Consider the following 119,072-nt stretch of genomic DNA (forward strand, 5'->3'; position numbering starts at 1 on the left):
CTTCTTCATCATTACCTCCTTGGCTCTTAGCACAGTGCCTGGTACACAGTAAATATATAGAACATATTAAAGAAAGGAATGAATGTGGACTGAGTGAGGAGAAAATCTAGAATGGCTCTCTTCTCCCCCTCCTACAACACAGAATTCAGCCCCTCTTCCCTTAATGCACCACCCAGCAAAATGCAATCCTGCTGGTGAATGAACCCTCCTACTTCCTTCTGTCTCTTATAAAACCGTTTGCCAAGTCATTCCTCTTCCTTTCTCTTCCTGCCTGCAGGCCAGACCTGAACTATTCTGGCCTGGGCACCACAGGTCCGTGGGAATGAGCCCTTTCAGCCAACCCTGGTTGTCTATATGTGGATTAAATGTGTCAATGCTAAATCTTGGGAACTTCCTGACACATTTCAGGCTGCTTCCCTTAACCTCTCCACCTCAGTTCCTTCCCCTACCAGTCCAATGTGCCTTAAAAAAAATTAAAAAATCGAATCGAAATCTGTTTGGGAAAGTCAAGCAGATGCAAAGAAAGGATATTCCAAAGCCAAACAGTAATGACATCTGCAATCTCCACATCAAGGCTCCCCTCCAATGGTGCAGGGGAGAGCTGGCCCTGCCCTCCTTCCCCTTATGATTTTTTTTTTTTTTTTTAAGACACTAGGCTTAAAGCTGGAGCATCCCAGAAGCCCTTGGCTTTTTAGAGGACTGCTTCAGAGGCATGGTGACATTAAACTAATATTAATGATATAATGGCTTAATGGCTTAATATTCTGGCTTCCTCCTACACTGCCTGGTACTGCAGAAAGAAATCTGAAGCAGGGATTTGGAGAACTAGCATTCTGACTTCTGTGATGCCCCCAACTCAATGTGCAAGGCCTGTCCCCTCACTGGGTCTCAATTTACCCTCCTCTGAAGTGAGAAATGAAACTAAATGAGAACTAAGTGCTCCACCCAGCTGTGATGAATCATAATTCTAGATTCAGCATGTTCCTCTTCTGAAATAGAAAACTATTGGTATTCTTTAGCTGTGGAAACAAGGGATCTATACCTAAGGACCTGGGAGATGGTCGAATCCCAAGGATTGAGAGGCTCAGAATCATCCTTGTTGTTTTTTTTCTTTTGTGTGTGTTTTGTTGTTGTTGTTGTTAATCCTCACCGGAGGATATTCCCCCCCCCCCCTCATTTTTAGAGAGAGTGCGAGGGAGAGGGAGAGACTGGTTGCCTCCCGCATGCACCCCGACCCAAGCCTTCCCCCCTCCCCCATCAAGCCTGCAACCAAATTATGAGTTTCGTTTGAGTTATGTGCCCTTGACCCTTGACCAGAATCAAACCCATGACCCTTCAGTCTGAGGGCCAACGCTCTAACCACCGAGCAAACTGGCTATGGCAGAATCATCCTTGTTTTTTAGGCAAAAAAGTTGAGACACAGATGCTGTGTAACCAGTCACAAGTGACTGAGAGAGCCTGAATTCAAAACCAGGCAGATATTCTGGACTCCCCGTAGCCAGGACACCTTTTCCTGCCCAGGCTATGAGGATCTATCCCTTGGCATGTGCTCAGGAAAGGAAGGGCTCTGCCCTGTGGTGGCGGGCCTGACCCAAGGGCACTGGGCAGGCACTCTGTAGGACTAACCGTCCACCCCATCTCCAGTGTTGGAGGACATGACCTTTAGAAGCATACCCTCTGGCTAAGAAGGCAGACAAGCAGGCTAGTGGAGACATTAGTGTCCTGCTGTTTCTGTGCAGTCATAAACCACTGCAGCCCCATCCCCTGGCTCCTGGCTTCCTCCTGCGGCTGGAAAGCTCCCTCATTGGTGTAGAGGCAGCAGCAGCAGCCCAGCTTCAGAAGCAGCTGGGCAGTGCTCCCTGCCTTGTCCTCTGGGAACATTTCCCTGTCACTGCCCTAGCAGGCTCGTCTGCAGCAGGGGCAGAGCACAAGACAGTTTTGGAGGCAAAGGACAACAGGGAAATCTCAGTGGGCTGCCTCTCTTCCTGAGGATACTGGGGCAGTAGAGAATGCCTGTGCTGGGAGGCAGGACCCACAGGGGAAGCCTTGACTTTGCTATTAATCTTGCTGGGTGACCTTGAGCAAGTCACTTTAACTTTTGGGCCTCAGATTGTGCATCAATAAGATAAAAGAATTGGATGGATGTTTTTAAAGTCCTAGCCTATCACAACAGCCATTTTAAATTTTTAAATATGTTTTTATTGATTTTCGAGAAAGAGGAAGGGAGAAGGATAGAGAGAGAAACATTGATTGGCTGCCTCCGGCATACCCCCTACTGGGGATTGAGCCCACAACCTGGGCATGTTCCCTGGCCGGAATCAAAACAGCAACCTTGTGATTCATAGGCCGACACTCAACCACTGAGCCACACCAGCTGGGCAACAATAGTCTTTAAACTGCCCTGCCTTAATGTCTTCCTGCCTCCCCAGTAAAAGATCTGAAAGATCTTCCCAAATGTACATCTGGTCTCCTCCTTCCCTTCCCTTGGCTTCGCTGTGCGACGCCTCTCCCATTGCATATGGGCCAAAGGCCCTGCTTCTTAGCCTGAAATCCAGGCCTTTCCTGAGGGCCCCTGCCTGCCTCCCCAGCCACATCTCACACAGGGCACTTGACACATTTTTTGAGCACACAGTGCCATCTTCCAACCCTGGGCCTTTTCCAAAGCTATTCCTTCTGCTGAGAATTCCATCTACCCCTACCCCCCATTCAACTCCTATCTCCTCATATTTCAGACTCAGACACTATGAGTTGAACTGATGGCTCCTCCTTGGTTCCCCTCGCCCCCAGCTCCCTGCTCAGTACTTCCAGCCTAGTGTCTAGACCTCCTTATTGCACTTGTATTGTATAAGTCTGTCTTCCCCTCGGGTCTTACAAACAATTCCTCAAAGACAAAGACCCATCAGAGTCACCTCTGAGCTCTCTGCTTCAAGAAAGGATTGACTTAGTGATGATCTTACCTTTGAGAAAGACTTGAAAGGTTTTGCCCCAAACAAGTGGCCATTGCCAAGTTGTAGCAAAAATTCAGGAAGGCAGAACTGTAGATGGTCCCAGGAACAAAAAGGGCCACACTAGAAAGGATGAACTTGGAGAGGATTCAGACAGTGGATTTTGAAAAAGAACCTGTTGACATAGGGCTGATGACCCACAGATTCCCTGTTCTGAGTACCTGGGGCTGGCCACCCCTCCCCAACCAGCTCCCGTAAATCTAGGGCCTGATTCTTAGATCCCCTAAAACTGATTGGGCTGGAAAGAGGGAGAGATTTAAAAGTCTACTATATCTTTACATTTTATTTTATTTTTAAAAAATATATTTTATTGATTTTTTACAGAGAGGAAGGGAGAGGGATAGAGAATTAGAAACATCGATGAGAGAGAAACATCGATCAGCTACCTCCTGCATACCCCCTACTGGGGACGTGCCTGCAACCAAGGTACATGCCCTTGACCGGAATTGAACCTGTGACCCTTCAGTCCACAAGCCGATGCTCTATCCACCAAGCCAAACCAGCTAGGGCAATGTATCTTTACATTTTAAGTCTTACCTTTCCCTATAAAGAGCCAGCTTCAAAATTTAGCACACCAAAGGAATGTCTCTCACCATAAAAAAAAAAAAAAAGTGAGTACTATCTCAAACAAAGAGATGAACTGTCCCCATTCTTAGAGACCAGCATTTGAGGGCAGAGGAGCCTAGACTAGAATCTTCATTCCAAACTCAGCTGTGTGAACTTGGGCCAAGTGCTTCACCAATCTGAACCTCAGGTTCCCCACTGAATCTTTTTTCTTTTAAAATATATTTTTATTGATTTCAGAGAGGAAGGGAGAGGGAGATAGAAACATCAATGATGAGAGAGAATCATTAATCAGCTGCCTCCTGTATGCCCCCTACTGGAGATTGAGCCTGCAACCCGAGCATGTGCCTTTGACTAGAATTGAACTCAGGACCCTCCAGTACACAGGCCAACACTCTATCCACTGAGCCAAACCAGCTAGGGCTTCCCCACTGAATCTTAAAGGCAAATCTCCACCCTGCTGTCTGAATCAGACTGTGACATGGATGCATTCCTTGACTTGGTAGAGGGGTCTGAAGCAAGTGTTTTGATGCTTAGAACTTCAACAGAGGGCAAATGACTCATGGGAATCCCATAGTGATGGGGATGGTGGTAACTTGCCAATCACATGGAGTGAAGCAGTTGCTTTTTGTTTTTAGAGGACTCCAAGCTGCAGAGAGCCCACCAGCTTTAGCTCATTTCAAGGAAGCAATTTCTCCATCAGCTGGAATTGTCCAGTGATGTCATAAGCTGAGTTTAGAGAGTGTAGGATAGATATCAGGTCAGGGACCACCAGAAAAACAGCCTGAAGACCAGCCAATCAGAGATGATGCTGAGCAGCAGTTCTCAACCTGGTTGTGCATCACATTCCCCCAATACCTGGGGGAAGCCTGTTTAGAATACAGTGTCCTGGGTCCAATATAAGAGGTCAGAATCTCCAGCAATGAGGTCTGGGAACCTGTATGTTTTCAAAGCTCTCTGGGAGATTCTTCCACCACCAGTAGCCTGCCAGGGTAACCTCAAAAGTCCCTGGCAAACTCTGAAGGAGGCCAGGCTGGGTTGCCTGAAGAGAAAGTGGAGTGTCCATGGGGCCTTTTGAGATCTGGATGGAAGAGGTGAGGGAACTGGCATTTTCTTATGTTGGCCATTCTGCCGAGTTAGCCCAGCACTAATGCTTCCAAAGTGCAAATCCCACTTGGTCATATAATAGGAATTCTGATGCCGACACAGCAGGCAGACAAGAGCCCAGGCTGTATCAGTAGACAGGAGGTAGGCACAGCCATTCAGCACCAACTCCTTACTCTGAGCCTGGGGACAGACAGGAGCAAAAGGCACCCCCTCCGTGCCAAGTTATCGGAGCCAGCTAGACTTCCTCCTAGTCTCCCTGGAGTTTGGGGTTGGTAATTGGAAGGGACAGCAGGACACTTATTTCTCCAGCAGAGGAATCCCTTTTGTAGCACCCCTTCTCCTGGGTGGCAGCCCTTGCTAGCACACCTCCAACCACAGGCTATTACCATTTCCGGAGGTCTTCCTCCAGCAATGGGGCAGCTTTCACATTCCTAGACCCATTTGCCCATTGTTCCTCATTTTGCCTTCTGCTGTTACAAGAAAAAGGAAAACCCTTCTCTCCACCATTCTTTCATATTTGAGATCAGAAAATATAAAGCCCTTTGTTGTTGTTTTTTAAAAATATATTTTATTGATTTTTTTACAGAGAGGAAGGGAGAGGAGAGAGAGTTAGAAACATCAATGAGAGAGAAACATCAATCAGCTGCCCCCTGCACACCCCCCACTGGGGATGTGCTCGCAACCAAGGTACATGCCCTTGACCAGAATCGAACCTGGGACCCTTGAGCCCTCAGGCCGACGCTCTATCCACTGAGCCAAACCGGTTAGGGATATAAAGCCCTTTGTCTCCATATTGGACAGTTTCCCCAGGAACAGAGTCGGTTTGAGCATGTGCTTTTCTCTGTCCATAATGCCTGGTGGGAATGGAGAAATGGCCAAAGAGATGGATGACTAGGACATGCATTACTGAGCTCTTGACACCTACTCTACACACACACACACACACACACACACACACACACACACACACACACTTGAAAACAGTGTGCTCAGAGGGTTATACAAGGCCTAAGAACACTTCATGACAAGTGGAGGTTTGGCTGCCAACCTCAGGACAGCCATCCCCAGCCTAGGCTGGGCCAGGTGCCTACATCAAGGCTGCCTCAGGACCTATAATCAATGCTTTGTCCTCCTCCTACTCCTAAGTCCTCACCTCAGTTCTAACACTCAAATAGCAAGGAAAGGCCAATAAGTGAGGGGGGAAAAACAGGAGAGAAATGTGTTTGCCCCATGCCCTCATAGATAGTAGAGAAGCCACACTTCAGATGAGGAATTCAAGGCACAGAAAAGTTAAGTAACCTGTCCAGGTCACACAGCTAGGAAGCAGAAGGGCTGGGTCATAAAGGAGGCTCAGGTGTTCCCAGTGCCTCATCTCACTATCCAGAAGTACCTCCTCAGCGGAGAGAATTTCTTGTTGTTGTTGTTGGCCCCTTTTCTGAGCCAGTAAAGGCAGGCCTGACTCCCTACCCACAGCTGGGTTTATTTCTAACCTCTCCTGTGGGAGGATACAAATAAAGCTGACGCGAGGGGGACAAAGGGAGGGAGGGAGTGACCTGTTCACTCATGGCAGTGGGTAGGAGTGTGCTCTATAGGGGGATGAGTCAAAGACAAGGCCCTTCTGGAGTTGGAGGGACAGCAGTTTCCAGGTGTACTGCCCAAGGCTATGGCTGTCCATGCTGGATTTAGGGGCCTGGTACAGAAAACAGAACACAATGACTTGCTGAATAACATTAAATAAATTATTTCTCTTCTCTGGATCTCTGTCCCTCCTTTGCAAAATGAGGAACCAATGACCCATCAGCTCAAAACAAGCTACTTGGGTTAATACTAAAACTTTTGCATGTTCTTGTTTTCGTTAAAATGATCAGAACTCCAGTTATCCTGTGTAGATCAGGATATCTCACAGTGCTATCATAGGGGTTTCCTGGACATCTATGACATCACAGGGATTTTCTGGGTTCTAGAGGTAGGGAAAGGGAGGATAAATAAAAGAGTACTGAGAGGCACCAAGTTTGGGAATCTCAGAATGGATCAGATACTGCCCTTAAGATTTTAGTCAGGAGCGATTTTGGTTTTGATTTTTGTGTGTTTTCTTCTTTTTAAATATTTTTTATTGATTTCAGAGAGGAAGGGAGGAGTAGAAACATCAATGATGAGGGAGAATCATTGATTGGCTGTCTCCTGCACACCCCCCACTGGGGATTGAGTCCACAACCTGGGCATGTGCCCTTGACCAGAATTGAACCGGGACCCTTCAGTCCCCTCTCTATTCACTGAGCCAAACCAGCTAGGGCAGTCAGGAGCGATTTTAAGCAAGGGAGAGATGAGGTCAGATTTGTATTTTAGAACAGTCGCTCTGGCAGCTAGGGCAGCTGGTGAATTGGATGGAAGACCAGAGGAAGAGAGAAATTTGGGGGGTTGCTGTAATAGCTCCTCTGAGAGGTGGTGAGGGTTAGGTTAGAGCAGTAGTGGTGGCTGTGGGAGGAGGGAGATGATCAGCATGGCTCCTAGGCAAGTGGGTGGACTGGGAAGATCCCATTCTCGTAGACAGAGCAGGTTTAAGGGAAAGATCACAGGTTCCGTTTGGGAAGTAATTTAAATGAGTGTAAAAGGATATACTGGTTAGATGCCCAGGTTGGGTCTGAACACAGAATTGTGAGTTCTCAGTGGGAGTAGACTCTGAGGCCTGAGAAGAATATAAATGCACAGGAGGTGAAGTGGCCGGTGAAGATGGGCTCAGGAGGAGACCCAGAGGGAGCATCAGGAAAACCATATGACAGAAGAATGTGGCCATCCAGCCCTCATGGTGCCTCATGCCTCCAGAAAACTCATGTAAGGACAGAAAAGAAGGCCATTTCACGAGTTAGGGCATCTCTATTGACCTTGGTAAGTGCAATTTTGGTGGAGCCCAACTACAGTGGTTCAGAATGGCAGAAGGTAGAGGGGCAATGAATTAGGATTTGGAGGTAACTGTTTGCATTGGTCATTTAATGGTCAAATGAAGGAGGGAGAAGCTGTCATTAATGGTGACTAAGGACAGAGGGAGAGTTTCATTTGTCTGAGACTAGGAGTCGTTCAAATGCTCAGGGGAAAGAGTGTTGAGAAAGAGGCTGGAAGGATGGGGGAGGTAGAAGGGAAAGGTCGATGAATTGAGGTGGGGCTGGGAGTTAGAAGCCCTGGAGGAGGAGTCTGCTGGGATGGAAGGCTGGTGGGATGGACTTCTGAGTGAGAAGAAGGGAGGTTCCTGGGAACCTCTTTCTCTGAGAAGGAGAAGCTTAAGTCATCTGCTGAGTCATGGGAAGAGGAGGGGAGGAGGTTGTGAGCCCATGAAGGTTTGAGGGAACCTCTGGGGAGGGTGGAGGAGTGAGCTGGGGAAAGGCTGACCATTTGAAGACCAGCTGGGTCTGGAGGCCACCGCAAGGGATTCTATCTGCTCTTCCCTGTGGTTTTCTCCATACTGTGGGCCAGGGCTAAGTAGGTCGAGGTCAGACCACCCAGAGCAGGCAGGGGTATAGGGAGCCCAGTATATCAAAGGAGTGAGTGCCAGGATTGGCCAAGGGCAAGGTGAGGTGGGAAAAATAAAATCCAGGGAGCAGGGGAGTGGGAATGCCAGAGGATCAGGAGAGTGAGGTGTCACGATTCTGGGAGGCTACCCAAGACCCACAGAAAATTCTGGGCAGTGGACGTGGGCTAGGGCTGAGACCCAGGTTTAAGGAGGTTCCCCTGAGAGTCTCTGATGGGAGATGCTATGTATTATGGATGCTGGAGACCCCCAGGGTGAGGCAGGGCCTGGAGAAGGAGGCAAACTGCAAAAGGCGCCAAAGATCTCAGGAATGCCACAGGCTGTACGGGCAAAGGGACGGTTCACAGAACTACAAGGCCTGAGCCCCAGGAAAGGGAGTTTGCCCAAGACATGTGGAAGGATTAGTGTGCCCAGCCAGCAGGACAGCTAGTGGCTTGGACCTTTGCACCTTTCGGTTCTACCTGGCACAGAGGCCCTGCCACCCTCACATCTTGCTCCCCTGACTCTAATCTCTGGGACAGCACTTCCACCTCTGTGAGATGAGGACAATTAGAGCTTCATAGTGAGGGAAGACATGGCTAAGGGCTTGAACAAACTGGAGCATGACAATGGTATTTCCTTGCTTTATAATTTTTTCATCCACTGGGTCTTGCAGGTGACTGAGGAGAGGCAGCAGGCAGAGTGAGGCATCCGTGATTCCTGAGGGGTTGAACGTCTTGGGTTACTTCTGGAGCAGGGGAAGAAAGAGATTACTCCTGGCCCAGGAGGAGGCTCTGGGGCAGACCAAAAAAACAGAGATGAGAAAAGGGTAATGACAGAGAGACACAGTGGCAGAGATATAGACCCAGTAGAGTGACACGCATACACATACAAGGATCTGACAAAGGGACAATCAGGAAGATAGACTACCTGAGACAGAGATGGGGAGACAGAGCAGGCTGGCCAGGTGCCCACGGCTCACCCTAGAGGCTGCTGCTGGGCTGGACCCAATCAGTACAAGATGGATGTGCTCTGGGAAGGCAGAGGCCGCCAGGCCAGGCAGCTGGGCCATCTCTTCCACCTACACAACCTGCTGCAGAAAGCCCAGCCAGGTGACCCCGTTTGCCCAAAGCAGACTAAGGAATGTCCCCTGAGGGCTTCCTCAGGAGCAGCAGGAGGTCCGAGAAGGGGGCTGCTTTGTAGGCATGGGCTCCTGCTCTGCCTCTCACTAGCTGTGAAGTTTGGCAGCCACTGAGCTCCCTGCATCTTCATTCCCACCTGCCAAATGAGAACCATCACCCAACCCTCAGTGATCCTGACATTTTCACCTGCTCCATAGAGACAGGGACCTGGGTAGCCTGGGGCATTAAGGATGTCTTTTAGGTCCAACGAGAACTTGGAGGTTCCCAGCCTCTGTTCCCAGCACCCTTTGGGGAGAGTTCCAAAAATCTGGCCAAGCAGATTGGGCTGAGGGTGATGAGTCATGAGAGTAGATTGTGACTCCAGCTCCCAGGGCTGCACAATTTATACCGATCCCACCAATTAAGGGTTCCTAGCCACTTCCCCTCACACTCAAACCCCAGCTCTGAACCCTTATGCTGGGTGTCAAGCCCTGTCACAACAAGGAAGAAAAGATGTCTTATTCCTCTGTCCTAACCGTTCAAGGGACCTGCCCCAGATGGCAGCCCTCCACTATTGGACTAGAAGAGACTCTCCTGATCACCAGGGCCACCTGCACAATGACTTCAATCCTGCCTCTCCACCACTCATTTGCCCTTTCATTCATTCAAATGTGGAGTAGCCTACAAGGTGCATAAAATCTGGTAGGGGAGATAAGTAATATGTGATGAGAGGACAAGCCCAGGATGCTGGAGAGGACATAGAGGAGATCCATCTCCCTATCCTGGCCTATCCAATCCATGGTCTTCGACTCCAGTTCAGTTTAAATGTTCCCTCTCCCAGAAGGCTTCCCAGAACTTCTACAAGGAGTGACTTCTTCTGCCTCTAAACCTCATACATTGGGATCTTATACAAGAGCTAGTACTGTATATGTATTATATCCCTATAGATTGTCTCCTCTTTGGAGCAGAGCCCAGACCCCTCTCATCTTTGCATCCTACCAAGCCTACCACAGTAGGAGGACATCAGAGTTCAATGGATACATATTAGTTGTGTGTCTTTGAATTTCAAGGGAATTTACTATTATACATATATTATGTCTTTAAGCCTCCGTCTTTTCAGTTGTGAAGTGGGGATAATAATCTTCACTTCCCAGTATGGCCAGATGGAGCAAATGAGATATTGCATGTGAAGTTCCCTGGCAAGCTGGAGGCTGCACAGCTCTGCGCAGCCGTGGGCTGTTGCTAATAATATAGCAATCTCGAGGTTGGAGCTGGACACAGAGAGGCAGAGAGCAGGCGCCCCTCTGTCTGCAGTTTCTCCTCCTGCCTGACAGTGGTGGAGGGGTTCTCTGAGTCTGAAACAACCCAAATGTGGGCAGCTAGACTGCAGTGGGAAGAGAAGCTCACGGGAGCCCAAATCTCCAAGTTCCAAGTTTGCCTCTAGCTCAGGATAGGTGACCCTGGGCAGGTCAGTCCCTTCTCTGAGCATCAGTTTCTCCATCCACCAAGTAGAAATAATAATATCTGGCTGACTGGCAGCAGAGATGAGGTGAGGCCCTGGTGAGAGTTGGAATACATAGGATCTCTCTCTCTCTCTCTCTCTCTCTCTCTCTCTCTCTCACAGATACACATTAACGTCCAAATACTATGCAGTTGTGGGGTCAAAGTGAGGTCTACAACAACCCCTCTGCAGACATCACCCCTTCCCTTCCACACCCTACTTCCTGAAAGGGTCAGGAAGTAGCCCCTTTCCTGGGAGACGGCATAATTTCTGGCCCAGAGTGGTGCTCAAATATTTATTGAATAAGAGAATAAATGAACACATAAATGGGGCCACTGCAAGTCTCCTGAAGCATTAGAGCCCCCTTTGGACAGGTCAAAAATTCTTCTGTTCACTGTCTCTGCTGTTTCCACCAAGTCCAAACCAACATCATCTCTCCCTGCATTATTGCAGTCATCTCCAAACTGGTTTCCCTGCTTCCAACTTATTCTCCTACTAGTATCTACCTCTTCTCCACAGGGTTTCCAGAGTGATCTTTTTAAAATTCAGATCTTATTATGTCTCTCCCTCTGTTTAAAACCCTCTGGTTAGCTTCCTGGTCCATCAGGAATAATGACAGTAATCTTTTTTATTTTTCCTCAGCCGAAGATATGCTTTTTGTTGATTTGAGACAGAGAGAGAGAGAGAGAGAGAAAGAGAAACATTGATTGAACCTGGACTCGTGGGCACCCTGACCAGGAATGGAACCTACCACCTTTTGGTGCATGGGAGGATACTCCAACCAACTGAGCCACCTGGCCAGGGCAACCTGCCTCTGACTTAGCACTCTGTTCTTTCCCATTCCAACTCTCATCTGACTGATATAACCATTGGTCTGTCTTCTGCTAGACTGTAAATTCTAGAGGAGCAGAGACCTGGTTTGCCCTGATTGGCCTTTTCGCCCCTGCTGGCACAGGAAGGGGCTCAAATACTTGCTGAGTAGCTGAGTGTGCTGAAAGGAAGAAAGACTGACAGTAGTCTTTGAGAGTAAAATAAACTCCAACTGACCAAGATACATCAGGAGCAAGGGTGGGAGGGTGGTATGTGTGTGTAGAGAAAGTGCCAGTGCCAGAGGGAAGGTGGGGTGGGAGGGGGGTGGGCGGGGCATCAGACCTTGACTATGAATTTGAGAAGCAAACCACTGAAATCCAGAGACCACCACCCTCCCTGCCTTAGCTACATCTCAAAGGCCCTCAGGGCCAACTCTGGAGACCACACATTCTCAGTGTGACCCCGCATCCCCATGCCTCCGCGGAGGTACCTCTAAGCAGCTGGTTGTTACACTCTCTGTCTAGTGCGCAGGTCTGTGAATGTCCGCACCTTTCTAATTGCACTTTTAGTGAAAACTGGCCTTACAACTCTAACAGGCCTCTCTCTAGGTTCATCTCTGAAAGGAGTAGTAAAGATCCCAGCCCGGCCCAATTGGGGAGGCCAAACGCTCTTTTTCAGCTGCAAATGGCCGCTCAGACTAGAAAAGGCTTCCTTCACCCAAGGCTCTTAGGGAGCCCTTCCTGAGCCTTCCTAGCCGTCCCCTAGGAGGCCGCACCCTGGGCTCTCCCAAAAGATCCCAGGGGCGCGCCCAGGAGGGGCTGGTTCGAGGGGAGGAGAGGGCGGCTCCTTTGCCTTCCCAGGCTTTCCAATCAAGAGGCGGACGCAGAGTCAGAGGTGGGGCTTCGGTTTTCAAGCGGGTTGGGCTCCTACTCGCCCTTCTTTCCCGCGCCCTCCCCCCCCCCCACCCCCCCACCCCGCGCCAGCCCAGCACCTCCCCGCTGCACCGCCGTGACTCAGCGGGAAGGCGCGACCCTGCTGGCCCGGAAGGGCCGAGCCGCACCCTCCCCTCCAGCTCCACGCCTCTGAGCTTGTGGGGCTGGAGGGAGGATTTGTGGGCTGAGGTGGGAGTTCCTATACCTGGTCCTTAGGTTTCTGTGTGCCCCAGAAAAACGGACCCTTCTCTGCCCTTGGTTTCCTTTCCTCCCAGGTGGTCAAGAGACAAGACAGTATTAGTTCCGAAGAGTGTGGGGCTCTTTGAAGTTTGTCTGTTGGGGTGTGAACCCCGCTCCCTAGTTGCTAGCTGTGTGATCCTGGCCAAGCCTTCAATCCTTACGTGTAAAATCCAACTCAGGTTGTGACAGTGCGATAAGACAGTGTACACAAATGGGGAGAGAAAATAAAAGGACTTGAGTTTCATAGGTGGCTGCAGAATTCTAATTAGGAAGGCCAGCTTTGACTAGCAAAAGAAAAAGGACAATTTTGGAACGCTAGTCCTGTAGGCTAATAGACAAGATGGCTAGACAGTTCTGTGTAAGAAATGAGCAAGAACCCAATTAAAAAATGGGCAAAGGGCTTGAATAGACATTTCTACAAAGAAGATATACAAATACTCAATAAAGACAAGGGAAAGTACTCAACATAATTAATCATCAGGGAAACCAAACCCAGTAAATAACGCTTTAATTTTAGCCACTAGGATGGCTAGATTTTTTTTGTGGGGGGGGAGAGGGGAGTGGAGGTGGGGAAATAAGAATTAGCAAGGATGTGGAGAATTGGAGCCCTTGTGCTTTGCAGGTGGGACTGTAAAATGTTGCAAACACTGTGGTAAACAGTTTGGCAGTTCCTCAAAATGTTAAACATAGAATTACCATATAACTCAGCAATTCCACTCTTAGGTGGTATATATCCAAGAGAATTAAAAACAGGTTCTTAAACAGATATGTGTACAGGAATATCCATAGCACTATTATTCATAGTAGCTAAAAGGTGAAAACAGCCCATGTCCATCAACAGATGACAGGATAAACACAATTTGGGAAGTCCATACAAAGGAATATTATTTCACCATTAAAAATAATGAAGCACTGATACATGCTACAGTCCAGATGAACATTGAAAACATTATGCTAACTAAGAAAAGCCAGACATGCCCTAGCTGGTTTGCCCTAGCCTGCAGACTGAAGGGTCCCAGGTTCGATTCAGGCCAAGGGCACATGCCTAGGTTGCTGGCTTGATCCACCGTAGGGGGCGTGCAGGAGGCAGCCAATCAATGATTCTCTCTCATCATTGATATTTCTATATCTCTCTCCCTCTCCCTTCCTCTCTAAAATTAATAAAATATATTTTTTAAAAAGAAAGAAAATAAAAGCCAGACACAAAAGGCTGCATAGTGCACAATTCCATGTCTCAGAAATGTCTAGAATAGGCAAATCCATAGACAGAAAGTAGATTAGTGGTTGCCAGGGACGAGGAGGAGTGGGAATGGGGAATGACTGCTAATGGATATGAGGGGATTTTTGGTGGGGGTGATGAAATGTTCTGGAATTAAAATAGTGGTGGTGGTCACACAACCCTTCGAATAGACAAACCCCTACTGAATTGTATACTTTAAAAGAGTTAATTTTATAGTATGTGAATTGTTTTTCAATAAAGCTATTAATTTTTTTAAAAGAGCAAAACTGTGGGAGTCAGATGTCTTACAAACAAGGGAAAAGAAGAAAGAAGGTGGCAGGAGAGAGGGAGGGTCCCAGCCTTTAGGGTATACCAGTGGTCGGCAAACCGTGGCTCTCGAGCCACATTCTGCTCTTTGGCCCCTTGAGTGTTCTAACGCCACTTCTTCAAAATAGACTCGCCCAGGCCGAAAACCGACTTCTGCGCATGGGCCACAAAGTTTCAATCACACTGTACGTGCGTGCCCGCACGTGGTATTTTGTGGAAGAGCCACACTCAAGGGCCAAAGAGCCTCATGTGGCTCTCGAGCCATGATTTGCCAGCCACTGGGGTAGACCATTAGGGCTAAAGTAAAGAAAAATCAGTGAGCTTGGCTGGTGTGGCTCAGTGGTTGAGCATCAACCATGAAACAGGAGGTCACGGTTTGATTCCTGGTCAGGGCACATGCCCGGGGTGTAGGCTTGATCCCCAGTGTGGGGTGTGCAGGAAGCAGCTGATGAATGGTTCTCTCTCATCATTGATGTTTCTATCTCTCTCTCCCTCTCCCTTCCTCTCAAAAATTATATATATATATATATATATTTTTTAATTTTTTTTTAAAGAAAGAAAAAATGAAAATAATCTGGGAGTGTGTATGTGTGTTTGTGTACAAGGGCTTTTTAAAAACAGGTTATTTTATTTTATTTGTTTTTTAAAATATATTTTTATTGATTTCAGAGAAGAAGGGAGAGGGAGAGATAGAAACATTAATGGTCAGAGAGAACCATTGATCAGCTGCCTCCTGCATACCCCACACTGGGGATGGAGTGGAAACCCTGGGCATGTGCCTTGACCAGGAACAGAACCACCACCTCCTGGTTCATAGGTCGATGCTCAACCACTGAGCCACACCTGCCAGGCCAGGGTATCTAATTTTAAATTTTCAGTTGCTTGTTGGGCCTTTGCTACAAATCATCAGCCAGGTGTCCTACCTGCATGGCATGGAATTGGGGGAACTTTTGGAGTGAAAGCTTAGTCAGTGACCAGGAAAAAGGAGAGCTACAGAGGAGTCAAAAGCAGGTGGGAGATTCAGAAATCAGCAAAATCTAAGTTCCTTAAGAATTCCTGAGGTTTTTGGTAGGGATGCTGGCAATCCTACTTTAATAGGAGATACCTGGCTGGGTCCTTTTAATTAAGTCTTAAGAGGCAAGGTGCTCTCAGCAAGTTGAATGAGATAGGAGATATTCAAGAGGCTGACATCTGGGGCACCTGTGTCACTTTTTCCAATGGAGTCTCTTCGCCCTTAGATAAAACTCCTCCCATGGCCTAGAAAGCCCTGAGTGGTCTGGTCCTTCCCAGCTTTTCTGACTCATCTCAGCATGACCTTCTTTGCTCCAATCACAATGCCCTTTTCATTGGTCCTTTTGAAGGTCAGGCTAAATCCTCAGCCCTCCACCCCCGCAAGGACCTGGAATGGCCAAAATTTTGTTCATGGCCAGCTCCCTCTCACTACTGAGGCCTGGCTCAAACCTCACTTCCTCGGAGGTTTTCCCTGCCCACCCAATTCCTACCACAATACTCTGCTTTATGTTTTTTATAGCACTAATCAGTAGGTCAAATTCTCTTGGTTATTGATTTGTTTAATGGCTTATCCATCTTCTCTTGAAGGTAATCTCTGTGCCATGCAAACCAGAACCTGGTCTACATCTCTTCTTGCTCTGCAGCCCTAGAGCCCAGCATGGCACTTGGCCTAGCACACAGGTGCTCCAGAAATATGTGCTCATGTCCTACATTCACTGAGCAAATATTTGAGCACCTACTGTGTGTGAGATCCTGTGTACAAAGTTGGCCACAACAGACCCAGACTCAGCCCTCCAGGGTCCCCTGAGATACAGGGGATGAGTGCTGTCACTGGAGAGGTACAAGGTGCAGGGTGGACTCCTAGTCCAGATGGGGGAGGAGGGTTGTATCAATGAAGGCCTCTGGAGAAAATGAAAGCCAAGATATGAGGCTAAATAAGAGTTGACTGAGGGGAAGGAGGAGAGAAGGTGATGCCTATTCCAGGCAGAGAGAACAGAATGTGCAGAGGCTTGGTGGGAAGAGAGCCCAGACATTGAGCCCAAGAGAAATTGAAAGTAGTTCAACCTGGCTAGATCCTGACAGCAAGCGGTAAGGGATGATGCTGAAAACACAGGCAGAGCCAGACTGTGCAGGACCTTATAACCTGAGCTAAGGAGTTGAGGACGAGCACTGGGGAGTCATAAAAGGGGTTTGTGTGAGCAGGGGAGTGGCACCATCAGACTTGTAAACATTAGACAGTTTATTGTGTTATGGGGAGTGGGTTGGGAGACAGGAAGACAGTGAAGAAGTCATGATAAGAAATGTGGAGATGGAGAGAAGTACACAGGTTCCAGCAGGATTTGATAGCTAGAATCAAGAGGGTTTAGTGATTAATTAGGCTTTTTTGGGGAGTAGGGTCGGGGGAGTTGTTGGGATAATGCTCAGATTTCTAGCTTAAACTAGTGGTTGGTAATGCTACTTACTAAACAGATATAGGTGTAGGTGGCAAAATTCTCAGTGGGACAGGTTGAGTTTCAGGAGACTACAGGGTATTCAAGTCATCATTGGATTATTCTAGGAGTTTCTCAAGGACAAAAGCCTGTCTTATTTATCTGTATGGTCCCAATCCCACGATGCCCTCACACATAGAACACTAAATTTGCTGAATAAACAGTGAACAGAACTAGCCTTAATAACTGGCTGGAAAACAGGTTTCAGGTAAACCCACAGGAAATCTCAGTCAGGATGGGCTATGGTAGGCTGCTTTAATAAACAACCCCCAATCTCAGTAGTTTGGAGCAGCAAAGGTTTATTTCTCACTCACTCTCTATGTCCATCTTGAGTCAATGAAGACTTTGCTTCGGTTGGCTCTCACTCAGAGCCATATATAGGTTGATGATGGAGCCTCCACCTCCTGGAACATCACTGATCACCTTGAAGCAAGGGAACTTGACAATTGTGTTCGGGTCCTTGAAGGCTTCTGCTTGGGGGGCACTTCCACTCACATTTCATTGGCCAAAGCATGTCATAGGGCCACACCTCACTTCAAAGCTACCACATACCAGGAAGGTGAAGAACTGGACATGTTGGTGACCAGTATTAATGTGCATCAAGAATCTTAGGTTATAGTCCTGGGTCCACTGTACAAATTTGGATAAGTCATTTCTCCTCTCTGAGCCTCAGTTTTCCCTGTCTGTAAAACGGGACAATAATAATTCCCTCACAGGGCTGCTATGAGGGTCAAATAATGATCATCAACAAAAACTTTGTTTAGATGGGGAAGGGGACTTAAGGGGGGCGGGGGGGGGGAAGCTGTGATATTTCTGGGACAGCAGAGAGGCACACTCAAATGTGGGTATGCTGGAGTGGCTATGACTACAGTCTAAGCAGATTCTGAGTATGCTGAGTTCAGATCTGGGGCTGTGAGGTGGATAAAGCATCCCTGTCCAACTCCCTGAATTCTTAAGCATTTTCATTCCTCCATCCCTCATCTCTCCAATGACACAGTGGGTCTCAGAGAACTCCCTAACAAATGGAGACAAGGCCATTACTGCCAAGAGCTTGGAGCTCATGTCTGCCTCCCTCCTTGGCTGAGAGCCAGGACCCAGATTTAGAGCCTGTGGGAGGCAAAATAATGGCCCCTCCAAGATGTTCACATCCTAATCCCCGGAGCTCCTGAATATGTTACTTTCCATGGCTAAAGGGATTATGCAGATGTGATTAAATTAAGGGCCTTGAGATGGGGAGATTATCCTGGATTATCCAGGTGGGTCTAACATAATCATAAGAAGCTTTAGGCTGGAAGAGGGAGGCAGAAGAGTCCGAAGAGAGTGTGATGGTAAAGCAGCAGTCAGAGTGATGTAATTGCTGGCTGGAAGGAGCACCTGAGCAAGCATGGACTGAGGCGGCCTGTAGAAGCTGGAAAAGGTAAGGAAACAGATTCTCCCCTAGAGCTTCCAGAAAGAACACCACTCTGCAGACACCTTGAACTTAGTCCATTTCAGACTAGTGACCTCAAGAACTGTAAGATAATCAATTTGTGTTGTTTTTAGCCACTAAGTTTGTGGTCATTTGGTACAGCAGCTGTTGGAAACTAATGCAGAGCCTGCTGCCTGGACCTGTAGGGCAGAGGCTTGACGCCAGGCAGCTGCTACTGGCAAGACCCTGGGGCTGAGAGAGGCTCTGGCAGGATCTGCCACTTCTCTAAGCCCCTAGGACTGCAGGTGAGGTGCCCCAAAAGAAGCCTCTGCAAAAGCCCCAATGCTGCTTTGCTCTACCTTATCTGCCTTCCTGCCTCCTCTCAATTTTTTCTGTTCTAATGACTCCACCACCTTGCTATGTGACCTTGAGTAGACCCTTCTTTTGCAGGACCTAGATTTCTCTATATGTAAATGCAAAACAGGGATGGACTAGGAGACTCTCTAGGGGCCTTCCAGGCCTGATACTGAGTCAGCATTTCCAGGATGTGATAGGTCTGCAGAGAGCTCTCTGATGATGCTCTTGAACCGTCCTCCATCCCCAAGCCTCCAAAAAATCTTTATCAGTCTTTCCTGCTGCCACAAACAATGCACTTGTGTCCAAACACTGACCTCAGTTAAAAGACAGGGGGAACAATGCTTTATTGACTTGGCACCTATGAATGGATGGCTACAGGCCCCCACAGTTCTTTGCTGTTGCAAAGTGGAGGCTCTGTGGTGGGGGCAGCATACATCACAGATGCTGGTTCTAGCTGCAGGGAGGGGCCACTGTCCCCGCTTTGGCCCCTCCAGTCCCCTTATCCAGTCAAGCACCATCTGAGTCTGGGCCCTCATGGAACAAGCCAGGGCGACGACCCAGGTTCTTCTACAGTCCCAGGAAGGCTAAGGTAAGAGCTGCAGGTTTTTCCTGTCTTCCCTCTTCTTGGGGATCCCAAGATGGGTCGGGGAAGGGAGAGACCCCATTTTCTCCTGAATCACCTGGAGTGAGTTCCAGGAAGGTACGATTAGGGGTGCTGTACCTGGAGCCCTACCAAAGAGAGAGAAGTCATTCCCTTTCCCCACTTTTCTGTTTTGGCCGAGCAGAAAGTGGGAGCTCTGGTTGAATTGGGTCCACAACAGTTGAGGGGATAAAGCCAGGCTGTCCCATGCAGGACCACACCATTTGGGCAGGCTCTCCCCCAGGCAAGGGGAGGGAAGGGCTGAGTGAACTGCAGTTGTCACAGGAGGAAGGCCTCCTGGAGGCAGAGGGGCAGGCCATAGCAGGTTCCTAGAAGAGGTGGTCTGCAGGTCACGACAGCCGGCACAGAACACTGGCATCCTCGCTGTGGTCACAGTTGTGGGCATCCCAGCGGATATGAGAGCAGAGCAGAAGGGTGCTTTCGTCCCCACGGCACTTGACATTGTCCAGGAGGATAGGGCCTCGGCCTGGGCCAAAGTGGGCTTCTCCAGGGGCTGCCAGAGCTTGACCACAGCCCAGCTGGTGGCACAGGACACCGGCTGCCCTCAGGTCCCAAGCATCATCACAAACAGTGCCCCACCGCTGTCCTAGGAAGAGCTCCACACGCCCCTCGCATCGATGGGCTCCATTGGCCAGACGTAGGTGCCCTGTAAGGGGACAAGGCCGGGAGCTGGAAGGGGCTGGCCCATGCCACGCCACTCCCAAGCAAGGCCAGGGAAGGGGTAGAGGAGGCAAAGGGTGTTGGTATGAGACACAGCACTGCCCTGGGAGCCACTGGACAAGGGCAGACAAATGAGATTAAAATAGGATGGACATCAGTCAATACTCAGCCTCCAGATGGAAGAACATGTACTGGCCTTTGTGGGGTGCTCTGGGCATGTTGGGTTCCATGTCTGCTCTCTCCTTAGTCCACGGTTCATAATCCCAGTACCTCAACTACAGGGCTACTCTCTGGAGACTGTGATTGTGTCCCCTGAAGTCATCATTGTCTCCTGAAGTTACCATTGCCTACCTCACCCCCTGGACTCCCCAGGCTAAAGAGCAACTTCTTTCATTTCCCTCCTCAGGAAAGGATCCCTATCCCCTCATTTTAAGCTACAGATTCCTCTGACTTAAAATCCATCTCCCTCTTTCTGAACACTATACCTCTATAAATGAGACTTGAGACTAGCACAAAAGGGCAAAGGTTCCAGGACATGGTAAAATCTGCTGAGCTACCTAACCCCAGGCTGTGACCTCTCCTGATCCTGGTCCTTACTATCCTGATGCCTCTACTTCCCTCTTAGGGGGTTGTGGGCACCTACCGTCCCTGGGCCGAGGCGTGGGAACTCGGGTGGTCTCAGAACCATCCTGCTGGACTTGCAGTCCTAGCTCCTCTGGGCCTGGCTCGTCAAGGACAAAGAAAAAGAGGTGGCTGTCACATTGGTGAACATGTTCCTTGAGGACAGGTCACCTCCTAACCTCGCAAGGGAAGTCTGACCTAGTGACAACGAACTTCACTGGACCCTGAAGAAGGACCCCCCCCCCCGCGCCGTACCCCTTGGATCAGAAATGGTGATTGTACTTTTTTCACCCTGGCGCCCAAAGCAGAATCCTTTGCAGCCTACCCTTTGTGGCCAAGGCTACTAGGCCCGGGGTTACCAAACTAGGGCGAATATATCAATTCCCAAACCAAGCAATGAACAGCTTTTTAAAATGTGTAAGACTGCAAACACCCCTATCTTACTGATTTCTTCCAAAGGTCAGGCACTTGCTTCCAAAAGCTGATTAACTCTCCGTTTATTAGAGCTTTGGGGGAGTCCTTGACTCAGCAGAGCAATAACACCCCAGCCCCGCCCTTGACAGACTTTCTGAATTCATCCCGGGTCTCGGTCTCTCCCCACCCCCACCCCGCCCCTCACTGCGGCAGAACGCGCGCCCTCCCCAGGCCCGGCCCCACGCTCACCGCAGAGGCTCCCGTCCGGGCGGGCTCCGCCTCTCTGCGGATGGCGCGTCCTCCGGCTCCGCCCGCGGGGCACTGCCGCAGAGAGCCGGCACGCGCGGCCCCGCCCAGGGCTGAGCTGCCTCCGTGCGCGACCCCGCGGCGGGCTCACCTGAGCAGAGCGCTCCCGCATCCTCGTGGTGGCCGCAGTTGTGCTGACCCCAACCCAGGTGGAAGCAGTCGCTCAGGCGGACCTCCGTGCCGGCACAGCCCACGTTGTCCAGCAGAACGGGGCCGCGGCCGAAGCCGAAGTGACCGAGGCCGGTGGCGCCCAGGGCAGGCCCGCATCCTGCCTCACGGCAGGCCACGCGCGCATCCGCGAAATCCCAATCATCGTCGCACACGGTGCCCCAGCCCCCGGCGTACATAACCTCCACGCGGCCGCGGCACGGTCCCGGGCCGCCCACCAGCCGCAGCCGCCCGCCTGCAGGGCGCACAGGCCCGGGGCCAGAGGGACTGGGCTGGAGCCACCAGCTCCCAGGCAGGGCCCCAGCCTCATCTTTCCCCACCCGCCGCGGAATCCCCGCTCTGCCACTTACTTTTCTTCCCCGCGACCCAGGGGGCTGTGGTGAACAATGCTGTCTCCCTGGAAGGCAGGGCACCGACTCTTGTAGCTGCGGAGACAGGGCACCTAAGATAGAGCATTTGAAAGGGACAAAGAGGCCTTCTGGCCTACAGTAGGGCAGGGGAGCTCCTGCTGAAGTCCCCCAACTGTACCACATCTGCACCCCACACTCACCCTCAACTCTAGAGTCACCATCTAGATTGGTGTGGTGGGGTCCTCTGGAAACTGGATCGGAATGAACCAAATCCTATTTCCAGGCGTTATCCTCATTTCAATCCCAATGACAGTTTCAACCCTAATTTTAAATGTACTTCTATCCTTCATTCAACCTTTATCTCAAACCTCTCACAAGGCCTCTTTATTCCCACCCTCACCACCAACCCAAATTTTACTTAAGAGCTTTGAAGAAATCGCTTATTACTTCTTCCCACCTCACTGAACTTTTCAGAGGTCTGGATTTCATCCTTGCTCTCTATCTGTTCCTCTGTTCTCTCACCTGTCTCTACCATCTGGTCAAAAGCTCTGGCCTTCCAGTCAGGCCCCCTTCCTACGAATCTCAACAGCCTTCTCAATTCCCAGCCCTACTCACCTTCCCCCTACCATTATAGCCTGGAGGCTAGCAGGCTCAAACTAGGCTCCTTACCCTCTGGCTCTGTGTGCCAGGCCCAGTCCTCTCTTGTGGCCGAGGGTGGCAGTGCTGTGAGAGTCGGGGGCCCTAGAACTAGAGCAGGAAAGAAGGAAGCAGAGTCAGAGGCTGAGGTTCTAGTTCCTGGTCAGCCTTTGGCTGTCAGGAGGATAGAAGGATTTCTCTGAGGAAGACCACAGATTGTGCTTCTAGAGCTGGGGGCTTAGCCCCCACGGGGGTCCGAGGAGGTCTGCCCCACTTTGACAGTGGTCGTCATTCACTTGTGTTGTACAGGCGTACACATCACAGTTTACACAGGACTTTCACAGACATGCTTTCATTTCTTTCCGATGTTCTCAGAAACCCAATGTGTGTCCAAAATGGAGAGACAGAGAAGGTCTTGACCACAGGGGGAGGGCCATGCACAGTCCTGAGGGACTTGAAGAACAAGACTCGTTATCCCCATCCTACAGATAAAATAGGACTAGAAAGGGCAAAGGTCATGCTTGAGACCCATGCAGCAAAGTTAGCCGTGACTTTGCCAAGGCTCACTGTGTGACCATGGGTGTGGCTCTGCCTCACTGGGCCTCAGCTTTCCCATCTGTAAACTGGAAATTATGGCCCCCGGTTTGCTGTGAGGCATGGGCAAGCATTTATATCTTACAGAGTGGAATCCATTTGTGAAGTGCCATTATTGGCCCTATTATTTTTGTATTTGCTCAAAAAACTTCTTAAAATGGAGAGGGGGCCAGGTGGGGCATTATAAAGAGCATCAGGATTAAAGAGGGTTGTGCTAGGTAATTCTAGGGACATACTTGGGCTGCAATGTAGTATTTCTGGGGCAATTATAGAGTTCTATTATTTTGAAGTGTTCCATGAAAAGTACTTAGGATATGCTCGAAAATTCCTGGGGCATTCTTGGGGTACTGCTAGGTAGTTCTAGAGTATTGGTAGAACAATACTCCAGTATTACACAGCTGTGGAGCTCACCACAAAGAGTACTGGCGTTTCCTGGGGCACTTCTAGAGCAGCACTGAGATATTAACAGTAATTTCGGGGCCTTTCTGGATTACTCTGGGAAACATCAAGGTAGCCACCAACCCCCCCGCACCGCCCAAGCCCCACTTAGGCTCCTCCAGTATCTGGACACGGCCCGGTCCTGCCCCCCCACCCCCTCCCCAGACGGCGCTCCGCCCCCGCCCCCGGAGCCCGCACCTGCGCAGACCGCTCCAGCGTCCTCGTGGTGGCCGCAGTTGTGCACGCCCCAGCCCAGGCTCAGGCAGGCTGCCAGGCGGGGCTCGCCGCCTTCACAGTTCACGTTGTCCAGCAGGATGTGTCCCGTGCCGTAGCCGAAGAAGGCGTTAGTGGTGGCGGCCAGGGCCTCCCCGCAGCCCAGCTGGCGGCAGACCACGGTGGCGTCTGGCAGCCCCCAGTCATCGTCGCACACAGTGCCCCACAGGCCTCCGTGCAGGATCTCCACTCGGCCCTGACAGGGGCCTGCGCCCCCCACCAGGCGCACACTGCCCTCACCTGGTGACAGCGGGGGGCAGAAAAGGGGGCAAGGAGCAAATCCCACAAGACTCTGCCTCCCATCACCTCCTAACCTAGCCCAATGCACGTCTACAATGCCCTAGGCCCACCCCATACCCACAGCGCCTGGTGTCCGGGAAGCTGAAGCCCTGGAGGAGCTGCTCATTCACCCCCAAGGCACTGTCTCCTCACAGTCCAGATTGGGGGTGGTTTGTGGGATCAGAGGATAAACTGGCTTTGACTGTGTCACTCCCTGCCTAAAAGCAACCCTCCCTGCCTTTGTCCATGCTCTCCTGAGCGTCTAGGTTGTGCTGCTTCCTCGTTTAAGACTGCAGTGAAAGCCTTCTCACCTTCCTAGGTGTAGCACCAACTCCTCCAGGAAGCCCTGCCTGGTCTCTGATGGACTGGACGCTCTTCCTCCTCTGGACTTCCTTGCCTTTCATCTGTTGTGCCTCTTAGATTGCTTTTCATTTTCTTGTTCTACATCATTATCAGCACTTCTGTGCATATCTGACTCTCCCATTAGATCAAGCTCTGGCGCTCACCTCTCACTTTCTCCAGCCGTGTGCTGACTACCTTTAATCATTCTACAGGAATGAATCCTCTTTCCCTATCCAGAAGGTGAGCAGCCTGAGGGGGTACAGGAGGCAGGATGGGGAGGAGGAATGACCAAACTCAACCATCAGTGATCCTTCTCTTCTCACTTAGGGTTGGTATCAGAGACTGTTCTCTGGGCCCCTCTCCTAAGACCCAGGCGGCCCCCCACATTGCCTTTACTTACCTTTCCCATTCTGGGTAGTGGTAGGGGGTGCCCTACTGGTTAACACTTTCTTTGTTGGGGGTTGTGTGAGCAGGAACTCTGGAAAGGAAGGGAGGATGACAAATGGATCTTTCTGCTCTCCATCCTCACACCCACAGGTGGATAAGTAGCAGGGCGTGGATCCCCTAAGGTGCCTGCTCCTCAGGGCCTTTGGTCACACAAAGGATGAGAGCCAGGGAGATGAGAGGTGAAAGGGCCCCCCGGGTCCAGAAAGCAGTAGCTCTAGAGGAGTTCTTTTAGTTCTTAAAGCAGCATCACATCATCTGAGAACTTGTTAGAAAGGTAAATTCTCAGGCTCAGTAGAAACTGGGATGGGGCCACAATCTGAGCCTTCCAAGGGATTTTCTTGAAAATTAAAACCACTGCTCTCAAGGTCAAAGCCTCTCAGAGGTTTCTGCTGCAACTCGATGCCAAGTGGACCTGTGGCCAGTGTTGACCCCAATCATCTGATTTTAAAAATGGCAAGAGGCCTTTGCTGGAATAGCCAGAGTCCTATATGGAAGGAGTAATGTTGAGTTTTGACCAAAGTCACACGCTGAGCTAGAAGCACCTCCGGGATCCAGGGCTCTTGGCCAGCCTGGAGCTCTTCCCCAACACCATGCAATGCAGCCACTGGCTTGGTCTTCTACATGGAACAGTGTTACCGCTGGGAAGTCCCTTCATTTATCTAGCCTTCAGCCCTGCTACCTGACACAGTCTGCCCTCCTAGGTCACGGGACTCTGCTCACCATCACACAGGACAGCCACATCCTCGTAGTGAAAGCAGTTGTGGACTCCCCAGCCTCGGCTGCCGCACTCACTCAGAGCAGCTTCCTGACCGCGGCAGTCCACGTTGTCCAGCAGGATGGGGCCTCGGCCCTGCCCAAAGGCAAGGGGCCTCGGCACAGGGAGCGCCAGGCCGCAGCCCAACTGACGACATACCACATTGGCGTCCACCACGTCCCAGTCATCGTCACAAACGCTGCCCCAGGAGCCACCATGCAGGACCTCCAGACGCCCCCGGCAGCGGCTCGGACCCCCCACCAACCTCAGTTCTGTGGAGAGGGTTGAACTGGCACCTGGGGGATCCCTGGGTCCAACCTACAGGATGCCCATCTTGCCATGAAGTTATGGGAGCCTCAGGAACAGTCCCTTCTAGATCTCATTTCTCCCTTCCTATATAATGGGGAGACTGGTGCGATCCCTTTGGGGCATCTAAAACAATAGAGGTCTTCTGTCTGAGCATCTGAGTACCTGGGGTCAGAGTGGGGGGCGGGGTGTTGGGAGGAGCAGGGGCACCTACCTGGAAAAGGCAGTGGGGTGGGCTGTAGGGCACTGGCTGAAACAGAGTGAGGAGAGCATTGGCCCCCCCTCTTCCATCATGCCCCTCCTCTTCACTACTCCTACTTCCCCAAAGTCTCACCTCTTTCCCTGACTGTCCCAGGTGGCCTCCTTGCTTCACCCCTCTCCCATTGGTCATGGACCACCCAGAGAGAGCTGCCTAAGACAGATCTGTTTATCCTCACTCCACGGCTAATGTTCTCAAAGACTCCTCATTTCCTATAGGAGTCCCAGCCCCTGAGCTTTCTCTACAAAGCCTTCTGGTATCTTCTGACCAGCCTCACCTTACTTCTTAATATCCCATCAGTCTTGTCTCCAGGACTTGAACCATGCAGTCTCCTCTGGTCAATCATTACAGCCCTAGGGAGCCCTCAAGACCCAGCTCGGAACCCCCTCCTCCAGAAAGCCTTCCTGGAGCCCTCAGTAAAAGTGCTCTCTATTCCTTCTGAGTCACTGGGCACCACATGCACCCCCCTTTCTGGGCCTTCTGCCTGGTGATGTGTCCATGCCTGTCTCATCTTGGTGTCCCCCAGAGCCCTCTGCCCAGAGCCTGTTACTCAGCAGATGCTCAGTAGCTGTGTAAACTGGTTTTGGGGTTCATTATGACTTCCCCCCAAAGGTTTACCTAGATGAGTCCTTTTGCTTCAGTTCTCATGAATGTACATTCCAGGCACTGTGCTCACTGCTTTACGTGGCCTGGCCCACTTAATCATTAGGACAACTTATAAAGTAGGTAGGATTTTGCAGATGGGGAAACTTCAGGTTTAGAGAGGTTAGGCAACTTGCTCAAGGCCACACAGCAAAAGGTAGAACTGGGATTCCAACCGAAATCGCCACACTCGCCTTTACCTTACAATTCTGAGTACGTGGCCTGAGAGGCCGGGAGGAAACAGGGAAACTGGCCTACCAAGGGAAATTGGAAACGCCATAATAGTCCACTTGCTCACAAGCTATTCCTGTGTTTAGACACTTTCACATACATCACTTCAGAGAATCCTTATAAACAATGCTCTGAGACATGTACTGAGGTACCCATTTTACAGGAAGAAGAAACTGAGACTTGGTTTCTTCATTTTTCAAGTTAGGATAGTCCCTAAGTCATTTGATCCCATTTATTCTACCAGCTGCCTTGCCCACAGCCATTAGTAAGCCCACCCCCTTTCCCTCCTTTCCTAGTTCCAATGTCCCTTAACTGCCCATACTCTGTGCTCATTGATCCCTCACCTCCAGCACTGAGCCCTCCGCTTCTCCAAGTCAGACCCTTAGCTCTAATCAACGCTGGACAAATGTCGGAGATGGAAGGAATGTTGGAAACCGCCTCATTTACAGACCACCTCCCTCCATAATTTTACAGAAAACTGAGAGTCAGAAAGGGAAGTGGTTGGGGTTAGGGGGACAGCACTCACCCAGTGGCAAGAGGAGGAGGAAGGATAGGGCTGGGGGGATAGGTGCAGCTACTGCACTCCGGTCTCCAGGGCTCCACCCCCCGCTCTGATCTGGTTGGGGACCAATTCGAGTTTCTGCTTCCTTGTGTGTCCAGCCAGTCGATGGTTCCATCGTGGAGCTGGTGAAGAAGTCACAGCAGGAACATCTGGAATTAAAAATTCCAAGTCACTTCTTCCAGCTGGAAGGGCCCAGGGAGAGCTTCAGGGGGAAGTGATATTTCCACGGGGGTTTGGCATTCTGAGTGGAGGCAGCAGGAGCAACAGCTGGGAGATGAGAAGGAAGGGAGCACAGATGGAAGCTAAGGAGGAGTTAGGTCTGGCTGGAGCAGAGAGTGTGTGAAATGAATGGTGGGAGATGAAGTTGGAAGGTTGCCTGGGTCCAAACCCAGAATGGCCACGTAGCTGTGCCCAGGACTGAGTTTAGCCTCCAGGGCAGTGCCTCCCAAAGGGTGGTGTTGGTGCTTCTGGTGGCAACCCACATAAATTTAGGGGGAGATAAATGAATATTTATGGTTTTGTTTTCATTGCTTATTTTTTTTAACAATGCCTTCTATTTATGGCAAAGGATCCTGGTTTTCCATTTATTGGAACAATATAAAGTTTCTCTTTAAAGTTAATTTAAATCAGAAGAAATGAGTCAATTAAAAAAATCAAGGAAATATAGTTCCTGTGACTCACAAATATGCAAAAAATAAAATAAAATGGTGAAGGGTTAAGAGAATAAATGCCAATTGGGATGCTCTGTCTTATTGGGATGAGAAGCCCTTGAGGATTTTTTGTTGTTGTTAAATTTTGGATTGCGGTATACAAATAAAAAAGCACTTAAGTCATAAGTGTAGAACTCAGTGAACATTTACATCATGTAACCAGCATCCCAGAAAGACCCCCATGCCTGCTTTCTTCACATAAAAACAGGGGTAGGGTGCTGGCTTAGGGGATAGTTCTGTTTTCAATATATTGAGAGTACAGGTACATGGGTGCCCCTCCCAGCACACACACCCCTCCCCCATCTCTCCCTGGCTGTGCCTCGGCACTGGCATACAAAGAGTCTGGTTGGGGAGAGGATGAAAACCTATCTGGATGTGAGCACGGGGTTTTCAATACCCCATTCATGGGGCCTAGGACAGCCCCCAGTGGAATAATCAGCTTTTGTCCTCCCTTTGCCTGGCCTGGAGACAGCTGGGAGATGGGAGTTGAGAGCTGTGAGTAGGGGGAGCCACAGCCCAATCTTTGCTGAGGAGATCCATAGTGATTGGGGTCTGCCCCCCACTTCCTGGGCCTCAGGCCACACAACCTTCAGGCTGCTGGGACACTTGCCTGCAGGTCAGGTCAGCCCCCACCATGTGAATAAGGGGACACCCAGTTTCCAGGGACCCTGGCTGGGAATCCTCAAGTCACCCCACCGTATCCCCTGCCCCCCCCAGTCTAGGGGTGATGGAGAAGGGCCCTTGATCCTGATCTCCACTGACCCCAAGTCCCAGCTGCCCCAAGAGCTCCCAGTGGGCTCTTGGAGCCTGCCTACCTCCAGCTCCAAACTTGGCCCCAAGCCTGCTTCTGCCTCACTCCCTGGGAACCTTGGTCAAAGTGAAGGTTAACCATTCCCTGCCCTCTTTGAACTTGGCTCTCTAAAGCAGTGATCGCCAACCTCTCGGACCTCACGGATCACCAGTGGTCCACAGACCACCGGTTGGCGACTGCTGCTCTAAAGCACTCTCGCTCCCTCCCCACCCTTCCTGAGTACACCTTTTGCCCTGAACTGTCTCTTTAAGTGCAGGGCAGGCAGGCAGCATAACACAACTCCACCAGCTCCAGCAACTACTATCTACTCTGTGTGACCTCACGTTGCTAAGTAAGACTCACTGTCCTCATCTGTAAAATGGGGTTAGTAATACACTTACCTCTTACAGTTTTTGCTGGGTTAAATAAGTTTATAAAAGGATTAGCTCAGTGTCTGACCCACTGTAAGCATGGTAGCTATTATTACTATTACTGTCTTCCCATCTAGACTGTGAATCCTTGAAGGCAGGGACTGACTGGGTTTTATTCAATAGTAGGACCTGGCCCAGGATGGGCACACAGGAGATGTTTATTGAATGAAGTCTAGTGCCGCAGAATCATGGAATGAAGCAGTCAGAAGGGGTCTGGGAGATCATCAAGAACAACTCCACATCTGACCAGTGGAAAACTCATCACACACACACCCCTCACCACCACCACCACCAAAAGTGAAGAATTCATACCTGGGGGAATGCTCTGGGCTCTCTCTGTCCCTTCTTCTACAGTCAGTCCAAGGTCAAATCACTTTTTCTGCCCCCAGAAGTTTAGGAAGGGGTAGGATCCCCCAAATGCAAATCAACACAGATCTTTCTTCCTTTCTTTCCAAAGCTAGAAGGTGAGCAGAGGCAACGACTCTGTCCATGGAGCTGGCTGGTGGCCCCAGCCTGTCTCCACCCGGCCTTAGGGGCAGAGGGAGGCAAAGGGAGAGTGGAGGTGTCCTGCACAGTCTGGAGCAGCCCTAGAGAAGGGGCATCCAGGCAGAGGAGGAGCTATAAGGGGGGGTGGGGGACTGGCTTGGACACTCAGGGCCAGGCAGCCCCTCCTCCCCCTCCCCCCAACTCCAGGTCTCAGGTTTCAAAAATGCCTGGATTGGTCTCCACCCCTTTGCAGGGCAGCCAAGCATCCCTGATCTCCTGTGATGGCCCTGATTCAACCCCTTAGTCCTGTTGCCTGGGGAGTCCCTTTTACCAAGACCTGCCCCACAGCCCACCTGGGGGCTTGGAAACACGGCCACAGGAGCCAGAGTGTGCGTGGCGAGTTTCCCACGTAGGTAGGGTCTCTGATTTTGCTACTGATTTTATCTTCCTGTGGTTCCTCTTGAGTTCTGGTACCTTTTGGGCCTTTGTAGTTATAGGTGACAGGAGGTGTGGCACGTGGCTTATTCTATAGTTTATACCTTCAGTAAAGTGCTGCACCTTCTCCCTGGAACCACAGAGCTGGAGGCCCTGCAGGCTGGTTCCCAAACCTGACTATGCATCCCATCATGCCCAAGGGCACTTTTTTTCTCATGTGATTTTAATTTATTTTTAAAAATCCTCACCCAAGGATATTTTCCATTGATTTTTAGAGAGAGTGGAAGATAGGAAAAGACAGAGAGAAATATTTTTTTAATAAAGAACATTTTATTTATTTATTTATTTATTTATTATTATTTATTTATTTATTTATTGTTAATCCTCACTGGAGGCTATTTTTCCATTGACTTTTTAGGGAGAATGGAAGAGAGAGGGAAAGACAGAAACATCAATGTGAGAGAAATATCCCAACATCGATTGATTGCCTCCTGCACATGCCTTGACCAGGGCCTGGGGGCGGGGAGGAGCCTGCAACTGAGGTACAGGTCCTTGACCAGAATCAAACCTGGGACACTTAGGTCCACAGGCCATGGCTCTCTCCACTGAGCCAAACCAGCTAGGGCCCAAGGGCACTTTTAAAAATATATAGGGTGTTCCAAAAATGTATATACAGACTTTGAATAATTATAAAGGCAGTGTTTATGAAAATACATTTCATTTTCAATATTGAGCTATCAGCTGTTAAAGTGTTTATATATTTTTGGGGGACACCCTGTATATAGATTATTGCCCCCACTACTTCTGCCCCAGAAATTCCGGTCAGGCAGTTCAGGGATGGGTTCCCCCTAAAAGTGTATTTCTTAAAAGCCCCCGAGGCTCAGACATGTTTGGGGACCGGGGTTCAGCCGAAGCTGTTTATGTTGCAGGTGGGAAGACCAAGGCCAAGAGTGAAAAATGGAGACGCAGCCCGTGCACCTAGAAGGACTTAGTTTCCTGACTCTCAGATCTCACCTTGCTTTCCACTTTTCAGAAAAAGAAAACTCTCTGATGGGAGGTCTGCCATCACCCTGCTCTCATTCCTCCTTCCCTCCTGCCTTTTCCTTCCTCCCTGGCCTGAGGAACCACTCCCCCTCAGTCCAGACCTCATCGCCTTCTGCCTTCACAGGGACCTCCCTCTCTCCATCTGGGTGTCTTTTCTCTTCCCTAGTCATCTGCTCTTTCCCAACTGGATTCTTCACTTTGAGTTTCTAAGCACACTCTGCTCTCTATCATTAAAAGCAAACAACAGCCTGGCTGGTGTGGCTCAGCAGCTGAGCATCAATCTATGAACCAGGAGGTCACAGTTCGATTCCCAGTCAGGGCACAGGGCAGGTTGCGGGCTCAATCCCCAGTGTGGGGTGTGCAGGAGGCAGTCGATCAATGATTCTCCCTCATCATTGATGTTTCTATCTCTCCCTCCCTCTCCCTTCCTCTCTGAAATTTAAAAAAAACACACAACACAAACAACAAAAAATCCTTTCAACCTGTGTTGGTTGGGTCCTCAGGGTAGAAATAGCCAGGTGCTGGAATCCCTGCCATGCTCTGTCACTGACTGGGAAATGCCCGGGAAGAGTGTGGTCTTGGCTCAAATGAGGCAGTACACCCGGAAGGTGCTAGACTGGAGGCTGTCAGCTGACTGAATTCCTCACATCTCATCAGCAAGTCTTCTCTCCAGGGCAGGTCTGAGCAGCACTTCTGCAAGGCTGCCCCTGGACTCCACACCCCCTCCCTCCTCCAGCTAGTGCCCACCCCTCTCCTTCCCATCACGGCCACACTTCTCTAAAGAGCTGTCTGCACACACATCTCCATTTCCTTACCTCTCACTGAGCACTCACTGCTCAGCGTGCTCCAGTCTGCCTTCTGGCCTCACCTCTCCACTGAGGCAACTCTTCCTGAGGTCACTGTACCAAGGTCTGTTCGTGCCATGAGACTCAAGGGTCTATTTTCATCCCTTGTTTTAGTTAGAATATGAACTCTGATAGGATAACAGAGAGAACCTGTATTCTTCAGTTTTTGCTGTGATAACATGCAAAACAAACAACCCCTAAATTGCAATAGCTTAAAGCAGCGATTTTCAACTGGTGTGCCACAAGAATTTTTAAAACATGCAATTCCTGATTACTTAGTGAGGGGCTCGGGCCATTTTTCCTTGAGATTATAAAATTTAAAAAATGACAACAGACAACACAACAATAGCTGTTTGGTATGAATGAATCAAAATATCTTTTCTTTTTTTTGTCAGATCGGCAAAAAATATTTTTTTTTTGGTGTGCTGAAGAATTTTAGTATTAGTTTATGGGTGCCATCCGATGAAAAGAGTTGAAAATCGCTGGTTTAAAGCAAAAATTACTTTCCTCCCATGGTTCTGCATGTTGGCTGTGATGGTTCTACTTCAGGCTGTGGGTTGGGTTCAGGTCTGTTTTATTAGCCTCTCATTCCAGGATCCAGGAAAGGAACAGCAGTTTCCTAGGGCATGTTCTTCCTGTAGAGGAGGCAGGTACCAAAAAACCAAACCAGACTACACAACCGTATCTAAAGTCTGCTATGCCATGATACATATCCCATATGTTCAGATTTTGTTGTCTAAAGCAAGTCACATGGCCAAGCCTGTGATCTATCAGTGGGGCAGGGGAAATATATTTCTCTTATAAAGGGGAAGAGGAGAGGGAATGAATACCAGTATTTGCTGAAAAGTAGTATAATATACGAGAAAATAACAGGCTTGAACAATATTCAAATTTATTTTTCTCTTTCATTTACAAGTCCTGGTAGGAGATCTAGAACTGGAGATCTAGAGCTCATGATTGTTAAGGATCCAAATTCCTTGTCTTTTATTGCTCTGCCATTCTTTTCTTTTTTGGAAATCCTCACCCAAGGATAGGTTTATTGATTTGAGAGAGAGAGAGAGAGAGAGAGAGAGAGAGAGAGAGAGAAGGGAGGGGGAAATATCAAAGTGAGAGAGAAACATCGTTTGCCTCCTGCACATGCCCCAATTAGGAATTGAACCCTCAACCTAGGTATGTGCCCCGACCAGGAATCAAACCCACAACATTTTTGGTATATGGGAAGATGCTCTAACCAACTGAGCATTGGCTGGGGACATTCTGCCATTCTTAATACAGGGTTTCCTTCTCATGCTCCAAGAGGGCTGCTCTAGTCTCTGCCATCAAGCTTTTATTTTAGCCAATGTATCAGTCAGATCAGGCTGCCCATCAAAATATCATAGACTATGTAGCGGAAACAACAGAAATTTATTTTCTCACAGTTCTGGAGGCTGTAAAGTCCAAGATCAAGCTTCTGGCAGGATTTGGTTCCTGGTGAAGACTCTCTACCTAGCTTGCAGTTAGCCACCTTCTCACTGAGTCCTCACATGGGAGGGGGAAGCACTCTTTGGTGTCTCTTCTTATAAGGGCACTAATCTTATGGAATCATGGCCCCATCCTTATGACCTCATTGAATCTTAAGTACCCCTCAAAGGCCCTATTTCCATACAATGTCATATTTGGGGTTAGGGATTCAACATAAATTTTAGAGGACATGAAATTTTTCAGTTCATGAAGGAAAATTGAAAAGGGAAAGAAAGGAGAACCAGAGGGCATACTCAAGCTTTTTCCTTAGAGGGTATGACCACACCCTTCTGCTTGTACCTCATGGCTAGAACTTCGTCTCACGGCCACAACCCAGCTATGAATTTCATTATTTCAAAGAAGAGAAAGCAGATACCAGGGGACAACTACAGCTTCTGTGTTGTCCTTGTATTACTTGATATCTCAGCAGCATTTGATACTCTTTAGTGACAGTGCTTTTGGCTACAAGTAACAGAAAACACAAATTAAAGTCGCTCAAAAAGGGGTTTTATCTCACTTAACAAGAAGTCAGAGTGAGCCCATTTCAGGACTGGTTAATTCAGTGGAGTCACATCATCAGGGGCCCGGGTGCTTCCTATCAGCCTACTCTGCCAACAGCAGCAAGTTGGCTGCTCTTCTTCTTCTTCTTTAAAAAAAAATATATTTTATTGATTTTTTAACAAAGAGGAAGAGAGAGGGATAGAGAGTTAGAATAATCGATGAGAGATAAACATTGATCAGCTGCCTCCTGCAAACCCCCCACTGGGGATGTGCCTGCAACCGAGGTACATGCCCTTGACCGGAATCGAACCTGGAACCCTTGAGTCCGCAGGCCGACGCTCTATCCACTGAGCCAAACTGGTTAGGGTTTGGCTGCTCTTCTTGGTGGCTTTCCTCATGGCTCAAGATGGTGGCCTCAGTTCAGAGTATCTCATGAATAGGACAATGTTCTGAGCCAGAAAAGGGAAAACATCTCTATCTTGTGTCCTGTTTTAAAAGCTAGGAAGACTTTCCAGAAAACCCCCAGCAGATATCCCCTCATGCCTTGTTGGCTATATCCAGTTACTTGCTCATTGTAAAGAGTGACAGGCAAGTGGAGGGGAGCCCTAGGCTCAATCCCGGTCCTTCTCTGTCCATACTCCCTCTTTAGCAGACCTCCAACAAGCTCAAGGTATATGACTCTTTGGTTTTGAGTATATTCACAGAGTTGTACAACCATCACCGTTACCTAATTCCAGAACATTTTCATCACCCCAAAAAGAAACCCTGTACCCATTAGAAGTCAATCCCTCTTCCCGTTCCCTCAGGCCTTTGGCAACCACTAATTTACTTCCTGTCTTTATGGATTTGCTTATTCTGGACATTTCAGATCAAGAGAATTTACATATTCCTATCTAGAATATGTAAAGAACTCTCAAAATTCAACATTAAAGAACCAAACACTCTAGTCAGACAATGGGTAAGCCATAAAGAGACATTTCACCAAAGGGTACATCCAATTGGCAAATGAACACATGAAAAGATAGTCAACAGCACTCTAGCCACTAGGAAGATGCAATTTAAGGCCAAAATGAGTTATCACCACACACCTATCAGAATGGCTAAAATGAAAATGGTGACAATATAAAATACTAACAAGAATGTGGAGAAACTGGATACATTGCTTGTGGAAATGTAAAAAATTATTCAGGCACTCTGGGACACAGTTTGGCAGTTTAAAAAAGAACTAAACATATGCTTATCATACAACCCAGCAAATGTACTCCTAAGCATTTATTCCAGAGAAAGGAAAACTAATGTTCACACAAAAACCTTATAAAAATGGTCATAGCAACTTTATTTGTAATAGTAAAAAACTGAAAATAATCAAAATATCCTACAATAGGTAAATGGTTAAACAAATCATGGTATAGCCAGTCCATGGACTGATTCTCAACAATAAAAAGGAACAAACTATTGATACTGCCCTCCCCTGCCGGCCATCTTGTGACCACATAGGGGCAGCCATCTTGTGCAAGGGTATGATGGTCAATTTGCATATTACCTCCTTATTATATAGGACTATGAAAGATGTAACTAACCATTGTGAGACTCCTGGTGAAGGGACTTTCCTATACATTTCTTCACAACTTCCTGTGAATCTATAATTATTTGAAAATGTAATGTGTGTTTTTTTTTAAGTCTCAACTGAACAAAACAGACTAAGAGTTAGAAATAAAAGCAAAAAAATTTTGCACTTCTCTAAATCATCACCTTGAGGTGTAAAAAATGGATTTGGACAAGTGGTTTTTCCCTGGTACGAGAAACTGCAGGCACCCAGGGGTCGAGTCACTGGTTTACCTTCTCAAAGATCGTCTGGAAGCACCTGGGCTGGGCAGGAGTGAAGGAGACTCTGGTGTACAGTGTGAGTGGCTTTCACTGGGCCTCCACGTTCTGGAATGCCTTTCCCAGATGGAGTGCCTCTTCCACTATTCTGCTTCCTGGGAGGACAGAGACACTCAAATGCTTGGATGATTCCATTTAGGTCTGTTTAGGTTCCATTAGGAGGTCAGAAAAGACCTCCTAGTGTAATTCTTTTTTTCTGATTAATAATGTAGAAAATTATTAATAAAAATGCAGAACTTTTAGTGCATATATACATAATGGGGGGTGTCAAGAGGGAGTGAGAATAAGTGGAAGCAAAGTTTCTTTTTCTATGATCTACTTCGTGGTGCTGTCATCTTCTGCGGTCTGTGAAATTGCCCTGGAAAACCTTAGTGTAAGGCCTCCCAGTTGTCTTGAGAATGATCATGATTTGGGTCTATTTTGGCATGGTTTGCATGGATCCAGGAAGTTTTTTGTATGTTTTTAAAATATATATATTTTGCCGAAACCGGTTTGGCTCAGTGGATAGAGCATCGGTCTGTGGACTGAAAGGTCCCAGGTTCGATTCCGGTCAAGGGCATGTACCTTGGTTGCGGGCACATCCCCGGTAGGGGTTGTGCAGGGGGCAGCTGGTCGATGTTTCTCTCTCATCGGTGTTTCTAGCTCTCTGTCCCTCTCCCTTTCTCTCTGTAAAAAATCGATAAAATATATTTAAAAAAAATTTTTTTTAAATATATATTTTTTTATTGATTTCAGAGAGGAAAGGAGAGGGAGAGAAAGATAGAAATGTAAATGATGAGAATCATTGATCAGCTGCCTCCCGCCCCCTAGCACATGCTCCCATTGGTCATGCTCATATGCATGGATACAAGTCCTTTGGTTGATCTCTTACCTCACCTTCCCACCCTCCCCTGCCTTCCCTCTGAGGTTTGATGGTCTGTTCAATGTTTCTGTGTCTCTGGGTCTATTTTTGTTCATCAGTTTATGTTGTTCATTATATTCCACAAATGAGTGAGATCATGTGATATTTATCTTTCTCCGACTGGTTTATTTTGTTTAGCATAATGCTCTCCAGGTCCATCCATGCTGTTGCAAACGGTAAGAGTTCTTTTTGTTTTTACAGCAACATAGTATTCCATTGTGTAGATGTACCAAAGTTTTTTAATCCACTCATCTGCTGATGGGCACTTAGGCTATTTCCAAATCTTAGCTATTGTAAATTGTGCTGCTTTGGACATAGTGGTGCATATATTCTTTCTGATTGGTGTTTCTGATTTCTTGGGATATATTCCTAAAAGTGGGATTACTGGATCAAGTGGGAGTTCCATTTTTAATTTTTTGAGGAAACTCCATACTGTTTTCCACAGTGGCTGCACCAGTCTGCATTCTCACAAGCAGTATATGAGGGTTCCTTTTTTCTCCACATCCTCGCCAGCACTTGTCATTTGTTGATTTGTTGAAAAACTTACCATCTTAATAAATGTACAGTTCAGTAGTGTTAAATATATTCATACTAGAAGCCCGGTGCACGAAATTCTGCAGGGTGGGGTCCCTCCACCTGGCCGGCGATTGGGGTCGATCAGGGCCGTCTAGCTCAGTCCCTATGGGAGCCGACTGGGGCCGGTGGCTGGGGAGGGACTGCGAGAGGGACTGCAGGAGGGCTCCAGGGTGTGTTCGGCCCTGTCTCGCCCAGTCCCAGTCGGCCAGACCCCAGCAGCTGTGGTGCATCCATATAATGATGTTCTATTGCCATAAAAAATAGTGATTTTCAGCAGGGAAGATGTCCCCACATCTTGTTATGTGAAAAATCAATTTGTGTAATAGTGTAGACTATGATTCCCACTTTAAAATATATTTTTAAAATAAAGTTTTTCTTTTGGAATAATTTTAGGTGTACAGAAAAGTTGCCAAAAAGCTACACAGAGTTCCTATGTATTCTTTATCTAGTTTTCTCCTAATGTTAACATCCATTTTACATAACCATGATACTGTGAAAACTGATAAATTGACATTGATACATTAATGTTAGCCAAACTCCAGACTTTATTTGGTTAATATTAATTACTACCTGTTTTCCCACTCGTGTGTTTTTTCTGTTCCAAGATCCAATCCACATTGCATTTAGTTAGTGTATTTTGAAATGCTTATATATGCCTAGAAGAAAATGTCTGGCCCTGTCCGGCTTGGCTCAGTGGATAGAGCGTGGGCCTGCGAACTGAAAGGTCCCAGGTTCGATTCCAGTCAAGGGCACATTCCAGGGTTGTGGGCTCGATCCCCGGTGGGAGACTTGCAGGGGGCAGCCTATCCATGATTCTCTCTCATCATGGATGTTTCTATCTCTCTCTCCCTCTTCCTTCCTCTCTGAAATCAATAAAAATATATTAAAAAGAAAGGAAAATGTTTGGAAGGTCTCACCACTAACTGTTAACTATGGTTGGGGCTCGAAGGGAGTGGATTTCCTTTTTACTTTAGGCACTTATTTTTTAACACTCTATAATAAAAAGCCAAAATATTGTACAAAACTTTGAAAAATATCAATCTTCCTTAGCTGTGATGAGGGTCACATAGTCTGTCAAGTGGGCTATAAATTTTATATGTTATTTGACATTTAACAATAAGATAATGAAAAATTTCCCACATACTCCAGAGTCCCTTTCCTTTTGTATCCCTAAAATTCCTTTCACTTCACCCACTGAACAAAACAGTATACCAAATCTTAGTCCATTAGGGTCCCTCCAACAAAAGTCTGACTACAGAATTAACGAATGGGGGCGTGTACATAGGTGTGTCTGGCAAATTCCAGCTGCCCAGTTTGTCTCTATTACATGCCAGCTGTTTTGTCTTCACAGGGTGACAGGCAGAAAGGAAAAGTCCTATTTTTTTTTTTTACACCAACTGCTTTTTATTATTGAATTTTGAAATCTTTCACAAGATGATTAAAAAAAAAAAAACAAGAAAAAAACACACACACAATAACGTGACAACCACAGCTGATGTAATTTCCCATTGTTCCCAGTCAGTTCCAAACCTCCTATATGCAAAGCCCATTTCCATGCACCTAAACGAGATACAGGTTCTGAAATCCTTTATTCTAGCTGTAGCAGCTTATTATGCAGGCGCAGCCAAACACAAAGCTTTAGGACAGAGTGCACACAAACTTTACAACGTGGGCTATGAATTTCAAATATGGGAACAAAAAAATCTACTACATGAAACTGACGGAAACCGAGCACAGATGTCTAAGACTGAACCTTGGAACTTAAGTGTAAGTCTTGCTTCCTCAAGTGCTTTCCTCTGCTACAGAACAGTCCGACGAAGATGTAGAGCTTTGTAGTTAGTTTAAATTATACACTCTGTAGATACTATACAGATTTTATTTTATTTTTAAAAATACTAGAGGCCCAGTGCACGAAAATCACGCACTGGTAGGGTCCCTAGTGGCTGCCGGCTGCTGGCTGGGGCCTCCCTCCCTTCCCCCGGCTGGCCCCGCCCCCGGTCGAAATCCCAGTTGAGGGGACAATTTGCATACCATGCTTTTATTATATAGGGTATTTTTATTGATTTCAGAAAGGAAGGGAGAGGGGAGAGAGATAGAAACATCAATGATAAGAGAGAATCAATGACCGGCTGCCTCCTGCGTGCCCCACAGTGGGGATCAAGCCCACAGCCCTGGCATGTGCCCTGATGGGGAATCGAACCATGACTTCCTATTTTATAAGTCAATGCTCAACCACTGAGCCACACTCACCGGGTGGTACTATACCAATTTTAAAAGTTACACATAGACCAGGAAATGTCCATCTGTTCATTTGAATTGACCAGACCTTCCAGCTGGATCGCTGAAAACCAACCAGGGCACATGGGTGCGGTTTACTGATGGGCACACTGCACTCCTGATCTGTGGTGGCCCCTGCTTTCCTCATCGGAGCTGTCGCTATAGGCTTTGCGCCTCTGCCTGCCTCTCAAGCCCCAAGTGCTGTTGAATTCCTGGAGCTCTCCCTCCTCTGTGTCTCCGATAATGTTCTGGACTTCTGGTCTGGATGGCAGGTCTTCTAGTTCAGAAAGCTTGTCGGGGTTGATCCAGTTGTTTTGAGGAAACTGCACATCAATCTTTATGTAAAGGTCACCTTTCACGAAGGGATTATAATACTGTGGCATTCCCTCACCTCGAACCACATGGACACATGCTGGTTAGTGACTTTGCCAGGGGGTGTTTCACCATGACCTGACGGGCATCACGGTGCTTGAATGTGAACTGAAACCTGCAGAGGGCTTCCACAATGCTAGCTTGTGTGTCACGTGCAAATCGTTGCCATCCCTCTGGGACACCTCATGTCCTTTCTCTTGTATGTCTCCTGGCTCTACGTCTGCTTCCTCAATGAATGTAACTCTCCATCCATGTTTCATGCCTTTGTCTACGTGGAGAGCCGGTGGGGAACAACGGACCCTTGTTTGTACCTGGCACTGCAGGGTGGTCCTGGGTATACTTCTTTAGAATTTTGTCAACTGCATCAAGTAAATGTTGATGTAAGAAATGTCCAACCCTGTAGAAAATTTTTATAAGAACTTATTTGATTCAAACTTACTATATATGCCAGGGAGCAAGATTTCAAATGCTCCCTGTTCTTTTTCTTCAAAAGTCTTAGCTTCCTTGGCAGCCTTTCCATATACATTTTAGAATCAGTTTCTGAAGTTTCCCTCTCTCTCTCTCTCTCTCTCTCTCTCTCTCTCTCTCTCTCACACACACACACACACACACACACACACACACACCACACACACCTGTTGGAATTTTTATAGAAATGATAGATTAATTTAGGGGAAATAGCTTTATGATATTGCATTTCCCATCCATGAATATGGACTATCTCTCTTTGCATTTAGGTATTCTTTGATGATTTTCAATAAATTTTCCTCAAAGATCTTACAGCTTTTTTGTTGGTTTGTTTTATGCCTAGTAACCTTGTATTTTGTTTCAGTAGTTGCTTTTGAAAACTTAATAGCCTTTTTCTGAAATTGGATCCCATTGTCTTCTCTTTCACTTGAATCTGACTTAGAGAGGGTTTATTTTTAACTTTTTATTTTTAAAATATTTTTAATTGAGAGGAGGAGGAGGAGGAGAGAGAGAGAGAGAGAGAGAGAGAGAGATTTGTTGTTGCCAGGGCGAGAGAGGGTTTGAAATTCTGTTTACCCTTTACCCAGATTCAGCAAATGTGACCATTTGCTACACATGCTCTCTCTATCTCTTTACACGTGTGTAAATATGTGTATATATATGTATGTACATATATATATACACCGACATATGCTTTTTTTCTAAACACTCGGCACCATCCCCTCACATCAGGAGGCACCTGATGTCAGTTTATTCCATTATCCCACTAATGGTTAGTTAACTTGGACAATATGGCTAAAGTGGTGTCTGCCAGATTTATCCATTATAAAGAAACCAGTTAATCCTTTGTAATCCTTTGTAATTAATAAAGAATCTTTAGGGAGAAACTTTGAAACTGTGCATTCAAACTTCCATCAACTAGGTTTATTGTGGTAAAACATACATACCATAAAATTTAACATTTTAACCAATTTTAAGCGCACAATTCAGTGGCATTCAGTACATTCACATTGTTGTGCAACCATCATTACTATCCATCCTCAGAACTTTTCCTCCAGCTTTCTCAAGATATAAGTGACATACAGCATTGTAGACGTTTAAGGTGTACAGCACATTGATTTGTACTTTCATATATTGCTAAATGATCATCACCATAAATTTAGCTAATATTTCCATCATACCATCAACTAATTTTTTAACATGCACAGATAATTCTTGCCTGAATCTATTACTATGATGATTGCAAATGGTTATTAGCTGGCATTCTAGTGTAAGGAAATTTCAATTTTACAGAAAAAGTTTTCCCACCTATGTGTTTTTATCATCAGCATGGATGCTCATGGATTCTTATTCAGTGTGTAGTTTTTATTGTCCTATTCATTTGATGCACAGTTGTCCCCAGTTGGGCCAGTGGGATTATCTCCCTCCCCTCGCCGCCTCTCTTCACCACCCCCCCCCCCCCCCCCCCCCGCCACAGTCACCACCACCATTCAGTTTGCTCTTGTGTTCTTTTGACACATCCTTGTCATTTTGTGAGAATTTTTTTTTCAGCTTAACAATATGTTCCAGAGTCTCCTTGTAATTTTTGGCCTTACCCTTGAATCAGCCTACTCTCCAAGGATCCCTGGGTTCTGCTTTTACAGAGGAATAGTACTTAGAAACCAACATCTGGGAGATAAGAAAAAATGCTATGCTCTGGGCTAGTGGCCGGGCCTTTGGTGCATTCTGGCCACCAGAGGGCAGCACTTCTCAGAAAAACAATGCAAAAGACCCAGAATCTGGCTTGGGCTGGGCAGGCCATGCTTCCTGATGGAGGTGTCTCTAGTTCTCTTTCCAAAAAAGAGAAACACACACACACACACACACACGCACACACACACACACTCACACTCACACAGAAACAAACAAAAAGAGAGAAACACAAGCCCCATACCACTTGCTTACCACCACTCCATGCGTATAAAGACACTCCTATCACCCTAGCTGGTTTGGCTCAGTGGATAGAGCATCGGCCTGAGGACTGAAGGGTCCCGGATTCGATTCTGAGTCCCGAATTTGATTCTGGTCAAGGGCACATGCCCCAGTTTCAGGCTCAATCCCCTGTGGAGGGCATGCAGGAAGCAGCCAATCAATGATTCTCTCTCATCATTGACATTTCTATCTCTCTCTCCCTCTCCCTTTCTCTCTGAAATCAATAAAAAAAATATATATTTTTAAAAAGACACCCCTATCCTCACCCAGACTGCCCCCACCAGTACATGCCTCATCTGACCCTCACCAATTTCTTCATGTCTTTTTTTCTGAAGTCTTCTAAGGGGGGTTAGCTCTGAGGCAGAGAGCAAGAGGGGATGGATATGAGGCTTCAGGGAGTTCCTGATTTCTCATCACCAGCCCACCCCACCCTATTGCGAGCACAACTCGAAAACACAGCTGTGGGTAACAAATACAAGAGGCCCCTTCCTTCCCCAGTGAGGCCCCACTGGTAGGATACAGCCTCTCAGCTCATTGTCCCTCAGGGCCTCAGGCCACAGCTGGCTCCCTCCTTCTGGGCCTGGAAGGCAGGAAACCCAGAGAGGAGGGCTTCCACAGGGGCAGGCACCCAAGTGAGCTTGCAGCCTGAGCTCTGAGCTCCTACCTGCTTCTCTGCTGATTGTATCTGCCCTCCACCCCCATGTTGATCAGCTCAGCTTGGAAGAAGTTGTGGGGTAATCTCTTCCCTCCGTTTATTTATTTTTTCACAAGTAAACTAGAATATTAAACACACACACAAATACCAATGGGGTATTTCAGCAATTTAAATTTATGGTTCTATTACTTTATTTATTTATTTATTTATTTATTTATTTATTTCTATTTGTGGTTCAATTACTTTAGAGGCATGCATTTACAACTGAGTACATACTTCTACCCTAGGAATTAAGTGCCATTAATTTTTGCATTTCTCCTTCCCTCCGGAAGGAGTTTTACCCAGGCCTGGCAGAGTAGGCCATTGTAAATGCTGACCCTGTCCGTCCTTCTCTACCCTCTGCCACCAGGACTGGTGCCGTAGCCTCCTGACCCATGACTCCAGTCAAGGCTTCCAGGCAGAGCTAACCAGATTCCTCACCTGATTCAGGCCCCTCTGTGGTGCTTCTCCACGGCAGAGTAAAATCCAACCCCTCAGCCCGCACCTTCAGGATCCTCCCCAGCCCTCTAAACTGCCACTCTTGCTCCTCCGCTCCCCCAATCTGAAGCTCCAGCAACTCTGAGCTCAAATTGCCCCCTCCCCCGCCCATCCAGTGTCCTGTCTACACCTCTATTCACACAGCTGCCTCTACCTAAACTGACCTCCCCTCCTATCTTCCATAATGTTGGGCAGCAGGTCAAAATTTGCCAGCTCCTAATGATGCCTCTTCCTGCTCTTACTTGGAATAAGCTACCTGCCTTCTCCAATAAAATTCTACCCACCCTTCAATCAAGACCTTTCTCTTGGCCTCCCCCATCCACCTGGGACAGCTCTTAGCTCCCTCAGTGGGCTATGAGGACAGGGCCAGCAAAGGGTGGGCACGAGGGGTGGGAGTAGAAAGGGATGAGACATTACGATTGACCAGGCTGCCAGGTCACACTTCTCACACTTTAACATGAATACAAATCAACCGGGGAGGGAGTGTAAAACCAGATTCTGACCCTGTGGTTTGGGTGGGGCTGAGAGCCTGCATTGCCGACAAACTCCAGGTGATGCTCATGCTGCTGCACGGGATGCCAGTTTGAGCAGCAAGAGCCTAGCTGACGGGATTGGCTGAGGTGGGGGGGCAGGTGGGAGCCCAGGTGTGAGTGGCCATCATCCAGGGGATAAGAGGGCAGGTGCTGGCTGCCCAGCAGTTACCAGAGGGAGTGTTTGGAGGTGTCATGGCGCTGAGCTATGGGCTTTTCATCTGCTTTCTGCTCTGGGGAGGCACGGAGCTGTGCTACTCCCAGCCCATATGGCAGAGGGGGACCCCCCGCGTTGTGGTGAAGTGTCTGGAGGCCCAGCTCCTGGTCACTGTCAGCAAAGACCTTTTTGGCACCGGGAAGCTCATCAGGCCTGCAGACCTCACCCTGGGCCCCGAGGACTGTGAGCCCCTGGTCTCTATGGACACCGATGATGTGGTCAGGTTTGAGGTGGGGCTACATGAGTGTGGCAACAGCCTGCAGGTGAGGCTTGGGCCTGGCAGGGTGGGAGGACATGGGAGAGGTGGCCTGCAATGGGGAGTGTGGATTCAGAGACCATGTAGCTGGGACTAGGGCAGCTCCCTTTCACCTGTGGGGTGGGAGGAGGAGCAGCTGAGGCCTAAAGCTGGGCTGGGAGCAGGGGAGGGGGCGCCGGGGAAGAGGTGGTGGCTCCTGCCTTTAGTTGGCCAAATTAGGTAGGTGGGTGGAGTCCAGAGGGCAGTGCATTTTAGGTCAGACTGGGGAGTGAGAGCTTAATGTGGGGGGCATGTTCGGGAGAACTGAGTTGTCCAGGCCAGACCTCTACCCTAAAGTGGGGGGTTAGTAAGTCCTCACTTAATGTCATGAATAGGTTCTGTGCCTTTCAGCAAAATGGCCTATAACAGTGGTCGGCAAACTCAGTCAACAGAGCGGCAAACTGCGGCTTGAGAGCCACATGTGGCTCACGAGCCCCAGTTTGCCAACCACTGGCCTATAACGAGACCAATTTTACCACAGGCTAATTGAATTAATGCTGTAATGAAACTGCTATCCTCAGACTAGGAGGGACCTTCCAGCAAGGCAGGGCTGGCGGGCACAGATCCCAAGCTGGTCCACAATCCCCTGGACCAGTGGTCGGCAAACTGCGGCTCTCGAGCCACATGCGGCTCGCGAGCCACGGCTTGCCGCTCTGTTGACTAATGAGTTTGCTGACCACTGACCTAGACTCTCGATTCCAGTAATTACAGGCTGTTGTTGTTCCTTCTGATTAAGCCCCTATCCCAGTGGTCGGCAAACTCATTAGTCAACAGAGCCGCAGTTTGCCGACCACTGCCCTGGACCTGCTTCATTCTGCTTCATGGAGAACCTGTCCTCCCCTCCATCATGGGGCTCCCCCTTCTGCCCACCCAGCTCTGGACTGGAATCTTAGTAGTTGGCTGGGGCGGGACAAGCCAGGCCCCTGGAGGCATCCCCTGGAGCTCTAGCTTTAGGTGTGGTTCCCAGGGTTTGCCTTGGAGACTCCTGGGCCCTTGTATCCCAGGGGAGAGGGCTGGGAAGCCAGTGAGGTGCGGTAGTTATTTAAGGAATTAGTCTAGCTTAGTAACTCTCAGATCCTTGCATTAGATTCAGCTGTTAAAACTAAGCTGGGGCTTTTAGAACTCCCGGTTCCCATAGACTAAACCAGAACAGAAGGGGGAGCCAGACATCAGTATCTCTAAGATCCCAGATGACTCCACTAGCCTGACAAGTGCAGTGTTTCCCACAAGTGAAAGGGAGCTTTCCCAACCTCGCCTGATAAGGATCACCTGGGGTCAGGGCTGCCTGGGAACACTCCTGTGCCGTTCCACAGCCCACGCTTGGTTTCCTACCCTGCTGTCCTGAAAACCTTACCTTTTCAACCTTTTCATTTGGCAATGGGCCCCACAAATTATGCAGCTGGTCTGTCTGGGCACTCTTTAATAGAAAGCTAGAGCTCTCCCCTGAAGGTTGAGGGGTTGGGTGGGCCAGGCAACCACTTGGGCCCCAGGTGATCTCCTGAAAAGCTGATTAGAAGCTGCAAATTGCTCCAGTGGCACCTGCCCGTACTCGGTCCTGCCTCAGGCAGCCACGGAACCCATTCGGCTTTCTGTGAAATGGGCCAGAGAATAAGTCAGAAGAGGCAGGGCACCCTAGTGCTAACTGAGCCTCCACGGGGAACTTAACAAGGGGCAGGTGTGGGCCTAGAAACCAAAGTAACTTGGAACTTTCTGGCTTCATCCTGGTGGCTTTCTTGGCCCCAGGCCTCCCCTGGAAGAGGAAACTGGGTGTGGATTGGGGTGGCAGCCTGAGCAGAGGAACATGCCCAACACCTCGAGCTCTGGGAGTTGAACCAGACCCCTGCAGTGCCCTCAACACTTCTTCAAGACCAAAAAAACCGAGGTGTGAGGGGGGTGCCTGCCCAGGCTCTCCATTGGGTCGCAGCACAGCAGGCTTTGGGTCGGGGCCTGTGTTCTCCCGGCCTCCGTTGGGCTCCCCTCCCTGCTCCCTGGCATAGGTTGGGCCCAGCTCTGACAGGTGAAGCTGGTGGGGTTGACCCTCCCCTTTCCTTCAGGTGACCGAGGACGCCTTGGTGTACAGCACCTTCCTGCTCCACAACCCCCGCCCTGTGGGAAACCTGTCCATCGTGAGGACAAACCGCGTGCAGGTGCCCATAGAATGCCGCTTCCCCAGGTCAGTGCGGGAGGAGCTGTCGCTGCCACTGGTGCCAAGGCCCCTTGGCAATCCCGTCGGCCTCCCAGCAGCATGGCTGCAAGAAGGTGGACGTGCGTGGGCTGTGGTCACTGCCCTCAGCCCTGGGTGGAGTCAGGGGCCTCCTGAGCCTCTGCAATGCATCTGGACCACAGCTGCCCCTTGGAGTTCAGAACACTTTTTCAATAGTGTAGGGGGAGGTTCCGAGCCCTGACCAACACATCCGGCTGTTTCCCTGTGATTTAACCCAGTCCACGTGTGTGGGTGGGGGAAGCCCCTCAAGCCCTGAGCACTAAGCAGTGCCCGTGAACTTTGGCACTGCGGTGTGAGGAGAGGGTGGCTGTGGCTTATAACACAACACAGGGTCCTGTGCTGGGCTGAGTGCAGAGGGTGTAGGTCTTAATCTGTCCGCCCCTCTGGGGGAAGGTAGGGGAGGATGGTGCTGATGCCATGAGGATAGAGAGATGAGTATGCGCCGGGAGAGAGGTCAAGGGAGGAGTTCCCAGAACAAGATCCTGGATAGGGACTTGGGACAGGTGAGGCTGAGACAGTCTAGGCAGAGCCACATACACCCCAGGGGAGAGCAGTGAGTCACTAGTTGGGACTACAGCCTGGGGGCCTGGTGCCTATGGCTTAATAAAGGGTGGGGGACAGATGGGTTCTAAAGGCCAGAGATGCAGTGAAGGTGTTCAGGCTCAGTTTAGCAGGTGCCCCTCCCCAAGCGCCAAACAGAATGAGAACTGATTCTTCAACCTGGAAGGTCCTCTGGTAGCTGGTAGGAGAGACATGTGGGAGCTGGTGGGACCAGCTGGAGACTGGGATCAGAGAAGACCTGACCTGTGGCAGCTGACTTAGAGAGCTGGAGGAGCTGGGTGCCTGATGATGTTGGGTGGGGGAGATGGAGTCGCCAAGGGCAGGGCTCTGTCCCTGCCCTCCTATTGGCCAGAGAGACTTGAAGCCTTGCTGGGATCATGGCCATCTCTCACTTCAAAATAGCTCTGCTGGGGACGGAGCAGAGCTTGTTGGCTCACCGGCCTGATGTCTGCGGACCGTGGGGAGGCTTGTCTCGGGCTGAGATACCTTATCCTAGCTCCAGTTAGCCGAGGTCTGGTTCTTGAAGTAGCCTTTTCCATGAGACCCCCCTGGGGTCAGCGGGGCAGACGTCTTGAGACACCTGACTGCTTCCAGGGACTTCCTGTCTCAGTTTAGGCTCAGAGTATCTCACTAGCTTCTCAAGAACCAGAGGCCTGTGGCCCCCGCCTGCTGCTGCTTGGTCCGGAAGGAAGGATGTCTGGTCTAATTAGCATACTACGCTTTTATTATTATAGATTGTTTAGTGAATTTGGGTGCATTGCTAAAAATCCTGGCCTAAGAGCAAGGTCAAGCATGCACACATGTTAGAGAAGTGGATTTAAAAGATTGCCTCAAGCCCTGACCGGTGTGGCTCAGTTGGTTGAGCATCATCCCTTGCACCAAAAAGGTTGCTGATTTGATTCTGGTCAGGGCACATGCCTGGGCTGCGGGCTCCATCCCCAGAAGGGAGTATGCAGGAGGCAGGTGATCAATGTTTTTCTCTCCTGCCCAGTCCCCTCTCAAGTCAATAAAAACATATTTATATATATAAAAGAACCAGAGGCCTAGCTGCATCTGTCTCTGAAGACTCCTTCACTAGGACTGGCCTCAAGAATCCTGAGTAGTACAGAGAGGGACTGTGGCCTCAGACCCCACACCTGAGCCTCCCAGGTGAACCTTCACAAGGAGCAGATGTGGGTCTAGAAACCAAAGTAACTTGAGATGGCTGCCTTCATGCTGTAGCTCAGATGTCCTCGTGGCTGGGAGGAACCACTCACACATGTGGAGTGCAGGAGGTTAAGGGACAGGCTCAGACTTCATGTGTCTGTTCAGCTGCCTTGACTAGCTGTCTGGCTGGGTCACAGCTAAAGACTTTGCAATGAGGTAGAAGCGAGACCCCCTCTAATGTGGAGCCATATGGGGTGAGCCCCACGACAAGTAGCTCCTGTTCTCTTCCCAGGCAGGGCAACGTGAGCAGCCATGCCATCCTTCCCACCTGGGTGCCCTTCAGGACCACAGTGTTTTCGGAGGAGAAGCTGGTTTTCTCCCTGTACCTGATGGAGGGTAAGCAAGGAGAACTGGAGGCGGGCGGGGGTGGGGGGGGGGGAGCTGGCAGGGAGAGGCTCTCACTCCTGACTGTGTCCTTCAGAGAACTGGAGCTCTAAGAAGAGGTCCCCCACCTTCCAGCTGGGAGATGCAGCCCACCTCCAGGCCGAAGTTCACACTGGCAGCCACGTGCCACTGCGACTGTTCGTGGACCACTGTGTGGCTACACCGACGCCAAATCGGAATGCCTCCCCGTATCACACCATTGTGGACTTCCATGGGTGAGGGCTGGGCTGCCTCTCTGGGGAACCCTCATAACATGACCTATGCCACCTTCCTCGGCCTTTAACTTCATTCTTCATTCATTCTCTTCAAAGTTGTCTCGTGGATGGCCTCTCCGATGCTTCATCTGCTTTCAAAGCGCCCAGACCGGGGCCAGAGACTCTCCAGTTCACAGTGGATGTGTTCCACTTTGCTAATGACTCCAGAAATATGGTAATACCTCTTCTTAATACCCAGAACTTTAGGGGTCAGGCCAATCGGGCTGACTCTGTTGCTTTAGCTCACTAGTTGTCTCAAGTAATAACTTAATAGCTCTGCCCCCTTCCTAGTAACTCCACAACTTGCCAAGTAGATAAAGCCATGGGCTCTAGAGAGATCTTCAAGGAGAAGGCATGGGTGACACAGTCCCTTAGATAGGTAGCAAATCCATGAAGGAGAGAGACAGAATCAGGGATCCTAGAAATAGAACAAAGTAGAAAAGGAACCCAGGAGACTTAGCTGATGGTTCAAATAAGATGAGCACCAACAACCATGGTATTTGGTGACCAGGTCACTGATCCTGTCCTTGCCAAGGTCAGCAGGGCCAGAACCCAGATGATGGGGGGGCGGGGGGGCGGGAGGGTGAGTAAAGAAGTTGACAAAAGCAGGTGTCAGCTTTCCAGAGGCTTTCTAGAAGGGCAAGGAAAGCAGGTGAGAACTTTTCATACAGCGAAGCATCTTAAACTTGATCATAGGGCTAGACCAGTGACTTTGTGAAACCCAAATGCATCAGCATCGCCTAGAGGGCCTGTTGAACTAGATTGCTGGGCCCTGCCTCCAGGGTCTGGCTCAGTAGGTCTGGATTGGAGCCTAGAATCTGCATTGCTGACAAATCCCCACCCCTTCAGAACCACTGAGTGAGAAAGCCCACTTGAAACTAAGGGGATGGAGGGAGTGGGAGCTAAAATGTAGACTGCTCCTGATGACTGAGGTATGGATAGATGGGACAGGAAGCACCAGTAGGACTGCCCTATAATCAGACAGTGCTGGTAGAATTTGACAAATAAAAATCAAGTAGCTTTTATTTAAGTATATTTTGATTTCAGAGAGGAAGGGAGAGGGAGAGAGAAACATGAGAGAGAATCATTGATCAGCTGCCTCCTGCATGCCCCTTACTGGGGATCTAGCCTGTAACCCGGGCATATGCCCTGACCAGGAATCCAACCATGACCCTCTGGCTCATAGGTTGACGCTCAACCACTGAGCCATGCCAGCTGGGCTCAAGTAGCTTTTAAGCAAGTTAGGAATAGGGGTTGTAAAGTTTGGAATAGCTGGTCAGGAGGGAGAAGTGATTAAAACAGGGGTTCTCAACTCCAGCTCTATACTAATCCCCTGGAAAGTGATGATGATACTTGCATATATTCCCATATAGTTTCACTTAAGGGGGGGAAAGGGTTGGCAACGCCTTTTCCAACATCTTATAAAAATCTTCAAACATTAAGCTGAAAGAATTTTATAGCAAACACCTATGTACCTACCATCTAGGTTCTACCATTAATGTTTTACTATATCATCATCCATCCACTAGTCTATCTTGTTTTACTTGAAAATGCATCAAAAGCCACTTAAGCTCCCCATGACGCTAATAAGCAGCCAGGTTTGCAAACCACTGAACCAGAGGCTCAAAGGCTGAGAGGCATCAGGGGCAAGCAGTGTGAATTTGTAGAAGAGTATGTTGCTGCTCCCTCACCTTGCTCAGAGTTCTGTTCTGAGAACAGAAGTAGTTTGATACAGACTGGTAGATAGCAGGAGGGGCAGGAATGAAAGCTGTTAGTGCGATGTCCCGAAGCTTCTGATGGCAGGTCCTGGATTGCACGGAACTGGGGATAAAGGAGAACAGACTTTGAGAAAGGGTCCTGGTCCCCCCTTGTGGGTCATAGGCTAGAGCAGTGGTCGGCAAACTGCGGCTCGCGAGCCACATGCGGCTCTTTGGCCCCTTGAGTGTGGCTCTTCCACAAAATACCATGGCCTGGGCGAGTCTATTTTGAAGAAGTGGTGTTAGAAGAAGTTTAAGTTTAAAAAATTTGGCTCTCAAAAGAAATTTCAATCGTTGTACTGTTGATATTTGGTTCTGTTGACTAATGAGTTTGCCGACCACTGGCCTAGAGGATCCTTTTGGGGATAGGGATTTGAGGTTGACTTCAGAGGTGGTCCAGTGGGGAGGACGGGCCTAAGATTTTATACAGGTGGTCGCCTGAGCTAGTATCTGCATCTCCAGGGATAGGGAGGTACTAAGAGACCAGAGGACAATGCCGATCAGTGGCAGGTAGCCCAAGCTCTGGGAGGGTTCTCCCTCAAAGGTGGGCTGTGTGGCCTGGCTGACTGTGGCCATGGCAGAAGAGAGAAGGAACAGCTTATTCAAGAGCTAATGGGGAACCACCCTAGGATCTTAGGCCCCAGTTAGCATCTGAAAAAATGTACTGAGAAGAAGCTGAGGATAAGAACAGTTCCCTCCTGGAATAGGGACTCTCAAGGCCCCAGAACCCTTCTGTGGTGGGGCCGATAGAAGTGCCTCCTGCCTTGTTTGTTTCCAAAATGGTTTCCCTGCCTGTATACTTGGCCACTAGGTGGTGGCCAAGGTTTGTGGCTCTGCAGAAGGCTTCAGCGAGAAGGTGATAGAATTTCCATGCCCTTGCAGGGTTGGCAGGGGGCTGTTGATGTGCCACGTAGAGTATAAAATAGGACCTCTGGCCGAGGATGTCCCTCTCAAGAGGACCAGAGCTGACTTGAGCCTTGGCTTTGTCCAAATTTTACCTACCCCAGGTGGTCTGGGGGATAATGGCACCTTTGGGCTTGATTCCTGGCCCTAGCCCCAAGACTCTGACTTAATGGGCCTAGGTTGGGCATGCTTGGTGATTAGACTAAGTTTGGGAAAGGCTGGGAAGTTAAAGATGATGGGTTCCAATTTAGAATCCAATTTGCTTCTTGCTCTGAAGTTTTGGACAAGTTAACCTCTGACCTTCTGTGGCCCATCTCTAAAATGTAGCTCTTCCACCCCTCCTCCCAAGGGTTAAGGGTTGTATAAGAAATGACTTATTAAAGTCACTGATACAGCTTAGAGCTCCCCTAGTAATAACTGCTTTTACTTCCAGATATATATCACCTGCCATCTGAAGGTCACTTCAGCGGACCAAGTCCCAGACCAACTAAACAAAGCCTGCTCCTTCAGCAAGTCTTCCAACAGGTGAAGAGAGGAGATTGGACATGGCGGGGGTAGAAAACCTGACTGACCGCCCTGTGTCTGTTCCCCAACATGAATATTATCAGCAAACTGCTTCTTGCAGGCAACCGTCATCTAATCCTCTCGTCTTTCCCTCTCAGCTGGTCCCCAGTAGAAGGCACTGCTGATATCTGTCACTGCTGTAACAACGGCAGCTGCGGCATTCCAAGTCGGTCCAGGAGACTAGTGGGACAGCGGCGAGAGTCTGCTTCCCGCAGGCGCAGGCACGGTAGGTCTTAAGTTGGCCATAGGGCTATTGCTCTCCCCTTGGGGTACTTGCTGTCATTTTAGGGTGACATTTTTCTCCCTTATCCCCCATTTAAAGATGTTTACTCCTAGGGGTGCAATTTTGAGCTTTCTTTTAACAAAATATATTTTTATTGCTATCAGAGCGGAAGGGAGAGGGAGACAGAAACATCAATGATGAGAGAGAATCATTGATCAGCTGCCTTCTGCACGCCCCCGACTAGGGATCAAGCCTGCAACCCAGCCATGTGCCCTTGACTGGAATCGAACCTGGGACTCTTTAGTCCACAGGCCGATGCTCTATCCACTGAGCCAACCCGGCTAAGGCTTGAGCTTTCTTGATTAAAACAAGACCTAGTTCAGCCCACCGAGGCAGAGCAAAACCCTTAACCCGATTCCTGGTGAGGGACAAAGGTGACCCTTGGGTGTCTCATCTTTCAGTGACAGAAGAGGCAGATGTCACAGTGGGGCCACTGATCTTCTTGGGAAAGACTGCTAACCCTGATGTGGAGGAGTCGACCTCTTCTCTCACCTCTTTGATGCTGGGGTTAGTCCTAGCAATGGTGGCTTTCCTGACTCTGGCCAACATTGTTCTGGGCCTTGCCAAGTGGCGTCGGGCCGCTTTCCACCCTGTGAAGTGACCTGTGTATGCTTCCCAATAAAAGAAGTGTTAGCAAAACATTCAAACCTGTAAAGAATTTTGTGAGTTTATTTGAGCCAAACTATCGACAATTGCCAGGAAGCAATATCTCAACGGAATGGTGGTTTCTCATCTATTTTTATACATTGCAATCAAAGGAAGGGATGTAGGTAGGTTACATGAAATCCATTGGTGATAGATTCGAGAGGTGGGAGAAAGCAAAGCGGGGGGTGGGGGGGGGGGGAGTGCAAAAACCCCTGGGATTGGATAAAAAGTAAAATTATAGACACATACTTAGGTGGGTGCAGGAACAATTAACATAACAATGAAGGAATTTGTGGTATCTGTCCTGGAGCCCAGGCACATTAGGTTGAGCCCCAAGAGGTTTGTAAAAAGGGAAGTTACAAGTTACCCAGACATTTCAAGGATGTTATTATAGATGCAAAAAGACAAGCTCAGTTAAGGTAAAGGTTGACCTTGTCAGTGAAGATACAGGTTACTGCTTTTAGTTAAAAGGTTTATTTCAGACCATCCTTTGTGGTTACTTTAGGTCTCCGAGTTTGCAAGACCGTCATACAGGCCTTCCCTGAGCTTGTCAGGTCAGCATGTGGCCCCTTTCGTCCACAAAAGAAAGTAACCTTTGGGGTGTAGCGCAGTGACTACAGATGGGGGTGAATTGGAGTGGTTGTGGGTGGGAGGGACAGACTGGAAAACAGCACCATGGGTTCAAGTAGCACAATCTTAGGTACTGTTGCGCCTCTAGTGTGAGTCTGCCTGTCTACATAGTGGAGAGGGCAGGCTGGTTTGTGAAGGCAAGTCTGTATTTCCCTGGCTTTCAGCCACATGTCCTTCCTGGGGGGAAGGTTCATCTTCCCAGGGACAACTATAATGTCCTGTCTCCAAGGAGGACAATACAAAAGCTGGGGGCAAACGCTGTGAAGCCCCTCAGAGTGGGCTGGCCCTTAGCTGGCTCCAGCATCATCTGAGATGGGACTCTTCTTCTCTCTGGGTGAAGGTTGCCTTCACTGCAGAATCCCAGCTTTTCTAGTTACTTGTTATGAGTCCTGAGGTCCTCGGCGGCAAAATAGGCTGGTACCTGCTGGCCAGGTGGTTAAGCATAAACTGATCGGAGCCAATAAATGTCATGTCTTATGGCTCTGTTTCTGTGGCCTTGCGTCTGGCTGAGGCCAGAGGCTCAGATGTGTTGACATGGGCATAGAAGCCGACGTCTAAAGTACATTCAGAGCAGGGTCTTGTGATTTCTGGGTCTGAGAAGTACAGAAAGGACCACGACCTAGGTCCTTGCCCCTCCTAGCCTGATCAGCAAACACCATGGGCATCACCTGGGGATTTGTGGGAAGGTTAATGTTTTAGGCCCCATCCTAGAATCTGCATCGTAACAAAATCCCCTAGTGGTTCAGGTGTGTTGAAGTGCACTGGGTCAGGGGATTTGTATCAAGAAGGAATCATGCCCCCAAAGTAGGTCATGGTGTGCTGTGTGAAGGAGTAAAAGACTAGGTGTAGGAGGGGTGGGCTTCCTGGAGTTAGTGATCCTGTTGCAAACCCTCAAAGAACTAGCAGGTGCTAGATCAGCAAAGGGGGAGCCGTGGGTGTGGAGGGAGGAGAGAACAGGGAGAACCTGTGCCCTGGAGGAGGATGGAGTAGAGAGGGAGTAGGGCTGGTGAAAAGGAGCCACTGAAGCCATGGAAGGACCATGCCTGTTAGGAAAATCAGCTGAAGCAGCAGAGAGCATGGCCTGGAGGCTGAGAGAAAGCCAGCCTGTCTCCTTGCCACCACGGGCTTGGCAGGTCCCTTCAGGTGTAGGATGGGAATGTCTGGAGGCTGGGTGAGTAGAGCACATGGGATCCTGGTTCATGCTGCAGGACTCTCAGGGCCAGATGGCTTGTCTCTCAAGCACCCAGCTCTACCCCTGCCGGAGCCTGTTTACTGCTGCTTAGCAACATCATCCTGTTCCAGATGAGGAAGTTCTCCACTTCAGGGTTGTTGTGAGGATTAACGTGAAACGTGGTGTCCAGCATGTGTTCAATCCAAGCTGTTTTATAAGCAAAGGCTACTCCCAGGACACCCTGGGGACCGTCCCTGCCTTAACACCCATTACTTGCCCTCATGTTCCTGAATGTTGCAACACCCTGGGAACTCCTCTCTCATTCAACTTCTGTTGTCTTCGGCAGGAAGAGGAAGTAGATGTGCCTGGTGTAGAGAGGAAGGGTGACTAGGAATTGACCTGAAAGTTAGCCCCAGCCAGTTCCAGATGGCCTCAACTCAGCACGAAGCTGGCCCTCCAGCAGTAATGTCAGAGGGTCCTGCCTTCCTCCTCAAGATGGAACTTGAGTGGGAAAGGGAGGGAGATGGCAGAGGACTGTCAGTTGTCCTGATTTCATTGCTTACAGCTGCCCCTTCCCCTGGTGTTTGGGGTAGCTTCATGTTCTATCCTGTGACACTCTCAGTGAACTAACACTTTTTGTGCAGGTTTAAAATTTTGCCTTTTCAGTCAGGAAAAAAAAAAGGGATGAGGTATGTTAAAGGACAAGAGAAGAAAAAAGTAAAGTCATGATCATGCAAATACAAAATGAAAATGAGTCAAAGATTTTGTTTTAACTCATGCACTGAGGGAAACTAAGATGTAAAAAACTGGTTCAAAGGAAATTGCAAATAACAGATTTATATAAAAGGTAATCAGGAATGCAGAGATGAATTTGCTGATAGATGCGCAAATGGCTTCTCCCATGGGCAGAAATCGAAATTGATTGCATCTCTAAGGACACGATCATTTGCAAACATTTGCATTGCTATAGATTTTCTACAATTTACAGAATTGTAAAATATCTTAGACAAAGACTAGGAAATGCACAGACTCTTATGGAATCAGATAACCTGAAAGAGCTGGAGAACACCCAGTAATATTTTTGCTTATTTCAAAGACTTGTCACAAATTTTCCTCACAGGTTACAGGTATTTTTAGTGATGGATTCTAAGCTGCCCCTAAGGGCTAATGGAAGTTTTCCTGGAAAGGTTGGATACCACCAGAAAGATAAAACTGTCTCCCAAAGGGCCTCTCGCCCTCGGGCTTTAGGATAAAAAGCCTGGTTTGTCCACACACTATAACCGATCCCTTCTCTTGAGCAACTCTAGATCCCAAACCAGGGTGCCAGAGTACTTATAACTAGAACACTATCTGGGGATGGGGTAATACAGGTCCACTGTGACTATTTAGTGTAAAAGCAAGCTCCTTAGATGAATTTACTGCGTACAGTCCATTTCGGATTTGCCGCAAGGGAACTAGCAAGGATGAGCCAGTTCAAAATGTGTTCCACGGGGCAGGACTTACATAAGACGATTCATTTAGGGGAGGGGGCTGCAAAGCCATTGTACTTTTATTGGCTGTGTAGCTCACACCTAGGCCCTTGAGCGGGCACCATCACCCAGAGATGCCAGGTGCTATTAAATAGAAATAATGAGCAAAGCAGCTGTGGCTTCTAAACAGACACTCCCTCCAGAGTGTTGGATGGAGGCCAATTAGCTGAGGCACTGACTGAGCAACAAAATTCTGCCTTCACAAGCAAGTATCAGAAAGTGCTCAAGCCCATTAACAGCGGCCTGGGTTTTCTTTGATCTGTGCTTGCTCCAGGGAGAGCTGGGGGCTGGTTCCAGGATTGGAGCCTTTGAAAGCAGTAAATCCTGACACCTGGAGTAAGGTTTAAGAACTTTTTAAAAAATTTTAAGTTTCTCTTGGTTTCTTGCAGCCACCACTCCCCATTCCATGGCTAATAGCCACATTCCATCTTGGGCCATGTCATTCAGTCTCAGTTGCTTGGGAAGGCCTGAAGGCTACACTAACTCCAGCCTTTGAGACATTAAAAAAGCTGCCTCTCTGGGCAGATGATTTAGGCAGTGGTTCTCAACCCTTTTAATGCCGCGACCCTTTAATACAGTTCCTCATGTTGTGGTGACCCCCAACCATAAAATTATTTTCGTTGCTACTTCATAACTAATTTTGCTACTGTTAATGAATCGTAATGTAAATATTTGTGTTTTCCGATGGTCTTAGGCTCTACAGCAGCAGTTCTCAACCTGTGGGTATCGACAAATCTGTGTTTTCTGATGGTCTTAGGCGACCCTGCTAGCGGTTCTCAACCTGTGGGTCGCTACCCACAGGTTGAGAACTGCTGCTGTAGAGCCTAAAACCATCGGAAAACACAGATATTTACATTATGATTCATTAACAGTAGCAAAATTACAGTTATGAAGTAGCAACGAAAATAATTTTATGGTTGGGGGTCACCACAAACATGAGGAACTGTATTAAAGGGTCACGGCATTAAAAGGGTTAAGAACCACTGATTTAGGACAAAGAGCCCCAGCCAGGAAGGTTTCAGCTCCCACTTACCCCTAGGCTTCATGCCTGTGTGCAAGGCAAACCTAATCCACTGTGTGTGTGTGTGTGTGTGTGTGTGTGTGTGTGTGCGCGTGCACGCATTCTCACATTTTTCTAATAGAAAAAAATAGTATAAGTACATAGTAAATAAAAATCTTAGCTCATCCCCTACTGTCTTGGAGCATCTTAAGTTTCCTCCCAGAAATTTTCTCTGCCTACAAGCCTGTTTGTGCATTAAAAACAAAACAAAACAACACACCCCTACCCTACCCCCCACACAAATAGGTACATGTTCTCCTTTACACTCTGCTCTGAAAGTTCCTTTTTTCACCTTTCTTACCCTTTTTACTTAACAACAGACCTGTGAGTCTTCCCCAGTCTTTCTACCTAGCATTCCAGGGTTATTGAATCAGCCTCCTTCTGCTGTGCAGGTGATTCTGACCCTTGGCCATTTGTATTGGTTTAAAGTTCCGTTTGTAGGTGGCCAATCCTGCTTCCCTCATTTCCAGCTTCCTGAGGGCCATCCTGCTGCAGCCACAGGACACAGCACATCACTCTCTCCTGTCTAAAAAGTAGAAGTCCATTCTCCCCATACTCCCTCTTGCTGCTGTCCTATTTTGCTTCTTTTCATGATCAGAACTCATTATTTCCCCCCAAATATAGTCTTTCTTTTCAGGTGATAAAAATGGAAACTATTCATGGGGATACACTCAAATGACACAGGAAAAGTACAAAGAAAGTGAAATTCACCCGCTGTCCTGCCCTTGGATGTTACTGTGTTGGCTGGTGTCCTTCCAGGCACACATAGCCATGAGCAACCTTATGTAAGTGGCATCATTACACACAAGTGAGTTTATCCTCTGCTGCCCCCTCCATCCTACCCCACAGTGTGTGGAACACAAAGATTGTTCTTGAAAGAGCTATCTACTCCTAGATTGCATTCCTGACCTTTATGACCACAGGAATGTCTGCTCCAGCTCCTACCTGTCAATGGAAACACTCTGTGGTCACCAATGGCCTCCATGTAGTAAGGTCAGAAGTGTGGAACCTTTCTTGAAGTCAGCTGGCAGACTGAAAGCTGAAAGAGCCCAAAGCTGGGAGGCAGGAGCCCCTATCCCAGAGATAGGCTGTCCTCCCAGGAGACTAGCCTGTTAGGCTTCCCAGGAGTGTCTGTTACCACTGAGCACTGCCTTCCTGGGTTCTCTGCCATCACGCTCATCCAGTGTCCCCCAGTCCAGCCTTCTTCCCAGACACTTCCACCTCTCACCTGTTCTTGGAAGGCCAGTGTTCCTCAACCCTGGACTCACTTTTTCTCATCTGTGGTCTTTTCCAGGTGATCTGGAAATGTCATTGCCGGTGACTCCCAAATCCCTATCTATACCCCAGATCTCTCCAGAGCCTCACACCTGGCAGTGCTTCCCTCTCCCCTTATTCACACTCAATGTGTTGACTTCCCCCTTTTCTAGGGTTCTCTCCTCCATGCAACCCAGTCTTCTAGGCAGTGTCCTTCCTGCCTCTGTGGAGCTTCTCTGTCCCAGCCTCCCCACATTATCCTTAACCCTGGCAGGCTCAGCAAACCTCCCCCGGAGCTCCACCTCTTCCCCTCTCCAGAGCCTTGGTTCCAGAACCTTTCTAGTCTACCCTCCCACCAGTATTCTATTGGGGTCCCTAGGTGTGTATGCAGTGGGTATTTAAAAAACAATAATATGGGCATACAGTTTATTTATTTAATCTTCACCCAAGGATATTTTTTCCATTGATTTCTAGAGAGAGATGGAAGGGCGGGAGGAGGGAGAGTGAGAGAGGAAAAACAGCAATGTGAGAGGGAACCTATAACTGAGGTTACATGCCCTTGACCAGAATTGAACCTGTGACCCTTAGGGTCCACAGCCAACACTTTAACCACTGAGCCAAACCAGCCAGTGCTATAGTGGGGTTTTTATCAATAACTACCACTTCAGCATTTCACTAAGGGAAATGGAAGCACTTAAGAAAATATCTTTTGAATGTTAAAAGCCTTTTCTAATACTCAGACTATGTCATCTGTACCCCTCCCCCAATTGGGGCCAGTCATATGGGGGTGCTCAAATCTGGAGTTAGATACTACCTCAATTTAAAGATGAGTTAGCCCAGCCGGCGTGGCTCAGTGGTTGAGTGTTGACCTATGAACCAGGAGGTCATGGTTCAATTCCCCGATTCCCCGTCAGAGTATATGCCCAGGTTGCAGGCTCAATCCCTATTGTGGGGCGTGCAGGAGGCAGCCTATCAATGATTCTCTCTCATCAATGATGTTTCTATCCCTCTCCCTTCCTCTCTGAAATCAATAAAAATATATTTTAAAAATAAATAAAGACGAGCTCTGCCAGTTGCCAACTGGTTACCTTAGACACATTGTTTAAGCTCCGTGCTTCAAAGTCCTTATCTTTAAAATGGAGATAACAATAGCACCTATCTCATTGAGAGGATTCAGGGAAGTGATATCTGTCAAGTGCTTGGCACATGCTAGGTGCTTTAGAAATGTTGTAGGTGGTTATAGCTGAGAAAACAGAGACTGAGTGGGGAAGGGAAATGTTCCCATCCTAAACTGTAGCCAACAAAGTCATCTGGTGTAAATCACAGGTAAAATGCTACCCTTCATTTCTGAATGGATTTCTGGCTCTGAAAGTAATTGGGAGAACCTGACTTTGGTGTTCCTCAGACTCAAGGCATGTGTCCTTTAAGTCAGCTCCCAGGTGGGTGGTAGAGCCCTGGGTACCAGAGACTTGGCCTACTACAGGCACTCCTCCTCCTTCACTAATTTTGGGTGGGTTACTCCCCCTTTCTAGGCCTCAGCTTCCTCTTCTATAAAATGAAGTTTTTAAACTGAATGATTGGGGATGTCTCTTCCTCTATCCCCAGCAGTCTGAGTCTTCTCAAATCCCTGATAAAGTATGAGTGACATTAGATTATGTAAAAATACTTAACTAGAGTTTAAGAGTCAGGGGACTCTGTACCCCTGAAACTATATGCAAAATATGTGTGTAATGTGTATGCATACATGTGTGAAAACTGACACTTAAGCATTTTTCTGGGAATGGCTTTGGAAAACAGATCTGTGATCTCAAAAGATTAGTCACCAGCCTTATTTAGGCCTCATCACCTTCGACCTGGACTAGAGCAACAGTCTCCAAACTGGTCTCCCCCTTACTTTCTCAAACTTCAATCTATCCTCCACCCACCACACAGGGTATCTTTCTAAGGTGAATGCTGACTGTCATTCCCCTTCTTAAAATCCTTCCATTGGCTCCAGTTGCCTTAATTCCTTGCATGCCATTTAAAGACCATTATAATCTTACCCAGTCTTCTCCCCATACTCATATCCTGTCACACCCTAATCTATTTTCTCTGTCCTCAGCCCCTTAATGAATCCTCTGCCCTGGCCACAAGGAACACTTCACTGCTTGCTGAGTGCATCAGGCACTTTCACATCTCTCTTCTTTTGCATGGGGTTCCCTGCATTCCATCAGGCAAACCCTTATGTGGGTTTGGAAATCCAACTCAAACGTCACCCCTCTGTGATGTCTTCCTGACCCAACTTCCAAATTAGGGGCATCCTTCTATGCTCCCACTCCTTTATCATAATATTTATCCCACTATATTGTAATTGTGTGTTTGTGTCTATTTCCACAACTAACAGGTGTCCTCAAACTACGGCCCGCGGGCCACATGCGGGTGTTTTTGCTGTTTTGTTTTTTTACTTCAAAATAAGATATGTGCAGTGTGCATAGGAATTTGTTCATAGTTTTTTTTAAACTATAGTCCAGCCCTCCAACGGTCTGAGGGACAGTGAACTGGCCCCCTGTTTAAAAAGTTTGAGGACCCCTGTAGGTCCGAAGTTCTTCCAGGAGAGAAACCAAGTTTTCAATTGACATGTTAATCCCCAGTACCCAGCACAGGGCCTGGAACCATGTATATACCGGTAAAAAGTATGTAAAAAAAAACAACCCAATGTAAAATAATCAGTAAATTAATGAAGGAGCAAGTCATGAGCAAACAGGATATCGAGAAAGAATAGATACAGCTGAACAGGTCTGCCCCGCCTCTGCCCCACGCCACGCCCCCAACCCACGGAACTACATAACCCAGAAGCCCCCGCGTGCTGGGCATGCGCACCGGAGCGCAAGGAAGCTGCGACGCGGAGTTTCACTCTGGCTGTCTCCTGAGAGTCGGAGCCGCAGCCGGAGTTGTGCCCAGGCCCGAGGGTAGCGGTGCCCCCCTCCTGCCTCCTCGCCCTCCTCAGCCTCGGTGAGAGGGGGCGGTCAGGCCACCTGCTGGTCGCCAGGGCTGGGGTCCCGTGGGCGCGGGGGAGACCAAACTGTGCTGGGACCGGAAGGGGGCGGGCGTGGAAGTGAAGGGGGGCTGGGCCGGCCGGAGGGGCGTCCCGGGACGAGGTCAGGGGGGGATTGGGAGGACTGGTCTCTGGACTGGAGGTCTCTGAGGTTAGAGTTGGGGAATTGGGAGGCGCTGGGAGCTTAGACTGGGTGCTGGGTGGGAGGGTAAACGCCGGGGTGGAAGCCAAAGGGCTAGCAGGTGGAGGGGCGCAGACCCTGGGAGTTGGAGTCGGTCGGTTGGAGTGAACCTCGTCCCTCAGGACCTGGAGGGAGCGGGGCGATACTGCCGCCGGGCTACGGGTTAGGGTGTGGTTTCTGCTGGGGTCTGCCTCCTAGTGAACGACTCACTGGAGCGGGGGCTGTAATTGAGAGAGGACTATGCCTCCTAACTCTGCTTTCCTGTCCCGAGTGGGGTCCGCCTTCCGGGAATCTCCCGTTTCAGAGACCCTGGGTTACTTTTGCGGGGTTCGTAATGTATGCTGAAGAGGATTTAGAAGATTTTTTTCTGGAACTACCCTTCCATCCCGCCTTTCTCAGCCAGCTACTGGTTCCACTTCCCTAAGTGCCGGTAGCAGTGGAAATAGTGTGTGCACAGACGCTTGGACCCTTCAGAAACTCGAAATATTTCTGCATGCCGTCCCAGCTCCTCTAGAGTTCTAGAAGGTGGACTTTCTGGTGGCCAAAATTAGGCTTTAACTTAAGCCATCAGAGTAACTATAACTAGGCCTCTTGTTCATTGCTGTGTGACTTTGGCTAAACTTGAACCCTCTCTGGTGCGTTGATTTCCTTGATTCCTACACAGCAGACTGGGCTTATAAAGTCCCTTTGGGCTTTTCTATGAAAGAGCTCAGGTTATTATTATTATTTTTTTATTGTTTTTGACCATTCCCTTGATTATTTGGGCAGAGGAAGACTACTGTGCCGTCTGCTCTGCCTAGGGTTTTGGAAAATAAATCTGGTGGTTTCCAGTCCCCAGTCACACGGGCCCAACATCTGTGCATTCATTTTCACTAACTGCTGTTTCTCAATTTAAAACCTGATCTTCTTCCTTGTTGGCAAAGGTGTCTTGAAATTTGTGTTGCTGAGTCAGCAAGCCTTTCAGATTTGCCTGGGTTTTGTTGTTTGCGTTTTATATCAAGATGGGAACTTGAACAAGTCATTCCTCCTAAGGATCTGGTGTCGCCACCGAGAAGGGACTGTTTGTGCCAGCTCTCCAGAGAGAAAAGGTGAGAGCCATGGGGACTTTACATTGCTGCCTTCTTTATCTGGTTTTCAATAGAAAAGGTGAGGACTGGGGAGGGTAGAATTTGAGATCTCCAGGATGAAAGTGAGCCCTGGGTCTAGATTGCTATTGCTCTCTCAAAGAAATTCAAGTGGCTTCTTGCCAATGACTTCTCCTGTTTAACCAGTCTTAGAGGGTGCTTTCTACATGGTTTGCACTTTAAGACATGCTTTATGGGATGAAGGACATAAGCCATGATTTCTGCATTTGAACTGGAAATTTTTATTTCTTTTGCATGAATCTTGACTGGGTGCCTCCTTTGTGTCAAGCCCCATGCTCAGTGCTGGGGGTACTGTGAGGAGCAACAAGAGCTCTGTCTTCTGGAACTTGTTTTTTTTTTGGTAGAAAAGACAGACAAGGCATAGACAGTGACAGGTTTTGTCAGTGTGATATGCGTTGAGGAGGGGGGACTGACAGGACAGAACTACCACCATTCCAGGAAGGGGGTAGGAAGGAAGGTGAGACGCTCAGGAAGGCTTCTGAAAGATGACAGCAAGGTGAATTGTGAAGGAGTAGGATTTAGAAAGTAGGGGCAGTAGCCTGGCAGAGGAGTGGGCAAAGCTGTGAAGCTACCTGGCATGTCTGGACCACTGTAAGTAGCTCAGTGGCTTGAGTAACAAAGGGTCGGTGTGGGATAGAGGATGCTGGATAGGTGGGCAGAGGTCTGAGTGTGGAGGGTTTGGTGAGCCATGCCAAGGCTCTGGGGAGCAGAAGGATTTTAGGGGAAGAATTCCAATTGGGGAGGGGGGGACATTTAAAGTTTACACACTCGCCTGAAAGTGTAGGTTGGATTTGATTGGATTATTGCCTTTGTGACTGTTCCTTGCACCATGCCAGCTTCTGGTAAGGGGGAGATTTTGCCCTCAGCTTGATGATGAACATAGAGAACTCTGGAATGCTGTGCAAGTTGATAAAAGGGTATTTTCTTTCAATTGGGCACACCAAGGCATCATGGAGGTGCTATTTATGTATTTATTTAAATATATTTTTATTGATTTCAGAGAGGAAGGGAGAGGAGAGAGAGATAGACACATCAATGATGAGAGAGAGTCATTGATCAGCTGCCTCCTGCACGCCCCCTACTGGGGATCGAGCCCGCAAACCTGGGCATGTGCCCTTGACTGGAATCAAACCCAGCACCCTTCAGTCTGCAGGCCGACGATCTATCCACTGAGCCAAACCAGCTAGGGCTGAAGGTACTATTTAAATGGGGCCTTGAAAATATGGGTCAGGTGAGGGTGGGTGGCCAAGTGAATGGGATTCTGTGTGGAGCTGAGGCAGAGAGGTGGGGAAACGGGATGTATATGTGGTAGCAGATCATCACTTAAAATCTTTGGGAGGGGTTGGGGAGAGGGAGGTATAGATGAAAGAGGGTATTGAAGGGAGGTGCACTGGCAAATAAGATTGATAGGGAGGGACCAGATTGTGATGAGCTTCAGTGTCAACCCAAGGAGCTTGAACTTTATTCCAGAAATGCAGTGGAGATGTGGAAGAAACAGGATCAGAACTATATTTCAGGAAGCACAATCTTGCACCTGTCTCTGAGGTGGACTAGGAGAAGAGACAAGAGTTGGGGAAAGCCAGTAGGAAAGAATACTTATCAAGGTGAGAGGCATAGAAGTCCCAACCAGAGGGCTCTGAGGAGTTGAGGAAGGAGGAGAGAGCAAGCCACGGCAGCTGCGGGGCAGTGGGAGAGAAGGTTGAGGAGGAGCAAGACTCCCAGGTTTTACTTCTAACTGCCTGGGTCAGAGTGGAGCGAGCCAGAGAATCTAGGAGGAAAAGCTAATTGGGAAGAAGGAAGGTGAATTTGGCTTTAGACATGCTGAAAGTACCTAAGGTGCCAACAGGAAGGGGATGATAGGCTAGGGAGAAAAGTCCCTGATTCATTCTACACATGCCTGCAGAAATTGTAGGCCAGGGCTTGTGCTTGGCACTTGGAGTACAAAGATAAATGGTCTCTTTTCTGTGTTTGTTTTAATTTTTCCCTCAGACTTGTTTATATTTATTTACTAAGCTATTTTTAATGAATGTAGTAAGCATCTGTATTCCAACCACTCAAAACAAAAGCTTGGGGCTTGAAACAAAAAAGTATACATCTAAGCATGCAGTCTTTCTTCCCATTTTCATCCTCAGATAATCATTATGCCCTTGCTTTCATTTTAATACAGTTTTATTGTACCTATATATTTCAGAGGAAAGTAACATAATACAATTTTGCTAAGATTTGTCCTCCATATTGTTTTATGTCATTTGTTTTTACAACTAATATTCTATGGTGTAAGTACACCACAGTTTATCACCTGATCTTCACTGATGGACACTTAGTTGTTTCCAGGTGTTAGCTGTTGCAAGTGTGCTCTGAACATTTCCATATACACATCTCCTGTTGAACATGTGCAAGAGGTTTTCGTGGGTATAAACTTAGGGGTGATGTTTTGCTGGGTCATCTGGTAAATGTTCGACTTTTGTTGATATTGCCTGACTGTTTTCTGAAGTGGTTGTACCAGTTACATTCTGCCAGCAGCCGTGTTCAGGACTTCCAATTGCTCCACATTTTTGCCAACACTTGATATAGGCAGACTTTTTATTTTTTTTTGTCAATTGAATGGATATAAAATGGGATGTTTGGATTCTTGATTTCTATGTCTCTGAGTCCTGACATTGAATATCTCCTTTAAAAAAAAATAAAAATATATATATATATATATAGATAGATAGATAGATAGATAGATATAGATATAGATATTGATTTCAGAGAGGAAGGGAGAGGGAGAGAGGATAGAAACATCAACGATGAAAGAGAATTATTGATAGGCTGCCTCCTGCACTGGGGTTTGAGCCTGAAACCTGGGATGAGGATGAGGTGGGGTGGACCTTGTGGCCTGACTGGGAATTGAATCGTGACCTCCTGGTTCATAGGTAGATGCTCAACCACTGAGCCTTGCTGGCTGGGCTGAACATCTCTTCATCAGTTTATTGGCTTATGAGTTTCTTGTGAAATATTTGTTCATGTCTCTTGCCAATTTTTCTTTGGGGTTTTTGGTGCTTTATTATTATTATTATTATTATTATTATTGATTTGTAAGAGTTCTTTATATATTTGTTTTAATTCTTAATGCATAAGGCAGATATTTTTTCCAGCTCGTAACTTGTCTTTCTACTTTCTTTAAGGCATATTTAGTTGAATGACCATTGTTGTTGTTTTTTCTTTTTTAAAAATATTTTTATTTTTTTATTTTTTTAGTTGTTTTTTTAATCTTTATTGTTGAAAGTTTTACATAGGTCCTCGTTTTCCCCCCATTAACCTCTTCCAGCCCGCTCCCACCCCTCCCGGCCCAGCCCTCACCACCCCATTGTCTGTGTCCGTGGGTTATGCATATATGCATACAAGTTCATTGGTTGATCTCTTTGATATGTTTTTGATTTCAGAGAGGAAGGGAGAGGAAGAGACAGATAAGAACATCAGTGATGAGAGATTCATCAGTCGGCTACCTCCTGCACTCCCCCTACTGGGGATTGAGCCTGCAACCCAGGCATGTGCCCTGACTAGGAATCCAACTGTGACCTCCTGGTTCATGGGTCAATGTTTAACCACTGAGCCACACAATTCTTAGTTTTAATATAGTGTAATGTCTTTTCTCATTTTTAGTCAGTGTTTTGTGTCTTGTTTAAGATACCTTTTCCTGAGCACATCCTTGCCTTGAAGAAGCCTATGCCCTAGTGGAGGGGAAGGTAGATAATTGCACTCGGATGTTACCTGGACATTGATTGTTAGGAGTGACCAGTTGTCCCTGTGTGGCAGGAGCGGCTGTAGGAATGATTTCACAGTATAGAGTCTCAAGCTGGGAATTAAGAGAGGAGTAGGTGGACAGGTAGGGTAGACATTCTCTCAGAGGGGTTGAAGGGCATGGAACAGCCTGGCCTCTTCTGGGTCCTCCCTCGAGTTCCTGATGGCTGAAGCAGAGGGCTCATCTGAAAAAGGATTTGGGTGATCTGTGTGCATGGCATTATAAAAGACAAGAGGGTCCAGGGGAAGTGTAGAGAGGGAGGGCAGAACCTGATTTCCTTACACAGGGAAAGGTGTTAAAGCCTGGTGTGGCTCTGGGAAGCAGTTGGGGTTTCTAGGGGTGGCGCTGACAACATGCTGCCTGCTGTACTATTGGATGCGGTATTTCATCATCAGATGTTGGGCAAAGACCAACATGTCTGCAGAGGGAAGGGCATGTCCTTGGGGTAGCTAGCCAGAGACATAGGCACTCTCCTATTTTAGTAGAAAGAATGGGTTCAGGGAAGTATTTCTCATTTATAGGATAGTGGAACACAGTGATAGATGTTGGGTAGGTAGTAGGGGAGAGCTCGACACACCATGGCCCATGAGTCAAATTCGGCCCACTGCCTGTTTTTGTTAATAAAGTTGTTAATTGGAATTGTGTACCTGAAACCTGTATAATTTTGTAAACCAGTGTCACTCCAATAAATTCAATAAAAAGGGAAAAAAATTTTTTTATTGGGACACAACCACTCCAGTTAGTTTACACATCGTCTGTGGCTGTTTTTGCATTACAGTACCAGGGTTGCATAGTTGCAACAGACACCCTTTGTTCTGAAAAGCATAAAATAAGTAGTTTCTGACCTTTTATAGGAAAAGTTGGCCGACTCCTGCCAAGGGGAGTCATGGTAACTGTGGTAACCTGGAGAGTGTGTACTAGCAAGTTGTTTCTGGATGAATAATGAATCTAGGTCAGGCCTGCAAGTGCTGCCAACTTTTCTGGTTTTCAAGAAGCTGGAAATCTGGATTAAAAATGTTTTATTTATTGATTGATTCTAGAGAGGAAGGGGGGAGAGAGAGAGACATCAATTTGTTCCATTTATTTATGTATTCATTGGTTGCAGTGCTGTGGACAGGGATTTGCAGCTAAATTCCACAAGAGAATAAAAGGGAAAGCAGGATGGTGGCTTTTTTTTGTGGTCACAGCTGTTGATATTAAAAAAAATTTTTTTTGTTTGATCATAAAAAGTAATATGTCCACCGTAGGACATTTGCAAGTGCAGAAACAGGTCAAAGAAATCCTACAATTCCATCATTGCTATTAATATTTCAGAGTGGTTCCTTCCGGCCTTTTACAAATTATTTTATATAAGGTAGAAAGAACATGGGCTTTATGGTGTCTCAGACTGGCCGCCTGACCTTGGGTAAATTCTTAATTTCTTTTGGCTTCAGTTCCCTTGTGTGCAAAATGGAAATAATTTCTATTTTCAAGGGTGGTTGAGGGTTGAGAGAACTGGATGACAAAAGCACCAAGCAGAGTGTGTGCCACATAGTAGGTGCTCAATAAATGACATACCCGCTGCCTAATAACATAGTGTGTCCACTGATATAGCCTGTATTTTTTATTTGTTGTGAGCATTATCTTAGGTCCATAAGCTTTTTGTAAAACATTGTTTCAAGATTTATAGTCCATCATTAGGATGTGCCATAATTTATTTAGGAATTTCATTATTTTAAGGTGTTTAGATTGCTTCCAGATTGAGGATTTCTTCCATGGCCAGTAATTATAATAATAATTTTCATAATTAAGAACACTAAATAGCCCTGTCATTAGGAGCTGAAACAAATTAGATTTTTTGAACAGTAGCTCCCCAGTGGCTGAGGTAGTTGTACAGAATGGGTGCATTGACAGGACTGCTATATGCGCATAATTGCTGTGCTCAAGTTGAACGCCCGTGGGCATTTCTGGTCAGTGCCTCAACCGCCTGGCCCCTGCAGCTGAAGGTTCACCTCTCTTTTGTCCTCTGGTGTATCAGACCCTCTGGGATACTGGACATTGAAGAGCTGCAGCCGCAGCTTTGGGTCAGCGCTAGGTCTGCCCTTGGAGTTCCTGTTCCAGTGGGGAGATAGACACTGAGGCCAAGCATAAGTGGAATGTGTGTGAAGACACTGATGAAGGTGGAGGTCAGAAGGCTCAGGAGGAGGGTGCTGTGGCTGAGTTAGAAAGATGGACAAATTTGCTTGATGCTTAGGTGGAAAGAGGACAGAAGTCTAGACACATGCACCAGCAGGATCAATGGCTGGAGGTGGAAATGGCTCTGAATGTTCTGGCATTTGCTAGAATTTAATGTGACTAGACATAAGGTGGAGGCCTTGAAATGAGTGGGGACAGCAGCTGGGCACAGAGGGGCTGTGTGCCATGACTGTTTCATCTCTGGGTCTCCAGTACCTAGACAGGGCCTGGACCGTGGTGGGTCCCGGTCTATGGAGACTGAACACTTTTATGAAAAGATTTAGCTGAAGTTCTCAACTGTCTTTCTCAGGCTGTTTGGCAAAGTTCTATGAGTTGGTTCATCTGGGAATCTGTGGACATACTATGTGTGCTGATATGTAGGAGGCTTCTGCTGCCTGAGAGGTGAATGATGCCTGCCAGGAGTTGCCAGGGAAGTCTGGATTTAGGAGTAATTGGCTCTGAAAGTGGTCCTGGGATTTGTACCGGATGTGGTTCCAGAGACTTCTAATTGCAGGCACTGAGCTAATAAGCCAGCCTGCTATCCCAAGGGCATCCCAGGTCCAATCCTCCAGTGCGGGATGTGTCCTTTTATTGGAGCAGTTGGCAGCTCAGTGGCAGCCTTGGCACTCACAGGTGTGCTCAGTTATTGCAGGTCTGACTCATCGCCTGTGTTCTCCTGCTTTGTGGCTCAGTGCTGCTGTAGGCTGCCACTCCTCACCCAGACTTGACGGTTGGGGAGGTACTGGGGTTGAGGGAGCAGGGAAAGGGAGGGAGGCCAATATTTGCTGATACCTGCTGTGTCCCTGGTGCTTTGCTGGGTTCTCTATACACATCTATGCTTTAATCCCCATGAAAGGCACTTAGAATAGATGTTGGTATCTTCATTTCCAAATGAAAGAAAAATAAAGCAAGCTTGAAGAATTGAGGTACCTTTATCAGGATGATACCTGAATAGAGTCAGTCAGCAGCATGTTGACACCAGAGCCCATGCCTATTCCTTTTCATGTGCTGCTCCAGATCTACCTTCCTTGTGGGGTGGTGGTCTTGGCCTTCTTACTGAAACCTTGATGGTGTAGTGCAATATTAGGGACGTCAGCAAAAACCCAGGGTCCCAGTCTTATTACTAGCCATAGAAGCAAGTCACTGCAACTGACTGGGCCTCAGTTTTCTCACCTGCAAAATGGGAATAAATTTCAATGTCTGTACTTAAGTGATTTGTATGGGAATCAGAGTAGATGGTATGACTGGGAACCCTGCTGGCACCAGGCCTGCATGAGCATGCTATAACAGACTTGAGATGCGGGTTCCTCTCTCTGTTCCTCCTTTTCTGTCTCTAAGTGGGGCCTATAAGTGGAGCCCAAGGTAGAGTTCAGGCTAATCTTTCTTCTCTAAGAAAATGGGTGTCAGAGCTGACACTTAGCAGTATGTGTGTGACCCTCAATAAGACCTTGACCTCTTTGAGCTTTGGATTCCTGTCCATAAAGTAGAAGAAAAAGCACCTTGTTGGTCTGTTAGGCTTAAATGACACAAGCACATTTCGTGTTTGCCACTAAATGTTGGTCCTGTTCCTCACACACTCTGGGGCACCGCCACGATTTAGTGCATTCACAGATTTTTCTCCTTCAAACAGCTGCAGGTGCATAGTACCATCATCCCCTTCCATTCAGCTGTGTTTTGGATCAACATGTGTATAACACTGTGTGACAAGGCCTTTGCTGGGGCTGGTGATATGGCTGTGGACAGGACAGACTCACCAGGTTGTTGTTGGTGGGGAGAAAGGGGGTAAAAAGACACAGAACAACAACATAGCCATACATGTATATGGGCACAGAATACTGGCCGGTGCTATGAAGAAGTTCATGTACTGGGTGGCTTGGGAAAGGCTCCCTGAGTGACAGGCTGGGCCTGAAGGATGAATAGAGTGTACAAGGGAAGAAGGTGGGCTGGAGTGACTTGGAAAAGAACGTCTTAGAAGATGGGTGTAAACTCTCTGGACCTGACCCAGTGAGGCCCAGGCCCAGGGAGTGGAGTACAGAGACCAGGCTTCAGCAGCCAGGAGATTTTAATGTTTATCAAGGGCATCCTTCATGGTTAATGATGCCTCCTTGGGCAGCCTGCAGACTCTGGAGCTAGGGCCCGTGCTGTGCGTCTCAGCTCTGCCATTGAACTCCTGGTATCCTACAGCCCTGGTCTTTTTTGAGACAGTTTTCTTTTCCCATCTGTAGCATGGAAAAAAAACAACCTGCTTTGGAAACCATAGCATCCTCACACAGGTCTGAGGGGTCATGATAACCTCAGTCCATTGGGGGTTTGGAGTCATGAAAACACATTTAGTACTGGGTCAGAGAGAAATTGTTGGTAAAAAGACAGAAGCTGGGCTGATGATCAGCACCTAAAATTCTCTTCACTGTATCTTCCTGAACAATGCAGAGGTAGGTAGGCTGCTAGATTGACTGAATTCTTCCTGGCTGCCTGAGCAAAGGACAGGGTTGGGTACTTGATTCAAGATGCCTTAAGATATTAGGGGAAAAAGTGACTGTGGAAAAGCATGATATTTTTTCTCTGCATCGAGGCTGACTCTGCCATTGTGTGCATTGGTAACTGCTTGTTTGTCCTGTTTACAGGTCTGCTGGAAACACTGGGCAATGAGCCCGAGACGCCAGCCCAGAGTGGTCTGAAGCCATTTGGGAAAGCAGAGAGATCCTGGGGAAGATGGCCATGGCCCCAAGCTCTTCCTTGGCTCAGGTGTACACCAGCCCTGTGGCAGTGGTTGTGTGGGAGTGGCAGGATGAGATGGGCACCTGGCACCCCTACAGTGCCACTGTCTGTAACTTTATCGAGCAGCAGTTTGTCCAGCAGAAGGGCCAGCGCTTTGGGCTGGGGAGCCTGGCCCATAGCATCCCCTTAGGCCAAGCTGACCCCTCGCTGGCCCCTTACATCATCGACCTCCCCAGCTGGACCCAGTTCCGCCAGGACACTGGTAAGACATGTTCTGCTTCTAGTATTATCCAAGCACCTGCTTTGGGTCGGCTGCCACACTAGATGTTGGAGTTACAGAATTGACTCTCAGAGCTTAGTCCTGTCCCTGATATGCATACATTTGGGAGGTGGGTACTGTGAGTGACAGCAGGTACCACACATGTACGATGTATGTGCGATGTACAGTAGGTCTTCACTTAACATCGTCGATAGGTTCTATGACTTTAAGTGAAATGATGTACGCTAACGAAACCAGTTTTACCACAGGTTAATTGATAGAAACAAGAGTTAAGTTTCTGTGGCATCTCATCAACATTTTAATGAGATAATGCTGTTTGAGTCCCTGCTAGTAGTAGAGGCCCTCACAGCCCCTTCCCTCGTTTCCCAAACCAAAAATGCCTGTTTCTACCTGCAGAGATTTGATGATCTTGTCGTCAGGCGGCTAGCATGGAGGTGGTGTGCCATGCTAGTTCTGGCTCCAGTGCACCGTAGCTGTGTGGCCTGGGCAGGTTATTTCACTCTCCTGTGCACTCGTGTTTGTTTTTGTGTGTTTTTTAAAAATATATATTTCTTTATTGATTTCAGAGAGGAAGGGAGAAGGGGAGAGAGAGATAGAAACATCAATGATGAGAGAGAATCATTGATCGGCTACCTCCTGCACACCCCCTACTGGGGATCGAGCCCACAACTCAGGCATGTACCCTTGGCCGGAATCGAACCTGGGACCCTTCAGTCCGCAGGCTGACACTCTATCCACTGAGCCAAGCTGGCTAGGGCTCGTGTTTGGTTTTATTATAGGTTTTGATTGGTATTACTGAGAATGGGCCAACAACTTCCTCCCAGAGTTTGGCTTGTTTCTCTAGGCCAGTGGTTCTCAGCTGGGGGTGATTTTGTCCCCCAGTACATGTGATAATGTCTGGAGACAGTTCTGATTGTCATGACTGTGGGGCAGGGCACTTCCGGCATCTGTTGGGTAGAAGCCAGGGATGCTGCTAAACATCCCATAGTGCGCAGGACTGGCCCTGTGACAAACAGTGATTACCCAGAGTATCACTTGTTTCAAGAAACCCTGCTCTGATCCCTGTAGCAGCATCCTCAGGCTAGTGAGACTAAGGCTTCCAATCAGTTGGATGCAGGTGAAAGTCCCTGCCTTCACGATGTTTGCAGGAAACTGAGAAAGGTGGCACACAAAATAAATAATATGTGCATTGTGTTTTATGTTAGATAGCAAGCAATAAGTGTTAATCGGAGTGGAAGTGAGGGTAGGGAAAGGTTGATTTGAAGTTTGAGCTTCAGTGGCATTGGCAAGGGACAGAGATAGACCTGAAGGAAGGGCAGGAGAGGGGCAAGTTCTGCGGTGCTTTTCAGCCACTCAGAGGGATTGCTTTTATTCTGAAAGAGGGAGCCAAGGAAGGATTAGGGCAGAGGAGTGATGTAATCTAATTTGGAGTAAAGAGCATCCCTCTGGCTGCTGTGGATGGAGGTAAGGGCTGCTGCAGTTGAGAGACCAGGTGCAAGGTAATTGCAGTGATCATCTTTTGGCAAGTGCTTGGAAGCATGGCCTAAATTTATCTTTTTCTTTTTCTCTGTAATCTTCAGGTTTGATTTTATTAAGTATATAGGCTAAGCTAAGCACAGGGTGTTACCCAATATTTGCTACTTAAGAAGTCAAAGGAAATGGTACATCCATGTAAGAGAATTATGTAACAATAATGAGTTTTACGAAGTTTTAGAGACACACAAAATACTTACGGCATAATATGTGAAAATAGCAGGAAACATTTTTCAGTATGATTCTCAGCTACCTGAATGTATGTGCCTAGATGGGAAGAAATGCATTGCAGTATAAATGATGTGCTTTCCTTTTGGTGGTTAGATTATGGATGGTTTCATTTTCTTTATAATTTTTTTGTTTCAGTTTTTTAAGTGAAGCTGCATAGGTTTCATCATTAGAAATATTTTTATTTATTTATTTATTTTTAAAAATCCTCACCAAAGGATATTTCCTCCCTCCCCCATTGATTTTTAGAGAGAGTGGAAGGAAGGGAGGACATGGGAGAGAGAGCGAGAGAAACACCCATGTTCTCACATCAGTTGGTTGCCTCCCACACACCCTGACCAGGCCAGGGATGGAACCTGCAACCCAGGTACGTGCTCTTGACCGAGAATCGAACCCGATACCCTTCGGTGTGTAGGCTGATGCTCTAACCATGAGCAGTGCCTGCCAGGGCTAGAAATCATTTTTAAAGCCTCATTGAGTCTGAGCCACAGCACTTCTTTGACCTAAACTTTTAGCATCCCCCATTCCTGCCCAGGAGCATGGATCCCCTGCTGCTACTTGATCCTTTTGGGCCACAGGTTTTTTATCTAAAGAGTGCTCTCTAGCCTTCACCCAAAATTTGGGAAGAACAACCAATGCCAGACTTTAGGTCGGATGGCACCATGACCCTATATATACCGTGATCATATTAATTTAATTTGGTTGTGGGAAAAAATAAAACTCCATTTGTTTGGGGTGCTAGCAGATTAACCATTTATGTGTAACATTCCTTGCAAAACAGGCACCATGCGGGCTGTGCGGAGGCACCTGTTTTCCCAGCTCTCAGCCCCGGGCCGGGGCATTGTCTGGGAGTGGCTGAACGACGATGGCTCCTGGACAGCCTATGAAGCCAGCATTTGTGACTATCTGGAGCAGCAGGTGGCCAGGGGCAACCAGCTTGTGGACTTGGCACCTTTGGGGTACAACTACGTCGTCAACTATGCCACCCACATACAGACCAACAAGGCTTCGAACTACTGCCGTAGTGTGCGGCGCCAAGCAGGGCCCCCTTACCCAGTGACCACCATCATCGCTCCACCAGGCCACATGGGAGTCGCCTGCTCTTGCCATCAGTGCCTCAACAGTGGCGGAACTGGCCCTGTGTCAGGTCGCTACCGCCACTCCATGACCAGCCTCCCTGCATACCCTACCCCACAGACCCCCCAAAGGACTGCTGTTATCTTTGGGGCCCACCAGGCCTTCGCCCCATACAATAAGCCCTCGCTCTCTGGAGCTAGGTCTGCACCCAGGCTGAACACCACCAACCCCTGGGGTGGGGTGCTGCCCTCCTTGGGGAACCAGCCCTTTTACTGCTCCAGCCTCTCCCACCTGGGACCTCAGCGCCAGCCCCCAGGATCATCCACTGCCAGTGGAGCCAGGTATCTTGTGTTATTGAGGGTCGTTTTGTCCACCTGTGTACCTGGTCAGCAGGCTTGGGTTTTGCTTTTCCTTAGTTGGGAAGACTCACCCAAATACCTGCAGACTTAGCACCTGCTTCTTTCGTTGTTTCTGCTATGTCATCTCCTTTGCATGTGCCATGTGGTGCCACAGCTGTCCACAGCCTTGCATCCCACAAAGCCTTGACCTCTGGGACTTGAGTGTTGATAGCTGCCACACAGGTTAAAACCAGTAATCCCTCCATTCACTCAGGAGAATCGCACTCTCTGTATAGAGCAGCTAACCACTTTTGACTGTGCCTGTGTGCCATGTGGCTGGTACCATGTGCCTGAGAACATTTCACTGACATTTCACCTCATAGACATGGAAGGTTCAGTCCCCTCCCTAAGTCCACAGTCTTGTCCAGGAGAAAGTTTTGAGCTCAGCTTTGGTTGAGGGGAGAGCAAAATGTTGGGGAGGGGCACTTAGGAGGTGGCAACAGGTGACATAGGACAGCCCCTCTGTGCTGATGCATTCTAGCCCGCTGTCTATCAGAGCTCTCTGCACCTTGAGAAAGATGATGAAACAGGCCCATCCAGACCAGTTGGCTCTTTAAAGTGAGAAAAGTTCCTGGAGTGGCCAGTTGGGCTGTGCTCCTGGGGTGCTCAGACACCTGTCAGTGACAAGGGCCTCATTGGTCATTACTGAGAGAGTTGGGTTTGGAGAACATTTTGAGAATTCAGAGTGGTAGTTGGGATGGGGGCTGATTTCTGAGAGAGGGTGACCTGGGCAGGTAGTGATTGGACATGTGGGCCCGTGGCTGCCCTATTTCCCAGGGAGTCAGCATCTTGTTGATTCGCACTGCTATCAGCCAGTCAGTATCTTCTTGCTGCCTCACTCACCCAGCTCCATCCCTGCCCACTTGACCACGGTAAGGGCTGAAGCTTTCTAGTGTGGCCAAGGCCTTGTTACTTGGGCCTTTAGCATTTTTTAAAGCTGGGTTTCAGAGGACCCTGACAACTTCTAGCCGACACAGTGACAGCTTCCATTCACTGAGTAGGCTCTGTGAGTGAGTTCATTCATCCTCATAACGGCCATGCGGTGAGGGGTGTCCTCAGCTTACAGGTGAGGACATTGAGGCTGACAGGGTTGGCAGCCCAGCTAGCAAGTGGCAGAGCTGGGATTAAACCGAGGCCCCAGAGTGGGCCATGTGGGACACATGGAGTTCTGAAGCTCTCTTAAAGGCAGAAGGAGAGGAAGATAGAAGGTATCTGGAGGGATGAGTGTGGAGGAGTCCAACAGACAGGAGAGGAATGGGTCCTGGATGGGTCAGGGCATCTTCCTGGGCATTTTCTCCTGAGAGTTGGGGCATGTGGAGCTAAGATTTTTCTGGGAATTGGGAGCACAGGGAGGTTTTACTTGAGCCTTCTCTGTGGACTTTTACATAGACATTAGCAAGCAGGACCCTGTGCGAGCCCAGTTTCACCCAGTGCCCTTTTGAAGCCCCCTCCAATGTGTGGGTCAGTCTCTTTTAGAGAGAAGTGTGCTCTATCAGCCAGCCCAGAAGGATTATCGGGAGGGCTAGAGCTTCTACTGGCTCGGCTTTGCCTAGCCTCCTGGGGCTTCTTAAGTTCTTACAAATTATTTTAAGGGAAACTTCTGGATGATTCTAGAGGTGGGATTCTGGGATTGAGCCAGGCAGTGTATAAGCTTGGTTGCTTTCTCCCGGTGCTGGGCTTCCATTGCTTTCACCTCCCCAGCCTGAGGCCTGAGAGACTGTTGATGTGGGCCCAGCTGGTACAGGCCAAGCAAGTTACTGAAGGGAAAGTGGCTGGGCCAGACGGTCTTACCTTTATTGCTGGGCCATGCGTGTTGGTGCTTGTCCTGTGTTGTACGCCAGGAGGGAACCAGGCCAGCTGGCTCTGTTAGTTAAAACAGCCTCAAAGGGACCTGCCTCCTAAGGTGGATGTTCATCTTTATCTCCTCCAGCTTTTTGGGAACTGGGAGGGGTGATCTTTACTTGCATGGGCCTATCCCCACTTTGAGAAACTAGGTTTTCCTGTATCTAATTTGTAGTGGGGCCCTCTTCAGTTAACCCTTCTCTGATGGGTGTTGTAGAGCCAGAGGGGGTTTAATAAATGGCTGACTTCTTAACCCACTGAGGGTGGGAGGATTGAAAACACTTGGCAACTTGGTCTCCCTAGGGTCTGTGGTATAGTTCTTGAAGCCAAATGAATGTCAACAGCAGTAGGTGAAAGTTACCATGTTTGTGGAGGAGAGGAGAAGGCAGCAGGGCAGGCAGTGCCATGAGAACCAGCTGGGTAAGCCTGAGAACCAGCTGTGTTTAGTGGTAGCCACTGGAAAGAATATGTGAGTAAAATAAAAATTTGTGGAACCCATGTGGTTTCACATAGCTTCTTGCTCAATCTGGGTAAAACCTAGACTGACTGATTTCCTTGTGCCCTGAGAGGCTTTCTGAGTAGGCAGCAGTACATTGAGACGGTACACGATTTGTCACTGAGCTGCTGGATTTAAGTAAATCTCCTGGTCGTTGAAGTTTATCCCTTTAAGCACAAAACTTGTGTTTTAATGATGTTGGATGGAAAACTTTCCAAAATGTGTCATGTATATATTCTTGTCTTCTTTAATAGAGGGTGTACCGGCTTGCCCAATTTAATGACTTGAGGTGGTGATTATGACCAGCAATCTATTGCAGCTCTGGTGTGACTAAGCCTCAGCACGCTTTGTCTCGGCATTAAGCAGCCCTATAAAATGGCTCTTGCAGTTTGCTTTCATTTGTTCTGTTCTTACTGCCGTTCTCCCTTCCTCTAAGGCAGTGGTTCTCAACCTTTTTAATGCCACGACCCTTTAATACAGTTCCTCATGTTGTGGTGACCCCCAACCATAAAATTATTTTCGTTGCTACTTCATAACTGTAATTTTGCTACTGTTAATGAATCATAATGTAAATACCCGTGTTTTCCGATGGTCTTAGGCTCTACAGCAACAGTTCTCAACCTGTGGGTTGCGACCCACAGAACCGCTAGCAGGGTCACCTAAGACCATCAGAAAACAGATATTTACATTACAATTCATTAACAGTAGCAAAATTACAGTTATGAAGTAGCAACTAAAATAATTTTATGGTTGGGGGTCACCACAACATGAACTGTATTAAAGGGTCGTGGCATTAAAAAGGTTGAGAACCACTGCTCTAAGGGCACCCTACTCCCTCCTGCTGTTGGCCAGGCTTTTTAGGTTTGTGTGATTTGAAATCCTGCGTTCCAGGTAGGACTTTCCTCCTGGCTCACTGCAGGTGTCTGGGCCAGCTCTGTTCCCTTTCCAGGTCTCTCTTTTCGCCTCTTAAAATTAAGAAGGTGGGTTGGCCAGTTTCACAAGTTTCCTTTTGCTCTAATATTGCTGTTGGTTTTAGGGTTTAGTGAGGCCTCTGCAGAAAGGTGTTCGGCAGCCCTTCAGCTTTCCTGTACCCGCTTTGCTCCTCTGAGACCTGGAAAACAATGGATATTTGTATTGGGGTGCTGATCAAGCCTCGTAACTGCCCTGGGGGCCTTTGGAATTATTTTCATTTTACAGATAGAGAAATCAAAGCTCAGGAAGGGGACTCGACATGCCTAAGGGCACACAGCTTTAAGCAGGAGCAGGCACTGGAAGTGGGGTGTCAGATTCCACATCTGACCTCCTTGTCCTGTACATGGTTGGTGCTGGCTTCCTGGTCTTTGGGAAGCTGGAGGGAGGCCTTGCATTTCCTTACTCTTCAACCCCCTAGTGCTGCCCCTTACCTGGGACTGTCAAATTCTGTCTGTCCTCATGTATCATGTTCTCATCTCCATTGGGAAGCTCCAGGCGATGGTCTCAGACAGGAAGGCCAGGTGGGCTTAGTAGGTAGACCCAGGAAGGTGAGAGGCCGAGAGGGAGGCTTGAGGCAGTGACTGAGGGAATTCTCGGAGAAGGGCACTGCACATGATGCCCCACAGAGGGAGGCTGCTGTTGGTCTGAGCCCTTTGGAGATGATGGAATGGATCGATGGCCACCAAGGTTCTGTCCACTCTTGGAAGTTCCCATCGTGGGAACCACTGGATCCTTTTTCTGCTTCATTCTCTCTGATCAGAGCAGGGAAATGGGGGGAGGAGCTAGGATAATTCATAGGGGAAGTGGCCACATTGGGAGACCCCTAAGCAAATAAAACTTAGTCATGATTCTTGGTTCTTGGTCCCTGTTCCAGGGTGAGTTGCCCACTGGAAGCCTCATTGCATATCTGTTTTGTGCTCTAGTTTTTGAGGGGATGAAACATAAAATTAGGCCTTCTCCCTTAGATATGTGCCTCTCTCTGGTGAAGGGAGACCTCACTTCCTGGAGCCCCTCTGGGCCGGTAGTGCTGAGCCCACTGAGTAGCCCATTAATTTTGTGCTGTTGTAGAGCCAAGCTTCAGCTTTCTGGCTTCCTGGTTAAGGGCGTAAGCTCAGTGCTCCCTGGAAAGTTGGCTTGGGAGGTGGAAGATGACTGGAAGGGCTATATCTTCTTGAATTCCTTCATTTACAGAACCTGAGAATTGTAAAAAGAATTACCTTCCTTTTAAAAAACAAATTGGGGCCGTAGCCGGTTTGGCTCAGTGGATAGAGCGTCAGCCTGCGGACCAAAGGTTCGACTCTAGTCAAGGGCACGTACCTTGGTTGCAGGCTTCTCCATGGCCTGGGCCCTGGTCAGGGCTTGTGCAGGAGGCAAATAATCGGTATGTTTCTCTCACATCAATGTTTCTGTCTTTCCCCCTCTCTTCAGTGGAAAAATATCCTCAGGCGAGGATTAACAACAAAAAATACAAAACACCAAAAATAAAAATAAGAAAACAAATGGGGAAGAGGCTCAGAAATTAGGGTAGGGAGTTGGGGTGGAGCTTGTTCCAAATTAAACAGAGTTTAGTGGGTCAAAACCTTAGCCCAGGTGTCCTGAACACCCAGCCCTGCCATTGCATTATCGGAGCACTCTAGGTCCAGTTCCATTGTTCTTTTGGGGAGGAGAGTGGATGAGGAGGGCAGGTAGCATGGCCACACAGGATATTCTGATTGGGAGAACAATCCAGGAATGAAAACAAAACCACCTCTTTCTTCACTCAGATGTACCAGAGCATCTGCTGTGCTACAGACCCTGTGCGAGGCGCTGGCAGCTTCAGCACTAGCCCGGTGGGAGGTTTTTCTGGTTTGGATCAGAACCAGTCAGCTCCCTGTAGTTTCCACCAGCGGGATCTATGACTTGTGGCTGGTGGTAGGGAAGGATCAGGGGCAGCTTCTGGAAGCATTTGCCGTAATCAGGCAAGTTGTTGGTTTACTGGCAGATGTAAGGGTAGCACAGTAGACTGAAGCTGTCCATCATTTCCGAAGCCACCTTTCCTGGTTCCTGGCTGGGCCCGGGAGAAAAGAAACAAAGGCCCTATACTTGACAAGTTCCAGTGTAGGGATTAGGTGGAAGGGTTTTATAACTCTTTCTATTTCGTCATTTTTAACATTGGCAAGGATGGATGGGAGGACACAGGAACCAGGATGGGGGTGTTGGCTGTCACCTTGGGCCATCTACACCAATTGTTCTCCAGTGCAGGGCTCCCCCCAGCCATAATGGCATGGATTTGTTATTTAAAAATATAACGGCCTAGCTCGAGCGTTTGTGAGAGGTCGGCCTGACAATGGCCAAGAACAAATGGAAAGGGCAGGAGCCCAGGAATGTGTTTCACATAGCCAGCCAAAAAAAACTTAAAGGGTAAAAGTAAAGCAAAACCACGAATCTTAAGGAGATAAACATTATGAACGCTGAAAAAGCTAAAAGAATGACGGAAGCTTTTGTGGACATAGAGAAGGAGCTAGCTCACTTCTCTCAAGGACTTTCCCTCGAACCTCTGCAGAAACAGCTGGCTCTTCAGCCGAGTCAGGAAAACAGACCAGTGAATGTTGACAAAGCTCTAAGATTAATAGCTCCGTTGTAATGCACCTGGTGATGCATCAGATTCGCCCCAAAGACCAATAAATTAAATGTTTTATACAACGGCCTAGCCTGGTCTATGTGGCTCAGTGGTTGAACATCGACCCATGAACCAGGAGATCAGGGTTTGATTCCCAGTCAGGACACATGCCCAGGTTTCGGGCTTGATTCCTAGTATGGGGTGTGCAGGAGGTAGCCAATCAATGATTCTCTGTCATCATTGATGTTTCTCTCTCTCCGTCTCCCTTTTTCTCTCTGAAATCAAAAGTGTATTTTTTTAAAAAAACATAATGGCCTAAAGCCAAATTAGTGACTTGAACATAGTCACTGTGAGAAGCAAGACCATCTTTTTTTTTTTTAAATCCCTTAATTTTGAACAATTTTATATTTACAGAAAACTTACAAAGATAGTACAGAGTTTCCATATCTCCCTTACTAGACTTCTCATATTAACATCTTTCATAACCATAGTGCAGTTTTCAGAACCGAAGAGTTACTATTGGTGCAGTACTATTAATTAAACCAGTTTTCAACCACTCTTCTCATTCTGTGTCTCATTCTTTGCATCCAGTTGTCAATTCTTCTCTTTCTACCATCGTGACTGTTTCTTGGTCTTTCTTCATCTTCCTATAACCCTGACACTTTCATAATTTGTCAAATGTCTCTTAATTTGTGTTTGTCAGATGTTTTCTCATAATTTGGACTGAGTTTTTGCAATCTTGGCAGGAACTGCAAAAATGGTGGTGTGTCCTTGGAGCATTGTTCCTTGGGGTTCCTGATACTGATTGGTCATATTACTGGCGATGTTGGCTTTGATCACTTGTTAGAGTGGCTTCTGCTGGATTTTCCTTCTACAGCTATCATAGAGCTCTCCTTTTTATGAAGCTAGCAAGCTCAAAATTTTTTGTCTTTGGAGTCTGGATTTGCCAGGAAAACATTTTTTGACAGTTAAAGCTTCTTTTTAAAATGATGAGACCTTATACCTCAGCAGTCGCTGCCTGGCCTGAAGTTTGATTCTTGTCACGTGATTTTTGCAGAGGAAGTGATGGTGGACCAGGCTCTGGGCTTAACATTTTGAAGTACTCAGATGCTATAGGTTAGTTTGGGTCTGAGAGTGGTGAAATTCAGATTTCTTTGCTCCTCTTTTCAGATACTCTTCATCAGATCTTTAATTAAAAAAAGAAAAAAGCAGAAGCCCTCACTCACACAGAAGCAGCTGTGAAAAGTGAAACTGTGAAGGGACCTCAGCTGCACCAATGTGTCTCTAACTGGTGTTTCTCTGACTCTCCTTTCTGCTAAGTCGGCTCCACACACTAAACTTTGCTCTCTTCTCCCCAAGTGCCTCCATGCCCAGCGGTCCTGGGAGCAACCCTGGGAGCATCCCCACCTCTGTGCCCGTGCAGATGCCGAAGCCCAGCAGGGTCCAGCAAGCCCTTGCAGGTAGGCATGCTGCTCTCGGGCTCTAGGCTCTGGAACAGATTGTGTTTGGCAAGACTTAGGGGCAGTGGGAGGAGATTGTGGGGTGAGGGTTGTTACCCTCTGTGTTCTCATGGAAACCCAAAAGGGCTCCTTTGAGGGGGCAGTGCCTCTTGTCAGTGATGGCATACACCTGGTGAGTGAGCCTGGAGTACCCTTCCTTTCTCTCTTCAGGGGTGGGTGCCCTGGTGTGGACCTTTCCCTATCTTTAAAATTTAAAAAATAAATTCTTTTTAATTTATTAATTTTTAGGGGTGTGAGGGACAGAGAGAGAGAGAAACATTAGTTTGTTACTCCACCCATTTGTCTTTATTGGTTGACTGGAGGCCTGGTACATGAAATTCGTGCACTCATCGGGGGGGGGGGGTGGTCCCTCAACCCAGCCTGCGCCCTCTTGGGGGATGTCTGACTGACGGCTTAGGCCTGGCAGTCAGACAGTCTTAGCGCTGCCATGGAGGTGGGAGAGGCTCCCGCCACCACCGCTGCGTTCACCAGGCGTGAGCCCGGCTTCTTGCTGAGTGGCACTCTCCCTATGGGAGCACACTGACCACCAGGGGCCACCTCTTGCATTGAGTGTCTGCCCCCCTGGTGGTCATTGCGCATCATAGCAACCAGTCGTTTTGTCGTTCTGTCGATTTGCATATTAGCCTTTTATTATATAGGATTATTATATAGGATTCTTGTATGTGTCCTGACCAAGGACGATGCTCTAACCAACTAAGCTCCTGGGCCAGGTGCCATCTTTTAAATTTTCACATCATCTTGAATTATATTTCAAGAATCACATTCCTATCCTGAAATGCATTAGGCATTTCCTTAAAGGGGCCTCTGGGAAACTATTTTGAACTATTTTGGCTAGAGTGACATTATGAATAAGTGGCTTTTGTGTCTAGCTAGATCTTTTGTTAGCCATACCTCTTGGAACTGTTTTTTAAGTTCTTTTTACAGATGTTATGGAGGCACTGAAAGTTATTTTTTACCTTATGAGAAATATAAAGTGCTCTAGAAAGGTAGACTCAATGTAGTGAACCTTTCGTCATTTAAAGATCAAAACAGGGGAATAAGATCAGTGGAGTGTATGTGTTAGGTGAGTTGCTGTGATAACATGGGGAAGACAGTTCTGGAGGCAGGGAGACCCTTGTGGAGCTTGACTTCATGCCTCAGGTAAGCCAGCCAAGGCCCCAGTAGTGCCGTGACAGTGGGATGGAGGTAAGAGCTCTGACTTGGTGATGGACCTGATTGTGAGAGAGAAGGGCTAGAACGAGGCCTCGTGTACAGCTGCTGATGACAGTGCTGTAAGAAATTATTAGTGAGGGTTCACTAGGAGCTTTGTACGTGTGTTGATTCACTTCATCCCAATCAGAGCTCTGTGAGGTGGGAACTTTATTCCCATTTTACACTGAGGAAACTGAGGCTCAGAGAATTCCAAAACTTCTCTAGATCAGCCACCCTCTTCTTGGAGAGCTGGGATACAGCTTCAAGCATTCTGTCCTCAGAATCTAGCCTTTCAGCTGTTACACTGTGCTGCTTCTGAGTCTGGTGGGAACACTGGGAGGGGAAGGGGGCAATGGCTGGTATAGATAGATGGAACTGGCCTAGAGGCAGTGGGAGTTTGGATGTGCAACTCAGATAAGCAGTTCGGGATGGCCTCTTCCCCCCATGGAAGTGTGTGAGCTTACAGGGACCATGGGTGGGACACTGGGAAGAAGAGCCCTTGAAGGAAATGGAAGGACCAGTCAGGAAGGTAATAGGAGATGGGAGAGTGGGGCTGCAGGCCCTCTGGCACCAGCTTCAGCTGTTCAGCCATTAACCCTCTGCTAGAACAGAGAACAGTGAGCAAAGATGGTGACTAGAAAGTTCCTGCTCAGTTTAGGTCTTCTTGTGGCATCAGCTGCCATATATGAATCAGACTTGTGTGTGTGCGTGCGCGCCTGCGTGCATGTGTGTGCATGCATGTGCATGAGTGCATGTGTTTGGTGGCAGTCTTATTGGAGAAAGTTGTGAGTGAACAGTCTTGGCCTGCACGTTACATGGCTCCAGTCCTCTCTGTAATCACTAAGGCTTTAACACACATGTTTATAAGAACCTCCAGAAGTGGTCTGGGTATTGAGTAGCTCTAGCTCCCTTTCTTCTCTTGAGTCGAGAACCGTACCATCTTTACTACAGACATTTTTGCCACCTAACTATTTAGCCATAAGGCAGTTTTGCCATAAAAAACGGTAAAATAACTGGTTGACATTTTTTATTTTGTTTTTGGTTGGTTTGGTTTCTTTTTTGTTTAGTTGGTTTATTTCTCCATTGACAAAGAACTTAAATATAGTGGTGGTTAAAATAGCATTTCTTCCAGATGACGATGATTTCCCCCGAGAGATAGTTGGTTTCTTATTTTGGAACACACAACATTGGGTAGAGAAAGAGAGTTGAACCCACATTTCCCATAGGACAAAGACAAGTGCTCAGGTACAAACCACAGAATAAAATCAGGTATTGGTGCAGTACCTGATTTTATTCTGTGGCTTGTACCTGATGAACCTGCACTGAGGTGAGGTTCATCAAGTGAGCTGAGCACTTAGACACATTTTAAAGGTGTAGTCAGATGGCCCTGGCTGGTGTGTTTAGTGGTTAAAGCACTGGCCCACACACCAAAGTGTCACGGGTTCAATTTCCGGTGAAGGGCACGTACCTGAGTTGCAGGTTTCCTCCCTGCCCTCTGGATGGGGCGCATGTGGGAGGCAATCTGTTGATGTGTGTCTCTCACATCAATGTTTCTCTCTCTTCCCTCCCTCCCTCCCTCCCTCCCTCCCTTTCTCTTAGAAAGAGCAATGGAAAGAATGACCTCAGGTGAGGATTAACACACACACACACACACACACACACACACACACAGGTAGTCAAATATTTTATATTTCACATTATATATTTTTAATGTTATTCCTCTTTAATGTCCCTCTTTTGTCATGATTTTGTGTTTTTTTATGACAGAATTGCCTAATGTCTAATTAGTTCTGTAGTGAAATGTTTATGGCAAAAATGCTACAGCGAAAGTACCTAAAACTGTTCTCACTGTCCCCCCTTGCCTTGACTCTCAGAGCAATCCTGGAAGTAAGTGGGTATTTTAACCTTCACTTTACTTACTGGGGAAACAGACCCCAAAGGTTCAGGAACTTGGTCCCAGCTAGAAAAGAGTAGAGACTGGATTGGAGTCCATGGTCAGACGCCACCTACCCTGAATGCAAGCCTCTGGCTCATACCTGTTGTTGGGACTATTGTTTAGGGCGCCAGGGAACAAGAGATCCCAGGCCAGCCCCCAAGAAGCAGGGTCTGGAGAGTGTTCTCTCAGCCTGGACTATGTTTATGGGTTTGGGAGTATGGATTCAGGCAGTGCAGTGAGCTGAGCACTTAGACACAGGCTTGCGCAGGTAGGTTTACAAACAAGTGGCCATGTTGGACTGTGTGCCCCTCTGCACTGGCGGAGGAGGTCCACAGAGGAGCCACCTCCAGGTCAGGCCAGGAGTGACTCAGGTGACAGCTTCACTGGCTGTGGCATGGCCCGGACCTCTCTTTTGGGGAGTGGGTGATGCTGGGGCTAGGTTCCCACCCTGGGAGGGAGGAGGAGTATCTACATTTTATGCTGCTACAACCTGTCCAGACCAGTCATCCAGGGAGGAGGGGTGCTGGGCTTGAACCCTGATTGGTAAGACCAGAGCCAAAGGAGCATAAGCTTGGACCTGAGCTGGTCACTGGACGAAGGCGGATCTTTGGTGCCAGAAATGGGTGTTCACACATCTGCCTGTGTAAAGGCCTGCAATCTCGGGGGCTCTGGCAGATCAGATGAGCGGAAGAAAGCCGTGGCTGTCTGAGCGGTTACAGTTATTTGGGGATGTTAGGACTTTGGGTGGATGTCCCGAGCCCGTGCTGTTGGGGAAGATATGATGTCCGTCTTGGTGTCCCCTGACCATTCTGTTCACTACATGCTGCTTTCCCACCTTTTCCCAAGAAGGCAGACCTCTGCAGGTTCTAAGTGGAGACCTGTGTCTGCAACTTGAATTCGGGAGAATGGGTCCTGCCTTGAAGAGGGCAGGAGCGTTGATCGTGCTTGGCCTCTTGGGGACTGGTGTCCCCAGGGGTAGATGCCACAGTGGCTGGCATGATGGATCCCAAGGCCAGGTGTCCCCTTACCCCTCTGAATTGCCTCCGGAGTGGGCAGCTCTGTTGGCCTTGCTAGGTGGAGAAATGGGGCCCAGCAGGTCCAGAATCTCCACTTCCTCCCCCAGGCTGTGCCCAGCTCCCTAGCCGGATTCTGAGCACCCAGAATGACACACTCAGGGAGGTACTCAGGAAGAAGCCCAGAGCTCCCCTAGGAGGAGGTGCTTTTGAGCTAGACTAAGGACCGGAGGGATTGGGGAAGTGGTGCTGTGGACGGCAGAATAGGCTGAGAGGGTGGCAGGAATAGCCACTCCAATAGGAGGTCATGCTATGTTCCAGGAAGTGCTAAGGGAGCAGGGTGGGATGAGGGTCAGTTAGGAGACAGGTGGAGCACCTGGCTGAGGAGTGAGGCCTCCCCCTGCAGTCATCAGGCAGTATGACAAGAATGGACATCCATCTCAGCTGGGCTGCCTTTTTAGCTCCCTCCCGCTGTGGACATGCCCACCCAGGGCCGAAGGGCGGTTTAAGCCTCGGCTGAGGTTACAGAAGCGGAAGCCATGGCTTGGGACTTGTGCTGCTCTAGAGGAGCAGTCCCCTGGGCCATGGGGACACCTTTGTTGGGGAGTAGGCTCTGGGTCCTCTTTCCTGCTTTCCCACCCCAGCAATGGCACTGAAGCCACCTAGACCAGTGGTCGCCAACCTTTCGGACCTCCGGTTGGCGACCGCTGACCTAGACAGTCCGGATAGGGCACAGAAAGCATACAGTGCCCCCTGGAGGCAGTGACTGGGAGCTGAGGGAGTGTGCAGGGAGAACATGGGGAGGATTGTGAGCTTGAGAGCCCCTCCAATGTTTCCGTAGCTTGGCTGCACTCTTCCATGTTGCCCTTCTGCTCTTTCTCCGTGCCTGGCATGGGGAGACGCCACCTGGAACTGCTCAGGAGGCTTCCTGGGGTGGCATTCTGCCCTCTGTCCTCCTGAAGCAAACGGCCTCACCCTCCTGCATGTCTGGGTGCAAGCTGATCAGTTGCTTGGATAGACACCTGTGGAACTTGGGGCCAGGACTCCAATGAGCCAGGCATCTCACTGGCTTGCCTGGAGCTTTGCCCTGCCAGCCTCAAGCCGCCAGATTCTCCAGGGAGACCAGTGGGTCCTGATGGCCGTTCACAGTGCCACCTGGACTCAGCTGGGGTTTATGGACGTCACGCACAATTGACTCCTCCTAATGTTTCTCCCCTCTGCATGTCTGATCTCGCACCCCGTGTAGGCATGACGAGTGTTCTGATGTCAGCCATCGGACTCCCTGTGTGTCTTAGCCGCGCACCCCAGCCTGCCAGTCCTCCCGCCTCCTGTCTGGCCTCTAAAAGTCACAGCTCAGTTAAGAGATTGAGGAAAATGTCCATGAAAGGTAGTTTCTGCTCACAAATACTCTCTGGCCTCTGCTCAGCCGCCTCCAAGTCTTGCTGCCTCTGACTTCCGCATCAGTTGCTCTTCTCTGACTCCCATGGCCCTTCTCCGCTTCCTTCACCTGCTGGGAACGTGGGCTCCGAGCCCTTCTCCCTGCCCTCAGCAGCAGAGGTGGCCCCTTGGGAATCTAAGCCCTTCTCCTGCAGTCGCCGAGTTCAGGTCCTGTCTCCCTGGCACAGATGGCAAGCGGCCTGTTTTTACGGACTGTGACTTTGTAAACACAGGTGGGGGGTGAGGCCTGGTTCAGGATGAGAGATAACTCTGTCCCTTCCCTGGGGCCAGTGTGTGTCTCAGGAAAGGCCCCCAGACCTGTCTGGCCCCCCGGGGGGTCTACTTCACAGGGGTCCCCTATGACCACTGCCCTGCCCATCACCCTGCTGGAGAAGTGGTTTCAGAACCACTGTGAGTTTTAACAAGACTTGGGTGAGAAGTTCCAAACCTGTCATTTCTAAAGCCGTTTGTGGCTCCAGCTCCATCATGGGCCCAGGGAAGCATGGACGGCTGAGAGCCAGTGACCTTCGGGATGATGTGAGCAGGGAGACAGCCTGGCTCAGCCGGTCCTGGGTTTTTGTCTTGTTCCAGCACTCACCAGCTTTGTGAACTCACACAGGTGTCTCCTCCATTCATGAGCTGGTGCCTCCTACTTAGCAGATTGGTTGTGGGAGGAGTAGACGGTATACACAGGAAACACCTGGCACATAGTGGGATGGCTGCTCTGATCATGCCCGCCGCCTGTCTAACCGGCACCCCACAGGACAGATGAAAGGCCCAGGGAAGGGGCAGGGCTTTACCTACCCAGCCCCACCCCACTCCCACCCTCACCCCCAGCAGTCCGGGCAGGCTCAGGTCCTAACTCCAGTCCAGTTCTTACTCTCCTTGGAGGTGGAGACAGACAGGTCTGTGGGCAGGGCAGGCCAGCAGCTTCCCGAGGCACTCGGGTTTGTCTTGAAAGAACACGTCGGCTCTTGGCAGACCTGGCCTTCTTGGGCTCAGATGTCCTTTCATGGGATTGGCTGGCTCCCTTGGAGAAATGTGGCTCATGGAAAGCTGCCTTCAGTTCTGAGAGGCTGCCTGGGCCAGGGCGGGTAGGTGGGGAATGGGATGCTGAGCTGCGCTTCACCAGAAGTGGGCCAGTGACTAGTCCTGGTGGATGGGGTCCTAAGCTCATCTGGAGACTGGTCTGTAGCCACAGGTTTTTCTGAGAGGCTCCTCCCACAAATGTGAGTAGAGTCTCCGATACCAGGACAGCCACCAAGTTGGTGGTCATTGTGCTTTGGCCTGGCTTTCTCACCAGTCAGGTCCTCAGAGTTTGTGAGTGTCTGTGTATGTGTGGGGGGAGAGGGGGCCATTTGGTATGTGTGTATGTGTGTGTCGAGGGGCATGTAGAGTATGGTATTCTTTGCCTGCAGCTGCCTTTCAGGTAATAACAGTTAATGCCTTAATGGTCTGTAAAGGTCTCCACTTTTTAGACGAGGTAACTGAGACTCAGGTAGCATGATTTGGTCCCAGCATAAGAGCCAGACATTGCCTAACCCCAGCCTATCTGCTCCCCTCACAACCATCACCTGGCCTCTGGTCTAGAGGGAGCTCAGCTTTTGAAGCCTCAGGCCTGTAAGCCTTTGCAGCCACAAGCTGATGGCCATGAGCTTGGGTTCAAGCCACAGCCCTTTGGTGTTGGAGGCTAGGAGCTCCCCAGTGACCTTGAGGCAGGACGAGGAGCCCTGCAGGACTGTGTTCCCAAGTTGCCCTGGTCTCCCTGGCCCCTCCTCTCTGCTCTCGCACAGGCTTTGCTACCGTTCTCTCTGGTTCTGCCGCTGTCTGTCCGGATAAGCCCCCCGGCTGTACGGATTCCCTCTTGTCCTTGGGTGAGGCCTGTTGGTACAGGGTCAGTGTTTGTGTGGGTGCAGGGCTCCCCTCCCAGCCTCTTGTACGTGTGCACAGCGGAGTGGGCGGTTTTGAGAGGAGCGGGCGGCCAGGGCACCCTTCCTGCTGCATACCTTGGCTGCTTCCCAGATCACTCGCCTTAGGAACCGAGTAGGTGTGTCACTAAGATTCGACAGTCCGGGACAGACTCAGAAGATTTGGCAGCTTGTTGTGACAGTGTCAGTGTGGCCGTGGTCAGCTGTCAGCGTGCACACAGACGCTCACACGGGGTAGGCACCCACTACACACTCGCCTCTTAAAACTTCTCTTACCGAGACTTTAGTATAAGAATAATGAAACTTGAATGAAATAACACTGCCAGCACACTTTCCAGAGTAGTTTGTTCTAAAAACTGCTGTTTGACTTTCCGCATGTCCTCCAAGGAGCCTGGGTCTGGTTTCCTGACCGAATGTGCACAGGGACCTGAGGGCTGTGACCAGCTGCTGTCTCTGCTCCTCTTCCTCTGCCTCCGGGGCTCCTGGGGCTCGGCTCCCGGTGTGTGGGCCTGGATAGGGCTCAGCCAAGCAGAGTGTTGTGCGCCTGGCTCCAGGTCTCTCCTCTTGCATGCTAATGTTCCTGTCTCAGCCCTCTACCATCCCTCCTGGCAGCTTGGACTTCTCCCTTGTCCTCCTTTCCCTGTGGTTTCCGCATCTCCAGTTCATACTCCCTGGGACACTGCTGATGCTCTTCTCTTCTAGGAGGGACTCCAAAGCCAGAACCCGAGCAGGTGATAAGGAACTATACCGAAGAGCTGAAGACTGCCCCAGATGAGGTAGGTGCACAGGAGCCAGGCTGCTTGTAGTTTTGTTTAGAAACAAGGGGCAGCTCCAGACGAGAAGGCCGCCAACCTGGCCTCTGCTAGAAGGGCACCTCCGATGCCTGCACCGTGCCCTGGGCACTTGGGTTTAATCTCCCAGCCTCCCCATGAGGCAGGCCTTACCAAGTGAGGCGGCTGTAGCTTTTGAAACTTAGATTTCAATCTTAGCTTTGTCACAAACAAGTGTGATCCTGAGCAGAGCTCCTCGCTTGCTGTACAGGCCTCTGTGTAGCCCGGTGCCATCCTGGGGGTTGGGGGTCCTTGAGACGAGGAATGGAGAGCCTGCCCCACTCCCCGAGGTTGACGCTGGTGTAGAAGGGAAGTGGCCTTGTCCAGATAGCAGTCCTACCCCTTAGCTTTGGGAGAGCTGGTCAGGGTGCCTGTAATTAACAGGGCCTACCAGACCCTGTTAAAGCCATCAATAGGACCCAAACCTCTCTCTGCTGAGCCACCTGGAGGGGCCATGAGTGCCACTTTTCTCTGATGTGAATGGAGAGTCCTGAGCATCTGGAGGAGGTGGGCTATATGTCAGTCCTTCCAGAACAGAGCCGAGGGCTCTTCACTGGCCTGTTTCTCCTGCACGTCGAGTGTGTGAGAAACGTGAGGTTGGTAACGGGTTAGACAGAAGCCTGAAAGGCGTCCATGTGTCCCCATCCTCCCTCCAGGCCTCTCTGTTCCCATTTCACAGCACTGACTTGTCTTTCTCTTTGCCCTCGTGCTACAAACCTGCTGAAAACCTCTCCATGAGGCCTGATCTATAAGACAAAGCCCCGACTCCTGAGCATGATCAGAAGCTTCTGGGATCTGATCCTCGCCTGTCTTGTCTCATCTACACCCTGTTCACCCTGCCCCTCTAGGTGCTACCGCCCCTCCCAGACTGTAGCTGGTTCATGCTTCAGATCATTCTCTTCCCTGTAGCCGGAACGTCCATTCCCGCTCTTACCCATCCAACAAGTGCCCCTTTTCCTTGAAAACCCAGCGTGGAGGGCCTCTCCTGTCTTCTTCCTCTCCATCTGGCTGTTTCGGCCGCTGTGTTGGCCTCCGCTTCTGTTCCTGCACTGGCCCCGGCTCAGTGCTGCCTGTCCTTTCTCGACTGGGGTAAGCCCCTGAGGGCACAGATCCCAGTGACTCATCTGTTCCCAGCCTCTGGAACAAATGACTGTTGAATTGACTTTGACTGTAACTCTGGCAGGTCAGCAGAGGAAGGCCTTTTCCTACACGTCTCGCCTCTGGGCGCAGTGTCTGTTTGGTGAACGTTGCCTGTGTTTGGTCCCCCTCCAGGACTGCATCATCTGTATGGAGAAACTGTCCATGGCGTCTGGGTACAGTGACGTGACCAACAGCATGACCATTGGCCCAGTGGCTGTGGGCCGCCTCACCAAGTGTAGCCATGCCTTCCACCTGCTCTGCCTGCTGGCCATGTACTGCAATGGGAACAAGGTGCCTACATGCTGACCCAGGGTGGGGGCCGGGGGGACCTGTCCGGTCATGCTGCATCTGAGCAGGTGACTGGCTGCCTTGTGAAGGACCTGGGGTGTGCTCAGAGGCAGCCCCTTCCCTGCAACAGGATGGGGTTGGGGGCTGGGGGTGGCGGGTGACGTCTGGCTGCTCTTCCTTCAGTTCAGTGGCGTTCAGCCAGAGTGGACAGAGGTTGGGAGGACGGAGAGGACTGAGACGTGGCAGACCTTCAGGCGTGGCTTGGCCTTTCTCCACAGTGTCCCTGTGTGTCCTGTTCCAGCAGGGTGCCAGCACCAACAGTTGATCAGTCACAGGGTTTCTTGTTTGACTTGAAATGTGATTAGACTGTGGGGTCTTTTGTTCATAAACCTGATTTTTCTACCTGATGCCAGTCTCCTTTAATGAAAATTACATAACGAGTTTCTGGTACAAAACTTGTCTTTCTAAGGAAGCTGTTGGAATCAGGTTTCTGTGTGAGGAGGCTGCCTGGGCGTTGGGCCACATGCCCAGACCCGATGTGTGATGTCAGCCGACCTGTCCCCTGCAGGCCTCCTTCCCATCTAGATGGTGGGTGGCGGTGCCTAGGTGCTCCCTCAGGGCCTCCAGCTCAGTGGGTGGCGTTCTGCCTTGTCTCAGGATGGAAGTTTACAGTGTCCTTCCTGCAAAACCATCTATGGAGAGAAAACTGGGACCCAGCCTCGGGGGAAGATGGAGGTGTTCAGCTTCCAGGTGTCCCTCCCTGGCCACGAGGACTGCGGGACAATACTCATAGTTTACAACATTCCTCATGGCATTCAGGTAAGGGTCCCGGCAAAGAGGAGCCTCCTGGGTCTACCTGGAATCAGCCCTCTCCCAGCAGTCTGTCCCCTGGGCACTGTCAGGATGTCAGGAACAGGAGGCACGAGTGCAGGGGGTTACAGCAAGTCTTAGGAAGCAAAGGTGGCCCTCGGCTCTTTCCTGAGGTAGGGAAGGCTTCCTGGAGGCAGAGACGTCTTAGCTGGACCTGTACGTGGCAGAAGGTCAAGTGTATAAACAGGAAGAACACTTGTGTTGAGGGGCAGGACCCTCTTGGGGCCACAGGACAGGACGGGGAGGTGCCAGCAGTGAAGACTGATGGAGGGACTGGCTCAGTAGCCAGATGAGGCTGGGTTGGGAGTGGTAGGGCTGGGTCTCGATGTCAGAAACAAGACAAAGATCCTAGCAGAAGGCTGCAGGATCCCAGTGGAGACCCAGACAGGAGCACTGGCCCCTCAGGCCTCCTTCCTTGGGCCAGGGTTGATCTCAGAGCCTGGGGCAGTTTGGAAAGATGCAGGGCAGTGCAGACCGGGAGACTGAGGGGGCCCATCTGCCACAGATGGGACGTCCCATCCCTCTATTTTGTTTAATCATGTGCTCTTCCCTGGTTACCTTCTACTTCTCCTTGGCTGAGAGTGAAATTGTAAAGCGTTCTAGACAGGGTTGGAACCATAGGGCCAGAGGGAAACTTGTTGCTATACGTGACGCGTCACTGTGTGGCAGAGGACAGGAGCAAGGGCTGTCTGCCGTGCCAGCCCCACACTCCTGTGCAGACCACGGCCACTGTCCAGGGCCCTGCTCCAGCCACTTCTAGAGTGAAGACTGGAGGGGCCTGTGTGCTGGAGTGAGGGTGTCCTGAAGGCTGGCAGACCTGCTGTCCAGACCAGAGAGCCCCGTGCCTGGAGGATTGCCGAAGGAAGTAGGAGCCTCCGTCCAGCCTCTGAGGGGTTCTGTTCTCATCAGGGAAATAGAAGAAGTGAGGAGTGTCTGATGCCAGGGGGAGTAGCACACACTCAGGGAAGGCAGCCATGTTCACGCTGGGTCTTCTAGGGGCAGGATTTGAGAGAGGCAGCCATTTATTTGGCCACTTGAGCTTAGGAATAGCCCCAGCCAGGAGGGTAGAGGGGCGAGGCTGGGCCTTGCATGTTTTGTGCAGCTCTAGTGGGTGAGCCTCTCTCAGAGCACCCCCACTCCCTTGTCTGTGTTCCTCCTGCAGGGCCCTGAGCACCCCAACCCCGGGAAGCCGTTTACTGCCAGAGGGTTTCCCCGCCAGTGCTACCTTCCTGACAATGCCCAGGGCCGCAAGGTAAAACCCCGTGCCACCCTTGGGAAGGGCCCCCTGCTGGCAGGTCTGTGCCCAAGTGCTGGTTCCAGTGCAAGGCCACTCTTTCCAGGAACCCTGCTGTGGGCTGGGCATCCTCAAGGTGCCGGGAGTACTGGGTCCGTACCTTACTGGGGCGTGGGGAGGAGCGACAGTCTTCGAGTAGCCTAGTGGGCCAGGCTGTGCCTCTGCACCGATACCCGAGGGAGGACTTTCCTTGCCTGTGGGAGACAGAACAACTAGTGTGACAGCTTTGAGATGGGAACAGGCCGGGAAGATGTGCGGAGACTGAAGGAGGACCACGTGGGTGAGGGGGAGTGAGCTGCACAAGGAGTGAAGGTGGTCGCTGGCCTGTGCGACTGGGGCTTTAGTCTAAGCACTGCGTGATGCCGTGAGGTGAGGGTGTGTCAGCAGAGTTGTAGGAGCTGCAGATTTTAGTTTTGATAAAGCTCTCTCTGCTGCTGTGGAGAGGACAGACTCCAGGTGGCTGAGCGTGGAGAGCTGCAGGAATAGGAGAGAGCGGGGAGGCCTGGATTCAATGAGGAGTGACAGAAGGAAGCTCATCCAAGATGTACCTGGAAATAGGGACTAATCAGGTGTCAGGGGCTGAGTAGATGGCAGCACTGTCTGAGGTGGAAGGGCCAAGACTTGAGTCGTGGAAGTGCTCAGTGTGAGGTCAGAACAGCAGTTGGCATTCCAGAGGGGTCAGGGTTAGAGCTAAAAGCTGGGGACCCCCACAGATGGGCTTTCATCTGGGACTGTGGATGACACCACTTAAGGTGACAACAGAACAGAATGGAGAGAAGAAAGGGCCCAGCTCCCAGGGACCCTGCTGGTGGTTAATGGCACATGTTGAATGAACCAAGGCCCTAGCATGCAGCACCGACACAACTCACAGCTGACCTTGGTGGGTGGCTGGTGCTGCTGACTTTATCCTTATCACTGGGGCAAATTAGGGGAGGGCAGTGGCTGCTCCCACCTTGTCGCCTGGCAAACTCTTCCCCAGGGTGGAAAAACGTGTGAAGGCCAGCGCTTGTTCACCCTTCCTTCCTCCCTCACTTCCTCTTCCTTTTCTTCCTCCTCCTCCTGGGGCAGGTCCTAGAGCTGCTGAAGGTGGCCTGGAAGAGGCGACTTATCTTCACAGTGGGGACGTCCAGCACCACAGGCGAGACTGACACGGTCGTGTGGAACGAGATCCATCACAAGACGGAGATGGACCGCAATGTGACAGGCCATGGCTACCCTGACCCCAACTACCTGCAGAATGTGCTGGCTGAGCTGGCTGCCCAGGGAGTGACTGAGGACTGCCTGGAGCAGCAGTGACCACCAGCCTGGCAGCCAGCCGCCCATCCCCACTGCCGGCTGGGCTGCTCTTGAGAGGGACAGGCAGGAAGGTGCTTTCCGCAGAAGCTGACTTGTTTATTGGGGGTATGGGCATTTTCCATCGAAGCTGGGGCCTCTCCTGTTTGCCTTTTCTCCTTCCTCTTCCCCTCCAGGCCTGGATTTGCATGGGAACCCGCAAGCCTGGGGAATTGTACTTGTGGGGGCTTAAGATGCAGCTACCTCAGTGCTGGGGGCCTGGCATGGGCTGAGGAGAGACTGCCCCACCCCTAGCCAGGGGCAGGCATGGGTCTGGGTCAGCTTCTCATACCTCAGATGTTCTGTTTGCAATAAATATCCAATAGCCAAAGTCAGCAGGCCCTAGTGTATTTGTCAGTGGAAAGGATGTGTGTGTATATGTGCGCACGCGTGCACGTGCGTATGAGATGTATGAAGGCCCGCACACACGTGTCCTGCTGGAAAGGACCTTATGGGCTGCCCATTCAACTCCCATTTCCGAAATGAAGAAACAGGCTGCAGTGAGAGCCAGAGAGCCCATGGCACTGACCGTGCTGCTTCCCCATCCCCCACTCCAGTCCTTGCACTGTAGAGTCCAGCAACTCCAAGCCACATCCTATTACTTTCCCAAGTTCTGGGGAGCACTGTTCATAGGAGGCAGGTGCTGCTGTCTCCATTTTACAGATGGGGAAACTGAGGTTCAAGGATATAGTGACTGGCCCAAGTCCCGGCTAGTGGTAGAGCCAGAGCTGGAATCCGGGACAGGATTGGTCTGATATCCTCAAAGTCATAATCCTTCTGAACCCTCTCAGAAAGAGGATCAAATACTCTCAGACTTGCTGTCTGCTGCCGGGGGTGGGGTGGAGTGCTTGTGGCCTGAGCCTGGAGGGACACACAGCCGCATTTTGGGCCAGGGGCACTTTGCCTTTGTGGGATCCTTCCTCTATAAGAAAAATGTTAGCCTTGGCCAGATGGAGGGTCGTCCTATACATCAAAATCTTGTGGGTTCAGTTCCCGGTTGGGGGAAATACCTAGGTTGTGGGTTTCTCCCTCTAAAATCAATAAAACTGTATCCTCGGGTGAGGATTAAAAAAAGAAGTTATGCCCGACTGGCATGGCTCAAAGGTTGAGCATCAACCTTGAACCTATTTCCAGTCAGGGCAAATGCCCGGATTGTGGGCTCGATCCCCAGTATGGGGCGTGCAGGAGGCAGCCAATCAATGATTCTCTGTCATCATTGATTTTTTTTCTCTCTCTCTGAAATCAATAAAAATGTGTTTTTTAAAAAAGAAAAGTCAAATTCTGTTTTATGATGTGTTGATATAAAGATGAAAATATGTTAGAGCATTTTTTTCTATTTAGAAGTTTATTTTTTTTCTTCTGATTTTAAAAGAAACTAGGACTTTTCCTGGGCCCCTGAATGTATTGTGGGCCCTGGGCACTGCCCACTGAGCCTAATGGGGAGCTGGTCCTAGGGAGGGCAGAGATGCCTGACTGCCCCCAACCTGTTTGGTTCCACAGTGAGACCCACTCCACAGGCTCACAGGGCTCGGGGGTTGGATGGGCACCTCCGTGCCGCTGCCCTCTTAACTCCCACCATTAAAGTATAATGAGAATCAGAATGGGAGAACATGTTTGCAAATCATCTACCTAATAAGGTTCTAGTACCCAGACTGTATAAGGAACTCAACAATAAGAAGAAAAATACCCTTTAAAAAAAAAAAAAAAAAAGGCAAAGGACTTTTCTCCAAAGAAGATATGCAGATGGCTGACAGGCACATGAAAAATGTTCAGTGTCATCAGGGAAACAAAACCACAAAGTGGTACCATGTCATGCCCAAGGAGAATGGTTATTATAAAGAAAAAGGAAAATAGCAAATGTTGATGAGGATATGGAGAAATCGGAGCCCTTTGCTGCTGGTGGATGTAAAATGCAGCTGCTTTGGAGAGCGGTTGGGCAGTTCCTCAAAAAGTGGTTGCCATATGACTAAGCCACCCCACTCCTAGGTTCTCATCCAAGCACTGAAAACATGTCCAAACCAAAGCTTGTTGGTGAGTGTTCCTAGCAGCATTATTCATAATAGCCAAAAGGTGGGGAAAACCCAACTTTTCAGCTGATGAATGGCTAAACTAAATGTGGTCTGTCCATACCGTGGAATGATACTTAGCCGTAAAAGTGAAGTACTGACCTACGGCAGCATGGATGAACCTTGAAAACATGATACCAAGTGAAAGAGCCAGACATGAGAGGCCGCATTCTGTGTGATTTCATTACGTGAAATGTCCGGAATAGGCTAATCGGGCAGAAAGTGGGAGTGGTTCCCAGAGGGGAGGGAGGGGGAGTGTGTTTCATAGGACTGTGTTTCTTCTTGAAATGAAAAATTTCTGGAATTAATGTTGATTGCACAACCTTGTTAATATACTAAAAACCAGTTAGCTGTACACTTTAAAAGGATGGACTTTATAATATATGGATTATATCTTAGTAAAAAATATATGTGGTTTACATACTTACAGTTGTGAGTGAGCAAAACAGTTTATTGTATTAGCTATTGATGAACAACTAACTGTAAACTTACTTTTGCCCCACCCATGTATATAGCAAGACCCAAAGGGAGTAATGTAAGTGGGGGGCTTGTCAGCTGTCAAGGGCTCCACACAGCTTCCTCTGAGTTCTTCCCTTGGACAAGGGAACTGAAGAACCAGGGAGGATGTGGCCCCAGGAGGGAGGGCGGGGCGCAAGGTGGCTGCAGTGCCAGGCGGGCTGTGATGGGGTTGGAGCTGGACAGGTTGGAGCTGCCCCAGGCTTGCTCCTGGGTGGGGATGGGAGGCCAGAGGTTGTCTCCTGGCACCTGGGGTGCAGGAATCTCAGGCATGTGGCCCTGAGCCCAAGGTTCCAGAGATTGGTCCTCCTCCCCAGGCCTGGGAGGCTGGGTGGGGCCTAAATTCAGACGTGGGGCTCTGAGCTCCAGTGGCCTCTCCCTCAGTCCAGGCCTGCCCCTCACTAGTGCCCTGCCCAGGCCCCTCCCTGTGGGGGACTGGGCCGAGGGGAGGGGCGGGGTGCATTCACGTTTTCAGGTCTTTCCAGCCCTTGGCCAGCCTGGCAGCCTGACGAACCAGCTTCTCCAGGCCTAGGTGCTGGGGGAGGGGCGCAGCAGGAGGTAGCCAGACCAGCCCCAGGCTGTGGATGTGGTAGAAGGCGGCTGTCATGGGGCTCCCCCAGAGGCAGCCTCACTCACCACTGCTGTTCCTCATGGTGGCGCTGGTCTGGCCCCAGCCTTGCACGAGCCTAGGTGAGTGGGGGTCCAGGGATTGGATGCACCGGGTCAGACCCAAGGGGCTGGGGCACCTGCTGGTGTGTTTGGACCCTGGGAGCCCACATCCTCTAACTGGGAGAGGCAGCCCCAGGGCAGGGGGCCCCAGGACCCTCACACCTATCTCCATGGCCACAGAGCTGATCCCCTACACGCCGCAGATAACAGCCGGGGACCTGGAAGGGAAGGTGACGGCCACCACGTTCTCCTTGGAGCAGCCGCGCTGTGTGCTGGACGGTCACGCCAGGGCTGCCGACACTGTCTGGCTGGTGGTGGCCTTGAGCAACGGTGTGTCCCGGTGCAGGCGGTGTGTCCCGGTGCAGGCGTGGGGCCTGGGGTGAGGGGTGGGGCCGAGGAAAGCTGCAGGGTCTGGGGAGCCCCTCACTGATTTTCCACAACTGGGTGTGGGTTGGGAGCTGGGCTTTATGGAGAGGGGCTCTGAGAGGGTGACAAACCCTGCTTTGTGTCACAGGGCCCTCTGGGTGCTGAAGGGCCAGGGCTGGAGGCCTTGGACCCAGCCGGGGGTTGTGGCAAGGAAGGCCTGGCTTCACTTGCTTACCAGCCCCATGGTCGGTCCCTCCCTTCCACAGCCTCCATGGACTTCCAGAACCCGAGGACACTGGCTGAGATCCCAGCTTTCCCACAGCTGCTGACGGATGGCCACTACATGACGCTGCCCCTGTCCCTGGACCAGCTGCCCTGCGCGGATCCCGTGGGTGACAGCGGCATCGCCGTGCTGCGGGTGGGCAATGACCCTGACTGCCTGGCTGACCTCCACCAGCCATCCTACTGCAACACCCCCCTCCCTGGCCCCGGACCTTACAGGTGGGTCTCTCTGCCTGGAGCCTGGGAGGGGGCCTGGGAGCGGAGGGATTCCAGGGACCAGGGTTGCCCTCCCTAGCCTTTCCCCAGGCCCCATCCTGGCTGCAGGCCCTTTCCATTCACAAACCTTGGCTTCTTCCTCTGGGGTTGGGTGGGAGGGCTGGGGGAGAGCAGCACTCATCACAGCTGGGGGGCAGGCAGAATTCCAGCTTTGGGGTGGGCCCAGGGGGAAGAGGTGGCACCAGAGCTGGTTGGGGGGTGGGGGGAGTGGCAGGACTGCACTCATGGGCCCACTCCCATGGGTAGATCTGGTGGGAAAGGAAGCACAGGGCTGAGTTCAGACCCAGTCAGGGGGTATGAGGCGGGGAAGCAGAGGAAGAGAGGCCCCAAAGCGCCCAGTGGCTTGCTGAGGTCAGGTTAGAGCCGGGGTAGCAAAGCAGGTGTCCAGACCTGGGCTGTCCGGGCCACAGGATGAGGCCAGGTGTCCTCGGGGAGGCCAAGTCCAACTGGGAGAGCCGCAGGGGTGCAGGGAAGGTGTTGTGGTGTGGGCTGGGCCAGCATCTCCATCCGCCTCCCTCTGCCCTCTCACCCAGCCCTGCCAGGTCCACCTCCCCCACCCAGGCCCACTCCCTGGCTTGGCCTCCTTCCCTAGCAGCCACCAGAGCCAGCTTCCCTCAGTGCCAGCCTGTCTGAGTCTCTTTTCAAAAATATGTTTTGATTGATTTCAGAGAGAGGAAGGGAGAGGGAGAGAGGGATAGAAATATTAATGATGAGAATCACTGATAGGCTGCCTCCTTCACACCCCCTTCTGGGGATCGAGCCTGAAACCTGGACATGTGCTCTGACTGGGAATCGAACCATGACCTCCTGATTCATAGGCCGACACTCAACCACTGAGCCACACTGGCCGGGGTGCCCGAGCCTCTTGATGCTTAGAAACCTCCCAGAGCTCCCCAGCCCCCTCAAAGCACGACCCCTCTGCATGGCCCTTGGTGCCCTCAGTGCCAGCCTGCCCTTCTCTGTGATCCTGGACTCTGCATGCACCCTCAGTACACCCCTCCCTCTCTAGGCCTTTATCTGGGGTGCTTGCCCCTATTGGGGAGGGGTCTTCCGTGGCTTCAGAGACTCCATGGGGCCAGCAGTTCTCCCCTGGGGGGCCTATAGCCCCCAGCTCATACTCCCTGCAGAGCCAAGGCTCACAGCTGGCCCAGAAGAGCTGCCTAGAATCTGGCTGTGTTGGGCGCCCTGCCTAGGGCAGCTGAGGCTCGGAGCCTCACCCCTCCTCCTCTCCCCAGGGTGAAGTTCCTCCTGATGGACGCGGGGGGCTCACCCCAGGCCGAGACCAGGTGGTCCGACCCCATCACTCTCCACCAAGGTAGCGCTGGGGAGGGGGTGTCCTGGCTCCAGTCTGTCCCTTACACTCTGCGAAACGGTCGTGCTTGGCTGCCCCCTCCACCCCCTGCCCCCCGCTGCCGTGGGACTGGGTGCCTGGTGGCAGTGTTCAAATCCGGTGAACCCTTCACACAGGCACCGGTGCTGGGGGTGGGGCACTGGCTCTGTCCAACCCCACATGTTTGCCGCTCTTGGGGGCCCAGGCCCCAGCTCAGTCATGGGCGGCAGCAGCCTTCCCTTCTGATGGGGAGCCAGCCCGGGCCCAGCATTGCTGGGGGAGAAGAAGGGCCAAAGCAAGGAGGGCAGTCCGTCAGGGCCCCAGGTTCTGGGAGGCTTCCCTCAGCAGGGCCCCGGGAAGCCAGCATGAGGCACCAGGCCAAGGATACTGCCTGTGTGAAGACCAGACGTCCAGTGTGGGCGATGCCTGGGAGATGGGCTGCAGGAGCCGGGGAGGGGGCGGGCGCTTGTATGCCAGGCTCCAGGGAGCAGGGCAGCCACATGGTCAGGCTTCAGGTCTGCCGCTGCTGGGTGTGCCAGGGGTGGGCACTTTGGTGGGAACAGCCTAGAAGGTGAGACCAGGGTGGAGGCTGGAGTGATGGGTGGTCCAGGCTACAGGACACAGATGCCCCTCTGAGGTGGACAGATGTCCGTGGAGGAGAGAGCCCAGCCTTGGGTATAAGCATGGGTGAGGGCGACGGCCCTGGGGTCCAAGGGCAGCCTCTGAGCATCGCTGTGTGTGCAGGGAAGTCTCCAGGCTCCATCGACACGTGGCCAGGGCGGCGGAGTGGTGACATGATTGTTATCACCTCCATCCTCTCTTCTCTGGCCGGCCTCCTGCTCCTGGCCTTCCTGGCTGCCTCCACTGTGCGCTTGTGAGTGGTGACACTCCCGGGGCCCCTTCCCACCCGGAACCCCTCCCCTCTCCCTGCCCCCTGAGCCTGGGAAGCCTCCCTGACCCTGTGGTTTTGAGCTGGGACGTGTCCCTGGGGCTGTGCAGAGAATTCCCACCTGAGTCTCTCCCCTGGGAGGTCAGAGAGGGCGTCCAGCAACTCTCCTAGCCACAGGTTCAGAGAAGGGGGCCCCTGGCTCTGCCCCGGCCGTCAGTGTGTCCTGTGCTTTGGCCCTTGTCCTCCCGGCCTCGGTGTCTCTCCAGTGAGCCCACCTATCATTTCAGTGAACTGACACTGGGGTAATCAGGGTGGCCACCTGGAGGAGGCAGGCCTCCAGCTTGTTCTAGAAGGGAGGACAGGGAGATCAGAGGCTGCAGGAGGAGGGACGTGGGAAGGGGGAGGAGGCCCTGAAGTGGCAGCCAGCTTCACCCAGCAGTGACACCGCTGCTCCTCCCCTCCCTGTCCAGCTCCAGCCTGTGGTGGCCTGAGGAGGTCCCTGAGCAGCTTCGGATCGGCTCCTTCATGGGCAAGCGCTACATGACCCACCACATCCCGCCCAGTGAAGTGGCCACCCTGCCTGTGGGCTGCGAGCCTGGCCTGGACCCCCTCCCCAGCCTCAGTCCCTAGCCTGGCCTACGTGCCTGGGGCTGGGCACTGGGCGGGGGTGAGGGGGAGACAAGGGTACAGTGTTCCTTCTCAGCCCTTTCACCCACATGGCCCACCCCATCACACTTCCCCCCTCCCTGAAATCCCACCACTAGCCACCGGAATGCATTCCCATTCTGCCCCTGCCCTCTTCCCCCGCCCCCTCAGGCAACTGAAGTTGTATGCAGGGGTGTTTGGGCGAAGGCTGTGGTCAGGCTGGGTACCCGGCCCCCACCTCCGTCCCTACCTCTTGCGAGCTGAGGCTGGAGGTAATGTGGAAAGGCCACCCTGACTGGGAACTGCCAGGCCCCAGGAGCAGGCCTTGCTCTGTCCTGTGCAGGGAGCTGAACTGGGCCCATCACTGAGGCTATGAGGCCTGAGCCTCCCTGTCCCTCTGTCTCACCTGCCAGTGTCTGGGGCTGCAGTGAAGTCTCCAGAGGCCCCTTCATTGTCCCTGGGCACAGGCCCTTCCTGAGGGTGGCTAGAAGGTCAGACGGAGCGTAGATGCACGTATGACCATCCGGCCACTGATCAGGGCCGCCACCTCCAACCCCCTTGCACACACAGGGAACTCACACACTGATCTACTCACTTTCACTCCACAAACGTTTGTGGAGTGCCTGCTGCATGCCGTGCACAGTGTTAGACAGGGGGGCTCAGGCACGTCTTGGGGAGCTCACTCGTTGCTCTGGACCTCAGATGACCACATGTCCAGATGTGGCCTGTCGCTGTTGGGAGGCTGTCATGCCCTCAGATTGTCACATACCCTGGGGCTCACACCCCCCCAGACAACCACCCAATGGCTCTTTGGGTTCCATGACCAGCCCTCCCTGTAGGACAGGCTTCATTCCCCCGCCTCCATTGGCCCACAGACTTGGTGGTACCCGCCGTGGCCACACGAGGGCGCCAGTGCACCGCAGCTGTTGCCGCACAGCCCCGCAGGCTCACTCCTATTCACAGACAGGCAGGGCTCTGTTGGGCGGAGGGCTCCCGCCCGGTGACTCAGCAGGGTCTCCGGAGGTCAGGGCTCCAGGCCCCATCTTGACCAAGCCAGAGGGATGAGCAGCCACGCTCCCGCTTGAGGGCCCACTGCGTGCTTTCCAATCCACACAGCCCCCACCGTTTTCTAGATGCAGAAACGGAGGCTCAGTGACTTGCCCGTTGTGCTCTATCCACGGCCACCTGGCCCATATACCCGGGCCACCTGGGTGCACAGGTGCGGGGCCTGCGGGCACAGGTGCCCTCTCTTTCGAGGTGAATAAATGCTGTCTGGCTTTCCCATCTGCGTGGTGCCTGTGCTGATCTCAGAAGGGGAGCATATACGCTTGGGGCCCAGCCTGGCCGTGCTCTGTCCAGCCCCACCGCCACCAGCCTACGGCTGCCCTGAGCCTGTCCCCTTGATTGCTGGACCTAACTGTCCTTTGGGGTGCTCCCACCTCCTAACAGGCCCTAGGAAACCCATGTGTTGCAGGGCCAGGAACCAGCTACTAAGCCATTTCTGTGGATTTAATAGTGCTCCCTCCCGGGCAGACACTTCAGGGGAGGCTTTGCTTTCCAAACCCATGCACTCCTGGGTCCAGGTGGTCTTTCCCCTCTCCTGCCTGCACCCCTCTCCTGCCTGCACCCCACCAGGCACACTACCCCCTCCAGGCGCAGACAGAGCAGTCAGATGCAGCCAGGAGCTCAGGCCCCCGTGTCCTGGGTAGCATCTGCTCATGGGAGCCAGCCCCTTTGGGCCGCCACCTTTGAAATTCTACTACTTTGAAGCCCAGGTCCCTCCTGACCTGGAATTGGAGGAGGGTTCAAAATGCCCCCATCTCACCCTCACCAGCGGCCTCTGGCAGAGTGTCTCACACTGTCCTGTCCAGACCTGGTTCCAACTCCAGACGAGGAGGCCCTCGAGGCCCCGGATGCCCAGCGTGGGGCCTGCCAGGAGGGTGTGGTGGGGCGGGGGCAGGGTCTGCTGGTGTTCGCTGAGTGAAGCCATGAACAAACCCTCCGGGCAGGAGGATTGGCCAGGAGCAGGATGTACCCCAGGCTCTTCCCTGTCGCAGCGTCTCTTGCGGCTTGTTCCCGTGCCAGCGTCTGCGCTGACCCCAGGCACCGCCTGTGACATGCTGAGCACGCCCAGGGCTGCCCTCCTTCCTGAGCAGCCCCACCCAGCCCTCCGAGGAGCTGCTCTCACCCCATCTGGCTGCCCGGGGCTTGAACAGAGAGACACGCTCCAAACAGACATTGCAACACCTGGGTGAAGACTGTGACGAGGCTGAGAGCCCAGGGGAGGCAGCTGATCCCACCCGAGGGTCACGGGGCTTCCTAGTGGTGATTTCTGAGCTGAGTCTTTATTTTATTTTATTTTTTTATTGACTTCAGAGAGGAAGGGAGAGGGTGAGAGAGATAGAAACATTAATGATGAGAGAAAATCACTGATCAGCTGCCTCCTGCACACCCCCCACTGGGGATCAAGCCGCAACCTGGGCCTGTGCCCTTGAGCTGAGTCTTGAGAGGTAAGCGGAAGTTAGTGAAGTAGACAGGAAAGGAGAAAGGAGACCATGTTGCCCTTAGGTGGTATAGGTAGTGCTGGGGGTGGGCAGGAAGGGGGTGGGGGTGCAGGCAGCGGGTCCTGGGGCCCTGAACCAGGGCAGACACGGGGTTGGAGAGGAAGAGGTGAATTCAGAAATATTCAGGAAGTGGGGGAGGAACTGGGCACTTAGATGAGGGAGATGAGGCAGAAGGAGAAGGCTATGCCTGGTTTCTGACGTGAGGATGGGTGTGCATGCAAAACGGAAGCCCTGGATGTGGGGGTATCACCGAACTTCCCTCAGCAGATCCCCAGCAAAGGGAGTCCTGGGATCGCATCTTAGCAGGTGGGTGAGTCCACAGCACGTCAACAAATGGTTAACATTTTACAAAGATGGAAGCCTACCATGGTCAGCAGGAGGCCACCCTGTGAGCCCGCATAATGCGGGGGGGCGGGGGGGGGGGGGGGGTTCTGCCCCAGGGCTGTGCTGGCAAGCATGCCAGGGGGTCCCACATGGCCACACTGTCACTGTCACGCTGAGCCCTGCGCCAGGGCACTCTGCCCAGAGTCACGCTCGAGAGGGTCATCAGCCGAACCCAGCCCTTCCTGGGCCAGCTCATGACAGCCCTGAGCAGCATACACCGTGACAGCCGTGCTGTGCAGAATCTTTTATTAAATGGAGTTTTGGAGACTCTTTTGTTAAATGGCATTGAAAATTTTCCCCAGGGCTGTATTTGGGGAATCCATTGGCCCGTCACATAATGGCTCAGTGGTTAAAAACAAGTTCATTGTTAAAAAGGAAAACACAGCAATCAATGTGGGTGTGATGACTCACAGGTGACTCATCAGACCTGAAATCAAAGGAATCAGAATGACAGCAGGTGGAAACGCACGCACGCACGCACGCACGCACGCACGCACGCACGCACTCGGCAGCCTGTCTCTTGCTGGGATGTCAGTAGCTGCCCTTTGCTGGTCTCCCCACACCAGTGTTGCTGCTCCCCACCTCCGTCCTCCTCCCAGCATCCTGAGGGACCAGATGATAAACCTGAAGGTGTCACACCATTGCTCACAGCTCTCAGAGACTTCCTACTGTAAGCACAGACTCTGGATTCAACAGTTCAGTCGTGGGGGCCCATGATCCATCCCTTATCCCCTATATTCCAGCCACACAGGCCACAGGGCCTTTGCACGTGCTTTTCTCTCCATGTAGAACACTCCTCCACGTCGCTCCCTTTCCTCTGGCCCATTCCCTTCTTCAGGGACTCCCATCCTGACCCCTCAGCTCTCCAACACTGTGTTCCTTCTCTTCTCAGCACGTTTTCCACCTGCAATCAGACATTTGAAATGGGAGCTTTTCCATCTTCCCAGGAAACTGAACTTCAGGAGGGCAGGGACTGACCAGATCTGGTTTGCTCACCAGGGTGCTCAGAGCCAGCACAGTGCCCAGCTCCCAGCAGGTGCTTAATAAATAACTGCTGACTGAATGTCTTATCAAAGGCACTTTACACTCCTTTTAAAATACCAGCTTCATCGAGATATCATTCAAATATTATACAATATACCTATTTAAAGTGTACAATTCGGTGACTTTTAGTATTCACAGAGTTGTACCACTATCAACTTTAGAACATTTTAATCACCCCAAAAGGAACCCTGTACCCATTAAACAGTCATCCCATCTCCCCCCCACCCCATTCCTCTCCAACCTCCCTTAGTCCCGTCCCTGGTAACACCTCGCCTGCTTTCTGGGCATTTCATAGAAACAGAATCACATAATATGTGATCCTTTGTGACTGGCTGGTGTCATTGAGCACAATTTTGGGGGGAACGGAACAGAAGCCCTGGCATTGCCTGTCGTGGGCTCTGTCACTCACTGTTCCTCTCACGTGGCTGAATTGTTTCTTAATCCTTTGTTCCTGGGTAGAACTGCAACCTAGTGTCCGGCCTCTGGACAAGCAGGGTCTCTTTCACCCAGGACACACAAGACAACTACCACGGGGGCTCCGTCTCCTCAGGGGCCCAAACCCCTCCTCCACCCCCACCCCTGAATTCTCAGCTGCAAACAGGAGAGTTGGGTGGAAAGGAACTTACGGGAGGAGATCGGGGAGCTCCTGAAGGCTCCAAGAGCAGGGTCTGGAGACCACACAAGCTGCATTTCCTGGTCCCACCCTGGGAGTGTTTAGTTCTGTCACGCCTGGAAGCTGGGCACGGTGGCCGCTGCACTGGCCATGGCACCCTGGTGGGCACCCTGGCTGCATCGGAGGCTGGAAAGGCACCCACTCTGACTGCCGCAGTGAGAGATGGGCCGTGCACGAGGGCCCCGGTGTGGATGCTCTGAGAAGGGGCGCCTTTTTGTGCTTCTCACAAAGATACCATATGGCTAGTGCTGGCTCTGGGGACATGTGCGGCAGGAAAATGTCCCCTACCTAAGGGGGAGTGGCAGGAGCTGGGAAGTAGAAAGAATGGCAGCCACCTCCCACATCTGGGAGCATAGGGAACTTACGCTGGTCAGCAAGTTCCACTATAACCAGAGAATTTCAGTGAATGCTGGGCATTCCTCAGAGCCTTGTTGGGGTTTGTGACTGGGGCCAGTGTGGAGAGGAGGGCCTCTCTAGGGTCAGCCCTGGAGCGTGCACACCCCACCTCGAGCCTCAGTGTTGTGTCTGCACAGTGGTGGCAGCGATTGTTGGCACCCAGGGCTGCTGTGAGTGGCCACAAGAGGAGGGAGTTGGAAGGTCTGACATGTAGATGCTCAGTGAATGTTGTTATATTTTCCTTTGAGGCATTTTTTGCTATTTCAGAGGAAGACGGAAGCTGTCACTTTGACCATTGGTTGCTGCCACCTCAGAGCTTCCCAGTCCCTCCCAGCATGACACCAGGACCCGCTGCAGAGCTCAGCCCCTCCCCACTGTCCATAGGAGGAAGCTGGGCACAGAGGGAGCGAATCCAGCTCCTGGCCCCGTCATGGCCTCCTTGGGCTCCTGGAGCCCCTCCTGTCTCTGCCGGGCCTATGGTGGAGGGCGGGCAGGCTCCACCTTCTCAGGAGGGACCTGCCTGACACAGGAGCAAAGGGACACAGCTACACCTCACTGCGCACTCTTCAGCCTGCCCACCTCCCCTTGCCCGGAGGTGGGGGAGGGAGAGGAGTGGGGTGGAGTCAGGGGGAGGGGGCAGTTGCTGGGCACCCATTCTAGGCAGGACAACAGGCCCAAAGACCTGGCCCAGAGACCCCACAGGCCTTGCAGAGGCTCAGGTCCAGTCCCTGTTCTCAGAAAGTGCCCCACTTACTAGGAAGGTACACCCACTGTTATAGACCAAATCGTGTTAGTCAAAGTTCATACGTTGAAGCCGTGATCCCCTCTCAGAATGTGACTATTTGAGATAGGGCCTTTAAAGAGGTAAGTCAGTAAATTTAGACCTTTAGGGTGGGCCCTAATACAATAACCCAATCTACCTAATAAAAGAGTAACATGCTAATTGACCGTCCGTACCTTCGTGACACCCACCAGCCAATCAGGAGTGGGTATGCAAATTAATCCAACAAAGATGGCAGTTTAATTTGTATATGCAGGCACCGAGCGGCCAAGGGTGGGACGAGACGCAGGTATTCTGCACCACCCCAGCCGCTCCTGGCCTCTGGGCAGAAAGGCGGCTCCGGCCAGAGCGAAGGTGTCGCCAGCAGCCAGGGGAAGGAAGGCCCATTCTTGCACGAATCTTCGTGCATCGGGCCTCTAGTCTCCTATAAGAAGGGATTAGGACACAGAGACACCAGGGGCCAAGCACAGAGGCCATGTGAAGAGCGGGCAAGAAGATAGCTGTCTACAAGCCAAGGAGAGAGGCCTCAGGAGAAACCAACCCTGCCGACACCTTGAACTTGGACTTCCAGCCTCAAGAACTATGAGAAATAAATGTCTGTTGTATAAGCCGCCCGGTCTGCGGCATTTTGCTATGGCAGCCCAATCAGAGCAATCTACCCGCCATTGTGGTGTCATGGGCATGAGTGGTGATGAGGGTGGCACGCACAGAGCAGGTCAGCAGTGAGATGTTTGACTGAGAGCCCACAGGCAAGCAGAAGGCCGGGCTTTGCAGGCAGCAGGAACAGCTTGTATAGAGGCTCGGAGGTAAGAAAGGGCCTTGGCAGGTTAAGGCCTTCAGAACGGACTTGGACAAGTATAGGCTGGAGCCTGCCTGCTCTCTGGCCCTGGCACTGACCCTGCTCACACTGGACCCTTGGCCCAGCTTTTTGGGCTGCTCTCTCTCTCCCCTGCAGCTAGAGATGCCAGGAGCCACTGCAGCCATCCTGGCCCACCTCTGCTGTCTCACACAGGCCGCAGCCTGGATGTCCCTGGCCCCTGGAGACGGCCTCGGGACTGAAACAGGAGCCCAGGGTTCCCCCTTTACGCCTCACTTGCTGTGAGCCCTGCGCACCTCCCGGCCTCAGCTTTCCCTCTGTAAAGTGAGGGAAGATCTCAAGGCTCCTTGGGCCCAGACACTCCAGTCCCAGCTCCCCGAAACCCCACTCCCTGTGGCTGGGTGACGCAGGCCAGAGTTATCCACAGCCACGGGAAAGAATGTGTTGCCCTTGACAACCATTCTTCTCCTTGACTTCTCCCTCAAAGGGACAGAGAAGAATGCCCCATTAGTCATCAGGGCCTCTCCCTCCCCACCTCCAGACCCCTCCCTGCTCCTTGTGGAGGAGGCCCAAAGCCCCCAGGAGTAATTCATGAGAACTCCAGGCTCAGCTTTGCTTTCTCAGCCCTGTGCATGGAGCCCTGTCCTTGCCTGAGCCCTAACTCCATGGGACCAGGGCAGTGGGAGTTCCCAGGGCAGATGGGATGGACATGGGGGCTAAGGATAGGGGGATGGGCAGGAAGGGTGGGAAGCTGAGTGGGCTCAGGTCATCAGACATCTATGGGCGCCCCTTCCACGTGGGGTCCTCTGCTGGCCACAGCTGGGGTGCAGATAGAACTGGGCACAGAAAGTACAGTACAGGGGGAGGGGACCTGTGATGGGGGCAACAAGACAGGCCTAGGGTTAGGGTTAAAGTTAGGATTAGGGTTAGGGTTGGGGGAGGCATCAAACATGGGGTAGGGGCACACAGGGGACTTCCTGAAGGAAGTGGTGTCTGAGCACAACAGGTGTGTCGAGGGGCTCAGGTGGCCGGGAAGAGGGAGGTGTGGAGCCGGGGACGTCAAAGTGGGGGGGGAGGGGACATGGCCCGGGGCAAGGCATGGAAGGCCCTGAATACCAGCGGAGGAGTTGAGCGATGCAGAGATGTCCCAGGTGGGGCAGACGAGTTTTAGGAAGGCCTTCGGTGGAGTGAGTGGCAGGGAGAGATGAGCAGAGTAGGGAGGTGGCCTGAGTCAGGCCTCGGGGACAGGGTCTCCCATGAACACCCCCAGCTTCTTGCAGGGTGAGCACAGGGGTGCTTGAGGGTGCCTGGTAAGAGTGGGTTCCACTGGCTGCCCCCAGCACTGGGGGCCCCAGCCACCTGGACTGCAGTGGACAGACTTCTGAGCTTCGGGAAAGTTGAGGCACAAAGCCCTCTCAGGGGGCCTCCTGCGCAGCGTGGGATGGAAAATGAACTTAGAGAGGCTCCTGGCTGCCCCCAAGTTGTCTCTCCCCTGGACCACTATAGTAGTCTCCTCACTTGCCCCCTGTATTGGGTTGAATAGTGTCCCCCCAAAATTCATGTCTATCTGGAAGCCAATGTGATTGGTGTCCCTGTAAGAAGAGGAAAATTTGCCCTGGCTGGTTTGGCTCAGTGGATAGAGGATCGGCCTGTGGACTGAAGGGTCCCGGGTTCAGTTCCAGTCAAGGGCACATGCCTGGATTTCGAGCTTGATCCACAGTAGGGGGTGTGCAAGAGGCAGCCAATCAATGATTCTCATCATTGGTGTTTCTATTTGTCTCTCTCCTTTCCTTTCGGAAATCAATAAAAATATATTTTTTAAAAGGAGAGGGGAATTTGACCCCAGAGAGACACATAGAAAGGAGAACAGTATGTGAAGATGGAGCCAGAGATTAGGGTGATGCCAAGGAGCCCCAAGGATGGCCTCAACCACTGGAAGAGAAGAGGAGGAAAGGGAGAATTCTTCCCCATCGCCCTCGGGAGCCACAGCCCCAGGCCACCTGGACTTTGGACTTCTGGCCTCCAGAATTGTGAGAGAATAAATTTCTTTTATTAAAGCCACTTTGTTTGAGGTTCTTTGTTACAACAGCCAGGAGATGATACACCTCCAGCCCAAATCTGTTCTCTCTACAGCAGCCCAAGGGATCCTGGCCACATCCTTCTCCACTGTAACCCCACACTGGCTCTCATCTCTCTCAGGGTCAAAGCCAAAGTACTGACAGCAACTTGCATGGCTCCACGCCACTTGTGCTGCCCCTTGACCTCACGGGCCATTCTCCTACCCCTTCTCTCACTCCCCAATTAATCCTCCAGCCACACCGATCCCAGCAAATCCACCACCACTGCGACGCTCCCCACTTGGGCCCATGATGGATTGTTCCAAGGACGACACTGGCATTTCCGCCATCCCTGCATGGATGTTGCACTTCCCTCCAAGTGACATCCCCTCCCCTCCCTTTGGAGCTGGGCTGGCCTCTGGCTTGCTCTGGTCCTAGAATGGGGTTGCACTGATGCTGTACATTGTTCAGGTCTAGCCCTTGAGAGGCCTGCCAGTTTCCATGTTTGCCCTCTTGAGGTTCTTGCTGCCATGTAAAGAAGCTTAGACTGGGTCACCGAATAATGAGCAACCTCATGGAGAGAAAAAGAGGAAGGGAGAGAGAGGTGAGAGAGAGGGAAGATAAAGGGGAGGGGAGGGGAGAGGACAGAGGAGAGGCCTAGCCAGCGGTCAGTTGTTCCAGTCCCTCAAGACATGTGAATGAAGCTGAGCACCCTGCTGGCCATAGCCACATGAGTGACTCCAGCTGATGCCATACAGAGCAGAAGAACCACCCAGCTGAGCCCAGCCCTCCTACAGAATTGTTATATGATTATATGGCTGCTGTTTAAATCATCCGAGCTTTGGAGGCATCTGTTACACAGCAATAGACAACTGACCCCCAGGCCTTTGCACCTGATGATCCCTCTGCCAGTAGAGTACTCTCTCAAGGGGTCTCATGGTTCGCCCTCTTCTAGTTCATCCAGGTTATGTTTCTCTGTCACCTTGTGAGGGTTCCATGATCTCCCTGCCTAAAATAGCCTCCTCTTCTATAACTTAACCTAGCTTTTGTTTCCTTGCAGCTGTATCTCTCCCTGACTTTCTGTTATACCTGTATTTGTTTATTTACTGACTGTCCCTCCCCACCAGGATGTCAGATTTGGTTTATTTTCCTGGAGGTACCCCAGAGCCTGGCACAGAACAGAGGCTCTATGATGACCTGCTAGAGCAGTGGTTCTCAACCTTTCTAATGCCGCGACCCTTTAATATAGTTCCTCATGTTGTGGTGATCCCCAACCATAAAATTATTTTTGTTGCTACTTCATAACTGTAATTTTGCTACTGTTATGAATCTTAATGTAAATATCTGTGTTTTCCGATGGTCTTAGGCTCTACAGCAGCGGTTCTCAACCTGTGGGTCACTTAAGACCATCGGAAAACACAGATATTTACATTACGATTCATAACAGTAGCAAAATTACAGTTATGAAGTAGCAACGAAAATAATTTTATGGTTGGGGATCACCACAACATGAGGAACTGTATTAAAGGGTCGCGGCATTAGAAAGGTTGAGAACCACTGTGCTAGAGGAATAAATGAATAAAGTGCCAAGGGGCCAGACCACCAGGCAGGAGAGAGTCAGGCCCAGGGCAGGGTCGATGAACTGTGAGGTCTTTCCCCCTTGATATTAGCACAAATGGGTCTCTGTCAGGGTCTGGTGAGTGGCCCCAAGGCCAAGCTAGTGGAGGAGGAAGGTACTGGGTCACCTGCAGTTCCCCTCTCTACCCAGACAAAGTCCGAGGCCACAGATCTGGGGCTTCTCTCTGCCGGGGAAGGGTGAGGAAGAGCCCTGCCCTGCCTCCCCGTGCACCTCCCGAGGACAGGGTGTGATGGCTGTCAGGAGTCTGGGCCTTGTTTGGTGACACAGGGCTGGGTGGGCCTTTGGGAGCCTTTTGCTGGCTGCTCTAGGTGAGGGGGTGAGTGGGAGCCCCACCCTGTCCCATGAGTCACCCTAAAGTTACACAGCAAGGAAGGTCCTTAGAACTAGACTATATTGCCCGGACTTGGCATGCTCCCCGCCACCTTGGCCTCTTTGGGCATCTTGGGCCCACTCCCTGCACACAGGGACTCACTGGGCTGGGCACATCGGGAGCAGGAAGAGAGGACACAGCAGGGAATATATATTAATGTTATTATATAAGAATACTAGTAGCCCATTTGCAGGAAGAATCCTGCAAGCGTCCGCGCCTGCACCTGCAGGCCGCTGCTGCCCACCCCGCTCCGCCCCCCTTCTGCCCCGCCCCGCCCAGGCTTTCCCTCTGGCAGCCACCTGGCTTTCCGCTTTTCCTACCTCTTCCTTCTAAGTTGTCTTCAGTCTTCACTCCTCCCTCCCTCAGTGTATGCAAATTAACCGCCATCTTTGTTGGGTAATTTGCATACTTGCCCTGATTGGCTGGTAGGCATGGCTTTGGCTGGTGGGCGTGGCTTGGATGTAGTGAAGGTGCGGTCAATTTGCATATTACTATTTTATTAGGTAGGATGTACTATAGCTCTGGCCGGTTTTCTCAGCGGTTAGAGCATCAGCCCTCGGACTAGAGGATCACGGGTTCAATTTCTTGTCAAGGGCACATATCTCGGTTGCAGGTTCAATCCCAGGCAACCAAATGATGTGTCTCTCTCACGTCACATCGATGTTCCTCTCTCTCTCTTTCTCCTCTCTTTCCTGCTCCCCCCTTTCTTCCACTCTCTAAAAATCAGTGGAAAAAAATATCCTCACTCTGAGGTTGAGGATTTAAAAAAAAAAGTAATATATAAAAGCCTATTATAGCTCTTCAGAGGCCGACGCAATGCGGAGGACAAGCCCAAGAGTGAGATGAGGAAGAGTTTAACACAGGCCCACCCTCCGTGTTCACGCAGTCAGTCAAGAACAGCACCCAGGTGCTCACCAACTGTCGCAACAAGAAGCTCCTGGCCGGGTGAAGGCTTTTGACAGGCACTGCCACTTGGTGCCGGGGGATGTGACGGAGATGTGGACCAGGTCCCCGAGCGTGGCAAGGGCAAGAAGAAGTGCAAGCCAGTCAACAAGGACCGCTGCGTCTCCAAGATGTTCCTGTGGGGGATTCAGTCACTGTGGGCCTTCGGAACCCGCTCATCGCTGGCGAGTAGGGGCTTGCTCCCTGCTGTCAACTCACTCCCCCGTCCTGCAAAGACCTGCCTTTGACATGAGAACAATACAATCCTGTGTTTTTTCCTAAAAACAAACAACAACAACAACAAAAACTATCGTATAAGCATACATACTACATGTAATGTTAACATAAGAAACATTCAACCCTGTAAAGAATTTTTGTGAGTTTATTTGAGCCAAACTGTCGACAATTTCCGGGAAGCAGAATCTCAACAAATTAAGATAATGCCCCGGAGAATGGTGGTTTTTCACCTTGTTTTATACATTACAATCAAAAGAGGAGACGCTAGTGGGTTACACGAACTCCATTGGCGATAGATTAGGGAGGCGGGAGAAAGCAAAGTGGAGAAGCCTCTGGGATTGGATGAAAAGTAAAATGATAGACACATACTTCTTTTACTCAGGTGCATCCAGGGTAGTTAACAGTCAACAATTAACTCAATAACAATGAGAGGACTTTTGGTCTCTGAAGAGCGGTGCCTGTGCTTTGAGGGGTCTGGAAAAAGGAAAATTACTTTGAAATCCCAACAGAAAGGTTTGGAGTTGGGCCGGGGTCACACAGAACGGACTCAAGGCTCAGTGTAATCAAAATGATATTTATTCCTGTCACATGGGCGCAGGTGGTCTGACTGGAGAAAGAGCCAAACTGGGGAGGGAGCAGGCTTTTCATGCGCTCAGGGAGAGCTGCAGATGGCCCTTTGTCCTTCTGCTGGCGCCAGACGTCCTTTCTCGGGGGCTGTGCAGGGGTTATGGTCTTCAGGAGTTCCTGTAAAATAACCACTTAAGGGGAGCATGTTTGTGCAAGGCTTAGGCTAGCACGGTGGTCGGCAAACTGCGGCTCGCAAGCCACATGCGGCTCTTTGGCCCCTTGAGTGTGGCTCTTCCACAAAATACCATGGCCTGGGAGAGTCTATTTTGAAGAGGTGGCGTTAGAAGAAGTTTAAGTTTAAAAAAATTGGCTCTCAAAAGAAATTTCAATCGTTGTACTGTTGATATTTGGCTCTGTTGACTAATGAGTTTGCCGACCACTGGAATGGGCTTTCTTTTATTAGCCCCTACTAAAGTAGAGCCCTGTATCTTGATTCACCCTTTCACCAACAATATTGATATTGTAGATGCAAAAAGGCAATAGGCTCTGTTAAGGTAAAGATTGACCTTTGCCCTAGCTGGTTTGGCTCAGTGGGTAGAGCGTTGGCCTGCAGACTGAAAGGTCCTGGGTTCGATTCCGGTCAAGGGCACATGCTCTGGTTGCCAGCTCAGTTCCCAGTTGGGGCCGTGCAGGAGGCAGCCAATCAATGATTCTCTCACATCATTGATGTTTCTATCTCTCTCTCCCTGTCCCTTCCTCTCTGACATAATTAACCTTTGTCAGGGAAAATACTGGCCTAGGACATGACTATCCACCATAACTGCTTTTAGTTAAAGTTTTGATTTCAGACCATCCTTTGTGGTTACTTTAGGTCTCTGAGTTTGCATGACGGCCATGCAAACCTTTCCTGAGTTAGTCAGTTAGCATGTGGCCTCTTTACGTCCACAACACACACACGTGTGTATACACAGATGTTAGCAGCGAAACACAGGTGTTGCCTCTGACCTTGAGAATTCAGAGCCAAGACTGAATTGCAACATGGTGCCATTCAAAAATGGCACCATGTGAGGTCACAAATACAAGTGAAAGTGAAAGTTTATTTAGAAAGTCACAGAGGTACGCCCAGCTGGTGTGGCTCAGTGGTTGAGCGTCAACCATAAACCAGGAGCTCCTGGTTTGATTCCTGGTCAGGGCGCATGCCCGGGTTTCGTGCTTGATCCCCAGTAGAGGGCGTGCAGGGGGCAGCTGATTGATGATTCTCTCTCATCATTGATGTTTCTCTCTATCTCTCCCTCTGCCTTCCTCTCTCTGAAATCAATAAAAACATATTTAAAAAAAGAAAAGAAAGCCACGGAGGCAGAAGGAGTGAGCCATGAAAGAAGTGAGAGCTAGGCTGTGTGAGCTCCGGAAGCAAGTTACAGAGGCCAAAGAAGGGCTCTTGGAACTTAAGAGAAAGAAAGGCAAAGAAAACACACCTGGGGAAAGAAGGGGGGTGGTATTGCGGAGGGGGTGGGGCAGCTGAGTCCTTTATCTTGAGGGTTCTTATCTGGAGGTCTCAGGGGAGCATCACAATAGACTGTTCATCATCTCTCCCGGAGTCTCCTCGGGGTCATGGTCTCACTGATTGGCCGGCCCCAGTGCACGGGGTCAGTAGTCATTGCAGCTGGTCCTGATGTCAGCCCAGGTTTTGCTGCCTTCCTGGGCCTGGAGCTGAAACACCACTGAGGCCTAGATGTTATCTCTAGTTTGACCAAAACTCTGTCTCTGTGGTCAACAGACCCCAGGCTCTGCTTCCAAAATCTGTAGCTGGGGGTCAGAACCTCATTGTCCTGAGGGCTTAATGCTTAAGGGCCTGGCCACGAAAGGGACCATGGAGGCTGTTCCCGCTCTAAGGGGGTCTACCCCATGACTAGCGACGTGCCAAGGGAGGAAAGGTCTGGGGAGGGTCCCAAACGCAGGACCAGCAAACTGCTAGGGGAGGAAAGGTCACCTGGGGCTTTCTCCCTGGTGACCTTCCGAACCTGGCTTATGGTTCCTACTCCGCTCATGCCTGTCTGCCTCCTACAGATGTATAGAGAGTAACACAGTATATACTAGTAGTAAATCTGTCTGTCTGGGATTCAGGAGGGATCCAGAGCAAATATAGCAAAATGTTAACAATTGTTGGATCTGGGTAGAGGTTATCCAGGGATTCATTGTACTATGTACTTTTATACTATAGAGATGTGGCCATCCTATTAATAAAAGCCTATGTGGTTGTCACACCCTCACACTACAACAAGCGATCACCAGAAGGCTGCGTGCACAGCGGGTGCGTGTGGGTGGGCGGGGGCTTGATGCTGCATGCGTGGCATGGAGGCAGGTCCTGAAGCTCTGTGTGCAAGGCCTGGGGGGTCCAACAGCTTCTGCCTACCTCTTTGGGGCAATCCATCAAGGAGCTCCGGATGGGTGGGCGGGGCATACCTCTTTGGGGCAATTGGTCGTGGTGCTCCCGCACTGTCAGAGGGCACAGGCCAGGCTGAGGGGACCCCCCCCCCAGTGCATGAATTTCATGCACTGAAGCCTCTAGTTTCTATAGTAAAAAGCTGGGGAGGTAAAGAAAGCTTTCCAGGGCTGGGTCTGACTGGGACGTGCTGGCTGGGCCCCAGTCGGACCCACTCGTGTCCCCCTCTCTTCTGCGTCTGGGCAGAGCAGCTCTGGTCATGCTCTCTCTCCAAGGCCAACATATTTGCTTACAATTCTGCCTGTCCCACCTCCGTGCCCTCTCAGCGCTGATTGCAGGACGACCGGCATCTGAAACCCAGCAGTGTCGCCGCCATTGTGCTGAGATGGCTGCTCTGTGGAGGGCCCCGTGCAAGACCCTGGGAGCCCACCCACTCGGCTGCCCTCCGC

General features: G+C 50.2%; 5 protein-coding genes and 1 pseudogene across 8 annotated transcripts; 5 read left to right on the forward strand and 1 right to left on the reverse strand.

Annotated features, from left to right (window-relative positions):
- Positions 1–19,584: 19,584 nt before the first annotated feature.
- Positions 19,585–27,652, reverse strand: SSC4D (scavenger receptor cysteine rich family member with 4 domains). The gene is made up of 10 exons (XM_008141725.3): positions 27,502–27,652; positions 26,058–26,093; positions 25,504–25,809; positions 24,737–24,814; positions 23,641–23,955; positions 22,444–22,521; positions 21,775–21,849; positions 21,348–21,659; positions 20,559–20,636; positions 19,585–19,901 (listed from the first exon to the last, which is right to left on the reverse strand). Exons 1-10 carry the CDS (start codon positions 27,650–27,652, stop codon positions 19,585–19,587), a joined length of 1,746 nt encoding a protein of 581 aa, XP_008139947.2.
- A 16,993-nt stretch (positions 27,653–44,645) lies between these two features.
- ZP3 (zona pellucida glycoprotein 3) lies at positions 44,646–53,699 on the forward strand. Its single transcript, XM_008141724.3, has 8 exons — positions 44,646–44,930; positions 47,017–47,135; positions 49,186–49,289; positions 49,375–49,552; positions 49,649–49,766; positions 52,685–52,776; positions 52,914–53,041; positions 53,500–53,699. The coding sequence occupies exons 1-8, from the start codon at positions 44,646–44,648 to the stop codon at positions 53,697–53,699; spliced, it is 1,224 nt and encodes a 407-aa protein (XP_008139946.2).
- An 8,559-nt stretch (positions 53,700–62,258) lies between these two features.
- DTX2 (deltex E3 ubiquitin ligase 2) lies at positions 62,259–97,005 on the forward strand. Of its 3 annotated transcripts, none has more exons than XM_054714860.1 (10): positions 62,259–62,378; positions 72,373–72,728; positions 75,289–75,925; positions 83,251–83,351; positions 88,798–88,938; positions 91,619–91,692; positions 93,019–93,177; positions 93,832–93,993; positions 95,207–95,296; positions 96,407–97,005. In XM_054714860.1, exons 2-10 carry the CDS (start codon positions 72,461–72,463, stop codon positions 96,632–96,634), a joined length of 1,860 nt encoding a protein of 619 aa, XP_054570835.1. In that variant the 5' UTR covers positions 62,259–62,378; positions 72,373–72,460; the 3' UTR covers positions 96,635–97,005. The 3 variants fall into 3 exon arrangements, with proteins under 3 accessions (XP_054570835.1, XP_054570836.1, XP_054570834.1); XM_054714859.1 differs by lacking the exon at positions 62,259–62,378 and adding an exon at positions 63,526–63,690; XM_054714861.1 differs by lacking the exon at positions 88,798–88,938.
- On the forward strand, positions 81,603–82,011 carry LOC103286186 (ribosomal biogenesis factor-like). The gene is given in 1 exon segment (XM_008141681.3): positions 81,603–82,011. A coding segment is annotated over 1 exon segment (297 nt). The 5' UTR covers positions 81,603–81,618; the 3' UTR covers positions 81,916–82,011.
- Positions 97,006–99,657: 2,652 nt separating the features above from the next.
- On the forward strand, positions 99,658–104,981 carry UPK3B (uroplakin 3B). 2 transcript variants are annotated; one of them, XM_008141452.3, is made up of 6 exons: positions 99,837–99,942; positions 100,102–100,251; positions 100,554–100,788; positions 102,081–102,160; positions 102,920–103,049; positions 103,535–104,981. In XM_008141452.3, the coding sequence occupies exons 1-6, from the start codon at positions 99,858–99,860 to the stop codon at positions 103,692–103,694; spliced, it is 840 nt and encodes a 279-aa protein (XP_008139674.2). In that variant the 5' UTR covers positions 99,837–99,857; the 3' UTR covers positions 103,695–104,981. The 2 variants fall into 2 exon arrangements, with proteins under 2 accessions (XP_028001100.2, XP_008139674.2); XM_028145299.2 differs by lacking the exon at positions 100,102–100,251 and having other exon boundaries at positions 99,658–99,942.
- Positions 104,982–114,100: 9,119 nt separating this feature from the next.
- LOC103286249 (small nuclear ribonucleoprotein Sm D2-like) lies at positions 114,101–115,569 on the forward strand (annotated as a pseudogene).
- The last annotated feature ends 3,503 nt before the right edge of the window (positions 115,570–119,072 follow it).

This window comes from Eptesicus fuscus, chromosome 4 (genome assembly GCF_027574615.1).
Source record: "Eptesicus fuscus isolate TK198812 chromosome 4, DD_ASM_mEF_20220401, whole genome shotgun sequence".
NCBI classification, from domain to species: Eukaryota; Metazoa; Chordata; class Mammalia; order Chiroptera; family Vespertilionidae; genus Eptesicus; species Eptesicus fuscus.

Bases quoted from the DNA above. Each gene is read 5' to 3' on its own strand.
- SSC4D (XM_008141725.3), bottom strand. From the start codon at position 27,652: ATGGAACCATCGACTGGCTGGACACACAAGGAAGCAGAAACTCGAATT. The intron at 23,956-24,736 runs GTAAGTAAAGGC...CGCTGTCACCAG, and splicing joins CACTACCCAGAATGGGAAAG to GTGAGGGCAGTGTGCGCCTG. The intron at 22,522-23,640 runs GTGCGGGCTCCG...TTCCTGCTCTAG, and splicing joins CGCTGGAGCGGTCTGCGCAG to TTCTAGGGCCCCCGACTCTC.
- ZP3 (XM_008141724.3), top strand. From the start codon at position 44,646: ATGGCGCTGAGCTATGGGCTTTTCATCTGCTTTCTGCTCTGGGGAGGC. The intron at 44,931-47,016 runs GTGAGGCTTGGG...CCTTTCCTTCAG, and splicing joins AGTGTGGCAACAGCCTGCAG to GTGACCGAGGACGCCTTGGT. The intron at 49,553-49,648 runs GTGAGGGCTGGG...TTCTCTTCAAAG, and splicing joins ACCATTGTGGACTTCCATGG to TTGTCTCGTGGATGGCCTCT.
- DTX2 (XM_054714860.1), top strand. From the start codon at position 72,461: ATGGCCATGGCCCCAAGCTCTTCCTTGGCTCAGGTGTACACCAGCCCT. The intron at 91,693-93,018 runs GTAGGTGCACAG...GTCCCCCTCCAG, and splicing joins TGAAGACTGCCCCAGATGAG to GACTGCATCATCTGTATGGA. The intron at 93,178-93,831 runs GTGCCTACATGC...GCCTTGTCTCAG, and splicing joins TGTACTGCAATGGGAACAAG to GATGGAAGTTTACAGTGTCC.
- UPK3B (XM_008141452.3), top strand. From the start codon at position 99,858: ATGGGGCTCCCCCAGAGGCAGCCTCACTCACCACTGCTGTTCCTCATG. The intron at 99,943-100,101 runs GTGAGTGGGGGT...CCATGGCCACAG, and splicing joins CCAGCCTTGCACGAGCCTAG to AGCTGATCCCCTACACGCCG. The intron at 102,161-102,919 runs GTAGCGCTGGGG...CTGTGTGTGCAG, and splicing joins CCCCATCACTCTCCACCAAG to GGAAGTCTCCAGGCTCCATC.